Source organism: Opisthocomus hoazin, chromosome 4 (assembly GCF_030867145.1).
Source record: "Opisthocomus hoazin isolate bOpiHoa1 chromosome 4, bOpiHoa1.hap1, whole genome shotgun sequence".
Taxonomy (NCBI): domain Eukaryota; kingdom Metazoa; phylum Chordata; class Aves; order Opisthocomiformes; family Opisthocomidae; genus Opisthocomus; species Opisthocomus hoazin.
Window position 1 is genome coordinate 8,623,788 of NC_134417.1, and position 117,146 is coordinate 8,740,933.

General features: G+C 45.5%; 2 protein-coding genes and 1 long non-coding RNA gene across 5 annotated transcripts; 1 reads left to right on the top strand and 2 right to left on the bottom strand.

Moving 5' to 3' along the window:
• Nucleotides 1-7,737: 7,737 nt before the first annotated feature.
• PAX3 (paired box 3) lies at nt 7,738-87,761 on the bottom strand. Of its 3 annotated transcripts, none has more exons than XM_075417300.1 (9): nt 87,677-87,761; nt 86,650-86,885; nt 85,294-85,423; nt 84,553-84,687; nt 34,719-34,924; nt 23,455-23,620; nt 22,044-22,258; nt 9,792-10,038; nt 7,738-9,260 (listed from the first exon to the last, which is right to left on the bottom strand). In XM_075417300.1, exons 1-9 carry the CDS (start codon nt 87,759-87,761, stop codon nt 9,226-9,228), a joined length of 1,455 nt encoding a protein of 484 aa, XP_075273415.1. In that variant the 3' UTR covers nt 7,738-9,225. The 3 variants fall into 3 exon arrangements, with proteins under 3 accessions (XP_075273415.1, XP_075273418.1, XP_075273416.1); XM_075417303.1 differs by having other exon boundaries at nt 86,650-86,704; nt 87,677-87,729; XM_075417301.1 differs by lacking the exon at nt 87,677-87,761 and having other exon boundaries at nt 85,294-85,420; nt 86,650-86,819.
• Nucleotides 87,762-100,342: 12,581 nt separating this feature from the next.
• On the bottom strand, nt 100,343-101,282 carry RNF228 (ring finger protein 228). The gene has a single exon (XM_075417304.1). It carries the CDS (start codon nt 101,195-101,197, stop codon nt 100,343-100,345), a length of 855 nt encoding a protein of 284 aa, XP_075273419.1. The 5' UTR covers nt 101,198-101,282.
• A 371-nt stretch (nt 101,283-101,653) lies between these two features.
• LOC142361011 (uncharacterized) lies at nt 101,654-111,322 on the top strand. The gene is made up of 4 exons (XR_012763558.1): nt 101,654-102,774; nt 104,942-105,007; nt 105,913-106,024; nt 107,822-111,322. It is a non-coding gene; the product is annotated as an uncharacterized LOC142361011 (long non-coding RNA).
• The last annotated feature ends 5,824 nt before the right edge of the window (nt 111,323-117,146 follow it).

The following is a 117,146-nucleotide window of genomic DNA, read 5'->3' on the forward strand; positions in this document are numbered from 1 at the left end:
GAAATGTGAGAAATGGATGGGAAATATAAACACAGGGCAATAGCTTACAGTTATGTTATGAATTAAGCCACAAAAATATCAAGATTTAGTCACTGAATAAGCTGCCAAAGTTAATCTTTTCTGATGAACTTGAGCAGAATCAGAATAGAAAAAACAGAACTGTAGTTTCACAGATCAAAATTGCCTTGTTCACTCATCTTTGCTATCTCTGGGTCCTCATGCACCTAAAATAGCCACTAAAAATCAAACGAACATGCCTGGGTGCACATGGACATAAGATGGATCTCCTTATCTACTGTGTGTATTCATTTTAGGAGTCTTTTTAAAGCTTTAGGGATAAAAAAATTAACTACTCCAAGTCCCTTTTTGGAAAGAGAGCTTGTGATACTATCCACACTAGCACAGCTTTTGATTTCCTTTAGATTTTTAGTGTATAATGGCAGAATAACCTTTTGGGGAGTGGAGAAACAGCTTCCTTCCAGTTCTTCAAAATATATGGCATTTATGTAGCCCTTTACAGATAAGGACGACAAAAGGAGGCAGGCAGGGATTTCTGCCACAAGCTTGATGAGCGTCTAAACCCCAGATAGGATGTACCAGGATCTACAGGGCAATTTTACCCAAGCCAACTGTTTTTACTGAGGCTCAGCTGATGGTTTTGCCGTGCTCGGCTCCCGCCAAGGTGAGGCAGGCCAGCCCTGTACCCTGCCACCGAGCTGGGGACAGCTGCCCGCTCTGGGAGGACACATGGCAGTGACAGGGACCACACGCCTGAGACGTTGTCACAGCCTCAGCGCTAGCACACGTGGTCTGAATCAAGACCGGATCCAACAAAATGCTCCGAAACCAAGGCCAGCCTAAAGCGACAGCTCACAGGAGCAGTTTGGTTTGGATCCTGAGAGCAGTTGTCAAGCAAATCCCCAGACGCCACTCACCAGTGACCCTGAGGCCGACCGCACCACGTTGCTCCTCACACGTAGATCACCTGGAACCGCCGCAGCACTAATGTAGCTCCACCATGTCCCACAGAAGCACCTGCAAAGGATTTAATTTCACAGTGCTCCACGTGCCAGGAGCTGAGTACAGAAATGGCACACGCTGTTCCCAGCCGCTCCCAAAGGACAGACCAGGCTCTGCCCGGAAGCACCCATGCAGAGTCCCCTCTGCTGCGGGCGGGAACACCTCTGCCCTGGCTGCTCCCCTTGCTGACCTGACAGGCTCGAGGACAATGTGTTTTCAGCGGGACTGAGGGGCCACAGCACCTGCTCGCCTCCCCATCCACTGTGTGCCTTCCCTGGGACACCAGCCCCCAGGTGGAAAACTGTACTTGAGATTTACCTTGCAGGAGAAAGCACCCCTTGGGTTTCTCAGAGGATTCCCAGCACGGTTGCTGTTGCCTCCCCTACCCCCCCACAGGGAAAGCCAAGCTGTTGCCATCGCATGTATTAGCTGGACACTGGGTGTCCTGGTGGACGACAGGTTAACCATGAGCCAGCAGTGTGCCCTGGCTGCCAAGAAGGCCAATGGGATCCTGGGGTGCATCAAGAAGAGAGTGGCCAGCAGGACGAGGGAGGTTCTCCTCCCCCTCTACACTGCCCTAGTGAGGCCTCATCTGGAGTACTCTGTCCAGTTCTGGGCTCCCCAGTTCAAGAAAGATGAGGAGCTACTGGAGAGAGTCCAGCGGAGGGCTATGAGGATGGTGAGGGGACTGGAACATCTACCCTATGAAGAGAGGCTGAGGGAGCTGGGCTTGTTCAGCCTGAAGAAGAGAAGGCTGCGAGGGGACTTAATAAATGCTTATAAATATCTGAAGGGTGGGTGTCAGGAGGATGGGGCCAAGCTCTTTTCAGTGGTGCCCAGTGACAGGACAAGGGGCAATGGGCACAAACTGAAGCACAGGAAGTTCCGTCTGAACATGAGGAAGAACTTCTTCACTCTGGGGGTGACAGAGCACTGGAACAGGCTGCCCAGGGAGGTTGTGGAGTCTCCTTCTCCGGAGATATTCAAGACCCGCCTGGACAAGGTCCTGTGCAGCTTGCTGTAGGTGACCCTGCTTCGGCAGGAGGGTTGGACTAGATGACCCACAGAGGTCCCTTCCAACTCCTACCATTCTGTGATTCTGTGATTCTGTGGACACCCCAGCCCCACAGAGACAGGATGGCTGACGTCTCATGCCTCACGCACCACAGCACCCAATCCCACCACCTCTCCCGGCTGAGCACTGTTCCCTCTCACGCCCCCGGCCTTCCCCAGCCCCAGTGAGTCAGAGCCGCCGCCGGCAGCGGCCTTTCGCCCTGCCCAGGGCTGCCTGCCTCCGTACCTGGTGGGTGCCATGTTGCTGGCTGCTCCCCACAGGACGGGCACTCCACAGTGGCCCCCTGTGCCTCCCTCCATCCCTGCCCCAGGCCCACCACGGCTACACTGCATCATGCTTGGAGACCCCTCCAAGCTCTAAAAGCAAAGCTGAACTCCATCTCACTTTTTAACACGTATTCATTGTCCCCTTTTCAAATCAGACAACCTGACTGTTTAAAAATTTCCCTCGGCTTTCACTGCCAGATGAAACTGTGAGGCGCCATTCTGGAACCACCGGTTTGCGCAGGTGCCCGCGGGCACTGCTCTGCCCCGAGGCCCAGCAGCGGGGAGCCATGGCTGTGCAGCTGACCCTGCTTTCCACAGCCCCAGGGCCCGCGGGCTGGGGCTCTCCCTGAGGCAGCGGGGCTGTCACAGCGTGGGGAAGGAGCAGGCAAGAGAGAAACTCTTGAAGCTGGCACAGGCGCTGGGAAACAGGGCTTGCTGATGGGCACCTGCGGAGCGAAAGGGCTCAAAGTCACCGGAGTGCCGCAGGGGAAAGCGATGGGAGAGGGGTCAGCCATGACACCAAAGGAAAGGCGGTGTCTTCCACCACGTGGAGACTTCATCCGGAGACGATGCAGAAGGGGTTCAGTCAAACGCTGGGTAATGGACTCGACAGAGGGGCAAGGCCCCGACGAGGCTCTGCGCCCGGTGGGGCGCAGGAGCTGGGCGATCCCTGCCAGCCCACAGCCCCCAGCCCCGATGGGCCCCTCGCCAGGACAGGCACGGCGCGGCTGAACAGCGTTCCAGAATCTTCTGGAGATTCGTACACTTTGTAAATCATTCCAGTACCGACCGTGGGGATGCTTACACAGGGGTGCACGCCAAAGAAATTCTGTCCATCTCTGGATTGCTGAATTATAAACCACTACGGCTCAAGTGTGCAGAGTACCTGTAACAATCATCCTTAAAAAGCTAAATTTTTACAGCCACTTCAGATCATTATGAAAAAGTGCATATACAAATATTTGTGTAAATGAAACAGAATTGGTGAGAAAAAAAATGGACAATTGTACGGAAGTGTAAGAGATACTGAGAAGACAATTGTGTACAGCACAAGCAAAGATACCCGTGTGAGTGCCGAAAGGAGGAGAGTGCGGGAAGAAACAAGTAGCTTAACATTTGGCTATGGCCTAAGGGACAAATCTGCTGAAGATAAAGACACCAAATAGTTAATAAAGCTTCTGAACTGTTGCCAATTCTCAGACAAGGAAGCAATAGTTCTGCTCTTATCAGCAACTGCTCTTTCATATTTGTGTATCGAGCTAGCTTTATTAAATTATTCAGCAAAGGTCAAATGTGATGTGTCTTCCTAGTTTTATTATGATTTTTCATGACATTGCCTGAGTAGCTGAATAATGAACAGTGCATGTCAAAATGCTGCAGTGCCCTCGCTACCCACAGGCACTCTGGATTATGAGCCTACTCAGTCATCGGTTCTGAGGCAATGTAAATGCATTAACCGAAGATTTAAACTATGTGTGAGCACTAACGAGTGTTGCTCGTGGAACCACGATGGCAAAACAGAACTGTGCTCCAGCAGTACGGTTATGTACTGATTTTGAAGCCTCCTTGTGCAATAAATACTTTGTCAATTTTTGAACCTGACTAGCCCTCTAGCTAAAGCACTTCGCTCCCTGTAACGGAAGAGAACTTCCCAGCCTATGATGAGCTGCCCTGGAGTGTTTGGAGAGAACAGGCAGTGAAAATCTGACAGACCAGCGGGCCCGTCAGCTACAACGACCACAGACGCGGACTGCAATTTTGGTTATTTTACAATAGACAAATATCTTGAACAGATTCAGATCAACTCACATGATTCTTTCAGATAACCCTATAACTCCATATAAATACATGCACTGATTTGCGATAACACTAGCTACAGAATAAATGGAAAGACACATGAGAATCTTTCAGGCAGGGGTGAATGAGAATTGCAACGTCATATATATCATCTAAACAAAATCCCTACCTAATGTTAATTGAACAGAAATTTAACAGTTTGATTCAGTGTAGTTATTCATATTTTTCCAGATTATTTTGTCTGGCTCTAGGCAATATCTAGGTGTCATTGTAAAAGCCAAAAGAAATTAAGGAAAGGCTGAGGGAGCTGGGCTTGTTTAGCCTGAGGAAGAGAAGGCTGCGAGGGAACCTTGTAAATGCCTATAAATATCTTAAGGGTGGGTGTCAGGAGGATGGGGCCAGACTCTTTTCAGTGGTGCCCAGCAACAGGACAAGGGGCAATGGGCACAAACTGAAGCACAGGAAGTTCCGTCTGAACATGAGGAAGAACTTCTTCCCTCTGAGGGTGACGGAGCACTGGAACAGGCTGCCCAGGGAGGTGGTGGAGTCTCCTTCTCTGGAGATATTCAAGACCCGCCTGGACAAGGTCCTGTGCAGCCTGCTGTAGGTGACCCTGCTTCGGCAGGGGGTTGGACTAGATGACCCACAGAGGTCCCTTCCAACCCCGAACATTCTGTGATTCTGTGGTTCTAATCAGGATGCAGGTTTTCGTGCAATTATGAAGCGAGCAACAGAACACTGAAGAGAGCAATACAAAGAGATTTATGAATTCAAGATGTTCCAGGTTTCTGATGGTCTCACTGACATTGCCTTTAACTAATATCTTGTTATTTTATACAGAGATACCTTCTAGTGACCCACTTTGTAGACCTTAAGGTCAGAAGACTTTATGGATAGAAAACATTGAGAACTTTCACGGTTACTAACATGGCAAAAATGTGTGCTTTACATGTTAGCAATAACCAACAGCTCTGACAAGAGGGAATACATTTCTTACACGTATGAGTATGTATCACAGAATTCAGACATAACAAACAAGTTGCATCTTATAGTCTGTCATACTTCTGAGAAAATGCAAATACATTCTTGCTACATAAATTACTAGCAGCATTTGATAATTTGGGGTGGGTTTTCGATTTCCAAAATCAAGTAACTTTGTATTTTTTCATAAAGTTTGGAGATCTAGGTTACAAATCTGTAGCCAAATTTTTTAAGTTTGAATTTGCACAGACCTTAACCTAGGGATTAAAAACATAGCTCTAATACCACATATATGCAGAAACGGATTTCTGAGGACAAAGATCCTGTTTAACAATCAGCTATTTTCAGTCAAGATTTGTATGTTCAGATAGGCATTTTGTGCCTTTCAGAGTAGCTATAGAAGGATACAGCATTTGTCAAATGGAAAGATGTGAGACTTTTCAGCAATATTGGGCAAAAAACCCTGTGTGATTATTGGAGAAAAATGTTTATTACAGGCCTTGTGTAAATGGGATACACTGAATTATCCATGGAAAACAGAAGGAAAATAGGCACCACTAAAATTAATTCTTTTCCTAGATCATTCATGAAATATTACGCATGCTCAAATAAAGGAAGAGTAACATACGCCAATGTATATATATGCCAAAATGTATATATTGGGTATTTTGATGGGAGTAGAGGTTATTTGTAGATAAATGAAGATATAAAAGCAAAGATTAAATTAATAATCATGGTTGTGCCATAAGAAATAAATATTTTTTCATCAAAGTCTGTCTCTCAAGGGTTTCCAATTCATGTGTCTAAGAGATGACAGACGGTTGAAAAGCTGTGCTTATTTATTTCCATCTTGTAAAATATGCATCCCCTCATCAAAAAAAAAAGAAAAAGGTAAGGACCCTGAGATCCATTCTCTCTGCACTCATCAACAAGGAGGTTTTGGACTCCGTTGCTATGACCACGTTCCTCCAAACTATTCCATGGCACTTCTGTGAGATGCAATATCCACGGCAGGCTCATGCCCCTTTGGCTTTCCGAACGTTCAGGACTCGTATTGCAGAAACACACGTGACTCCCAAGAACTTCTTCAGCCTTGACAGTGATAACAAGAAGGGATCAACAGCACCCTGCGTAATCCTTATAGCTCCATCAAAGATTCCCAAGGTGCATCATAAATCAGGAAACCGCTCGGTCCCCCCTGCCCCGGGCTCCTCGCTTAGTCTGGCAAGAGCACGTCCCGGTTCCCTGCTTGCACGGCTTGCCTGCCCGAGGGCTAGGTGACTTTCTCCTTAACTGTCTTGTTCCCAGGCTCTCCTGCTCTGCATTAGTCTCTCACGAAACGAAGTGCTTGGGAGACACTTAAAGAGAGGATGGAGCAGCCACAATGCCCGCTGTCTAACGTCAGGCCAGGAGAGCACCTCACCAGCAGCATGGCGGGGACTGAGGGGAGAGACTACAGCTTCACCCCATCCCCACAGCTGCTGGAACAGAAAAGGACAGTGAAGGTGGCACTTTGCAATCATCCTGTGACAAAGGTGCACCCTCTCTGGGAAGGAGCACTCGTGCAGACAGCATCCACTTCCAAACTGTGCCAGCAGGCTTTTACCCTGTTCTTCACAGCAAAGGGCTTGCGAGTGGGGAGAAAGAGGTTATTTGGCCTTTGCAGAAAGCCTAGGGCACCAGACGAATGTCGAGGGCCAAGTCCTCAGGGAGAAGAAGGAACTTGAAAGAAATCAGAAAAATCAGCAGTTTAGAGCAGAGAATAGGTATTAATAAGAGCCTTCTAAATTACAGTTGTCACAGAAATTAAAAGCATATCAGAGAAACATAAACTGGAAGGAGAAAAAAAATCCCCCTTCCTCATTTTTTTTTTTAATGTCCTCTTTAAAAAAGTATATTCCATCCTTCTCCAGCGGAAGAGGGCGAGAGTTATAAGAACAAAATAAAAATAAAGCAAAAATAAATGCACACAGAAACAGAAGCTGAAACAAATTCAGGGTGGTTACACCCCCCACAAAATGGTGAGGAAATTAAATGCCCACCAAATCTAGCGTGAAGTAAAATTCCCTCACACACTGAAGTGCCACTGAAACTTACTCCATTCATTTTCAAGGGTCTTCCCCATGTTTCAGTCAGCTTAGCGTAAGCCTATTAAAAAATTCTTGAGGCTTCTAAGGGAAAAAAAAAAATAATCAGGACAAATACTGGCCATAACTGATTACAAAGTTCCTGCATTGCATGAAGCCATCCCAGTTGCCCAACTTGTGCTGGGCTTAAGCCTATTTTATTATCTTTTCAATGCACAGCAAAGGCACAATGCTTTTCTCTTGTTGGGAAGACACACTACAGGTACCAACAGCACTTGAAAAATGCAGAGTTCATCAACAAACCCAGAGCTCGGAGAGGCACATTAGCGGTACCTGGGCACAGAGGCTGCCTGAGGCTCCCGCAGCCGTAAGGTGTGTGCAAGAACACGCTTACACAATGAAGACAGTTTGCGTTGAAGATAACATGGTTTATTTCTTCATGATATTCAGATTAAAATGTATCAATGTATTTAGCACAATACTACATTTTAGGACAAAATCATCAGTGCTTTGCAAGTCTTCATAATGTTTATTCATTATAAATAGTAAATATTTACTGAACTTTTTACATGAAAGACATTTATGTTTTTTATTTTTGTTGGGGTTTTTTTGTTGGTTTTTTTGTCTTTTTACAACACGTGTTGTTGTAGAGGCTGCAACACAAAGATAATATTTCATTTTTCCATCACCCTTAAGACCGATGTGTGAACTAACCTCTGTACTGAACCTAGTCTAACTCACTACTTCATAGTCCTTAACGCTAAAAGGAATGTATTTGTGTTCTGCCTCTCAGTTTGTTCCAAGAATAGAGAGAAATAAATAACACCGCCTTCCATCTTCTTCCTCCTCTCAACATCACAAAACACAAATTTATTGACATTCTAAAATGTCACAATGCAAACTTCTTGTAAACCTTGGTTCCTATAATTATATTTTCTATATTGGATATCACTGTATAATTTAAACAAATATGTCAAATACAGGTCCATTTCTGTCTGTCCTGTACATCACTAAAAAAATGTAAACGTAATAATTTCTTCTTATTGTTTCCTGAAAATGACCTTTAAATCATGATTACCAAGCTGGATTTTAGTTGTCCAGCAGACTGCAACATTTCTGTATTTTATCATCAGGAATTACGCACTGCAAAAATAAAAGTACCTGCAAAAATATAGTTCTGATTCTATCTATATGACTTTGGATGATGCCAAAGTTTGCGTGAGGTACACAGTATTGCACATTGCTAGGCAGTTGTGAAAAATCGGTCATGTTGTTGTTGAATTTTTTCTCTCCCATGTTTGTTTGAAAAGGTACAACAGACTAGGAAAACACATACAAAAAAGTAGAATCTGTTTTTTGTGTTACACAAGATCTTGTCTCTCAGTAAAGCAAAACTTGTAAGTGGCATTTATTGACAACATGATTACAAAAGCACGGTAAGATAACCAGTAAGTTGCTCTGGAAGTCTTTCGCACTTATCCTAGGTTCCTATGGACTGTGACGTTTCCTCTTGATGACAATTTCCAGTGTGTAAAATGAAATAGGTTCTCCTGCCCTTGCTTCAGAAACTGAGCAGTTTTAAGTTTAGACTAAAGTCAGCACTGGATGTCACATAAGTCAGAGTATGCAGAGCTCAACTGCTCTAAGTTTCAAAATGTTCCATTTGTCCCCATCAATACACATTAATTTCAGCAACAAAAAATGGAATGTTTTGCCAGGCAGTAATATTAAATACTGCTTTCTTTTGTATACCCACTCATAATGAACCGTGTCACATTTTATTCATTCATTATTGCTTTTGGCCTTTGTCTTCTGTATAGCTTTGTCCAGCCTTCAAAAGTCTACTAAAAGCTATGACTGGAGAGAACATAACAGGCCGGCTTATTTAAGCGGGACTGCCCCAGTTTAGACTGCAGTGTGTTGAGAAGATCCCTCGTATCCAAGCCTTGGAGGGAGACCGGAAAACAAGGCCAGCTTTAACTTGAAGTGGACAGTTCATTTATGCAATATCTGGCTTCAGATAATGAAAGGCACCTGCAAAAAAGCAAAAGAAGCTTTTTAAGTCATGCTGTGACAACCTCACAGCATGGGGCCATGCCAACTACAGGTTGACATTGTCATATTTAATACTGATATATCAAAGGAAAGGGACTAATATTTTTATTCCTAGGACAAGTTTGACAAAACTCTACGTATCTGGGATTATATACTGTAATGATTCTTGAGCTGACCTCATTAAGAACATGTGTTTCTAATAGTGGAATGCCAGTGGTTATTTCATTTTGGACAACCCTTATGTTTTACCTAATGGCAATCAGGTTTCATGTCTCAACAATTAATAACATCAAGATGTTGTTGACATCACTTAAGAAAATAATTATGCAGCAGAAATCTTGCTCAAACAATCAGTTATCTCACCAGTGCACTCGGCTTGGCTTTGAGGAGAAGTAACAGTCAGCCATTAGTTTCTCTGCTCACAACTCCCCTTGTTACGGACAGAAAGCACAGACCGTTGATAAATGGGTACAGTACGGCACTTCACCATGCAAATGTCCCAATACTCACTTTGTCCGTATTGTCCATACTGGTAGCCCGTGACAGGGTCCATGCTGTAACCCGTGGTGCTGTAGGTCGGTGGGCAGTAGGACTGGGATGTAGGCAGGCTGTCTAAGCTCTTCATGTGATCTAGCCGCTGGCTGCAGCTGGCCGAGACAGTGGTGGTGGGCTCCAGGCCCCCAGTTAAAGGGGACAGGGCATAATCAGTTTGGGGCTGGTGAGGCACACCACCGTGGTTAGTCAAGAGTCCCATTACCTAAAAGGTAGAGTAATAGAAAGAGTTAAATTATGTGAAGAACTGTATTGATTACAGAGCCACAGGAGCTCTCAAGTCTATCATTTGATTTCTGAAAATAGGTAGACTTGGTGTTCCAATCGTGCTTTGACTATCTCACCCAAAGAGCAAGTGGAACTCGGTTGCATCATCCACCAAAATAAAAACTGAAAGTGATACCAAAGGCAAATAAGGAAAATAATTTTAAAAATTTTTATGATTTTAGAGTGCCTGATCCCATGTCCCAGCTGGGATCTCTGCAGATGTTTATTCCTCGAGGACTCAATTATAAGAGAATAAAAAGCAAGCAGTCACTCTTTAGCCACACTGTCCTGCATGATCTACAAACACAGAAAAGCTGTGGAAAAGCTCACACAATTTCCACCCCCCCCCCCAAGATCAGCAGTCAGTAAAATGAAGCTGATTTGTAGCGGATCCCAGCAACACCGCTGATGGAAGTAACAAAGAATCCCAGCACCCAGAACCACCTGAATATGTGGGGAAGGGGCAGAGCAGCCCTAACTCCTGTTGCTGCGTGCCCTGTGTGCTGGCCTGCGAAGAAATGAATGGCGAAGGAGTGAAGTGCTGGCCGTAACACCAGTTCTCAACTCCACCCACTGCGTTAGAGGACACAACAGAAATGGTCAGGCGTTCCCGACTGGCTTCAAGTCGACTGTGACTCCCTTAATAAGCTGCTTGTATGTGAACAGTTATGAAATCAGCGGTCAAGGTTAGCTGAAAGGAGATTCCTGGAAAATACATGCTTGTCCCTATAAAAGCCCAGCCCTCTAGCCCATGATTCCCGGTAGAATAGCAAAAAAAATTTCAAAAGCATCTATGCTTTCCAGCAAGAGTGAAGAAAGCACAAAAATCACTCACACCGTAGGCTGATGTGCATTTCCTTTCCTGGCACACTGCTATAGCACATTTTGCAAATAAGCACTACTCAGAGAATTGCTCGCTTTTGCTGGAGGAAGTTGCACTGCAAAGCCTGAGAAACAAGTCTGCAGCTTGTAACAAATGGATGGCATACAGCTTCTGCCAAAACAGCATATTCTGATAATTTACAGGTTGTTCTTCCTTCACAAAGGCACTATGAATATCTGACATATGCTATTTGATAATCATTTGGCTTTACTGCACTTCTTACCATAAGCTAAAAAGAAATTATTAAAATTGGAGTCTATTTTGTAAAGAATAAATCTACGCTCTTATGAACATGTCTGGTTCCTAAAGCTCTGATGCTTCTTCTTGAATTGTGTTTCTTTTCCATCACAAAATAAAACAGATTGTTATTGTTATTGTAGGGAGCTTGTGGTCCCAGCTCTGAGTTTTGTTTGTTTTTTAATAAATAAATGAAACACCCCCAGGGATCATGATTTAAATTGGAAGGAAGACCTGTCCAGGTCTTACATGTCTGATAAGGAAAAGAGCAACAGCCACAAGCAGAGTACTTAAAAAAGCTGAGAAAGAAATTCAGTTATTACTTACAGCACTAGAATGTTCACTTGTTTCACTAAGCAGAAAAACAGGAGTTTAACTGATGGTATTTTCTGAATGTTTCACACATGGAAGTATTCATCCAAAAAGAAGTTTCAAAATATATCCAAAGACTTCATTTAGATACTGAAATCTTAGAACTTTTAAGTTAAAAACACAAAAAAAGAATTTGGATTCAGGCTAGAAGATATTTTCTATCTAATTCAAATAACCTTTTCAATTCACAAAACCTATTAAAAGGATTTGAGGTTAATAAAAAACAATTTCAATAATCTCTGGAATTTCCACACATTGAAAAATTATGTTATTTGCACAGCAACCTGCACAGCATTTTGTCCCAAAAAACCCTAAAAGTTGAAATAACTGGGCTCTCAACTTTTTCTTCTAAAAAATGGTTCCTGAAAAGTATTAAAAAAAATGGTTCCTGAAAAGTATTAAAACTTCTACAGGTTATATTAGTAAGTTTTTCTGGTTATGAATTCTAGATATTTTTCTTGTACTTTTGGAAAAAGATATAGTCCTGATAATCTAGCATGCTTAACAATCTGATATGGCATCAGCAGGATACCGTATTAGAACCTATGTTCATTTAGATTATATTAATCCTTGTGCTTTAAAATTAACACCAACAGAGTTTAAAAAAAGAGACAGTGCCACAAAAAACACAGCTTAACTTAAACATTTACATTGAAAATTACTGCTTTGGAGAATATTTATGTTGGCACAAGTACCATGGTTTTGACTACCGTTTAAAACACACGTGGTTTATCAGAAATCTGAAATAAGTGCTCAGCCCTTTCCACTCCCGCATAGCACCTATGCGATACCGGTATTTACGGGGCTTTCCACGTTCTGTTCCAAGCTCAAGAGCAGGGAGAAGGGGCTGGGCTCGCATCGCCCTCGCAGCCCCGCTGCAGTCCCCATGGCAATCTTCTCCACATGAGAGCTCTCCCATCACATGCTGTCTCTGTCTGGACTCAAATGCCAAGTTGTGCAAATAGCTATTTTACGCACTACATACTTTAACTAAACTTTTTTCTGTTTAATATTTTAAACAGAATAGAACCCAAGACAACTTTATTTGGACTTTGCCAGCAAAAACGGTGAGCTCAAAAACTTTGGGATTGGAAGTTATTTTAGAGATTAGCCTTGAAATTTAAACCAGGATCCAGACATGATCTCAAAAGCCACTCGAATTTTGGTAGCATCTCAATTTGGATATAGATTTATCATCAAATGCTTATTTTGTCAGAGAAGATATTTACTTTTAAAATTTTAATTTAATCAGGTAATGAACATCTTTAGGCATCTTTTTATTAAGCACATATGCACCTAATAGACACTTTGGAGCAGAACTGACATAGCTCTCTGTCTCTGAGGTGGAGAAAACTGAACTCTGAACAGTAACCATCTTCTTAGAAATATCCTCTTCAGGGGCCTTCAAAATCATCCTGCAGTTGATTAGCATCTAAATAATTAGATTTTTGGTCATGTCTGTTTTGAAAGCTATAAGGGAAGTAGCCTCAGGGCAGAAGTCTTTTGTACCGTATGTGCCATGACCTTATCACCCATACAAGGAGTTACAGGAAGGGCATGGCTGACTTTCACCTAATCAATTAGAAAGCCATTAATGGGCCATGGCTGCAAGATGCTTAGCACCCTCAGCTTAGTCGTGTACAAGAGACACACAAAGATCTGGATTTTGCAACTCAGATCTTCTGCTGATATAAAACAGTATAGTTCTAAACAGGTGAACAGATCTGATTGTTTTACAATAATTAAGGAAGAAAATAAATTTATTCGATCCATATGCTATTCAAATTACTAGAAAATATGTACTTCTCTCTGAATTCCTTCGGGAAAGCCAAAGTAGTAATTGTCAGCCTTGCTGATCTGTATCCCAAAGAACTTGAAAGAAAAATCAAGGACTGAGGTAACACCTAGAACCAAATGCTGCTGTAACTATTCAATTTATTTTAGAAAAGAACTCCTATAAAGGCAGAAAAAATCAGGCTGTAAGTTTTTGGCCACATATATTTTGTTCTCATCTTTTAAAAAAAACACAGAATGTTGACACAGAGTCTTTGAGCTTATACAATAAAAGACAGTATACAAAATCAATGAAATTGTTCTGTTCTATTAGAAAACAAAGGTGCAATTAGGAATAAGCGAAGAGAATGCAGCAAACTGCAATGACCAAACTCTACAGAAAAGTTTTCAGAGAGCACATCCCAAGCAAACCAAAATATTAATGAGGACAAATCCCTTGCTGGTGGGGTCAGCACAGCATCACCAGCTGAGAATATGATCCAGAAAGAAGAGGAGAAATTGAATGATGAAAGCCCTAAACACCATGTATGCAACATCTGGTCCATTATCAGCTATTAGAAAATACTTCTATTATCAACAAAATAAAGGCCATTAAACTGAGAAAAATCTTATTCTATTTAAATGAAACATTATGCCTGTTAATGTGGTTGGTATATTAGGATGTAGGACCTACCATAGGCACAATAAAATTCTCATATGTTTTAATTCATTTACGCATGCCTGCATTTAATATGCTTTGTGACCATGTCTGCAATTAATATGATTTATGAGAAAAGAACATGTGCAATATTTTTTGGGTACAGTGATACATTTTCTCCTCCTGTGAATGAAAGATTTAATGAAACAGCTCAAGGAAAATTGTTGGCAGTTAAAGTATTAAGTTGAACTGACAGAATCATGAGTAAACTTTAGTGGAGTTAATGATATCCTCTTATCTGACCCTGACACATTTGCAGCATGTAATTTACAGAAGCTCTGTCCAGGGAATCTTGACAAATGCTCCTAACGATGTCAGGGCAATGTTCCATTCTAATGTAAACCAGATGTGGGTCAGATACCCTCATTCATCACTAACACTGAAAATTTCAAACTCCTCCTGAGATGAATGGCATTACCTGCTGTTCACTCTTTTCACTGTAGAAAAATATCTCAAACAAAATATTGCACAAGAAAACACAAAAATGATGGTTCTTATGCATTAGAACGAGATATTTTAGATTAATTACAATTAATTAGCTACACGGATCTACACCTACAGGATCCTAGAACCATGTCGCTGATTCGTTTTACATATATATTTCTGCCAAACAGATGAGGAAACCTAACAGAAAGCATTTTCATGCCAAATGGCAAGCACTGGGAGCCACGTACTTGCTTACTGAAAATAGGAGCAAATACACTGACTTTGAACATCTGATGATCTGACCATCTTCATACTCGTATCAGATGAGACCCCATACTGATTTCACACCACCAGATATCAGTGGTAGCTATACTGAAATTAGAGAAGGTGCACTGGTGTACATTTAGGGCAATTAAGAGGATAACTTGATCCTTCATTAATTATATTTTTATCTACAGATCACTAGTGTTCACAACATTATCACAGCCTGTCAATGAACTCGTGTCTTTTTTCAGGTGCCAGATCATGGAGTCACAGGACCAGGTAACGTTAAAAAAAAATAAATTCAAAGATAAGCTAATTATCTATCTCCTGGTTGTACGGAAAAGCTTAAAAAATGTCAAGACAACTGAAAAAGTAAAACAGCAAGCCCAAAGAGAAACACATGCTTACAATTGATATATATATATTAATATAGAAGTGTGTATATATATATATATGAATTTGAAGTGTATATACATAAAACTAAACATCTCAAAACTTCTTCAGGCAGTCTCAGAGACTGTAGACTCATGAGTTTAAATGCATAAATATGGCAATATTACATACAACAGTTCATAACAAGACTAAATTTGAGATTTCATTGCTCTCTGCCTGTAAACTCTTCTCCCCCCACCTTCTACTCAACCCAAAACACAAAAGCAGGATTCTGGCCATCATGAAAACCAGCCCAGCTATCTCTAGGTGGTCTCTCACACATCTTCCCTCCACAACTGCAATACATGCGTTTGTTCCCTCTGAAAGCAAAACAAACAAAAAATACACCTTTTTTTAAAAAAAAAATAAATCAAAAAGCACTCAGTTGTTTTTGCTGGCAGATGGCCAGGGGATGCAATCTGCAAAGCCATCACAGAAAGACTCTTACCCAACTCTACATTTGGCCCTACAATAACAGCAATTGCATTATCTATGCCTACATAGCTGGATTTACCAGTAGAAATTTCCTACAAATTCCCAGCCATTTAGGTAAAAGCAGTAAGTTATCAATAAAGGTCAGGAAAAAGAAGATAATGGACAAGTATAACTAGAGGAATCCAACCAGTATTGAAGGGTTCATTTATGAGGCTCCCATTAATGTATATGCCAGGGTCTCTAATCTCTAATTACTCGGGAAAAACAAGTGTGTTGCTGTTTTGATTAGGGGAAGCCTCTAGGTATTCTGACTCAGCACTCAGTCTTTCTTTTATAAAAAAATTACTACTGATATCCTGTCAAAAAATCAAGATAAAAATAAAATAGTTATGTCTAGAGAGTTAGGAAGCTTTGAAGGAAACTGAGCCCAATGCATTTAAAGATGGATACATGGCTTTCTAGAGTGACTTTGCGAAGGATGAAATTATGCTCTTTCTAATTCCACTGCAATATTCATGCCATGGTATTTTTAGTACCTTTCTTTGGAAATCTGAAGTACAGAGTATAATTAAGGGCTCAAGTAAGCCATCTGTGATTACTTATGACAAAGCCCTCATTCATGTTTAATTGGATAAATATGCAAGTATTCAGATTCCTGCTGATATTTCTATTTTGTAAATTCATTAAAGAATTAGAAGTTCACCAATGCATGCCTGTCATATACTCTGTGAAGGGCTGACTCAGTTAACAGTGGTTCAAGTTGAACTTCAATGTGTAGCAAAAGCAAAAAATTATTTTAAGGGTTGCAGTGACAGCGAATACTCAGCCTGCGTATATTCTAAATGGTACAAATTATTATGGAGGAAGATAAGTCAGTTTTGTGAGCAGTATCATCAAAAAAGGGTAGAGAAAACCAAGAAAGTGATACGTTTTATATATATTGTGTCATTTTACTATTACATTTTTGTATTTAAGATAGCTGTATTTTTTACTGTATTTCTAAAATTTATTCTCATGAAATTACATTAAACTTGGCTTAAATTTCCAGAGAAGTCCAGAGCTTTTTTGTAACTCCATGTAAGAGTTCTGAGCTGTAAGAGGAGATTTGCTTTTAGAAAGCTGAAGCCCCACCCAAACCCTCCCAACTTATCTGGCGTAGTGGGGCTGGATGTGGAAATAGGCCCAGGGAGAGAAGGTAAGGTGGACATTCAAAATGTAAGGTCACCTGTTTACTGCTGTTGTGATATTAGTCTATTTTATTATATAAGTTATATACAAATATATATTTATAGTAGTTAATAATATTAAAATATTTACAAAACAAATAATAAATGTTATTATTCTTGAACAGTAACAATTACAAAAGTATTGGATCCCATTTATTTGTACCCACTCCAGAAACAGAAATAATGAATCCCATTGGCTCAACTTTTTTTTAAAATTAAAAAAAATGAAACAAAAACAAAAACTCGTGTTCATGAAAATGATATCATGTGAATTAACTTTCCTCCTCACAGAGAAATCCCTGACCTCTGTCTCATGTTCTTGGGTCATTAAGCGAAGAGCTCTCAAGGCCAAGTTCATTGTGACAAAGATGACGAGCTTCTCATTGGTGTGCAACTTGGATCTAAATGAAATGTTTCTTTGGGCAACCAGCTGGACAGTAATTCGACAGAAGGTACAGGAAAACGGGTAATAAATTAATAGTTGGGGTTTTTTTCCCCCTCTTCTCCCTCTTGATGAGGGAATGCAAGTTTTTAGCCACCGGTTCCTGTGTTTCCCTTAAAAGCAGAGTTAACAAGACAATATGAACATATCTAACTGATTCGACAGCTGCCAGCAGATCCATACTTCAGGTTAATGAAAACCAAGTGCTCTCAAAACTTAAGAGAAGCCAATTGCCTAAGATCTACCTCACCAAAGAGAGTTCCAGGATAGTTCTTAAACTCAGGCAGTGAAATGTTTTGACAGTAGAAGAAAGAAATCTTGAAATAGCTTGCATCTTTACTACTGTTCACAGAAAAGTTTGGAATTATCTTATGAAGATTATTCCTGAGCTCCAGGTAACAGCATGAGAACTGCAAACTCTGTTAAAGACTGTTACGATCTTCTACGCAACTCATTCAACATTCAACCCACTTCCCAGTTTGAAACTGCAGCCTTGACTCAGCTATGGGGGCAGATGACAAGGGAGAGGAAAAACAATTTTTTTCAAGGGCAAGGAGGGGAAAAAACAAACAAAAAAATCTATATCCAGCAGGTGACAGGTTACACGTTTGTTCTTTTTCCAGAAAAAAATTAACACTGCAGTACTATTTAAGCCTGGGTATCCTACAGGTTAAACCCAGGAAGCAAGCAGCCTCACAGGCAGCAATGCGAGCAGAGTATTGCAGCTCCACCTGAATCCACGAGCAGTCCAAAACGGCACGCTTCAACACCGGCAAACTGAACCGCCTGGTGTAGGGCAAACTCTGCTGCTTTGACACTAATAAAAAGCACATGACAAGGTCAAGGGATGCCCGTGTACACCGGAAAAGACTTTTTGCTTATCTTAAATGAAGCAGTTCAAAATATTGATACCCTGTCTTAAAAACACTCTGCTCTCTAATAAGACCATACACCTGCAGTTGCCAGACAAGTGTTTTTGCAGTTGCTCTTCTGCTTTCTATGGAACAATTGTTGATCGCTGTTAATGCTGGGATCAAAAAGTGACGTGCCAATTCTGAGGCCCACTTAAGTCCTATACACATGTATTAACACATAGATATGCTACTCCCTAATAACATTTAAATTAACAAATGTTTGTTAAAAGAAAATACACTAAGCAACTGAAATCTAATTTGAAAAGGAAATATAATATTCCCATAAACGTATGCATGAAAGCCAAGAAGCTGCATAACAAGCGTAGAAAACACAAAAATATGCAATTTACATATATTACACACTAATAATCTCTGTTCTGACATTGTATTTAAAAAGCTCTGGCTGAGATTGCATGCTTGCAGTTTGGTGGCTTTTTCATGAAATACCAACCAGGACACTCCTGGCTATCGGTTCCCCGAGACATTAATCTCTGTCTTATTCCTGCAAAAGTCGACCCTTGGCAGGTCTGTAAGACAGAGGTCCTCTCACCACAGCCAGGTAGCAACAAGTAAACCAGATGAACAAGCAGAATGATCAGTCATATGGAAGAGATCTGCAGATGCTGTCTTCATGTTAAAAAGTGCTGAATACTATTAGCAAGCTGGGACTCTTCCTATTCTCTTAAACAACAGCAACAACATTTTATTTCCCAGCCTGCAAGACAGCTATGTTATGGAGTATTCTGCTTCCTAAAACTGACCAAAATATACCATCTTCTCTAGCTTCTAAGTTCACGGCTAAGACGATAAAAATAAAATTACAGCACTCTAGCCACCTCCCTTTGTCCTCTGCCTTCACCGAGTGCTTCCCTGAAACAACATATTCATCCAACATACTCAAGAACGGAGTTAGAAGGGAAATACCTCGTGTGGAAAATAAAGCTTCCCTGGGGGTTCTGCATGTCAGCCCCTCATTTCGAATAAATTGAAGTCAAGAGGAAAACAGGGTTTAAGCCTGGTAGGAACATGATCCCATGAATCTTCATATTAGATTTTGTTCTGCATGTTCCGAGGTGTTTGGGGTTTTTTTTTACATCACAAAAGATTATTTGGGCTTCTGACAAAGTGCCCTTCCCCCCTCCCTCCCAAGTCACCGTAAATTCAGCTTTACACACAGTATGTCCAGAGCACTTGCCTGAGAGGACATTGATGGGTGGAAACATTATGCTAATTGCTCACACACCCAGATTTATTGTGGTCAAAAATCCATTGGCTAGTAAAAAGACCTTCTTTCCTTCTCATCTAAATTCCACGCACACAGGCAGGGCACTGCAACATGCCCACTCAGCAGGAAAACTCCTGTTTCTCTCTCCGCAAACTCCCCAACGCAGAACTGGTTTTCGGCTTGCCGGCCACCCGAGCGCCTGCAGGAAGCACCCCGAGGAAGCGCGCCCAGGAGATGCGCTGTGACACCCCCCACGACTCAGGGGCATTTCACACACGGAGACGGCGCCCAGCCGTGACCGGCGTCTGAGGCTCTTCTTTCGAGCATAAAGCACAATTGCTGTTTTGCTAGAGGCCCATAATTTCTTGCACATAATTTACATACTCGAGGCTGTATCACTCCCTCATACAAACACAAAGCCTAGGCATGCCATTTTATACATGCTTACGTTTCATACATGTCTCTAACTCATTGTTCAGGCCCCAAAACAGTTTGGTTTAAAGGAGCTGTCGGTAACACAGAGTGAATTTAGGGCTGGGATTTTTGTTTGTTTGATGGAAATATCTTTATTGGCCAACAAAGGTAATCATTCAGTTGTGAAGAAGCTGTTCAAAATCTAAATGGATATAAGTAATCTCCTGTACGCATTCAGTGATCAACACAACCTCAGCTTCTGAGTGATCAGCCTTCTCCTAGACCTGTTGGTAGAGATGCAGGATAGGGCCAGAAGCTCTAAGCACTTGGGTAGGAAAAGGTTTCAAAAGTCTAAGGAAAAACAACAAAAATCAGACATTTCACAGAGTAAAGATAGGGCTGGGTGTAAAGAAGCACAGTAACTGATTAAAGATGTCTAATCTGCTCTGGGATCTTCTTTTGATTATATCAAACCTCAAATCAGAAAGACTCTGGGGGGAGGAAACCTGGCCTCACTTTTTTGTCTCACTTTGCCCAGACACCACAAGATTTCTTTACTGTTGTGCTCCACTTGTGCGGCACACACAATAAAAACTTTGTGAAAGGAAAAAAAGATCACAGTTTCCATAGCCAGAACCAACACACATTTAAACTGACACTAACAACTACTTTTGATGGATTAATGCTGAATCCCAGAAAGATGTTTATGTCAAAATTGTGGAAGCCTTGCACACTACAAAACTGGCCATTTAAAAAAAAAAAAAAAATGACACAACTAATATAATGTCATGGCTTTTGTTAGAGATTGCATTTAGAAATCAGAATTCTTTAGAACAAAATCCATTCAAGTCTTGTTGGAAGTACATCCGTTTGTTTTTCTGTTGGTATTTTTTTCCTGAGGTTTCAAGCCATAAAGTTTTGTACCCCACTCTGTGCTATAGGAATCTGTGAAACTTAATTACATTTACTGTTACAAAAAAGGGTTTATGAACTTTTGCCTTTGGGCAAAAATGTTTATTTCATTGCCTTTGTTATTCATTCTTTTCAACTCCAGTGCCTTTGAACTTTTCAGCTGCACAGAGTTATCACCGTTGCACAGGAACCAGGAACTGTACTCCCGAGATGCAAACCACAAGTTGAAGAAAACGAAGGAGGCAAAGATATATGAGTCGTTATTTTGGCCACCCTTTGTGCCATTAAAATCTCATTTTCTGCCTATTAGAATGCCCTCTCCCTGCTTAGGCAGTGGTGATAGTCAGTGATTAGTGTGTAATTGAGTATAATTGTCTTTTCACTTTTCATTTGTGTCATTCTGAGCTTCTCTCTGTTTTTCTAACCACTGAGAGGAAAAAAGGGTAGAAAGCAGATAAAGCTGTTAAAACTCTCACTTTCAGCCCTGAAGAGATTCCTGATTGTAATTATAGATTGCATCCTCTTTGTGACTTCTCAGAATTTAGTGGACATCTCTTTCCAAGCACCTGGGCAAAGCTCTTGCTAATAAAATAAACTACCATCTATTCAAGCTTTAACTAATAATGTCAGCTTCAGACAGATGCTACGCGTAGGAAAATTTAACCAACCTTCTGACACTCAATTATCAAGGCAATTTATTAACATGATTTCCTAAAAAGAGCTCATGCAAATTAGAAAAACAATTATGGTATTCATGCATTTATATATTGCCAAAGAGCAGTAATACTCCTAATTTATGTATTTATAACTCGATTACGGTTCATCTCAATGTGTACTGCTCAGCCCTTGGAACTCTCCTCGTACAACTTGCCCGTAATGTTCCTGAAGCATTTGGTAAAACCTTGGTGAGGTTATCTTAAAGAGATATTTTATTTGTAGAAACACCTACATGATCTACTTTCTGTACCTAGCCATTCATCTTCAGGAAAATAGCAGCACATTACAAATGCTTGACAACTGAATGTAAACATGAAGCCTGCATGATTACATTATAAATCGCTTGAAATTAAATATAAGCTATGACTCTTGATTCAGCCAGTAAGAGGAAAAAAAGTAAAAAAAGAAGGAAACTAGCAAACTGAAATCATGTGGCTTGTATAAAGAATACATTATGGTTTAAATTTGGCAATTCATTATGCTGTGGCCTGAGGGAATAGACTCTTTGGTTCTGGTATACAGCAAATCCTCTGTCTGAAAACACAGGACTGACCTGAGGTGAAAGGCCATTGCCAATGGCAGGGTTCATGGGATTTGAGGGCCCGGACGGAGGCACAAAGCTGTCTGTATAGCTGGAAAATCCATGCCTGGTGCTGGGTAGGCAATAGGCAGAGCTGCTCTCTGGATTCGAAGGGAGGCTGCTTTGGTGTACAGTGCTTGGAGGGAGAGGCTGAGGTCTATGGACGGTGCTGCTTGGATCAGACACGGCTAGAAGCAAAAGAAACACGTTGATACATTTCCCTCCCTTTTTCTGGCATAACAAGTTCATTATGTGAAGCTCAACTTGACACAATTCCATCAGAACCTGCATGTAAATACTGGTTAAATAGAAAGGCAGGTCTTTAATATTGCTAGATATTTAACAGGCCAGTTAAATTACATAAAAATTCTTAAAAGACTGTAAAAATTACAACAACAGAAACATGCAGTTTTCAGACAATCCTCAGTGGTACATATTGTTCAGAATTGCTACAGCAAAACTAAAAAGAAACTTTATATTTATATATATATCATATACAAGATAACATACTTTATATATACACACACACACATATAAAAAGGAAAATCTTAATTTGCTTAGAAGACTGGTAACAGGCTTTCCCTTCCTGGTCACAGCACAGAAATTCTGCTGTGATCTGTAGTAAACCTAGCAACGGATGGGAGAAGTCCTGGGCTTTGCAAAATTCCCTTAATTAGAACATGGCCTGGCAAAAACATCCACCAAGAGTTATGATCCAAATCTCAAGGAGGGAGCAAAGAGAGCACAGTAACTTGTCTTCCAAAAACTCACCTGTAAGGTTTTTCTTCAACAGTAAAACCTAGAATAGCCTGGATTTGAAGCTCTGTTCCCCTCCTCCCTAAATCCATCAAACTTCACAGAGTTTCTGATAAGGTTAATACAAATTCTTTACCATATTGAGAGTTGCTACTATCTGATGTGAAAAAAGACGGTCTAAATAGATGAGGTTTTCCACCATTAGATAAATATTCTGAGTACTCACAGAAGTTTCCAGTGCACCATCATCGAAAGCAACAAAAACGACAGAATGCAGCTGCGGCGCCGTTCCCTGCCACGCCAGGCGCTCTCAGTGGAGGAGGTCAGCGCGGCGGAAGGGCAGGGAAGCGTGTACATCGCTTTACCAAACACTGCACCTCTGTTATGCATCAGGCTGCTGTTTCTCTGGCTAGCACCCTTCACCTGTAACCGCACCTTTCTTGCAGCAAAACAAACCTGAGTTCTTACATGCTTAAAATAAGCAGGCTTGCAAGGTCCTCACTGACTCAGACCCTAAATTAGCGAACACCCCTTTTTCTACATTAGAGAAGAAAATGTCTCTGCAATGGATCGACACAGGAAACCCTCAGTAACACTGTGCTAACCAAGTACCTGTTGGCTACTGTACCTTGCGGTATGGAGGTGGGTTGATAGGAGGGCTCAGAGAGCTGGTACGTCGGCAAAGTTGGCATGGCACTGGGTGGAAATCCTCCTGGGATCAGATGGTTGAAAGCCATCAGTTGATTGGCTCCTGCCTGTTTCCTCCATCTAGCGCGACGGTTACTAAACCAGACCTACAAATGTTTTAATTAGGGACATTTGATTTTTGTACATTTAATGCGGGTGCATCAGAAATAATGGTATCATGTTTCAAATGCATTCAGTGTCTGAGAAGAGAGTTACAGAAGATGCACACTGGGCTTGGAGCTCCCAGGCAAGAAAGCAGCCTTTGGCACACACTTCCATAGTTCAACAGACACAACACACGAATCCCAAATCCTAGTTTCCTCTCAAATACAGCCTCTCCTGAGAAACAAGCTGACTAACACTTTCAAGCTTTAGTGCTTTTAATAGCTATCAATCACTGTCCTTTTTATGCCAGATTTAATGAGAAAGGGAAAACCTCTCCATTTGATCTAAGTGCCAGCCAAAGCTATCCGGTCTGGATTGTATTGTCTTTATATTTAATTTGCTGACCAGTTAGTGGCATCACTTAATGCACTGTTGGAAGGTGCTTGTGTTTATACGTTGTGTTTATACTATATTGCCCTAACGATCAACAGAACCTTAAGCTTTTAATTTGAAAAATACATGCCCCGTGTACAAAACACACAAATCCCTCCCAGCAAGTTTTCATGTATTCACACATGTACAAAACATCTCGTAATAAACTTGACATTAACAGCAAATCCAAATTTCAGTACTAGATTAGCACTTCAGAACCACTTTGAAATCTGTTCTCAGGACAGGGCACCAAACAGATGAGGCTTGAATTAGTGGGACATTCTAGCTATAAATCTGCTCTCCTTCACATCATTCTCAGTTTGTGTTTTAAGTTTTCCAAGTCTTGGGTGGCTTTTATTGCCTCTAAGCAAGGAAGAGGCAAGACTTCACAAATACAGACACAGTAAGAGTTGCAAAACACAGAGGTTAATATTGGTATTACCACGATTACACATTCCACAGATCGGAAGGGCAACCGGAAGGGCAACCAGCCACAGCAGGGGTGCCTGAATCAGCGTGCATCCACACTGCACTGCAACTTTTAGATTACAGTGCTCAGGTTCACGAAGTGGACCACCGCAGAAAAAAAAAGGCGGTTTGAGATAAGGGAGGCTACACACATTTGTAAATAAGCACATTATTACTCATAATTATACACCCTGAAACAGCTGCAGTGATCATCCGTGGATACAATCAATTAGATAAGACCTTAACCAAGTGTTAGTGCAAGGTAGCTCTGCACAGCCTGTAAGCCACTGAGGCATGTTAGCTGATGAGCCACATGTAGACATATTTGTAAAAGTAAGTTGGGTCTCAGATCTGTCACCCTTCCTGCAAGCAGCCCATGCTGGCTCATGAACCAGCCATCACAGACTGAATTTCTAGGTGTAACATCATTTACAAACCATGAGTCGCTATTACACAAGAGTGTAAAAACATTTTGGACTACACTGTGGGCTTCTCCTCCACTTGCTATTGCATAGCAGGAATTGTGGGACTCCCTGGGCCATCTGGTTCCTGATGTTGGCCATCTGTCACCACGTAGTTTGGTTCGGCTTCATCCTCCTTTCAGAATGGGATGCTCAGTTCACACACCTGCCTCCTACTTCAGCCACAACATCTAGTCCTCAATTGCACACTCCCACTCCAGTTTAAGATTTCGGACAGAGGGATAGATGGAGCCCCTGTTCTACCTCAGGAATCCCTCTCGGATTTTTTTACTATACATACCAACGCTCCCTCTGCCTCCAAATGAACCATTTCTGAAAGCAGCTGGTATGAACAAGGCACTGGGGTGGAGATGAGAGACCTGCAATGAGCAATAGTTGAGGATGGGTCTAGATTCAGCAATAATCTTTACCTTCTCATCCTACAGACATCTATATCCTTTTTCACCTCTCTCCTTACCCTTCACATCCCATTTAAGTCTAAATTTGTTATTTACTCCTCACAGACTCCTTCCACCTGCTTATGTCTCCCAAAGCCCACCAGTCTCACATTCCTGCAGCAGTATCTTTTGAAGATGACAAAAGAGAAGGAAAAAGAGGCAAGACACACTGAAGAAGGATGAAGAGGCTTTGCTGAAGTCAAAGAGTACTTAGGAAGGATAATAGAGGTCAGAGAGGGAGCAGGGAACAGCAAACTCATGTTGTAATTAGCCTACTCAGGTCATTAACGATGGCTTTCTCCAAGCACTCTCCCTTCTTCAGGTCAAGAGGGTTATCTGATGATTTTCAAATGGTTTGAAAACACTAACTGAACTACACGACGTGAGTGGATTTCACTGAGGAAAATGAGGTAATGAGATTTTGTTTCCTCTACAGATAAGCATTTGCCTTCAAGCCCTAGATCTTTACTAAAATGAGTCAGATCCCAAACTTTAACTCAGTAGCGAGTGACATGCATTAATGTACAGTTTTATGCTTTTATTTATGGATAGATTTTGGCTTATTTTACAGATTTCCATTTTTCCACAACTGCAGATATGTATTAAACATCCCTGAAAGGGACACACTCAATGGTGTCAAAAAGTCTACAGCAGCCACGCGATGAACATACCTGCGCAGAGCTCTGTTGCCACTTGGAGCCCCATTAAATTCAGCAGGACTCTGCAGGGGTGCAGGAACCTGCCTGGGCTGTGCAGAAACAAGGCTGTGTATTACCACCTCAGTCCCATGCTACACGGGTGCTACTCAGCTGGCACCCATGTCACATGCTGCTGGCACAGCTGTGGCTCCAGGCTCGTTGGCTCCAGCCTCTGCCACTCCACTGCCTTGCTGCCCCATCCACCACAGCACACACCTTCTGTCACTTGCCCGGGCTTCTGACTTTCCCTGGGCAGTATGAAAGCAGATGGCACCTAGCACCAGAGTTAGCCCAAAATGAACTCACCAAAACTGCATGAACAAATTCAAAACTGCAGAGCAAGTCTTATTACCACTAACACCACATGTACTCATCACTACAGAATGGCGGAGGCACATTGAAAAAAATAAATACCGTACACCTTTGCAGTAAGCACCAGCGGTCTGATCCACACAGGTACTTGTTTCCCTTTGATTTTAACAGGTTTTAACCAACGTTGGTAAAAATACTAAAAAGAATTTCCCATTAAAATGACCGTAAGTGTGGCCCTGACTCTTACTATCACACTTTTTTTACAAATGAACAGACTGAAGCTCTGAATCTGTAATTCTGGATGCTTTACCACAATAGTTTCTATTATTGTTACTATTTACTGTCATAGCCCCACCCTTTCCATATGGCGTGAGATTTGGTCTGCGACTGTGTTTACCTCCCATTTTATACCATGTAACTGCAGATTTCAGATGTTGTGTGTGACAGAACACAAAGAAGAAATAATGCAACAGTAAGACAGAAGAAGAAAATACAAACAAAATTAAATGACAGAGTTAAAAAGTTGAAAGTCAGTTCTGGAAAGTCAAGAAAAAGATTACTTGAAGCTAAATAACTCAAACCTAAATATTTTCTTTACATTTCACGTAATGCTTTTTAAAATTAGTCAGATTCCAAACTTTATTCAGTAGCATTTCTATGCTTTCTATGTTAACTGACATGATTTATTTTATTATTATTTTTTATTTCATTTAGACTATGTGCAGCTGCCTTGAATTATTGTCAAGTGTTCAGAAAATTTTTTTATTTTTTAAATCAGCACATATCATGAAGAATCCATGTGCACCATCGCCACTAATTAAAGAAATCTTGAAAAATTTTGCCAATGTCAAGCCAACACTTAAAAATAAATCTAGTCACCACAAGCCAATGTGTCTGCTTAGAAACATCTTGTAAACACCTGGGGAAACATTTTCCTTTGTCTGTACATTTCCAACATCATTTAAACACAATGTCCCCTTATGTTCAGCAAATTTCAACTTCAACCAGCATGACAAAATCCTCATCTCGTGAGTGGCCTTTCCAAACCTAGCCCGTTCCCCTAGGATGCTTCTGTTGTCCCACAGCCTCCCTTCCAAGAGGGAAGCAATCACCACCTGGATGCGGAGATGCTCTGAGCATAACGCAGCCCCTGGTGAAGATCACAAGATCTTTCGTGGAGTGAGAAAGTGCCACCCTGCAGTGAGCATCACAGAAAAACAACTCTACGTCTACTTGATCCAACAAACTAATGTATCTTGTGTATTGCCTCCACCAGCAACAGCATGCATCTCAGTGGAAGGCAGACCAACCCTACATAGTACTTCAGATCACCACTACCACACTAAATTCCCCCATGGAAGCAAAAGCAGTGGATAAGCAAGCTACTGCGTTTTGGAGGCTCAAAATATAGCATTCCTACACAAACAGTACTCTGTCTGGAGGAATATGATCTACTTGTGTTGGTGTAACATGCAGGAGCTCTAAATTAGGTCAGCATTGTGCGTGGTGCTGTGCAAATGGAGACACGGACAGAGGAATGTGGCTTCTCAGAGGAACCCAAGCATCCAAAAGCCATGTCTGCACCACAAGCCAAGTCACGTTCATTTTAGTGAGGCTCTGGCTCCCTACTTTCTATGTCACTTTCAAAGACTGAATGTAAATTACCCAGATGATTTAAAACCAAAATTGAACCCCAGTGCCTGGCCAAAATTTATATCTCAAAAACAGCACTGAAGAGAATGAAATTTAGAGCAAAAAAAAAAAAAAGTCCTTTGAGAGAAGTAAGTATTGGAGCCTCCAGTATCAAGCTGGGAGCTTCAGCTTGACGCATCTGGAGCTAGACTGACCAAAAAAGAAATCAATCCGCAATAGATTATAAAAAAAAATATTTTGCACTGATGTAGAATGGATGAGGTGAACTAACAGGTTTCTCCCATCTGTATTTTCCAAAATTTAGATCCTGGATTTTATTATCATTTTTCCTTTAAGTAGTTTGCAACTGATCATGCCAACATCTTATTTCGTTGATCTCAACAGGATATTCTTTAAAAGATGCATTTATTCACTCGGGAACACACTAGTGTAATTAGCCCTGACATTTCAACAGTCTGATCACAAACACAGAGCGCTCTATGTGCTTTTAAGGCAAAAAGATCTCTGAACCAACAGGGCAAAACATTTGAGATGTGAATTTCGCAGGAAACGCGGGGATATTTTGTTAAACACAGTCCTGACCATTGCAAGCATGAGTGCCAAAAACACGAAGTCAAAAGACTGCTGTATTCTTAACAGCACTTCTAATTTTAGACAGAGGGGGTTTTTTTGGTTTTTTCATCTTTTGCCTTAAGATATTTTTTATGGTAACTGCCTCCCCACCCCCCCTATTCCCCACTCTCCCTTTCCCCAAAATTCACATGTTTGACATCAAGTCTGACCATGCTGGAAGCAGAGTCCTTGGCGGGTGTGCCATCAGGGGGGGATCTGTGAGGTGCCAGAAGCAGTGGGGCTGTGAAGAGGGAGGCTGAGTGAGGAAACTGCGAACTGAGCTGGGCTGCACCAGCCCGGGCAGAGTCGACTCCGCTACCCTCGCGAAACACAGCAGTGTGACTTCTAAAGCCACCTGCAGTGTCTGGTCCTGCAGTCCCTGTTGCTGCCGGACCTACATCCACTTCAGCAGCCTTCTGAGCAGTCTGTGCAGGCACTTTCACCCTCTCGCCAGGCCAACGGCTGACACCAGCGCTTGTGTCTGCCTGACCCTACCAGGAGTTCACTCAGAGAACAGAAAAAAGCAGGGAAAAAAAGGAAAAAATGTTTTCTTCACTTCCTCTCCCCCCCCTCCCCCAGAAGGTGAATTTCCATCCTGGCTCACTATGGTGTCAGATGAGCTCCTTGGAGAGTGCTCCCAGGGACCAGTCGTAGGAAGGAGTAGAAACAGAATTGCTTTTTAGCAGCAACTAGTTGGTAAATCAGCTTTTTTGCGACATGCGCACACTCCCAGCCTCACACCAATAAAGTCTATTGCGTACGCAGAGGGGCACGCCACGGGTAGGCCTGTTCCATCACAGCATCCCACAGCCATGCCGAGAACAGCCTGCCCTGCCCGCCCTGGGAACGCTGCGAGGCTGCAGGTCCTCTGCCCAGGGTCTGGTGATGGGGAGTCATGCTGGCTGGGATACACACAGTCATCAGCGTGACAGAAACCAGAGTTCTTATAAAACAAGCAAACAAAACAAATAAATATTAAAAAAAACCCATACACACACACGAAACTGGGGGGGGAACAGACCAAAAAACCACTAGGCTGTGCCAAAGCGAATGAGGACTTCGAACCACCTCCCAGTGCGATCCAACATACTCAACCTACAGGAATCTTTGAAAAGACTTTGACTCAGCCCTACACAAATACTTCTAAAACAATGCAGCTGAATAGTTCTGCAAAATACTGAGCAATAAGCAAATTGAACTGTGTATTTATAAATTAAAGTGTCACTAATTTGAGCCCTTAGGCAGCAGGGCCAGAAAAAGAGAATCAAAATCACATCCCTTCTTTTCTTTTATATTTAAAAATGTCTTCTTGGGCCTGCATATGTTTGTAGTTGGCTAATTTACCCATAAGAATTTCTCCTTTACCCGAGGGTGGGGGAGGAATCTGCAATTACAGGGTTATCTACTGCAAGAGTGCACACAATTTTCTTTCTTTACCCTATATGTAATGCAAAAGGGACACCATCAAAAAAAGGCACTATAAATTTTCCATAAACCACATCAGGAATAACTGTAAAGATCTGCTGAAGCATCCTAAGTGTTGCTGAATCTATCCCGCAGTCCTTTGTCCCATCTCCCCGCAGGACTGTGCAGTTCAGTGTACAAGCTCAAACCGTTTCAGAGCAGCTGAGGGCAAATAAAGACTTTTTTTTGGCACAGTTCCTCCCTCCCCCATGATTTCCCAGTGAATGCTTTTCACTGTTTGCTACTGAGAAAATACTATTAAAGCTGAGAGACTGGACTTTAGAGCTTTCAAACCTTACTACTAGCTTAAGAGTCATCATTTCTTCTCACACCTTTCCCCACACACACTATCTTCTTCTCCAAACCATCTCTTCCCCTCCTGGTACCACAGCACAAGAAAGAAAACAATATGCAACCACAGGACTTCTTTAAAAAAAAAAAAAAAAAAATCATTTTTCTTCCGGCTACTCAAGATTTCTGAGCTCTTGGGACTTATTCTATCTGCTGAGGCTGTAATAAGCTTTTTACAAAAGCTTACAAGATGATCACAAGTTTGACACGGGAACATTCAACCCCATCCTCACAGCCTGGAAAGATGCAACTGAATTTTCAGACATGCTCTTTTGTTAAACAAATTTTTTCTTTTTGGAAGTTTTCAAGCAAACAATTTAAACGTGGGATTTGGCAGAGAAGAGTCTTTTCAGAACAGGATGTACTCACGTTTCAGAATTCTTCCTGACTTCCCCTGCTTTTTTGCCATTATTCATGGACTAAGAGTCCAAACTAGTTCTCCCCCGTTGCCTTTCGGGGTTAAGCAGGAAGGTGCATGCCAGCTGCTTCTCATGGCAGGACCTCCTGCCCCGTGTGATGCCATACAGCTGGGAGCACATCCTCAACACGGCCCAACACGCAAGACTCACCCATCACATTTCTGATAATCTGGGAGGCCTGCCTTCAGCACACAGCCCAAAAGGATTTGTCTGACTGGCCAGTCCCTATCGGCTAAGGAAGGCTCCTGATCCTCTGCCTGCCACAGGACAAACCTGAACCTTACTTAAAAATCCTGTACCAAAAGATTGAATTAAACACTTCCCACCATCAATGTGAAACAGGCTCCAAGCTGCTGCCAAAGTTCACCCAGTTCATCCAGGTCTTAAAATAAGCCTCATGTGGGAATCAAAAAGTGGCCAGAAATGATGTTACCCACTTCATTCCTTATGCACTGTTTATTACAGAAACCAGAACTGCACTGCTCTGCAGCTCAGAAGGAGGCTCTGATCTTTATCTACTATGGGGAAAATTTCACTTTTAGAATTTGCCTTTAGACTAAGTCAGTGAAAATAGTCCACAAACCTTAAGGGCTTGCACTGCAACTTAATGATAGTTCTAATGAGGTTTTAAACTGGACCAGCAAAGCACTGCATGGTTGTGATTTTCACTCACAAATATGCGAATCTAACTGCACGTTCCCAGGGTATTACTACTGTTTTTTTTTTCTAATAAAGAGACATCCTTTGGGACTTTACTTATGTTTCTGAACTGTATGTGATGAATGCATAAGCCCAAAGAACTTTCCCCTTCCTGCTGCAGCTAACGTGGAAAAAGAGCCGGGTGCCTTTGGAAGAGGCAGGGCAAGAGCTTGCCCTGGTTCTGCATGACATCTAGGCTCAGACACAGCGGAGAAAGACTCAGTGGTCCTTGAGTGGAAAGGCACTGCAGGAGGAATTGCAGGGAGCATTTTAACTCCTTATTACATACAGTCACATCTCGTGACTCTTGCAATATGGAGTTTGTTGCAAGACTTTTTTCCCCAAAGGCCTTTCCTGTCCCCAGGACTAAGTACACAAATAACATTCACAGTGTAAAGTCTGTTTTCAGTTGCTTGTAGCTTTCACAAAATTCCCCTTAGGGGCTGAAATTTTCTGAGTTTGGTCCCACTCTATAGGCAACTTCTCTCCCCTCCCCCCCCTTCCAACCAACCAGCTTAGAAACATGCATTTGGCTCCCCTTGAACAGTGGGAAAGTGAGAAAATAGATGATTCAGTGGTTTAAGACTCTTCCTTTCATGGGTGTTCAGAGACCGCCTTGGGGAATAGAAGGAAAGGGGAAGCATGGGGGCGGCAGGGTAGAAAAAACAAAACATGAGATGCGAGCGCTACATGGAGGGACTGCGGGAATAGCAAGGTTGGTCCAGTTGCAATCAATTAAATAACTTCCTAGACAATGTAGAACAACTCCATAAAATTAGTCCTTGCTGCTCCAGAGAAGAAAATTAATTTCTGGGCTCGGCTGGACTCGGGATGAAAAGAGCTAGGGTCTTTTAGATGATGCTTGATGAGGAAGCAGTCAGAGAGATCTTTATGTATATATCCATAGAAAATTTTGTATCTCTGATCTCTGTCATACTGTTACCAAAAAAAAGTGTGACTAAGAAAGCCTGAATGCCACATCAGTATGGCTATCCAGCCCTCTCAGCCTCAGGTCTCTTAGGGTTATTTTCTTTTCACAGGTCGTCTTTTATTTCACACCCATCATAGGTGGCTATTTTAAGGGGCTATAGAGAGGTGCTGAATGCTGATAAGGCAAATCCTGTATCCCTTAATCCACTGCTAAATCAGTCTGCCAGGCTTCCAGGGTACCAGACAGATGGAGTGCACTAGGAAGCTGCCCACAGGCTGGCTACTTCAACCCCAGCTCATCTTTAATCCAGAAAGGTTTTGTTCTGGTATTTTAATCATTGATTGACTGGGAACTTTCTTCCATGCTGGGTTAGGTAAAATATCCATATGTCAGAGGTACTGGGGAATTCGTGAGGCTGTAGATCATAGGAGTGGTGTGAGACAGGATGCGTCTCAAGGGAACCAAGGAAGCCATAAGGAATGTAAAAAGTCACAGGGTTAAAGCCACATTAAGACAGCTGTTATGTTAATGAGAGTTCTGCTTTTCTTCTAGCTGTGGGTCATTGATTTAGAAAAACATGAACAAGGTCTTTTTCATTTTATCGTATTTTTTCCACCGAAGCTAACATAGCCCAAAACATCATATCCTAGATCCCATTCGTCTTGCTAACAGAACTTGTGTAGGAAGCTATCTTTATTATGTTTGAGCGTGGATGACTCCCAGGGCTTGATTTGGTCTTACCTGGCCCAAGCCTATATTTGAAGCTGTTTTGCAAGCATTTCTCTTGGTAAACATGTTAAGAAAAGAGTCACGCACCACTGAGTTTGCCTTCTAGGCAAATTCAGCCATACATCTGAGTTTCTTTCACAGTCATAACAAACACTTAAAAGAAATGTGGTGTGAAGTCTTCTGCAAAAACATTTACCAGGTAAAACTGAAAAAGTCCGGATCTTTCAAGACAGACACTCAACAATACAGCCATGCTGCAATAGGCACAGTTGTCTTAAAAAGTCAGAGGGATATTTTGTATTGCTTATTTCAGTTTGGAGAGTCTGAATGCCTCAGGTGGAGCTGCAAAGGTCAAAACAAAAACACGGTTTCAGCAAAGCAATCAAATTCACCTGTATCCTTGGTCAGACCACAAGTTACTACTCCTTTCTCTTCGTTGGTTAGATCACAAGCTACAACATTTTGCTTGTCACCAAACCGCACATTTGTTTGTGACCACTTGCAGCTCAGACTGATTTAAACTGGGAGTGCATTTCCAAATGACTCTTAGATGTCGAGTAGTGAAAGAGCAACAGAGGATTCTGCCTGCCAGTATTAAACAGTTCACGGGATGTGTTTCTGTGCCATGAAACAAAGTCCTAGTCTGAACCCGAACTCCAGAGTGCAGTTTATTCCAGTATTATTTGGCTGCTATTTGCCCAGTTTTGGACATCTGAAAAATCCAGGTTTGTGCCTTATTTTTTTTTTTTTAATTTAAATCAACTCCATGGTTTACTTCTCCAGCATGTTAATTTGTTTTAGACAATCCAAATCTACATGAAGTTGTGAAGACCTAACAGATATTTGACGGTTTATTTTCTTTTGAATTAAACTGACAGTGGGAATAAAAGAGATATTACAAGGTTTAAATCAAGTCAACTTGAAAAGCTAACCGAAAAGTAAACTGTAGATACTGCACCAGTAACCCTGCTCACTTGTATGGCTCTATAGACACATTGTCCTTTTTAAAATGTTTTTCTCTCCTCTATTAATGCCTGAAAGACCCAAACAACAACAGATGAAATCAGTTAAGTGACTATAAACTGGCACAACAGCTGACCTGATTACACGCAGAGTGCTGTCAAAGGCATAAAATAAACAAACTGGGATAACAGACCTTCTTCTCCAAAGGCTCAGTATTATATTCATGGTAGGTATGGAACAATTACTGGGGAAAACACAAAACTTTTTTCAAAGCAGTTGTTGCCTTAAACAGTTGGAACACCAACGTCCATGTACAGATGCAAAAAACCCCTAAGGCTTTCAGCAATGTAGATTCACATTTTCCTTCTACCCCAGGATCACGTGAGAATACAAAAGGACCCAATGTGCTAACAGAAAAGGAAATGCCTTTGTTAGGCAGCTTTTAAATACCTGGACACGAGCCTCCGTGAGTTTGGCTCTTTGCGCAAGTTCTTCCCGGGTATAAATATCAGGGTAGTGTGTCCTCTCAAAAGCTCTTTCCAGCTCTTCCAGTTGCTCTGCCGTGAACGTAGTCCTGCTGCGACGCTGCTTTCTTTTTAAAGGTAAATCTGGTTCAGAATCGATGTCAGAGCCTTCATCAGACTGGGGTGCTGATGCTCAAGAAAGAAAAAAATGAAAGGCAAAAATTAGCTCTAGTTGAGGGGAAAAAAAAGCAAAATATTGGATCAATTGATGATATCCTCGCATATGGAAAAGCTGCTTTTTCGCCATGACTCAGATCTGAGTTAGTAAATTTCAAAAAAGCAAACAAGTGAGAAACAAATCAGAGTTAAATGTTACATTGCGCAAATGTGCTCAAACAAATAAAAAATTGTCAAAAGCTCACCTACAAGTTTAGCTCCCTTTCCTGGGCCAAGAATATTCAAGGACATCTAGAAATCTTTTTGAGTAAACGAATAATTCCATTGCTTTAACTCCCCCAGAAGTTTGCAGGTGTTTTAAAAACTTGAGCAGTACTGCTTAGTCCCAAGCAATCAAACAAGCAATATGTGCTTGTTCCTTTCCCTCAGCTAGTGAACAGATACAAATATTTGTCACACCAGTGTGCATGTTGTAAGAAACATTCCAAAACCATAGACGCATGTCCATGAGACCTTCCCTATAGACCCATCACTAAAACTTTATCACCGAGATCGTTATGGAAGTGATTACAAAGGCACGGGGAGCACTACTAAAGAAATCAATTCTCAGACACAATCAAATATTGACTTCATGTCATGCACAATTATTTGTCCTACACTCCAAACAGTATTTTACACATTTGTGTTAGTATATCTCAGTACATTTAAACATTCCCGTTCGTTTTGCATCTCACTTGCCTGTCTTAGGACCACCTAACATAAACTTAGGATAGGCCAGACAAGTGTTAATATTAAAAAAAATAACTATAAAATTTGAGACACACGGCACAGAGAAGTCCTGTAAAAACAGCTCAGAGCAATAGTTTCACTTGACTCTTCCAGTTACTAAAGGAAGGAGATTCCAGCATATGTGATGACCAGAGCTGAAACACACGGACTGCATCGCTTCCTTCTTCTAAGGTTTCACCATTGTTCCCCCTAACTTTGGGAGGTTTTCCAGCACAGAGCATGGCTACACACAGATGTGCTGATGCTCAAGCCTCCAGGGAACTTCCCAGGACATGACTGCAGAACAGCCAGCTGTGCTGGACCAAAGGTCCCTCTCACCACCCCCCAAGTCGGTGCATAGGGAAAGTCAGCCAGAAACAGACCACGTATGGCATGTCCATGACCCGGAAAGGGGCTACCAAATCTTGCGATAAGCAGCTGAAAGACAAATCGGAACCAAAACTCTTACTGAGTTTCATAGACGTGTAGAGAGCGAGACGACACACGCAGCCAGGCAGCTCCTGGCACCACTGCTCATTTCCCCTGGGCTCCCTGGCAGTCAAGTGAAATCCAGCCGCGGCTGAACCCATAGCTATAGCTGTGGAGGCAGCAAAGCCTCTTCCAGTGCTCGACCACATTCTCTTTCTCCAACAAACAGCAAGAGTAGCCTTTCAAAGCCAGTCTTCACTTGCATCAGCTGCCGTCCCAGGTGCCAAGCATTTCCTTTTCCCAGAGTCTTTAAGGGAAACCACCTAAAGAGGGCAGACACTCCCCAGTGATGCTGAAAACGTTTGTTCAGTTGAAATACAAGCATTACTGCCACTACTTCAATAATGCCAAATAAATTATTGATATAGACATTGATTTAAAATAATCTTCTTAACATGATTTATTTGGAAATAACTGAGAACACAAAGCCAGAAAGAAATCGCTGTTTGTCAAGCTTCAGCTAAAACCCCCCACCATGTTCGTTTCTAGCTATCTTACATTTCCAATTTCACTCAAGCTGTTTGAACTAATAAATACACCTAATCTGTTTACTTAGTCTTACAGCATGGGAAAGACAAAGTGCTTTTTCAGACAATTCAACTGAAGAGTTTATGAATTTCTGCATACCAAAAAAAAAAACAATTACTGTTAGACCAGAGGCTCTTCTGTGAAAGCTATCTTCATTGTCCAGACACCATCAATATTTTGGATCCAACATACACAGGACATCAGGAGAAACTCCCACAGAGCTCAGCGTTGATGTACTGTGAAAACATCCAACTCCGTCTCTTGCTTGCGTGGAAGATTTGCCCCAAGTAAGACTAGATTAAACCATTCTGGTTCTCGAGAATATTGTCCGCGAGAACAAAGGGGAATCAGCACAAACATCCTATCCCAAACAGTTCAAGTCCATTCCTCATTAAACAGGCAATCTAGGATGTCCCAAAACGAACACAACACATTGTCTGAAATAGTGACAAATCCCAAATCTTCTTGGTTGGGGACCCAAGCGACACCTGCCTTCCTCAAAAACTGCCAAGTTACAGCCCTCCAGGATGGCTTCATGCTGCTGTTCAAGAAGATAAAGGAACGCAGAAATACTTTTTTTTAAAGTAGTTCTTCTGTGCTAACATCATACACAATCACCCACCTTAAGCAGAACAGCTACTGCTGACAAGCTAGACTAGCAGAGGGGAGCACACCATCCATGCTAACAGGGCCATACTGGCTAGCACCCGCACTCTGACCGTACCTGATGGAGTAAGAGCTGAAACAGAGCTCAGGAAGGTCCCTTTCAGAGACAATGTCTGACAAAAGTTGCCTTTGATTGTGTACAATGAGTTTAAAAAAAAAAAAAAATCCCCAGATCTCAGGTACTCTTTCAATACACTCTTTCATACTCTACATGTATATACGGGAAGCCTTCAAACATCTACATCCATGCCTATAAAAAGCCAGCTTAAATTGCAATTTAAAGTGGGTTTTTATCACTAAATTTCTGACCTGTATTCCCTCACCAACTAGGTAGGGAGTATCAGGAGACCTATAACGATCTTTCTACGAATGTTTTATAAAGACTTAGCAAAATCTTGTGATGTTTCCCTGCACCTTGCATTCATGCAGCAATATGAATGCAGAACTGAAACACCGACTTAATTTCATTTTAGCTTTACATTTCATGAAGCATTATATGAAAGGCACAAAGCTAAACCAGTCAGGAAAACAATGAACAAAGTATCTAAGATTCCAGGAGAATATGTCTGCTCAAGTGCAAACATTTAGAGAGAAAGTAATAAAATTAAAATCGGGAGAAAAACATATATCAAATGAAATGGCTTTCATACCTATCTAATTTCACTGGTGTTACCCTTGACCAGGCCTGGCTGCTATGTGCAGCTTTATTGAAAGCACCGAGTTCCTTCGTCTTGTCTGATCTGCAATATTAAAATCAGACAACTGTAATTTCAAACAATAGCTACATGTCTGTACTGCCAACTGCATTACTGTTATTTCTTACAAAGTCTTCATAAATATTATTAGTTTCAGGAAAGTTTTGATTCTTAGTTTTTCCTATTAAAATATCATTATTAGACTTTCATACAGGCGAGAAGCCAATTGGAGTATTGGATAAGCACAGAAACTGGATACACCTCAGCCTTTAAAAAAAGCAGTATTTATTTTATTTATGCTCAATAGCCATAGTGTATTGTCCTTTTGCTAAGCAGTATCTCTCTGACTTTCATGATATAAAAACATACTATTTCGCACAGGTAAATGTGGTCAGATTTCAGCTGGGTTATTCCTGTCTCCATCACCTCCACACACACACACCATGCATATCGCTAGCCTTTGCAGTTGTCCTGATGATCTTAACTCTCCAACCCCTCGTGCTATAAATAGGAGAAAGAAGGAGACTCACCGGTGTCCCGGGAGATCCCCGGCCAGACCCCTCGGGATCACCAGTACCCCCCACTACTGCACAGCTTAAAATGGGAGAGGCAGCCAAAAGCGCTACCAGTAGCTGAGCCAGAAAGTTTAATTAAAGAAGGAATCACAGAATTAAAGAGCAGTTATTTGTCCCTTAAGCCCTCGTGAACTGCCTGGTGGCCTGAGGAAATGCTGAGTGCTGGTTATCACCACGATATGCAAAAAGCCTCTGCCCAGTGTCGCAGGCATTCGGTCACCTGGAGTTCTGCAACCATCCCTTGTCCAAAACACCACACACAGACACGTCAGGGCAAAAACTGAACAACAAAATAGCACTCAAGAGGTCATTCTGTGGGTTGTGCTCCCTCCCAGCAAGACATTTCATTTGAATAATTAAATAACAAAAACATGACAACCATTTCAAAGCCATGCATTACGGCTGCAGCACGGCGCACCTGATGAACGCAGGCAGAGAGGTTATCTCTCTCTGCGACCTGCGAAGACACAACTTCTCTGGCAACCCCTCACCCACAGCGAAACTTTTAAATAAACTATTACACAGCCTCTCCCTCTAAGCATAGGCAGTCTGGGATCTGCCCTAGATCAAATCCGTCTAGCCATGGGTCTCGCTAAGACCCCAAAAGAAAAACCAATATACCAAAGCCTGGGGAGGGTTCTGGGTGGTTTATTTGCTAGCTGCCCTCCCCAGATCTTCTCATTTCTTTCTTCACGCAAGATTAATTCACGGGCTCTCGCCCCCGTGCCACATCTCTATCCCTCCAGGCCGAGCGGGGTGCTCTGTGCCGGGCGGCCGCGGGTCGGGGGCTGCCGGCAGCCGCCTGAGCCCCGCAGCCTCGCGCGCCCGGCGACGCGCGTGACCTCCCTCGTGTTCGCTCGGGTGCCGGCGAGGAGGGGTGCAGCGGGGCCGCTACCCCCACACAAACCGGCAGTAAATGACAAATGACACTTTCCCTTTGTGATCTTCGGGATTTTTGTTGACTTATTTGGAGGCTTTTGTTGCGTCCCAAGCAATGGCCTGTGGCTGAGGCCTATTCGGCCGATTTCCACGCTCCATCTGTGGTATCCATCAGCAGGGCCTCTGCCCGCATTCAGGGCTCTGACACCTGCCTGGCAGGATGCGGGAGGCACAAAGGGGGCTGCCGCCGGCGCGAGGGGGGCGGCGGGCCGGGGGCCGGGAGGGCAGCCAGGGCCAAGGGGAGGCACGGCGGGGGTTAATCCAAGCCGCCCCCTCCCCAAACCTCGGCACCTGGAGACCGCAGCTCCCTGCCAGGGGTAGGGGGGCTCGCTCATAACCCTCCACCACACCGCGGGCGAGCCAACGAGGAGAGGGAGCAGAGACGGGAGCGGTGCCCCGGGACGCGGGCCGCTGTGGGCCGCCGGCGTCGCGCCAGGCGCTCGCTGCGTAACCCCCGGAGCTGGCGTGCTGCGAGGGCTGGGCGCGGGGGTCGGTGGCCAGCAGCGCATTCCTCCCTGCATCCTTGTTTGTCTTGGGGTAGGCTTTCAGCAGCTGGCGTTTTAACAGTCGACGGGCTAGAAACACGTCAGGCGTCCTTTTCTCCTCAAAATTAAGTCCACGGGAGAATAAAACGGCATCTTTATTTCCTACTAACAGCCCCCTGCTCTCCTCCGCTCCGAGCAGTCCCGTTTAGTGGCCGGCCCATACGTGCATACAAGATGTAGCACAGACTCTGGACCCGACCTTCCTCCCAGCGCGTCGGCCCCGCATTTTGCTGGGGAAGGAAACCCGACGCCAGGCTCCCCTCTCCTCCTCCCCAGCCCGCACTGTCGCAGCAAGGAGCCAGTACAAAGAAAATACGCCCTGCCAGGTCTGTGCTAATCAAAACAGGACAAATAAACTCTGACACTCAACAACTCCCCGAGTGCCCCGCAGCCCTGGGCGGAGACTACAGATTAGTTATGAATATGGCCGGCAGCGGGGGACGAGCTCGGGGGTCTGGAGTCACCCCCCAGCCACCTGTGAGCTGCCTGAGACACCACAGCTGAACGCCGTGTTGATCCAAGATAAAGCATGCTCCCAAGATTAGAAAAGCACCCCTGAAATTTTGGGTTGCGGTGGTCCCACTGAAGCAGTTTCGGCAAGTTTACCAGGATGCAAAGCTGCAGTTTTATCCAATTCACTGTTCACTTTCTGTGCTTCACCATCAAAACAGGGGAAGAGGACAGAGGGGAGATTCAGGCACACCAAGTTTCATCCCGTTAGGTCACAGTCCAAAGTTTGTTAGCAGCTGGACTCCTCTTCTTTGAGAGGAAAAGGGAAAGCAAATTTAAAAAAAAAAAAAAGAAAAAAGAAAAAAAATCAAGAAGCCACAAAAGATTTCTCGGTGGGGTTAAGATAAAACACATTAATGGTGGTACATGCTCCTGTTTCCCTGTTCAAAGTGAAAATTTCAGATCAGCAAATATGAGAAAATTCTCATCTTGCTAGAAAGCAAAAGAATAGCTAGTACGAGGCGAAATACTCACAAGTAGTAAAATTGCTTTTAATCCTTTCTGGTGGCATTTTGACCATGATATATAAAAAAATAAGAAAGAAACCAAAAAGCAAGCCTCTGTTCCAGATATGAATATCGCTCATCTAACAAAGATTAAGTCATACTTCAATTACTCCTTTGAAAACTGCTGCTATTTGTAAAGGGCATACTTACAAAAACATTGTAAATAGGTTTTTCTTTTTTAATCTCTGCAGGCACTTTACAAAAGTCTGCAGGGAAAGAATGAGAGAAATTGGAAGAAAATATGTTGCTGTTTAAAGTAAACTGATTAATAAGAGTAATTAATTGGTTACTGGAGTTGAAAAAGAGCAATCCTGTCTCCTATGAGCTCTAAGTTGCAAAGTCAGCACAGAAAGGGAACAACCACCACAACAGTGATAAAAGTGATCTTCTTGAGAGAAGTGGATGGTATTTTTATTTTGTCTGGGCTGATTCACATAGAGAAATGTGCTTTGTACAACGAAGTGAAAAGGAAAACAGTAGCTGCGGTAAAAGGAAATGGCCAACGGTGACTTTTATTTACAATTACCAAGAGACAGGCTATTATTGACCATATGTGCCACAATCGCCCTCCTTATCACGGGTTGGCCATCATGTCCATTGGGAGCTGTTAATGAACTGGGTAATTGAGCTGCTGACATGTGTTACCAAAACAAAACAATAGGAAGAAGAGACAAATGAACATTTTATTTGCCAATCAGAGTAGGTTCCGCTTTTCAGAGAGCTGTGCCTAAGTAAGTGGCTGAATACATAAAACAGTGCATTGAAGGCAGGCAGATGCATGCACAATAATGGTTAACTGACAGCCTATGGCCCATCTGTGCTTAACATTTTGTTAAAGAAATTACTTGACTTGCTAAAGAGACAAATCATACAGCTGCCCCAAGTGCTGCATTATAAGAGATAAATCACTAGCTAAACTGTTTCATGCTTAAAATGACAATGCATATTAACAGTTAGCAGGGACATTTTGTCAGCACAGCTTGATGCAGTTATAACTTACAAAAAATGTGACAGCTCATAGCTATTCAACGATTTCAACTTAGAGGAGAATGACAACACTGCAAAAACAATTTCACTGCGCAAACAATAGGCAATTCACAGTCTATTCTTTTTAAAAATAAACTTTTTTTTTTGAATGATGAAATAATATGAAAAGGAAAAAATTGGCCAGTGTCTAACTGTTCTGCACCATTAATCTGCTAGCATGTACTTCATTCAAAACCACAGAGCATCAAAAAGGAACACATTCCATTTTAAATATCAAAGACTGCATCGCCAGCACTAAGAATAAATGGCTAATTCTCAACTGTGCATGAAAGGATAAAGAATTTCTAGAGTGAAAGGAAGGAAAGAGGAAACTGCAAATACAACTACAAAAATCTCTTCTTATTCCCTCACCTCCTCTTCCAAAAAGAGATTTGTTTTGTTGATACAAGTAACATTAAAGTACTTAACAGCTTTGCATGTGGGTCTGATCCCACTGTGAAGTTTTACTGCTGTAAATTTGCACTGGGAATTCCCATCATCATTATTTTGTGTTGTGAACTAAACACAAAGGAACTGCAGCGAGCACTCAGATCCCGCTGTACAGGCTGTACACACACATGGGCGGCACATACAGCCCAGGAAACCTGCCCAAGGGAGGGCAGAAAAACAGACCCCCTCCTCCTGACTCAGTCACACGGGCCAGGGCAAGCCAGACCCTCAACCAGGTCTACCCGAGCAACTGCACTACCCAAAATTAACAAACAGAAAAAAAAAAACCAACAAAAAGTGATATTCAGTAAAACTTGTGTAGCCTGTGGGACCTTTCCCTGTGGTTTCAGAGGTTGGTGTCCACATATGGGTTAGCTCAGGTTTAATGACTGAAGTTAATTGCTATAACTTTCCCCACAAGGACAAGACTGCCGTGCTGACTTGGTACTGTTTCTATTCACTGCCCTGAAAGGACTACTTGGCTGTTTCCACTGGTATAAGAGCAAAGCTCGATCTGGGCAAACTTTGGCCCTTACTCAATGTCTCCCACCATTCCTGGCAGATCCAGGGAAGGAGTTCAGCGAGAGGGAGCTGGCACCATGATAACCCCAGGCATGCCAAAGCGCTCCAGCACAAACCCGTACAGTCAGTCACACTGTCACTGGGCTCTGAGTCACCCGGACAGTCTCTCTGAATGCCGCCTATTGACTTGGAGCGCAGGGCGCTCTGATAAAGCACGAAGAGGAGTCACAAGCGCGTCCCGCTGATTTCCACTGGCAGCTCACGCGTGCCCGCACCTGGGGGGATTTTCCAACCCCTCCCACAGGAACCATCCGTGGTAATGCTGCAACACGAGTACTGTATTTAAGCATTGAAACATCTTGTCTTCTCACTTCAAACAAAAAATACTAGAAGATTTCAAGGGAAAACTTCCAGAGGACTCAAAAAAACAAACCTCAATTTCTTTGCCTCCTAAATTTAGGAAAAGGTGAAGGAAACTAAATACTCAAATCTGAATGAGGATTGCTCTCAACCACCTTTGGAAAGTTGACATTTTAAGAAATATTTCAATATAAAAACCAGGGAAACTTCAGAGGTAAGCTAAATGTCTCTTTTCAAGACCCAGAAGATACTCAACACGGGCTGACAGAATGTCTTCAAGCCGGAATCAGCTGCTGGAGGAGCTGATTGGTAACCAATTAAGACTGAAAATATTGAGTATCCTGGGAGATGGAATTTGTCAGTTCAGAAATTGAATAAAGCAAATGAAAGACTCTCTAGATAAATAATGAGACTGTATTAGCGAGTTAAAGCACTGCAAATAATTGAGCTGTCAGCAATCTCTCACTGTGTAGGCAGTGTGGATTCTTCAGAAGAAAAAAAAATTCTGTAAGTTATATTTGGCTCAATCCTTTGCAACAGCAGCATGCAAACGAAACTCCTCAAGTTATACAAGCTGATCAAACCTACTGAGCGCACCAAGACGGAAAAAGCTTACAAGCATTTTTCAAAACCAGCTCTGCGTTTCTCCACTGGGTACTGACCAGCTCGTAGCATTGCTAAAACATTTGTGAAGAAAAAAGAAACTGTACGGATGCCTAAGGTAAAAAATTTTGAGAATGATTTAATACGTTTCCTATCTCTCTCATCTAGTTCTAGCACCTGAATTAATACCACCCTTGATTCAAAACAGACAGTGACAGAGCAAACTGTTGTAGATAGTTTCATCTCAGCGTCAACATTACAGCCCTCAAAGTCTCTATGGGAAATCAAGTCTATCATCTCTTCTTAAACCCACAGCTGCAGCCAGACCACCCCTCAAGCCACTTTTACCTACTACAGAGCGAAACTGAGTTATATGATCTTCTCTATTTATCACTCTCAGGACTTGAGATGGCCAAAATATTTCCAGGCTTTTTTTTTTTTTTTAACCAGAATATTGGATTTTGCCATGGACTACTCTGTTTCCTCAAGAAATCACTTCACTTTGCAGAAGATCGTTGGTTTTCTGTGAAAGAAAACTAAAAGTGCTGACTTTTTTTTCCATTTTCCAGACTTTAGTCAATAAAAGAGGTTAAATTTTTGACTAGATACTCTTCCTGGGACTGATTTTCCAATGAGCTATCTACTCCTGCCAAATGCCCTTATTGCAGCCAAATCTGCTAGTAACTCAAGGTCACTCCCATCACAACTGCATAAGAATTGGGGTGCTGACCTCAAAATCCATCATCTTCTGTCATGGGACCTGGTCCTACTGGGTACTGAGCCCTCCAGTCCCACTGGCCAAAGACAGCCTCTGCCCTTATGGTAGTTCCAGTGTTTGGGATGAGAGCACCCCTTGCACTGTTATGATGGGATAGCAGTAGGGTGCTCAGCACCTCTTTCTATTTCCCAGGCTCTCCATTCCCAGCTCCTGCCCTGGGCACCAGCACGGGAGGTGCAGGACTCTCTGGCTCACAAGGCTCCCGGGAGCACACAACTCTATTTCATTTGCTATACCACCTGTGATGCTGTTACATCACTTCACAACATTAATTAAGTTAATTAACTTGGGTCCATCCAAGAGCTGCTCACCTGCAGATTCTCTTTGTCTCTTGCCCTGTGGAATTTGTGTGTCAGCGAGCTCCTGGCGTCATCCTTTAATTACTCTTCCCAGTGACTTGCGGTGCAACTCCTACGCATAACCCAAACTGCTCTGGTTAGGTGAAACGTGAGCAAACAAACCTCGCACAACCTATCAGAGCTCGCAGATGCCACCTGCCCACACCATTGCCATATGACAGATACTAAATGGACATGAGAAATTGAAACAAGACATTTTCTGGGTTTTAGGCAGACATAAACAACAAATTTGGGCAATTAAAAATGCCGTTCCATGCACACACACACACACAGTGCTATAAAGAGATTAACACCGTGATTTGCTAATAATGAAACAAGGCATACAGCTTGCTATCTATTCAAAAGTAACATGGGGAGCTTAATTTCTGAAGAAAACACACCATTCTTCAGTCCAATAAGAAACACAGAAAAAAGCCCAATATCAGCCAGCCTCAGAGTGGTAAACAGAAGGGGCTGATGTGCCGTGCTGGGCTGCAGCCAGCCCCACAGCACCTTTACAGCATGGAAAATGCGTCCAGCTGGGAATACCTCTTGATCCATTCTCTGCACCACAGACATATGCAATTCCCATACATTTGCTATCATTGACTACTTGTTGACAGATGCTGATAAATGCTCTTGAAAACCTGTAAGAAGGATGGCTGCTGATGAATGCTTAACAGTAGGGAGGTCGAACATTACTTGACTAAACATACACACACTTACATTAGCTGCTTTAAAACCTCTACAGATATTAACAATAAATTTATAACTGTCTCTGTTAGCAGCCCCCAAAACCTAGAAAGTAATTCTGTGCCAAATTTTGTGAGATAAACACACTGGCTTTTCTCAACTATTCCTCTATACAAATGAGACAGAAACAGCAGGATGCCTGTTGGCATATCCTGCGGGCTTTGCTTGGACACTAACATTGCAAACCACATCATGACTCTATTAATACTTTCTCCCCCCCCCCATTATTTAATTTGAAAGAGTATTCATTCACAAATCAAAACGAAGTAAAGTTTTAATTGATATCAAGCCCCTTTATACAACCCTGACACTAGCAGAGATTTAAAGCAAGGAGAAACGAAATGTGTGTGTTGACAAGCACGCAACCCATGGTGTGCACAGAGCACAACCTACAGAACACTTCTGTTCTTATGTCAATATGAAATGTTAGCCTAACTATTGCCTTCGCTATACTAATTTTAGCAGACTTCTCCATGGTACTTTGCATTTTGTGGCTGTTTAAAAGGAGCTACGATTTTAGGCACTTCCCAACAAAATTTGATGGCAAAACATTCCCCAGAAAGCTGCAAATTAAACAAAATAAACTGAGCAAATTAAGCAACAAATAAGGTTGCTTCCATTTTGGGGGGATAGGTACCTTCATCCTCCATTTTAAAACATAATTCCCACAGACATTTAAAGAACTGATCTACACCAGTGTTACCCAGCCTTTACTGAACCCACGGACCACAGCAGTCCCCAGGAGGTCGGTCTGTGAAACACTCGCTGGCTCCCAGCTGCCTGCACACTGCCTGGGCTGTGGGCTCAGAGTCAGCCTCAGCTACTGCGCAGCTCTTGGCAGAGGGTTGTGATGAGGGTTGTCAAGGTTTTAGGGAGGGTGGTCCGCGGTTGGCTTTTTTAAAATTATCAGTAATTAAAACTACTGAGTTTTGGTTGCTGCTAAGTATGAGGTCCATTTCCCAGCTTTTTCTGCTGCAGTGCAAAATATTGGAATGTAAGATCCAGGGATTTTCCTAAAAAGCTTCCAGTAAGCCTTGAAATAAACAAAAATATTGAAGAGCCTGAGCAAAGGATAAAATTTTAGTCTAGGGCTTAGATATTTGGTCAGTTTCTAACAGTCTCACGGATTTGAGGCTGGCTTGGGCCATTTAGCTAGTCTACCTTGTATTTATTAACAGCTGTGAAGCAGTATAGATCCAATACTGCACCTCTGCTATTTGTCAGGCGCGTGAGAGAACTCCTGCATCCCACCCACGATTACAGCCTCCCGGTGTGACACCCAAGACGTGTAACCCAAGGCACCAGATCCCCAGTTCTCACTAAATTCTCCTCCTGATTATTTTCCATTCTCACTCTATCTCACCCTGCCTTGCTGTTTCCAATTCACGCTTACAGTTCTTCACTCTTGCACAGTGCAAGGTGCTACGGGATGCCAAAACGCCTCAGCGCTCTGCAGTACTGCACTTGCTGACACACCTGACAAAAAAAAATTGACCGATTATTAAGCACTCTTGAACTGAATCTTTCCTACCACAAATCAGAGTTGTATTTTTTGCTATCTCTGCTTCCAGAGATTTAAGGAGCACAGAATACGCTAAACACCCTATCCTCTACATGCACATCCTTGCCACTGCCAAAACACACTGCAGGCACACCTCACCTGCAGAGTACGTGTGTAAGTGCGTGCACAGTAGGGCATAATCTGCTAACAGCGCATGCACGCGTAAAAATACAATACAGACCTTCTGTTAAGACCAACAGTAACAATCAGCTGGGTAAGAAGACAAGGAGAGAAAAGAAGGCAGCTTTAATTTTATAAAGGTAGAGGTGTGCTGTAGGATCTTTCATATCCTGAGTATACAGATTAAGGCAGTACTGTGATTCATGCACATTGCATGTAGTGTCCCTACAACATCAGCACCTGGAGTTTCAATGACTTAAAATTACATGATTGTCTAAATATTATTTAGTATTGAAGTCATATATAAGGTATGAAATGAGACATACTATCACTCATTTGCTCTTGCCATTCCCAGTGAAAGAGACACTGAAGAATCTAGTTCTTCACCCCAAATATTAAAAGCAAATCTCGTTGTTTCAGCAGGCTTTGGATCAACTCTCTAGACTTGGATGTAGACCTCAATCACCCACGGGTATCAGGAATTTCCACACACAGAAGACACAAGGTAGACAGCCTTTAATTTAGTTTATTTTTCCCAGATGGGGTCCCAAAGAAACAGCCTGTGCTTTTTTTGGAGCATGAAGAGGAGTTCATTGTTAGACGATCTCCCACGCACTGGAAATCAATGGTTTCATTAAAGCTGATGGTTTTACCCTCCAGAATTAGGGCAAATTCTCTAAGACAACAGTGAAAGTGGTCCCAAACAGATTTGCAATGTTTAAAAGTAGAAAAAAAATTTACCAAAATGCAAACACATGAATTCAGAAAAGTTGTTAAAATGCCTGGTTTCTTAGCTACAATCTTTGATCTCTGTAAAATCAGCTATCTTGAATTGTTAGTCTGTAGGGTTAATTGATAGCATCTATTTAAAGGTTCTCTTTGTTTCCCAGAGGTCCTCAACATTACTGGGGAAAGAGAAGGGGTGTTAAAAAAAGATGTGGGAAAAGCTTTATGTCAACTATAAAGCTATAAAAATTCTGGCCCCTGCTTCATCTTGCCTTCCAGTGCTATGGCACCACTGACCTGAGTCCCCATTTGTTCCACCCGTACACAACTAAGCACCGCACCCAGCGAAGACTCTCACATTTGATACTGGGAGCCCAGTAATGCTGGAAGCGAGAGTCTTAATAACTCCACAGTAAAACACGCAATGATAGCGCTGTCTCAGGTGGAAATAAAAGTAGTTCTCGTTGTTTCCAATTTCTCTGAAAACACTGAAATCCTCCTCCTACTGCATCACATTCAAAAGCAAGAGGGTTTCTTGAAAGCAGACTCTTTGCATCTCCAGGATACTTGGCATTTGCCTGTCAACATACGACACCACAGCAGGTCCTAAAATGGGAGCCTGGGTTTGGCTGCGTGAGAGCCACATCTCATCTTGTAACTCAAGTCTGAAATAGAAATATCCCCATGAAGTGTCATGGAAGAAGTGTAAGCACTAACAGACAGACTGCCTCCCCTACCTATGCAGATGAGCAGTGTGTATTCTGGTTGGCTTTTCTAGGAAGCTTAAAAAAGACAAGTATTCAACAGCCACTGAATTTCAGCAAAAACTATACAATTTTTTTATTTGACAGCAAATTTTAAAAACATTCATTTTTTCCTCAATTCATACCCTATGTATTGTGAGATGCAATTCTCTTTCTGCTTTAGGTCACTAAAGGTCTCTGCCGAGAGCCACATCAAAGCGCTAAATACAGATTAGGAAGTCAAAACTTGGCCTGCAACCCAGCCGGACAGAGCCCGACGCTAGGGCCTGACAGATGCCCCAGATGCGTACGGGGGAGCCTGCCAGAATGAACCCTGCACAATAGCAGAGAGTCAGCAGAGAATAAAAGCTGCATGCTCCCAGCCAGCCTCCTGTGTATGCAAAGGAAAACAGGGACCAACTGAGAAATGAGCTTTTTGCAGCTTTTCTAAGTGGCTTCCTTTTTATTGTCACAGAAGCAGAGTAAGGAGATCCAGGGTCCCAGGTTTAATGCTGTCCAAGGGGAATTCAAGTCACCGAAACAAATGCAAGAGAGGTACTCTGAGAAAGCCATGTTTGTGAACTTTTTCCCTTCATCTACTGTTGGCCAAGTAATCCATATTTCTCTGTCCCTGGTAGCACATAACGTTGTCCCTTTGGGCTCACAGCAGAAGCCCTTGAACGTTAGTTGTCACTACAGACAATGTTGAATTAGATAGGAATAACCAGAGCAGCTTCATTGCTGTGACAGCTAACCAACAACTCCGCTGCAGTTTGGGCATCAGTGGGCTGAGACCACTGCTCACCAGAGACCAACAGCCTCAGTTTCTGCTTTAAAGTCTAAAGATGTCTGGTGTGCCGTCATAGGCTTACTCATTATGTCCTCTTCACAAGGGCATCTTAAGCTCTGTGTTGGTACAGCTCCCAGCACAGGGGCAGTCTGTGAGCAGGGCTCCTGTTTACCATAGCAATACAAATAACAACAAGTGGCTGAGCAACAGATGGCCTGGAAACATTTCTGATGTTTTCAGTGACAAGTACCTTATTCAGACACTGTAGTTTGACTTTCCAAATCATGGTCTAAGGGCATTTACCAAATAATACCTTCCACAGGCTGTGCTCTTGTCAACATTCATTTAATCTAAGATATATCATCATATATGAATGGATTAACCAATACATGCAGTGCATAACTTCACAGGGAATTCTCAGATTGCAATCTCCAAAGAAAAGCCTGCCTCTGCCATTAGAATGAATAAGAGTCATGCTGTTCTGTTAAGGTAGCAGAATTTGTATCGCTAAAATCCTTGCACTGCTTCGAAAGTCTCCTTCAAACATCCAGAACTGTTTCGCAAAATTCAAACATGCAGATTTTTATTTGCGATTTGACTGCTCCGGAAAAAAAGTTTGCAAATCCCACGTGGCTCAGAACCCTTTCTATGTTGTTCTATAAGACCCAAAACCAATATAAGTGCCACCGAGATTTTTGATCAGGATCTAAACAAGAATAATGATCAGGATCTCTGTGAGAAATAGTCTAGACCATCTTTTGACCAACTCACAGCAAGTGGGATATTGTTGCCTGTCTCAGAGCAGTTACACATTGAAGTAGAATGATAGAAACAAGCATCATTCCCTCCAGGAACATTACTGCATTGGAGACTTGAATTTTCATTACCACCTGGGAACATCAAGGTTCAGCAGAAGGTTTCCAATCCTGCTAAGCAAGCCTGGACTTAGCTTTGAATGAAAAATGGGCCTATTTATGGTTTTGCATCAAAGTCATGTGAAATGTGTGGTTTTGCATGGCTTCAATTAGAAACAAGCCTGAGGCACAAAAAGTTCAGATCCTGATCTGGATCCAGATCCACCCAAAGCTGAGGGACATGTAGACTAAGGCACTTGGTTCTCATCCATCTCCAATTCCAGCACGAAAACCAGGTGGGACTCACTCTCAGCAACCCCCCGCTCTTCCCCAGATTTTTGCAGCTTTTCCAACTTGATGTGGCAGCAGCAGCAGGAAGGTCCCTATGACTTCTGATGAGATCTGAAACCCATAAGACACTGTTTGAGTCACTGCAACCAAAACCATGGCATCTTCCCAGCTCTCACAATTAAGTTTTAAGCCATAAGGAAAAGAAGAAAACCCAAATTAACAGCCACATTGACAGTTTTATAGACCCCTGAAGGCTCTGCCTACATCCAAAGACGACAGTGGGGCTTTTTTAAATTACAGTGAATTAGCAATCAAGTTCCTAAGAAGGAGTCATTTAATAAATTAAAGGGTAGAATTCAAAACAATTTCAAAAGTAATCCTTTGGCCATAAATTGTTCTCTGTACAGTGGAAAAATGGAACATTGTCATTCTGATGCTTCTCTTAATTGGCATTCAGTTGTTTTCTCCTTTTAAAGTAATTGTTTATTATATTAGTGGGCATCTTGCAGTAAACTAATGTTGCCATCGGCTTTATTAGGAGTAAGATAAGCTCCTAATTCTTTTCTGATAAATTCAAGGGCTTGTTCAGTTAATTTTTGTGACAAGAATTAGGGAGAAAGAATCAGAAGTAAATTTGATCCTGCTGAGCTGCCGAAGGAATCAAGATTCTCAGCCTTCGAGTCCACCAACGCACTGAACAAACTTTTGGCTTTCTGACATTTGCTCCCCATGTACAGTGTGGTTTCAGGAGTCTGTTCCCATGATGCGGGCTGAGCACTCAGCTCACATTAATTAACAGAGCTCCATCAGGACCAGGCTCTAGCACAAAGTATTTTACAGGGCTTAAACACACAGTTTAGCAGTACAGACATTCTCACAAAGTTAAACTCAATCCTGCAAACTCTTTTGAGTGTTTATCTCAAATTCTATGCAGCTACCATTAAAAGTGACGACTTACAGACTCCTAAAATGCCATTCCCTTTAATATGATTTCCTATGGTAACACACAATTCATTGGAAGGCCTTTGCACCTATTTAGGAACAGACAGACTTTCCAATTAACTTCAGTGGAGCCATGACAGACTATACCAGCAAAGGTTCGGCTGCTCTGTCAATTGGGTATGTTTCTAATTCACATCATTTCATGCTTTCAGACCATGGTTGCAACTTGGTGAGGAAAGGAATATTTGCCCTGCTCCTCGTTTCACATTTCTCCTTCCAAGCTTTCTCCCCCTGCCTCCCCCATTTTGTGCTAGCGGAAAAAACAAAATCTTGTTAAAGTCTTTCATGAAAAATGGAAAGAGAGAGGGAATCGTCTGTCTCTAGAGGGAGAGGCATGTGGTCGTGGCACTCATTCAGGATGCTTTAGAGTGGAGACCAACTGTGCACTGGACAGTCTCTGAGACCAGAGATGGGCACATGCCTGCCCCGCAGTAGCTCCTTCTCAATTCCCACTCTTCAAAAGGTCCAATGAGTGCTTAAAAACAAACAGATCAAAAAAAACAAAAAAAACCCAACAGTCCTCCACTACCACCCCCTAAACAAACCCTAAGTATTTGAACTTCACTCTCCCATGCTCCAAACAAGCATCCTAATGCCCCACAGAGGGTAGTTACACAGATGAAATGGAGGAACTCTGAGAGGGCCCAGAGATGTTTGGTTAGAACTCTTCCCTCAGGGCCAGGGAAACATATTCCTTCCTTGAGGCAGGAAGCTGCCCTGCTCAAAGCAGAGGGGACAGGCACTTTGTCCCCCTACTTCCAACCAGGAATTCCAGCTGGAGTCAGGAAACCTCTAGCAAATGTGACATGCTTCCAAGAAAATTCCGTTTTATCCAACTGCCAAGGCCCAACAGTAAGCATGTTTCTTTAAAAAAAAATTAAAAATAAAAAATTGAAGCTTGTCTGTAACAGCTCAAGATATTTTTCTTATGACTTTCCTCATATACTTTAACAACACAAAATTCAGAAAGGTTTACCAAAAGATTTAATTGAGAGGCTGGAACTATTCTGGCATAACTGCACTGAAGAGCAGCAAACACATTACTGTTTTCATGAGCACACCAAGGTTTTCCATCATGTTAACTGATGTCTCTGGAGCTTAGGACTTTCCAGGGCACAACGTTATGTACTAAAAGCATAATTCCAGGCTACAACATTCACGCTACGCAAGTAAAAATCTAACAGATAATCTCTTTTTTTGTCACCACTTGTCACATTCATTCTCAGAAATACTGAATTATCATTCCACGTTATATTTTAATCGCCTTTCAATGCAAACATAATCGGCTTTAGTGAACAGTCATATTCATTATTCCTACTACCATGCTCTTCTCTTCCCCTCCAAAGCATAACCAAAGTTGCATCGTTCAAACCAAACTCTTTAGAAAGTCAGGAAAAGTGCCTCCTAAAAGCACCAGAATAACAGTATTTAAAAGAACCATGCTCCACTTTTTTCTTTCTCTCTCTCTTTTTTTTTTTTTTTTTTGCTTGTTTCAATGGGGAGCATCTTAGCGTGGAACTAAAATAAGTCAACACCAGGAAGCACAAAAGATTGCAAGGATTTTCTGCAGCATGGGCTTGTCAAAGCAAGTAGGCAGCCTTTGTGTGCTCCGGCACAGCAGGAGCATTCCTCCAGGTCTGAGCGGCAGAGCACCCCCGGCCGCGGCTGCCCTGGGCGCCGGGGTTCCCACACCCAAGGCGGTGGGAAGACAAGAGAGCAGAGCTGCAGAAGTAGCGTTGTAAATGGGATGAACTGGTCAACACGCTTCTTAGGAAATGCATGGCTTCCAGGAAGAATCACGTGGAAAGATTTACAATACCTCCACATCAAAGAGTCTGACGTTGGCTATACTGGTCCTTTCAAAAGAAAGCCATGTCTGTCCCCTATAGCATCAGCTCTCCTGACTCAGGAAGGAGTGCACAGACATTGATGAGAATCCTGTATGTCCACACAAAAGTATGGCTTAGCTTTTGATTTGAAAAGAAAAAAGGAAAAAAACAAAACGCAACAAATAGTGCAAAAATTATTTAAATACAATCCTCATTTTCCTTTTCTCCATTAAGGATGCCTCAATGTAAGTCTCGGGCTTGCAAAGTGTTGTAGTAAATTATCAAGTTTCCCCAGTTAAAACTTCATATTTCTATTTTCCCTTGCACCAAGGCAGCTTTAAGGATAACGCCTGTGTTAGGAGCGTGAATGGGTGACCCTCCGGTACACACTGACCCAAAGATAAACTTTGACCTGATGTTTGCTAATAACACTTCTTCTTAAGATGCCTTGTTTCTTTTATGAACTACTGCCTGACTCTAGGATCTAGAAGCTGACATGCATTAATATACATCTCTGGGTGCCCTTTGACTTGGCCATCAAGACCCTTTGACCCCAGACTTGATTCCTAAACCCTGTCAATTGTTTGCAAGTGGAAAAAAAAAAAAAATCTTATTTTCTAGTAATAATTAATTTTGGTCGTGTTTTATTGAGATTTCTCCTCTCTTTTTAACTTGTTCTTGTTTGAATGTGGTTATAATATATATAGATTTCATTTAGTGGTTTTGCAGATTACAAAAACAAAAACCTAAAGATATTCCTTTAGAGTTTAATCCTTTGTTTTCAAGCTTTGTAAAACTCCCAGTAATACTCTAGTGCCTTGACATTTCAAAAAAAGCGCCTGATGAGCAATAATAGATTCTAAAAAGCCTTCTTTTGTGCACTGCTTTTCAGATTTATCTGTATATTTCTGCAGCTTTACAACTTTTTTTCAGCTAACTTTACAGCATGCTTCAGATGCAATCCCGCAGCCATAAAAGCCGATTGCAAAACTTCCATCAATTCCCCCATCAGCAGGATCTGGCCCCTCGGCTGAGGCACTCGGTACCAGTTTCTAGCCAACGCTTGACATGTTTAGACTTACTTCCTGAAAGAACAAAGTTCCATGTCTACACAAAAAAGTCGATACATTTATATTTACACATATTTACATCCACATCCATTTCTCCACTGCACCCTGTGTTTCAGCAGCCATAGACACACACTGTGCACTAAAGGAGACTGCGAGGAGCCCGTCGCCAGCCCATCCCCACCGGCCGAGGCACGCTGCCACTTCCTGGTACGTTCCACGATGGAAATTTCTAATTCCTGGAATCATGTTACATTATGGCAGGAATTGCTGCACTTCTGCCTGTTTTACATCAGGACGGAGAGATCGCACAAAGAGAACGAATGCTTTCCAGTGCTTAGATGATGTATCAAGTGTACGTCGCACACATAGCATTATAGCAATCAACGTCTGGTAAGGAACACCATCAAATAAAAAGCCTCCCGTCTCAAGAAGGAGCACTGGGACATGGCAAATGAGGGGTTTTAGCAAAACAAAGCAACTGGCCTTTATTTTTGTTCATAAAATGCAATACAGCCTCAGCAATTATGATGTTATATTCTTAGAGCTGCTCTGTTTTCCTGCTAGGCAAAAATATTTCCCAAAAGCTCCATGAAAATGCAGTTTAAAAATTAAGTTTTGCATTTAAAAAACCAAATCCACATACCACCAACCAACACTCACTGAAGAAATCGAAGGGCAGGGACACACCAGGCAATTGCACCAACAAGGACAGGCAGGAGCCAGTTCAGAAGAAGATACACTCACGTTCCTTTTCTTGTTGCCGTGAGTGAACAAGACTCCAGTTTGGGGTGGTGGAAAAGCCAGATGAGAAATGTTGTGCTTCCAAGCATCCCGCTGCCCCCCAAGGGGCACATCCCCAGCGCTCATCCCACATCTCAGGCCCCGTGGCTGCAGGGCAGCCTCCAGCCTTGAGGTACACTCACCCCATGGACATAGGGGACTCGGTCACGTGCACAGCACCGAGGAAACCCTACCAGGCAAACAACAACAATCAAGGGTTGTTATTTCTTTTTTTAAATGCTTATGAGTGTCTGAAAAGACCCAAAATGCTCTTTCCCACTTCCAGAACAGAACATACCCCAAACAACGTGGTTTTTGGATGAGTCTTCAGGACTTTGCGCCCGATGGCTCCCCTGGATCAGGCAATCAGACATATTTCTGGAGGACTAAACCATGAGTAGAGTCAACCGCAGCAAAGAAAGAACACCTGCTCCAAGCGAGGCCCTGGCAGGCAGCATCTGTCCCACTGACACACTCCGCAGCCGCGGCTCGCTTGGTTTGAAATCAAAATCTAAGCAGGAAGCAAAGCTCCCCTGAAGCTCCTGAGACTGGGGCAGGTATCCTGACTCTCCTGACTTGGGGTATTCAAACCCCAAGTTGTTTATTGTATGTTCAAATAATAGATAATGCACGCCATGGGACTTGAATATTTTCCATTTTCTTTTCCCAGCTCAGCTGACTCCATCCAGGCATCCTTTCTTTACTCTGCAACATGAAGACTATTGCCTCTTTTCTCAGCCCTATGCTCCAAATTTTAAATCAGCAGAGCCTATTAAACTGGTATGCTACCCAACAACAGAGTGAACAACCCCCCTGGGATACGCACTAATCTTCCTTGCTCCAGGCAAACACAGCTACCCCCAGGAAGTTAGAACGGAGCACTTCTGCAGCACAAGACATAAGTTTAGATAATATTTGGGAACAGCTTAAAGTCAAAGGAGAGAACAAAACCAGACCAGCTAACAAACTGCACCAAACAGGACTTCCACTGCCATGCATCCTGGTCCAAGCCCAGCTGGAGATACGGGCAAGGCAGCTTTCACCAGCGAAGGCTCTGTGCTCCTTCTAGAAATTCTCTCTATTTTCAGCTGATGCAACAATACTTTACCAGTCTTGATATATTGAGAGGCATCCGTATAAAGCCTTACGTTCAGACTCTAATATTGATAAAGTTCTCCTGTAAGGGGAGAACTTTTTAAAACCAAACAAAATCAGTTTATGGATTTAACCCCAATGGACTATAGATAAAACTCTATGGACATCAGGAGGCACCCATACGAAAGAAAGAGGTCATTGGTTCTGTACAGTTATTCCAGCTGGAATTCTTAGACAGTGAAGTGTTCACATAGTGCCGTTCTTGCTATTAATATGTAGCTCTGAAACTATGCTATGCCTAACATACATAGGAATTCCTCTTCTTCTCCTTTAAAAACAAAATAGTGGCCACTAAAAAAGAAAAGTTGGTACTTCTCATATGATGGCAGAACCCTTCATACAAGCACAACCACACTGAATACTCTTTTACATTATTTGTTAGACTGAAGTTCAAAGGAGGGTGCAATGTAGCCAGGAAAAAAAGTCCCTTCTGGTTAAAATTTAGCATGCAAGATCTCAACAAAAGTGATTTTTGACTGTGCCAATGCTTTTGTTTTCTCAACAACAGCAACAAAAAATGATTTTTTCCTTCTCCCCCACAGTAAACCACTACCAGCTGTTGATGGAGTATTTTCTTAACATGCGTTAAGTCATATTGTATATTGTCCATTTCATCTGTGTAGAGCATTTTTCGCTACAAATTTTTTACCATGTCACACCAATAAATCCAAGAGTACCACCCAATCTTGTGATACAGCTCAGGCTTATTAACGCAAGTGGGATTCCATGGAACAGGATTGTGCTGGAGACTGAAGTTACTTTTACGCAAAGCTGATCGCAGCATCACGCACAAACCAACATAAAGCCCTTCGACAGATTTTGCCCATACAAAGCAACAGCTACTCTTTCCAAGCAAAATCCATTATGCATTAAAAAAAAAAAGAGAAAATCTACAAGTAGTTAAGTAACGTTGTAAAACTTCCTGTATTTCAAGATGGTTCTCGCCACACCCTTCTATCCATGTGTGCTATTACACAATTCTCTGCATCGGCTGTATCAAGACTAGAGCACCTCTCTATTGCAAATTCATGATCTCCTTGCTTCAATAACTGCACCAATTTAGTGCAACTACAAAGAGAAACTCAGGAATCTTCTTACGCCAGGACTTTAAAACATGCCTGTTTATGGGCATATCCATTTGTGCAAATAAAATCGTGTATTTGTCTTGTATATGTAAATTCAGGCCAGTGGAAAATTAAACCCCATGGGGATAATTTAACCAACAATACAAAGAAAATTGTGAGGAAAATGTGAAACTTTGTCCTTAATTTACCCTGTTAGGGCAAAACAAGGCAGGAATCTCATACCATGTGTGCTACAAGGCTTAGGTACAGCAGCATATGTTAAATAAGGAGAGTTGCAGCCTCGGCTCTTAATCTCATTGTTTATTGTGGTTTAAAGTCTGACCCTTAACTTTATATGTGGTTTAAAACTATATTTGGAGGAAAGAGAGCGAAAATGACTCTCCTAGGTCCGTAAATGTGTTTGTCTTTAAGGTTTGTTCCAGAGGAAACCATGCGTGCCTTAGCTTGCTCCATATGCAAACCCTTCCCCGATTTTTAAACATGCTAATGCTCACGTTCTGCACCTCAGGTTAATCGCGAAGGGTTTTTTGTTGGTTTTCTACTAGCAGCTTGCCTACAATCCACCAACCCACCACTCTTTATGTATATATGTTGAATAATTATGAAGCAGTGAGTATTTATCACCTTTTCTGAGCAGTAAGCAGAAAGAAATACAATACTATTACTTCCAGCTACTGGCTTTCCCAAGATAATTAGATAACACAGTGGACTGAAGCCTTGGTTAGTCCAATGCTGTTCAAGTTAAGTGATTGACATGCCTCTGTCTGGCTGCTCTATTAACTGTTTCATTTTGTTGCTATTTGCAGTTTGCTTGGCTAATACTCCGAACAAATACAGACTGTTTCTTTAGCCCCTTTTTTCTCTTTGACCTTCTCCTGCCCATTTTCTTTGAGTCACTTCAAACTGCCTTGAAAAGGCCTGTTGAATGCGCACAGTCCATCAGAGTCCCAGGTTCATCCCATTCCTTGCCCTGAATGCTTTACTTCAAAGATGGCCCGCATTCTTTAATTGCCCTTTGAATTAATATCAAAGGGTCACAATGCGAGTGCCAAAAGAGAAAGAGGCTTTAATGAAGCAAAGAGCTGCCATTCATTTGCAGATAAGCACGTTTTTATGCCCGACTGGTCCCCACGGCTAAACGCTGCGCAGAGCTGGGGCGGAGGCTCAGCTCCAGTGGCCAGCAGTGCGGCCAGACGAGGGGAAGCCGACAAAAGCAACACAAACATCCCGCCAACAGCAAACGTGCTCGCGCGGCTCAACGTGTCAGAAAGCCACCACCGTCCCACCACGTTCTCGCGGCCGCTAGCCCTCCGCAACGCGCTGCGGTTCGGCTTCGCCGAGCTGTGCCTCGGCCTCTGCCCCAGTCCCCCATTTTCCCCGACCCTCCACAAAAAACATTTTTGGGGGTGAAACTCGCACCCTCAGTCTCGGGCCAAAGAAATAAAATTGGTTTAATGCGGTTGCTTCCAGAGGTATAGCAAAAAAAAGAAAAAAAAAAAAAATCTATCTGACTTTGCAATAAGGAATAAAGAAAAGGAATCAGCAAGTTAAGTTTGCCTACTTTTTCTGAGACGGGGCACGTTTGGTGGTTTGCATCTAGTGCCTGTGGAATAACTATACTTAAATTACTTATTGATTTACATTTTGCTAACGCATTCAGTACTACCTTAAAATGTGTGAGTGTTCAGCTTTCTGAATTGCCTAAGGGTCTCTGATATTTTGTTTGCAATTTCAATACTTGGGGATTTTGTTTGGTTGACTGGACGGTTTTACTTATTTGAAACCTATGAAGCTGCACTAAGAAAACTTACTCAACTTCTTAATCCTACCTATGGAGTCCTCTATTTTCTCTTTAAAATACCAAGAATATAAAATTAAAATGAGAGGCTTTAACGTATATTGTAATGCCATTATAGCCACAAAGCAAGTATACAGAAACAAGAGGTTCACAGGTGTCCTCTTCATAAATTCTGACTTATTATTTATAGACTCAGGCTTCTCTTTGCACAGAAATAATAACTTACTTAACAAATACAAGGTCGTTTTATTGCAGTAGAGTTATCCCCCCATGAAAAAGGATTAGCTATACTCCTCTTAACAGTGTAAAAGTGCCTCATAAGTGCATTCACATCAGGAATTGTGCTGGTATCTCCCACCACTAAGAAGGTTGTAGGGGTACAAACAGCCCAGAGAAGCACAGACCACATTTTTAGCCCCCCTTCTTCAAAAAGGATTTCTCATTAATATCGCATACACTTAAGCCTAATCTTGTGTGCAACCTGTCACAGAACTTTCCCTTACCCGTGCTTTCTGTGATTTATTTTTTTTTCACCCCTCCGCCGCTACCCTACTGCTGCCTTGCTCAGCAAGAGTGCTCGTCACCCCGATCCCGGCTCTGAATGTTTATTACTCACCGGAACGTGAAGAACTTTGACCTTAAACATCCAGCTGGAAACTCGGTACTGACAAACACTGGAAAATCATCTCACATTTGTGAAGTGGAGGGAGGAAGCACAGTAATGAAAAACATACAAAGAAGAGCAGAAAGGTGTCAGCTGAAGAAGAGGGACAGAAGTGGCTCGGAAGTTTCAGTGCCAACACTAGCATAGCTAAATTGCATCTTTTTCAGAATATAAAGCCATATGTCAAGCAGCCTGTTAGGAAACTGCTCAGCTGTACTGCCTTCAGCTAACGGTACTACTGAAACTTTAAACTTGGTGGTTTTTTGAGCCAGCCTCATTTGCAGTCCTGCTTTAACACTAGTCAATACACTGGAAACTCTGGATTAACTCTGAGATTTATTTCAGTAAATGTCAAACACCACCAAGGCTATACCATTCTTCTAACACCTGATGCTATTCTGTTTCAAAACCATTACATTTTCTAACACTTTTTTCAAAAAATATTAGCTAATTTACTTTCCCTGTGTTTTCCATATTTCAGATGATTAATTTCAGTCTGCTTCAAATGTTCACATTTGTTCTGTACACTAGGCTAGAGTATACGATTAGCTGGTAACAACAGACATACTGCCCCACTAGAATTCCTCTTCTAGAAACCACAGCGTGCCTGGCTTCTCTGCAACGCCAGCCTTGGCAGACCATTAAGTGTGAAACTGCGTCACACCCCATTTAGAGATAGTTACCTACCCGCCACCTCCAGATTCCAAAGAATGTTTTCCAGGTGTGCACAAGCAGCATGCATACGAGCCATGCTGCGGGGACAGCGAGTCAAGCAGCACATCAACACATGGCACAAGCTCAGCGCTCAGGACAGCCAAGCCGTTCCCAAGCGCTTGCTGCGTGGCAGAGGGACGGGCCACTTGGCCAGCTCGCAGCACCAAACCACGCACAAAAGTGGCCTCTTCCATGCCACAACCTCACAGAAAACCAGGAGGCCAGTCAAGCCGGGCCACACCAGGTTTGTTAGCTTCACAAGTAAAAGATGAGGCTCAGAGCCAGGCATCAGGGCCCCAAAGCTGGCACGACCCTTCGCAGACATGAGATAGACACCATATTATCATTACAGGAGATGAGACCCTACATTTTGACCCAATGCAAGTCAAAGATCTACACACACACTAAGCCACAATTATTACACTATTAAAATAATCACCAAACATGTGGACTATCCTCTCTTGACTAGCAGTACAATGGTGTTCACAGTTTATTTATCTCTTCTGTGATATAAATGACTTATTAATCAGCACACAGTCTAGAAATACGGCACAGTGTCACAATTACAATCCCTAACTATATTGTATAAATTGCATATGCAAAGCCAGATCCAGAGGTACAGCACAGGTCTCCAACAAGGACAGCTAGACTCTCCATTTGGAACATGCTAAGAATCAACCTAATAATATCAAACAAATAGGTTAGATGCTTTCCGTCTCCTATATTTAGGTTACATTGCTTTACACTTATACATTAAAAAAAAAATTTAAAAGGGGGAAAAATGGATTTCCCTATTAAATTAACTCCTCATTTTGTCTGATCTGTCACTCCAGCTTCTATCAGGACATAAAATGTATTTAGTGTTACAGTAGTAACTGTTCTAGAATAGCCTAATTGACGGGCAAACCAGAAAAAGATTAGTCAAGCCATCTTACATGTTCACTACCATAAAAACAGTTAGATCATTATAGTTTGTGAACCACAGGAACTCTTTATTATGGTGATTATCATTATTGAATTATCAAGAACCACCATAAAATTTAGAACATAAGCAAATTGACATCTTTTTTGTATTGCATAAATTCTTCACTGATATAAAGCAAAACAGCGCCGTTCGTAGATAGGGGCCACTTCACACCTGATGGGAGCACAGACGTAACCGTCACTACTCCCTTGTAACTAGTTAGCTGCCCAGCCAGTACTGCCTGGGGCACGTGTGCTCCTGGACAATGGCTTCCTGGAAGTTGTGAGACAAAGAACACAAGACCACTTTGTGATAACTGGATTCAACTATTCTCTACTTTTTTTCATGTTTTCAATATTATTTCAGTTTTGGTTGCATCTAAATAGCTTAACCGTCAGGCTTCCAACTCTTATTATACAGCTTTTTCTATTACCCGCAACTTCAGTAGTAAATGCTATACAAAGTAATTCAAGACTGACAGTGGTTTTATGCAATTATTATTGTTACTAAATAAAACAAGGATAAATAAAATGCATGTAATGAAGAAAAGTAATCAAAATACTTCAGTGCTTAATAATGACCAACTAATCCTGTATTCATGAAAATGCGTGAAAGTACCCAACTACAACTTGGAAACAGCATTCCCGTACAATCTAGGTACTACGTGCACAAATACAGACTCCCAAACCTGCTATAACCTGCTCTGCTGCTGAGGGTGATCTCCTGGCCATTTCAGCAACTAACTGAAACCCAGATGTTAAACCTGTATCGACACACTCCCCATACCATACTCGACCTAACGCAGAGTTTCCAACACAAACAGTATTGGTTTTCAGCCAACTTAAAGTTCCTGGGGACATCATGTTCACGAGAGCACCATCCATGGGGTTTATGCAGAGCTTAATACAGGTGGGAACTTCCTCATTCATCTCCCACCCAACACCTACCTGCTGCTGGGACATTCCATAAAAATCTTTAGGTCTTAATTTAAGAGCCCACGAAGTTTCTGGGACAGAAGTGCAGTGAAATTGGAGTTAAGCTGAACTGACAAATCAGCATCTGACTTTTTTAAATATCTTAAAAGAACACCGAAACTGAAAAGCAAATCAGATCTTAGAAAACACAAAAACTCAAAGTCAAGGCTGAATTTCTACCAAAACTGAAATCTGTAGGAAAGCACCCAAATCCAGCTGTGCCGTCAGCATTCAAGCTCCTCTGCAGCAGGACAGCCGCTCTCCCAAGTCCTCTAGCTCTAACAGAACAGAGTCCCTGGCAATGTCAATAGACTTTAGACATACTTTCCAAAGTTTTCTGTATCACATTTTCATTTTATAAAGTTCAGATTTCCTATTTAATTTCCAGCCATTTTAAAGTTGTCAAGAAGAGGATTTATGTGTGTTAAAAAAAAAAAAAAATCCTCTTTTTTTCTCTACAAGTTTCATGGTACATCTGCTTAACCTTAAGCCCAGATTAACAAAAGGGTTTGATGATTTTTGGTCTGGAAATGTTCAGTGACAAACTTATCAAAAAACAAACACTTCAGACAGTTACAGAATAGAGGCTTCTAGTTTTCACACATACAATACAACCATCTTCAAGGAAAATCAGAAGCCACATGAGAGGATGAAAACATGACCATATGTTAATTCTTTAATCTTAAAAGACCTTTGGCTGTGACCCTAAAGCACATGCTATGATGTAATCTACTCTACGCGCTCAGCCCAGAGGGCCCAGTTCTACTCCCAGTAAGCAAGCGAGAAGCTGGCCTTGACTTCAATAGAAGCAGCCTGCTCCACGAGCAGCTCCCAGCCGAGGACAGCAGCATCGGTTTGGTCTTGATCAAACCACTGATTCTGAATTGCAGAAAGTATTTCGTTTGTCACTGCGACCAAACGAAACACTACCACCATTTCAACTGCTAGAGGAGAGGCAGGAGGGACTCACCTGAATCACTGTTCTGCACTTACTACCACAGAGCCCCGCCAAGCACAGAGATTCTACACAAATCCCACTTCCACCCCACCCCCCCGCTCCCCAGTAGATCCCAAAACCCCAAGGCCACTTCTTCTAATCCACCGTGGGGAACAAGCCGTGACTGCCGGGCAAGCTAGCAGGATTTACAGAGGAAAATAAACAGGATCCAAAGAAAATTTCCAAACAGCTATCCTGGTGAAGGTCTCAATAGAAAACATTGGTTATGAAGTAATAAGAATTTGCATAATTTTGAGGAACACTTTGTTTTCAAAGTAATTCTTTTTCACCTGCTTAGGACTTGACCATGTATGGCTTTAGTTAAGTTTTGTTGATGGCGGCTCATGTTTAACCAACTGTTTTTAATTTACAAATTAAACTTGTCAGAAGTAGAAATCCTTCCCTTGGAACCCTTCCAATATGTCAAGAATTAATTCTAATGAAAACGGCATTGCCTAAATGCAGGATAGCCAGTTACTTACTTTATTTACACAAAGTCCTTCTCAGTTTCTTTGATAAAAGCAGCTAAATCTTTTTCCTCTTTCATGTTTTGTCAGCACTTGATTCCTTTTGTCCCCTGGCTATTTGCCTAGCTGTGGACAATAAGGCAGGAAGAATAGAAGCAGATTGTTGGAATGGCCCTCAATAAACCTAATTATGACATGTTGACTGCACTCACCATGACATATTCAGGAGATCCAGGCTTATTCAATTACCCTTGCCAGGTTTCTCTTTCAGACTTAAAGTTATCCTTTGACTGTTTGTATTTCTGAACAGTATTCATGTTCATTGTGAAAGAAAATCCCCCGGATTTTGAGGGGTTTCTAAGTTGATGCTGTTATTGTAGCTAATTTTTATTAACTGAATGATAACATGATAAAGAAATAGACTTTTGTTATGTAATAAGAACAAATCAGTGTGTGCTTAAAGTTACACCTTTCCTTCCCCCCCTCCCCTGCGGAAGACTGGTAGCACCCACAACTTCTGTTAATAAACAAAACCATTTTCTCCACCTGTATTAAAGTTTGAATGACACTGAATATAACCCTCACTGAGAACTTTTGGCAGCCCCAGAAATCTTCCTAAAGCAAAAACTATATCACTCTTCTCCCCACAAACCTCTTTATCCCCAACATCCAACAGCAGCAGAGGTGCTCAGCCCTGTCAGCACCAAAGACCATCTTCCCACCCATACATTTACATCAACCACTATTTCTTCACCTGTTTGAAACAATCTAGACAAAACTTTTAATTTAAAGGCAGGCTATACATTGGGGAAGCAGTTTACTCCGTGGAAAGACTGGGTCACAGGGACCATGCTAACAGTTTCTGCAAAGCCACTTAGAGAACCTGCGTGTCAAGTGGACGAAAGAATGAAAAAATGAAGGAATGCTAAAAGGAGAGACAGAAGGAAGCAGCCCCTGATCAAACTCAGCTTATATGTCAAGCAGCTCCAACAGAATTAATATTCATCTCTTTATTTCAAATCACTGCTCAGCTGTAATTAACTGCTTTGCTGCTATGCTGTTTGCCATTTCCCTGAACAGCTCCTATGATTTTAGATTAACTGAAAGTCTGCAAATAAATCTGAAAAAGCTTTAAAGATATTAGCTTAAAAAGGCAAGTGATTCATGCAAGTGACCGACTAAATTCAGTCATTACTAGTACTTCACGGGTGGGGAAAATATGGTGCTCTCGTAAGAAGGAGTACTTTCCCTGTTTGCTGTTAACTACTTCTTTTACTTTTAGGGATTGCCCCAGCCAGAGAAGCCAGAGCTAATACAGCAATTCCTTCGTACCGGCTTTGGTGCCTGGTACCGCTGTATGCTGCTGTGCACAGAAACAACGCAAGAAACAACCACCACAAAAATGGCTTCTTTGCTTCATCCCACAAGAGACTGCCAACTTCTCCACATCCCATGGGCTAACTGGTCTGCGTAAAGCAGAGTCTGAAAAAAAAATGAAGAAAAGTGAAAATACTGCTTCTGACGTTGTCTTCATAGTCAATCCTCTAAAGGACACTTTTTGGAGTGAGAAATTCTGGTCCCCAGAGAAGTTGGGCATCTCGGCATTTGCTTTCCTTCTGGTTAAGAGCAGAAATCTGAATATGCCTCAATAGCAGAAAACTGTAGGGGAAAACTCTTTTTTAATACATTCACTTTGTCTCAAAAGCAACAACAAAAAATATTATCAGTCCTTTAATCTTCATTTTCTAAGGGTGAGCGTTTAAAAATTAGAGACAAGATTTAAAAATTAACAAATAAAAAGATTTAGTTCTGTAAAATGTTGAAATGAATGATTTTATGTAGCTTGAATTCTTCCTTCCTTTTGTTTTCTTCAGAACCAAATGTTGCCGTAACTGCCATGGTTTGATGGAGTTTCATGCTTAATGGACTTGTATTTTCCCAGCAGAAAACAGTCCCAAGATCTCCCCATCGACACAATCTCCAAACAGTATTTAGAAAGACAATAGCACAAAGTATTACAAAGGACGTTTGCAGTGCTCACATGGAGTGGCGCCAGAAAAGTGTCTTAGAGCATACAGCCTAGCTTACGAAATTATCCATCACACAGAGCATATTCATAGCATTGGGTTTGGTTTGAAACTTGGAGTTTGGGGTGGGTTGTTTATTTGTTTGTTTTGGGGGTGCGGGGTATTTTTTTAATCTGCAGACTGTAATGGGTGGTGACAGCAAGCTTCCAAGGAGCAAAAGAAACTTTTCATAAAATATACCTAAACTCCTCCATTTGCATCCTTTTATTAATAAAAGCAGGTACAGCTTTGCTGAAGTAGTTACAAACGCATCTATTGCAGCGAGCGCAGGGTTTTCTTCTGGCTGCACGAGTGACGTGCCTGGTCAGACTCAGCCCTGTCCCTACACTGCCCCAACAACTCCACAGTTTACACCCATCTGCTGCGTAAATCTGTGTGCTTGTGCATGCCACATACGACACACACCCAACAAGCAGAAGTTACAGAGCATTAAGATTTCTTAAGAACACATTCAGGGGACTACTATCAGATAAACATAGATAGCAGACTAAAGTGTTCTTTACCACCTCATTACAGAAGCTGTATGAAAAGTGACCAGAAACCTTTCAGATTTACCCAAGAACATGGCATTATTCATTCGATAACTCGTTTTATATAATTAAAGATCCTCTATAAACATCAACTAATATCGCCAAAGGAAAACCAGAAAATTAACTAAACCTCACAGCACAGATACTCCTGTGCCTGGCAGTGCATCCTACATGCCCTTGCTCAGGAAAACGTCCTCAGTTGTTCAACCTGTAGAGAATCATCCACAAAACCAGATTCAGATCTCTTACTCTGCTGGAAACCAAGGGACTTCGACAAATGAACCACTCTGATTTGATGCCAGCACCAGAACCTGATCTTAAAACATTTTCTGTATTGTGGCACTAATTCCTGCCAGTTTACTGGAACATCTACATGGAAGTACAAATTTGCCTCAGTCCATTATTTCTTGTTTCATAAGAGTAATTAGATTAAGTCAGTATCTCAAATTATGCTGGTTTCCTCTTCGTAATCTATCAAAACATATAAAAGGAGATTAAAAATTGTACTTTTACTAAAATTTTAATCAGTAATACACAGCAACTACAGAAACATACAGGAAAAAGATGATGATTAAATCCAAGTGTACTGAACCTGATGCTGAGACCTTTACACAGCTCTCTTCCCCATGCAATCAAGGACAGAGACAGATAAATGCCCAAATAAATCCCAAGTATTTGTAACAGAAACTTGTCAGACAAATTTTCAGGTCTTTATTCTATTCTGATACCTGCAAAGACTCATTCTGCAAGTGCCCGTGGCACTTACTCCATGAGTGATGAAGGTCTGATGAAAAGTGGCAGCGAAATAAGAATGCCTCCTGGTCCTCAGCTTTCCCCTATCTCAATCTCTGGCAAATTGCCAGTGGTTTTAAATCAGGTGAAGGAATACAGTAAAAATAATACCCTGAAGTTATCTACTACTTTTCCACTACGTAAGTGAAAGAACATTTTATTTATTATTTTACAAAAATAAGTATTTTGGAGATGAAAATACAGAGACATGATCATGGTCAAAAATGTTATACTCAAATTGCAAGAGTATAAAAGTGTGCCATGCAAGTGGGAACCAAATTCTCTCATTTCCCAAACAGGTTTTAAGCTCTGTACAGCTGATGCAAAACAAGGACTATTGTCCAATTCTCACTAATGGTCTAAGACTGTCAGCCCACAACAGAACCAGAATGCAAAATGCTCCTCTTTGCTTTTGAAAAACTAAAATCCCACTGACAACTCTCTACCAAGTCCAAGCCTCCTGTCCCAATTTTAGCTCCAATTCCTATTTATTCTTTCACCTCCCAAAATGGAAGACAAAATTAATTGTAACTGTTCACAGACTTGATTTTCAGAGAGTTAGATGGCACTGCGTTATGCCAAAAGAAAAAACTTGAATAGGTTGTGGTATTGCACATTTGAAATTTATTATAAACTAGCATCTCTTCAGAGGGCTGTTCTCCACAATTGCATGTATCTTTGTTCTGTGCTCCCTGATGAGTACAAACACCCCTTTCGCTTTGCTAACTCAAAGTCTCTCAGCAATGAAGCTGAACTCACCTGAAATCACCAATGCAGTTTTCTTCAATAGGTGTGTGAACCCTTGTACAGCAAATTTTAGCCAATCAACACTAAGCCGGCTTTTCTCAGTCACCTTCTGACTGCTGATGGCTTCAGAGCGGTCCATAGACTCTGTTTAGATAAATCACGTAATGCACTCCTAGCAAATATCACCGCAACTGCTACCGTTGTGGGCAAATGATTTCTTTTCAACCTAAACCTCACAGAAACGCCGTTTCCTTCAAACAGCCTGGCTGAAGCCAAGGATGCCTGAGCAGGTATGACAGGCTCAAGTCGAAAGACAGAGCACGCAAACAGGGATCTTCCACGTCATCCCAAAGTCTTGTTTTCCATTCTTGAAGCCATCAACTCAAACACAATATGAAACAGTTACTGAAACATGTTATTGCCAGCTTGTTTGTAATTACATAATCACTGGTTCCTCTTCCCAATGAATGCATAGCTAACTGAGTAAGGGCTGTCACGGAAAGGGACTTGGATTGTACATCTGGCACAGCTAGATGCTCAGGATGCGAGCACAGAGCAAGCACATCCCATGGCCAGCACCGGTCTGCTCTCATAGCACTGAAGCCCAAATACAGGCTAGCACCAAACACACTTTACCTGAGCCTTCTCTGGTGCTCAGATAGATTTCTACACCCTTCATGAGAAAGGTGACCCAGCACTCTCCTCCCACCACTTTGCCTGGTGACCGGCTCCACAGTGGAACAAGCCACACTCACCAATGCTCGCACACCGCCCCAGGACTGGAGGCTGGTAGACAGGTTGCTCTATTGCCTGTACAAGCACTTCTCGAGTACTAGAGCTAAGATGCTGCAATATTTCTTTTGTAACAAAAAGTGATTGCCTTTCCCTACCCTGCTCCCCAGAAAGGAATAGCCTTGCACGCACCAGCAGGACAGTCCGCATAGTTCAACTGTATTTTAGGCTTGTGGTACAGAGCGGACTGCTTTGTGGTCTTGGGAACAGGGAAGAGCTGCTTTCTCTGTTAGACATCCTCTGGTTTCTCTGTTGTGCCTCTGCCTTTAACAAAGATTGATGTGACAGGTACAGTCCACTAAAGTAGCAGTACATTTTTTTTGAAATGATGATATAAGGTCACATTGAAGAGCTTTCTCTGGATGTTATTTACATGACAAACACGAAGTTCAATGCCTGATTTAATGCACAGCAGTTCTATCATTGGACTTCTTACGTTAAAACACGTTGGGGCTATTTTCCCACCTTAAAAGCAATGTACAGTGTACAAATAATGAGTATTTTCTGGAAGCAGAGAAACAGATCAGCTTCCCTAGGAACACGTTCAGAATACAGCTTCCCCTTCCATCTGGCATGGTGCCTTCCCAGCAAGGCAGAAGCGGAATTTCTGAGACCTCTTCACGAACAAGCAATAAAAGACTCATGAGATGAGATACTTCAGCAGCTTCCTAAAAGGCACATCAACTGGAGACAGAGATCGGTCAGGCTGGGCACCGCGGTTTGCACATGATCTATTGCCGCCCCTGCTGCAGGAGAGTGCCGGTTCCCAGTGAAAACAGCTCTCCCCAGCTCACCTCAAGAGAAACCTGTCAGGAGGGAAAGAGCCTAGCGAGTTTTCACTTTGGCCTTTGAAGTTCTTGCTTGGCTGACTGATGCTCGCCCATACATAACTAGAAGAAAAGACTTCCATTGTGCCGCTCTTTACACCAAGTGTATTATTCTCCAGACAAAAGCTTTCGAGTCCAACTTTTCAACACACCTCTCTTTAGGGTGTACTGTTTCTAAGCCATAAAATCTTTTTTGTTCATAAAAAAAAAATTGACAGCTTTTCCCCCTCAGGCAATCCACTCTGCTTGTTAGTTTTTTGTATTGCTGTTTGCAAACGGATACCACAGACGCACAGCAGTTCGCAACCGAACAGCGAGCACTCATCCTCCGAAATGCAGTGTTTTTCCCCAGCATAGTCTCCAGTGGCTTACCCACAGCAGCTTTAAACATGAAATATAAACACTGTAGGAACTCCCTGGTTTGAGACGAGACCTGGAGAATAATCGCTGTCCCTGAAAACATCTCCAACATCTGGCAGCTCGCTGCTACGTGCCGGGTCTGTGCGCTGGGTCAGGGCAGGGCTGCAGGAGCAGGGCAGGGGGTTAAGCAATGAACATGCTCAGCACCTGCTTGCTCTCTGCCTGATTCTAATCAGTATTCTCCTCTCGTGCCCAGGAATGCTAGAATTCCCATTTCCTCAAAAAAAAACCCTATAACTTTCTCCCCCTCGAAGGAAGGGGGGGAGAGAAAAAAAAAAAACCCTCTTGGTTTAGGGTCTGACCAAATTTTGTTCAAGACAATGCAAGTTTTACCATTAAACTCAATGGGCTTTTTTGAGGTTTATGAGAAATCTCACATGCTTGACACTATTAATCAGAGGAATTAGTTGGTGTTAAAAAAAAACAAACAAACAAACAAAAAATCAAAACTCACAATTTTACTGTTTAAAAAGCTGACTGTAACAATGCCATTTTCCTTGAAGTCCTTGAAATCAGTAAAACCTATTTGTATCAGCAACTCTGGAAATCAAGTCTTGCCTTACTGCAAATTGTACTGCAGTTGCACATCTAAAATATTTTATTTTCTTTTTTAAGACCTGTTGACAAGTTCAAGCCAGTCTATCAGCTGGAACTGGCTCCTCATTTTTTTGGCTCACAGCTTTATGTCCAAGTCACTAGACTATTTCTTTCTGTCACGAAAAATGTTTATAAAAGAAAGTACAGATTTCATTTTTCAGAAAGTTTGAAAACAAACCAAAACCATTCATTTCCAATCAGTCTGTGTAACACAAAATCCCACCACTGAGAAACTCATTCTGTTGCATAAAGATTTTGAAAGCTATAGTTTTAAACTATAAATACTAGCAATATACAACAAAAGAATGTTTAAATCATGATTTTTGTCTCCTTTCTGCTCAGTTCATATTTCTATTTTAACAAATACATAAGTTAAAAGAAATCAATTTTTAAAATAAATAAAACATTTTAAGCAGCTATCCAGAAGTTGTGATCCGTTCTTAGTGAATGCACCAGCAACACCCAGTTCTAGAAAACAGCCCGAGACCTGCGTGCCCAGTCACAACCACATAAATTTCAAGCACTGAATATTTGCTTAGAACCAAATATTATTTGCATATACTATTGAATAGATTTTCCACACCACATATTTGAGAAAATTACAGGCTATTCATGGGAAACCCAGCAAAACCAGAAAAAGTATGTATCACTAATTGCTGTACTCCAGTAAACACACTGTGGCTCAGAGCCCCAGTGTAAATTGAGGCAACACCTCTGAATTCACGAGCTCAATCCCAGCTATTGATCTGCTTTTGCTGTAAACAACAGTAATAAAAGTAATAGAAATAAAAACGCTGAGTCTTGATCTACTTCACCAAAACGCACTCACCTGCCATTCTGAGCCGGGGGCTGCGGCACCGCTCTGCCCAGTGAAGAGGTGCTCCACGCCACGGGCCGCTGGCCCAGAGGGCAGCCCTGGGCCCCTCCACAGCCAACCCAGTGTTCCCCAGCTCTGCAACCCCAAAGGCTGGAAGCCCAACTGCTCTTCTGATGAGAGGTTACAACCCTTTCTAGGCACAAAGCATTCATTCTAAAACATCATTTCATCTGGATTTGCAGTTTTGACGGATGAGCTGTGGCAGCTGAACCTATGTAGCACTTTTTATTTCTGGATCCCAGGCATTTGGAAATACCATCGAGGGAGGAAAATATCATCGGTCCCATTTGTAACAAAAAACTCCCCACAAAGCTACAAAGAGAAGATTCAGCCAAACAGGAGCAGCTGACACAGTCACATCTCCTACGCTCCTGACCCTTCTCTGCTGTAAACACTGCCAGGATGCACAGCAACAGGAGGAAAAAAATAAAAATTAAGGAGAGCATGGAAAGCAAGAAACAACAGCTTCTTCCTGCTCTGGGGATTCCCAACCAAGCAGGGGCAGAGACCAGTAACCGGGGAGGGGGAGTGAGCAGTCCCCTCTCAGCTGGCTCCAGGCACAGGCAATACAGAAAGTCACCCGGAGAATCGCCGAGCACATTACAGCAACTCAAACCAGCTCTCTTCCAAACCAAAGCCCACTCTTCTAGCACTAATTTTGCTATGACCAATTTTTTTCTTGCTTGTTTGTATTTAGGGGTATCATTTACTTATAAACACATGAGTCACCAAGATCCCTGTTTCCTACTCTAAAAGGATACTAAAAAAACTCCTTCGTCCCACCCCAAAGATGCAAAACCACACTCACCACAGTCCCATCAGAAGACTGTCGAAGCCTGTGGAAAGATGCCTTGGGCAGCTCCTTTCCCACAGCTGTGGGAACTTCAGCAGCAAACTGGCCCCAGCTGTGCAAGCAGGGGGAAGCCATTTAGCCAAAATCCCTGGGACCTAAGGTATCTACTCCAAGAGCTGAACATCACCAAGTGCAAAACACCACCTACAAAGCACAACTGCGACCACATCTCCACCTAGAGAACTCAACAGTCCTGTGGAAGCTTTAAACTTCACATTAAAAAAAAATGAAAAGCACTTACAAGTCTCCCAGAAGGGAAGGGCAGAGGCAGAGCAAGGAGCTCCGGGGGTTGGAAAGCGGGTGGCACCAGCTCCCGCCCAGGCTGGGACTTGGTGCACTGCCCCAGCCCCAAATCCCTGCAGGTCTCCCCTCACAGGGAAAAACTCACACCCAGAGAAGCACGAGGGATCTCATAACCGAAGGATCCCACCCCACAAAACCAATCCCAGACCCCCCAAGGGCACGCCACTTCTCAAAAGCCCTGAGGCTAACAGGGGAAAAACAACACAGCAAGAAAACCAAGCGCACCCAGAGGAGTTCCCCCCTTGCCGTTCTGGGAAACCCGTTGTTCTGCATGCTCTCCCACTGCTAGCCAGTGGCCACTACAGTAAGTCCCAGCTGGCCAATGTTTTTAACAGACTTCACTCTTTGATCACCTGGAGGACTTTTTTTTTTCCCCTTATAAGACTTTTCTGGGGTGTTTTATTTTTTATTTATAACTACCATTATCTGGATTCAGTTACTACATGTACGTAGGATTCTTTTAATACTCACCCTAAATTATTGTTTCTGATTTACTCTTCTAGGGCTGATAAAGTCTGTTCCTGATGTCAGATTAAGAGAAACATTTATGCCATCAGTCATCACTCCATCTTTTCGACTGCCAGTGCAGAAGTGCAGTAGCTTTGAATCCTGTCTGAAGTTCTTCCTTGGCCAAGTGAGCCATTTGAGGTCCCAATTTTTTTCCCAAAATTTGCTGTGTTGATTAAGATCAGAGGTTGATGGGAGGAACGCAGTTTGGGAGAACAGAGAGTGTCTCCCCTCCTAACACCCTTCAGCCAGGGAGGAGCCAGAAGTCAAACTGCTGCCCACCCTGCCAGGAGGGACTGATGGAGCAGATGGGTTACAGAGCTTCTCACAGCACAGGGCCAGGGGTTTTTGTTTGCCTCTTTTTGCTAAATCATGTGTTACAAAATTCTGAAGGGCAGTTCTCTAAAAAGATCTCTTTTTAATTTGTTCTGCTTGTAACATTTTAACTACTAGCCACATCAGATCTCTTACTTATCAATGAAAATAGATGTCGACTGCTATAAAGTGTTGCTAAGTCCGAGAAAGCAAATGAGCTCCCACAAATATAAAATGTAGTTAAACTTTCATATCAGGGCCAAATTCAACCTAAATAACCTGCATAGCCCTTGATGAGAGCAGGGGATTGTTCAGATGTAAATGACGGTACAATCTGGTCTCAAGAAACTTTTTAAATGTAGAAGGAGAAGGAAATAACAAAAAGATAAAGTGCCTGCTGTGTGCAGCCACTCTGCGTTTTCACCAGGAGAAGCGAGCATCCCCAGACCCTGCAGCACTTCTCTGCTGGAGTCCCCGTCGGGCAGCAGCTCGGCGCAGGCTGGCCCCAATCCCCTGCCCCGGCGCACGCAGCAGGCAGCTCGTGCCAGTCTCACTGCTGTTCAGAAGAGGCGGGCAAGCAGTTAGTTTTAAGGGCTTTTCAAAAGTTAGCACTGTATTTGCTGGAAAACAAATTATGGGTGTTAAAGCAACAGGCGTTTGTGTGATTTTCTGTACAGCTGCCAAATATTTGAGCATTTTTGCTTGATCCTGTTGATTTGAAAGGGAGTAGGTCCAATCAACTGTGCTAAGCCAGGGATGAACCCACAGGGCTTTTTCCTAACTGCAACTGCTATTCTACAACTCCTAAACAGATTCCTGAATGTTTTCTCCTGCTATTTTCCAGTTCCACAGGCATCAGCACAGAACACAGTTAAGCTAGATACCATACATGTAATAGCTACCATAGGCAGCAAGAGAGGTCAGAGCATACGATGCCTTTCTCTGCACCACATGTACTAAAAACTTAAAGAAAAGTGCACTGAAAAACTTGTAGACCTCCCTCCAAAATACTCTACCATAAAGGTTTGATGACTACTCACTTAAAACATCAGTCCTTGTGTAAACAGTCCTCAGTCACAAAACTTCTCTGGCTTTGGTGAAACTGTTAGAAGTAGGTGAGTTAGATTTGCAGGATGGTAGTTATTTGAAACTATCCCTAATTGTGTGTAAATACTGATGATCTGATTTCAGCCTTTGCTCAGACACCAGTGTCAGTCCACCAGCTGCAGTAGAGTTACTCTTGGTTTATACCTTGGTAACTGAATTTCCTGAGATCCCCCCCCCATCTATACTTTGGAGGACTTCATTGTGAAAATGGGAAAAGAGTGTATTTCACCTTCTATTTTCACATTTCTTTAGCTAAACATTTGCCACTTCCCTTCTTTTTGTCAAAATGCCTCCATTCTGAAAGCAACTTTTTTAGCTGTTCATGAAACCAGGGCAAACCTGACTCCCAGCTACTTCTGTACTGGTTTTTTCTTGCAACCAAGTCTGACTGGAGGGGCTGGGTGGGTGTCAGAGTCCCAGTTCGGCCACTGCTGCCCCCGTTCATGCTCCAACTCTTCAGCAATTCACAGCGGATCAAACAACCAGCCCTTAAGTCAAAATGAGAAGGAAGTCCTGCCACACCGTCTTCAGTAAAGAGGGATTTTCTGTGGAAGCATTCCCTGCTACCCCGTTAGCCTGGTTTCTATAAAACCTGTCTATATTTATCTCCACCTTTCCCTGAGCCGGTTAAAGATGGGGAGACGGAAAGCAGTTTTAAGTCCAGTTAGGTTACACTGCATATGTTGGTGCTACTGCCTCGCAGGGGGCACATGGATTATACAGCGTTTCCATTTTTAACAGAAGAACTGTAGTTGTTATTGCTTTGCTGGGCTGGTGTATGGAACAGATCCTGATTATACTGGCATGAACAGTCCTACTCATTTAAATAAGGTGAATAAGATTTGACAGGGGCTGAATAAGCTGTCTGCTTGCAGAAATGTCAGCTGCAGACAGTTTATTCCTCATATGATTCAAACCACCGTGATCTACGTGACATTATATCTGATAAAGAAATTACTACATAGTAATTTTTGGATCAGACATCCAACATGAGGCACATTATAAATACAAAAATCCTTAAGACAGGTCCTTATATGGACTTGTGCATGATATAAACATTGGTTGTGTTTGGCAGAAAGTCTACATCCAGGCAAATATCCATTAAAAAAAAAATCAAAAGGTAGAATGTATATCCCTGTCCTCACCACAGCTCTCCATGGAAACGACCAAGTTGAGTTCATGGACTTTAAGGAAATATGTACCTAAAATGCTTTCAAAGAATTTTACCTGTTACTTTGGGGCGAGACGTCTCCTAAAGTAGCTAAGTACTTGTAAAGCACGGACGGGCTGGTATTTTACTCAGAGATAACCAGACAAAATGAAAACAGAGTGTATTTAAGAATGAGAAAATGCAGATTAAAAAAATTCTGGTTTTGCCCTTTACTCTGCTGTTTGTCAGTACAGCAGAGGAGGCTCACGCACGTAAAAATCAAATGTAAGGCTGTCTGACTCTACCAGGCTGCTTACTACCGTTCGTGAAGCTAAATTCCTGTGTGCAGAGATGCCGGTGGAAGCAGCGGGACCTGCACCTAATGCTCACATACCCCACAGTTCAGATGCAACTTCGTACCATAATTACAAGCCAACATAACACGCCCAGATTGCACAGCCTCTCCGGCTGCAGATGAGGTGGAACACATTTTACCATCTCTGAAGTCAGTATAGCTTTCTGTAATGCAGCAAGGAACCGATTCTTCTCAAGGACTCCTGCTTGCTTTTCAGCACAGCCTGGCCGACCCGACTTTCCCCCTTTTTTGAGGAAGGGCAGCACAACCGTACTAGCAGACACGAGTGAGGTCTGTAAAATCGAAACTGAAGAAAACGCACAGAGAAATGCTGCAAGCTCGTTTGTGTCCCCTGTATACTGAGAGCCCAATCTGGAGAACTGGCTGCCTTCTTCTCAAACTCCCTTTCTTCTAGTGACAGCCCCAGACCATTTATCTACTACGTGATTCGGTACAAAAAAAATTTTTCTTTTTCTTTAGACTACAGTCTTCAAAAGATTACACGCAATAAAATCAGTTTCATTAAAATTCAGTGAAATACCACATATTTACCTGCTGTAATAGCAGAATTTCAGTGCATTGTACGCTAAAAATAAAATAATTCAAACAAAACCAAATCCAATAATGCTAAACAAAAGTCCCCCACAAAACTGTAAGAGCGTACAGTGCATACATCCAACAGACCATGCAAAATAAGGATTCCATTCAAATTTCACCTCTCATTAAAGACAATTTGGGCATTAATCCATACAGGTTTAGGAGAAAAGAAGGATTTTCCAAAACAGATAAACTGAAATGATCCCCCTTTGATCTCCGAGGTTAAGAATCAGCGACAATGAAGATGAACAACAAGGGGCAGAACTACTGGCCTTTTTATGTGCCACAATGGCATCAGCAAACAACTACTTAATCAATATTTGGCCAGGGACACTGAAAACTTCCTTTTCAAATTTTAATTCCTAGTTGTAAAACAACTGTAGGGCAACCAGCAAGATAAGACATTAAACTGACTGCTTAATTGCTTTTTACTGTCTTACTGGTTATATATGCACATTCTTAATAGTTCGTGAATCTTTATTTACTACGATGAATAAATGACCTGTCGACAATTACACCAAACTCCACTAACTAAATAATCTCGGTGCGTGACACGCTTTAACTCTAATGTGTCCTCAGTGAGTTTTAATTTCATTACACTTCACTTTTTTTTTTTTTTCTAGGCAGAGTGATTTAAGCTGAATTAGTTTAACAGCATGGGGCAGGAGCACTCCAGGGCAAGTAAAGTAAAATGCTGTGCTCACACTACCCTAAACAAGGTCTTGCAGTGAATTATATTACTGTACATCATTTTTATTAGCCAGAGAGCTCAGCGTTTGGGGAACACTTGGAAGTATCCTGCATTTTTATTTATATATTTTGTTCTTTCTCTAGCCACATGTGTTTGTTGCATAGGATTTAAAGTGACATTTACATGGAGAAATTCACATTGAGTGCCTTGCTCTGATTTATTGCTTTGCGTTTCACTCAATTTCTTCTTAAATTAACCAGAGAGCACTTTGTAGTTCTGCTTCATTTCCCAATGCAGTTTTATTACACAGCCCTAGGGACTTGTGATAATTTATCACTATCAACTTTATTGGCTTCCCTCTTCTAAACCCTGTTCCAACTCTTATCAATAAGTAAACCTAATGCCAGACTAAACCTTTCCTGAGTAGCTGTTAGATAAAAGTGTGGTCTTTGACTGATGCAACAGAGAATTACTATCTGAAATCAGACATAAAAACTAATCTGTTTTAAGGATTTAATCAGCATCAATTTTTACTTTCAGCATTGCTTTCTATTTTTTTTGTTATCTAATTAAAATCTCTCTCTGCTGATACCATCGCTACCTTTGTGTAAACACAGATAGAGAGATCCTTGCCCTCGATGAGTTCTGCCAGAGACTTTCACTCGGGATTAGAGTCACGCTCTTGTTTAGTGGGTACTTTCTCTTAACAGAATAGAACAAATTTGAGCCCCATTGCTGCCTGCCCCAACCCACGTGAGTAACTTTACACACATGAATAGGCCCTTTGAGTGGGACTCCTCGCCGTTGCCCACGTATGACAGCGTTCGCAAAACTGGAGGTCGGAGACCCGATCCAGTAAACCTGGATTTCTGAGGATTTCCCCCAGAGCTGCAGTTGCTCAGCACATTACCGAGCTGGTTTCAAGACGAGCCTGATCCCCACCATGGTAAATTCCTACTGACGTCAAGGATTTTGCAATTGCAGGAGAATCCAGAAAGCCAAAGATAAAAATTACATTTTCGGAGCAAATCCCAGCCACACAGAAGCTGACTGATCATGTTTCTTGCCTCAGCCTTTCCAGAATGACACTGTGTAAGTCCAATCGATTAAGACTTTCACAGTAACCAAATCAGATGCAAACTTGGGTACAAATTCAAGTAAATCAACTGCTGTGTGTGAAGCAATCCTGATGTTGGCTGAAACAACATTTGCCTTTGCTCTAGATGCACGTTCTAGAAGAACTGCAAAGGATGACTATGGCCGTTCTGCCTGAGTAGGTGCTGACTCTTTTTAAGGTAAGGAAAGTCTTCCTAGGATGGTGAAACATGCAAACCCACTAATGCAACAAGGATTTGAAGAAAGGAGTATGATGTATCTATATATTACTTCAGAGAGCCGCCGCGAGACTAACAGCCTTTCTCCCCACAGCTGGAAGTGTCACCAGTGCTCACGTAAGGCGATCGGCGCGCAGTGAGTCCGACAATTAGCACTGTCCTCGCAGTCCCCCAGCTCGGCCCGAGACAGGAGGGCACGGGCTGCTCCTGGCACCTTCAGAGCAGCAAACTCCACTCTGAAGTAACTCAAAACACAAACATTTAGCACCTTTCTGAAAATGCTCAGCATGCTGGGACATCGCGCTTTCACTTGTTGGCGAGTTATTGATCGCTGAGGTCACCTGTTATTATTTCTAGCTCAAGAATAATTATTTGGAAGCGGGACCCTGGCCCAGAGCCCCACAGCAACAACAGGTCAGGCAGAAAAAACAAAGCCCAGAGTCCAGGTAAAAGAGGCTTCATCGCCTATTCCCATCTGCACTTGTGCAGCACCTGGCTTTTCTGTCCAGGGCTGGACTCACACTATTGAGATGTGAGGAAAGAAAGGGAAAAAAACAGACAGAAAATATTATTGCTGCTATCTGCTTTGAGCCAAATCCTGGAGCCACTAGGGAGTTTTTCTTAATTAAGCACTATTTCCTTGTCAGCTCCGAGAGCCTCAGAAATGAAATTCTGTTCAAGTTACATGAGCTGATGTTTAAGACCTGCTAGTGAGCAAATATGTAACGTCCTGTATGAAATCCCAGACTCAGGATGATGACTGCCTGCAGCCACAGTCACCACTAGGAGCACTGAGCGAGGGAACACATTGTGTTTCTCAGCCATAGGACACAACAGGATTTCACACCACAAGTAAGTCCTCTTACCACTGCGCCCCTGGGACAGGACGCGGGAGCAAAATCACAACAAGCCACGCATCAGAAAATCACAACCAAAATCCGAGCTCGGCGTCTGCCTCATCCCATGCTCCGGCTGCTAACCCGACGGGCTACACTGCAGAAATGAATGGGATGACTCAAACTGATATCTGGTGCCCTCATGTTAATCCCGTCCCTTAATAAACTGCCTTTATTAGTTTAACAACCTAAAAATAACTGGCTGCATGATACTGACCAACCCTAATCAAAACATCTGCAAGCCCATCTAGCCTGAGCTACCCTTCAGATCATGTGCCACCACTTCAAAGCCTGTGCATCAAGTCAGTAATTGTAACATTGCATCTAAATATTTAAGCTAGGGGCTGGTAGTCGCGTGTCCCATTTACAGTCAGCATCTGTCCTCTAATTCCATTACAGTACAAAGCAAAAATGTTTCCCAAAACTCGCAAACAGGAAAAGCATCACACAGCTAGAGAAGGAGCAGCAGCTTGAACTTTCTAGCTGCTGAGCAGGGCTTTTGTACTAAGGTCCTCCCACCCCCCCTTGAAACTCCCCACATACACACAGAAAAACAGGGGTGGTGCCGAAATTGTATTAATGTGAGCCTCAGGCGCACAGAAAAAAAAAAAAGAAAAGAGGAAGGGGAGGGAGAGGGGGGAAGGGTTTGGTCCGAGATGAAAGTCAGAAGGAAATAAAGGAGGCAATTTAGTCTGCTGTAGCCTGAATTGCTCTCAGTAGGGCCAAGGGTAGAGGCTGGGGATGAGTAGGGCCCTTCTTGGAGGGGTGCGCATGACTGGGGGAGGATCCGCCACCACAGCCCCGGGGGCCAATTCCGCCGGCCCGGGAACAGAGACCCCTTTGAGGCCGGGCGGGGGTCCCAGCCCCAGCCCTTTGCACCAGCTCCGCGCCCCGCCGTCCCAGCGCCGAGAGCCACCGGCTTCTGCCAGAGAACAACAGCTATATCTGAGGGACGGGGGCGGTTATCAGATTAGTCAGCAAACCACGCCGCCCATAGCTCCCGCTAAAGGTACGAGCGACTGCCTCTTCTGTAGCAGTTATGCTAAAAATACGCCCTGATGTGCCATGGAAAGGCACAAAAGTTTCTCTCTCATGTGCTTTATTTATGGTTTATGCCTTTAAGAAAGATTTGTCACGCGTCCAGAAATACAGATATGCTATTATCGAATTGTAAGCTTCCTGATACGCACTGTGACAATTAAGATTTTCTTTAAATATATATCCAAAATCAGGGTAGAGGGTGACACTGACAGAAAAGCCAAAATACAGCAAAGCGGCTGCACACGTGGCATCTGTAAACGTTGGCGAGAGACTTAAGTGTCCCTGAACAGAGGCTGAAACAGAATTACAGCAGGGCATACGAAAGTTTACCTACAGTTGCTTATGTGATGGGAGAAATCCCAAGCCACATGATACACTGTTTCCATTGCGCGTTTTTCTATAATATCGTGTTTCGCTTTTCCCTAATCCCGCTCTGCTGTAAGTACTCTCCAAATCCCAGATCTTGAATTAGGTACCATTAAAAGTACAACAATATCCTTTCCCTCAGAAAAAATGCCTCTCCCCAAGCCACCCAAATGCCGACGGCGAGGAGGGGATTTCAGGCAACATCAGCCAACGTCCAGCACTAGGTGTGTGCTCACGAGCAAGAGAGCGGTTCCTGACTCCACGCTCAGCCCTGGGACTTGCTTTCTGACCCAACCAAAAGCCTTCCCTTGCGTCTCCCTGCACCCACACTCCTGCCATCGGGGTAACTTGAGCCCCTGAGATCACAGCTATAAAAATTACTCGAACTATAAGAGACCCCAAAACACTGGACTTTTTTCACTCCGTAACACCGAGCACTCAGTGGCAAGGGCTTTGCTGCACCCCGCTGGGATCACCTTCGGACACAGCACAAGCAAGCCAAGCGTCAGGGTGCACATGGGAGATGCCCAGTCAGCAGGGACCCTCTGCCCCACCAGGCAGGGGATGCTGCAGCATCAAAACCCTCAGGAGTGGGCCAGTTCTATCAGCAAGAGAGCAGGATCTGACCTGATGATTTTTACAGACGAGCTGAAATGGAAGCTCCTCTGCTGGGAATGGGAGCTGAAGCAGAACCCTTTTTGTTGGCTGGGTATGGAAAGTAGTGGCGGACTTAATTTATGGTTGTTTTTTTCTTGCGGTGAGCTCTCCAGTGTGTTGTCCCTATAGTATCACACTATACATAAGGCATGTGTATGGCAGCAAATCTGGAGCGGCAGCTCTCTCCCGCTGCAGCAGCCCAGCTGCTCCAGGAGTCAGATTAAGCAACAGCTTGCTAGTCAGGGAGGGGGAGCAGGCGTTGCTGCGGGGAAAATCAGGCTCTCCCTCCTACTGCCAGGCCTTCCCAGGCACTGTCACAGAGCAGACGGGATTATCAAACTGCTGTTTGCACAGAACTGCCCGGCCACATTCACCCAGCAAATAAACCTGGACAGCGTAGGGCTGCTCTACCCTGTTTCATCAGGGGAAATTTTGCCACTGACTGAAATCGCAAGAAGCAAAGCGGGACGCTCAGGTCCACAGAGAATGAGGCAGAGAGCACATTGGAGGGCCGGCCGCAGCCTCCTGGCACGGCCGTGCCAGGGACCAGGAGTGAGACCCCGGCCGCAGCAAGGCACCGCCAGCCCCAGGGCTTTTCCTGCCGGGCTGGAGGGCGGCAGCCGTGTGCCCAGACACCAATTTATGGCAGATCAAGAGCCCTGCTTTAAAAAGCGGAACGTCAAAGAACAGGAAGATTATTCCAAAGAGAAGCAGAGGGGTGGGTTATATTGATAATAGTATTTTTTCTCTTGCTGTCTCTATTTTTGTTCCATAAAGCAGTGATATTATCAAGGCTTCCTATCTTCTGTTTTTAGTCCCTGTTGAGGAATTCAGGAAAGCAGAAAAGCCAGATATTTTAAAACAATTAGAGCACCGAGTTCAGCTGTCTTTCCCTTGGTGCACATCCCTCACGACAATTCTCTGTGGCGGGAGCTTCTGGGGGAAACTCTGACCCACCACGCAGGGGCAGCTAGACCGGGCAATCAAACTGTGCCTTCTCACCTTAATCTGTTACTTTGTTAGCATCTTCTGCGTGTTTGTATTACACGCATCCACGCAAACACAGACACGCAAAAGATGAGGTTTCCCTGAAAGCTCCAGTAACAGAGTTGGAAACTAAGTTTTGGGGTATTTTAGGGTTTGTTCCTACACAACAAAGAGACACCCTGCTCTTAAAGATGGGTTTCAGTTGTCCTTTGTCAATCGGCATCTCTAAATGTCTAGAAACACTAGAAACATTTTCTAGGTAAAAACAGCTACTTTTTCCATGGTGGAGAGTCCATAAAACTGCGTGGAGCATCAGCTATTAGGGGCTCATTGAATAATTCATCCCTCATTGCAAGCCCATAATGTCTTTTCTCGGCCTTTTGTGGGACTGTTTTCTCTTCTTTTCTCCTTGAATTATAAAAAGGTTGCCTTCTTTTGTTCACATCAAGCTGCTGCTAGCTGAAGCTTTGTCTGCGCAAAGCCAAAGTGTGAGTTTCAATGGACTCCCCCCTCTTTGTTTTCCAAGTTCATCTCCAAGTGTAGATTGTGTATAGAAGGCCTTCTTTGTAAAAGCTGGAAAAGTTGTACAAATGTTTGACCAGCTCATTTGGTACTTTTGTCTCGCCTTCACCAGTGCCTGTGCTGGGAAGCCACTTCCAGGCACAGGCTGCCCGGCTGGGCCCTTGCTGCCCCCGGCTTCGCCCAGCTGGGGACCCGGCAGGACCCTCCTGCAGCCCCTGGCCCAGCACCAACGCAAGCCGTTCCCACCAGTTTTAGGAGGAGAAGAATCAGAATGCGCTGCTCGCTGCCGCTCGACGCCCCGCAGCCCTCGCCCACAGCCGCCCCTTCTCTGGGGCTGCAAACCTCTGCCTGCCTCGGGCCCCTGCGCGGCTGGGCCGGGGACTCCGCGGCTGGCCTCAGCCCTCCCCGCGCCCCGGCCCCCGAGCCAAGCCACTGGTGACCCCCAGCCTTGCCCCCGCCTCCGTGCCCTTCCCGCACACCGCAGGGTTGTACTGGTGGGGGATGCGGCGGCCGCCCTGTCGGGGCTTGCTCCCGGCCCCACACCTCCCGCTGCACTGTCCCCAGGCCGACCCCCGGGAGCAGGGGGGTGACAGCCACCAGCACCCCGGGCCGTACCCCCCAGGGCTCCGCGGAGAGCGGGGGGCAAACAGGACTTTACCTCTTTCGCTGAGGATGCCATCGATGCTGTGCTTGGCCTTCTTGTCGCTTTCCTCCACCTCCTTCCTTTCCAGCTCGGCCTCCTCTTCCTCGCCTTTCCCAAACTTGCTCCGCAGGATGCGGCTGATGGAGCTCACTTCGGGGGGAGCGCAGAGCTGTGACCGGGCTCGGCCCCAGCAGCCGGGCCGGGGAGCCAAGCCCCGCATCACGGCTGCTCCCTGCGCTCCCCCCGGCCGCTGCCGCTCGGGGCTCTCGGGGCGGGGGGAGGCTGCCCGCTCCCGTTCCCCCCCGCGGGGATTTTCCCGGGGGGCTCTCCCGCACCGCGCTCCAGCGCCGGCACCGCAGCCCCGCAAGTATTTTTTGTTTGTCCGAGCCCGCGCAGCGGGTGATGATAAAATTCCACGGACACCCGCAAAAAACACCGCCCCGGCTCCATGTGCCGCTCCTCCCCCCCCCCCCGAACCCGCGGCACGGGGAGCCGCTGCCCGCCTCCCGCTCCCAGCGCCGGGGCTCCGGCCAGCGCCGAGCCCGCCAGCGGCAGCAGCCCGGCGGGGGGGCAGGGGGTACAGTCGCGGTGTAACTGAAAGCACCCCCGGCCGAGCGCAGGAATGCTCCCGGGACGCGGCTGCCGGTACCGGCGAGCTGACGCCGAGCGCTCGGCGGGCACCAGCCCGGCCCGGGGCCCCGCGCTGCCCGCCCCGCACCGGCCCCGGCTGCCAGCCCCGCGCTGCCCGGCGCGTACCTGACGGCACCGTGTTGCGGTCGCAGACGCCGTCCTTCAGCAGCTTGTCCCTGATCTCCCAGCTGAACATGCCCGCGTTTTCCCGCTTGTATTCCTCGATTTTCTTCTCGACGTCCGGCGTCGTCACCTGCTTCAGTACAGACAAGGCGGGCGGGCAGAGGCTGCGGGGCCGGGGCTGCCGGGGACCCCCGGAGCCTCCCCGCCGGCGCCGGCCCCGCGCGGAGACTCCTCTCCGCAGCACCCCGGGGAGTGGGAGGCTAAAATCGGAGAGGACGAAACAGGCAACGACGGGCCTGCGTAAGGGAAGCACCTCCCGGGCTAAATGGAGCTTCCCGGGAAACCCCGCGGGGCTGTGCGGGAGCGCGGGATCGATCCCTCGGCCAGGGAAAACCCGAATTCGGCAGCAGCGGCTGCGGCGCGGCCGAGGAGCAGACCCTGGGGAGGTGCGGGGTCGGGGCTGGCGGGGGACTCCGTGTGAGCCCAGCTCCCAGCGAGCGAAGCTCCGGCTGGGCAAAGTTCATAAAACAAAAATTTAAAAATAAAAAGTCGGGCAATGAAACGGCCGGGAGGTCCGAGCGCCGCGCGTTGTCCTCGGTGGCCTCGTGATTTCGGAATGAAGCCGGATCCAAACGAAACAAAGGTCTCCCGCGTGAGAAGAGCCCGTCGTTCCAGTAACACGCTTATAAAAAAAAATTATCCCTAGTCCTAACACCGAAAAGGAAAGTTCAGGCGTTACCATTTCGGAAGCAACAAAGGAAAAAAAACTAGCGGCAACTTCCAAGGGAAACGCCAGCCTTCCCTTCGTTTTGGTGGGAAAGGCAAGCTGCGGCGGGAGGAGGCGGCCGATCCCGGGACAGGGATGCGGGTTTGTCCGCGCCGCCGCCAGCACAAACTTCTCAGCGGCGTAGCTATAAATGCGCGCAGCTTCGGAGCGGGCAGAAAAACAACGGGAGCGGTAGATCGGCAGGCAGACAGACGGACAGAAACGGAGGTAAATATTTTTGTTTCCCCCTCGCACTTTGCCGCGGCAGAAGCGAGGGCCCGATCCCGCCGCCTGACCCACCGCGTCCCGGGGCTCGGTCCCGGCCGCGCCGAGCCCGCCGCGGCTCCCGGGGGCTTTGGGCAGCCAGGCGCTCCCGCAGCGGCCCCCTTCCCCCTACTTTCGTTTGAGAAGTTGTGGGGTTTTTTTTTAAATCAGCTTTTTCTTAATTAAAAAAACAAACAAGATTCGATCGCCTCGAAGTGCAACGCTATTTTTTAAAGCCTCGGAAAGTTTCGGAGCGGGGACGGGGCCGGCGGTGCCCGCACCCACCCCGGCCCGCCCGGTGTCCCCGGCCCCCGCGCGACGGCGCTCACCTTGGGCTTGCTGCCGCCGATGGCCCCCGGCCGGATGGAGCCCGTCTCCTGGTACCTGCAGAGAATTTTGGAGACGCAGCCGTGGGACACTCGCAGCTGGCGAGAGATGACACAGGGCCTTATGCCATGGTGGGCCATCTCCACTATCTTGTGTCGGATATGGTTGGGTAAAGGCCTGCCATTGATAAACACTCCTCCGAGCTGATTGACTCTGCCCTGGCCTAGAGGGGTAGAGACTAGAGAAGGAGGGGAGGGGAGGCAGGAGGGGGAAATGGCGTTAACGTCTCCTTCGGATCCTGCTGGGTCTTTTGTTTGTTCGTCCGTTCGTTTTGGTTTGGTTTTGTCGTTGCTTTTCTGCCAGGCAACTGGCCGCCCCCCGCCCCCGCCCGCCCCGCAGCGCGCCCCGGGCCCGCCGAGCCCCGCCGAGCCGCCCCGGGGGGGGGGGGGGGGGGGGGGGGGGGCGGCCGGACCGCTTCACCTGTTACGCCGGAGCCGGGCTGCGGGCTCTGCCCGACTGCGGCGGGGAAGGGGGAAGCGGTGCGGGAAGCCCGCTGTCTCCCCGGGCGGCTGCGGGCCCCGGGTGCGGCAAGCGGCCCCGTCCTCCCCCCGCGCAGGGCAGAACCGCCGCTCGCCGCCGCCCGGGACGAGCCCGCCTTTCCGAAGCCCCCTTCCATTCCCTTCGGCTCGCTTCCATTCGATTTTTATTATGTTTTCCCCTAACTTTTCCCCCTCTTTTTCCTAAGTTTGGGCTCCGCAAACCGCCGCCCTTCGCTCTGCCGCCGAGCGGGTCGCGGTGCCGCTGCCCCGCCGCCCATCGGGCCGGCTGCCCCCGCTCCCCCGCCGGCCGGAGAGCAGGCACCGCGCCAGCGGGCGAGGCCACAGCCTCCGGGCCTTCCCCGCAGCGGCCGCGGGACGGGGCCCGGACAGACGGCCCGGGGCGCGGGGCGGGGGGGGGCTGCTGCGTCCCGGCTCCCGGCACGGAGCGTTCTCGCCTCCCCGAGCGGGAGCGGCCCGGTCGCGGCCTTACCTTCCAGCGGGAACCCGCTGCGGGGGTAGCTCTGCCCGGCACCGGGTCGCATCATCCTGGGCACGGCTCCGGCCAGAGTTGTCATCGCGGCGGCCCGGCCCGGTTATATCCCGGTGAGGGCTGATCTAGGGGAGACCCGCGCTGTCACCGGGTCCCGCCGAATCAGCGGCGGTCCCGGAGGGGGTGGGGATGCCGCCGGGGGGCGGGGAGGAGGCAGCTCGGCCGCTGCCCCTCTGCGGGTGACCCGCGCTGCCCCGCACAGGGCGGCGAGGCGGGGGGGGGGGGGGGGGGGGCGGGGCGGGGGGCGGCGGCGCTGTCCCCGGTGAGCGGGGAGCGGCGACCGCGGGCCGGCACCATTTATCGGCTCCGTCCCCGGCGGCGCCGCCGCGATTGGCCGCCACCGCCCGGCCCGGCCGCGCCGCCCGCGCTGATTGGGCGAGAGACGCCGCTCTCCCGCACCGCACCGCACCGCGACGCCCGGCCGGCGCGGCGGCGGCGTGACCCGCGCGGCCCGGCCCGGCCCGGCCCCGGGGAGGGGAGGGCAGCACCCGCCGGCAGCGGCCCGGACCTCGCACCCGTGGGACCCCGCGTCCCCAGCCGCCAGGCGCGGAGGGGCACCCCCCGCCCGGCTTCCCGCAAAGCGCTTTGTGTGCTGGCTCCGCTCCTCCGACCGCCAGGGGTGCGGGGGGAACAACCTCCTTCCCTCTCTCTCTCTTTTTTTTAAAAAAAGAGAAAAAAGTTTCTTCCTCACTTCAGTGACTTGTGTCGCACCGCAAGCTCTCGCCGTCCAGAGGAAACTTCCCCGGGCCGAAGGGTGCTACCGGTTCCGCGCTGCCGGGAGCTCCCCGTGGGGATTTCTGCCCTGAAAAAAGATTGGCGGGGCGAGAGAGTCCCCGCGCTACACGCGTGTGCGTGAGCGGGCACGGGCATGAGGCGGTGCGTGTTGAAGTCCTGCTAACAAACGTTTGTTCCCAGGAATTTATTGTAGCATTCAAACCAAAGTGCTGGAAAAATAAAAGAGGTGAAGCCTGCCTAGGAGCTGCAGTGACCGCAGCAGGATATGACGCCGGGAGTGTTGTAAAGACTGTCTGTCCTTAAAGAAGGTACTATTGTGCACGGCCTTTTATTTATAACTTGGTAAGTGCCAGCAAACTCGCCTCCTTTACACTCTGAAGTGCCAGCCCAGCTTTCCACAGCGCTCTTTATTTGCGGTAGTCTATTCAGCAACTGTCACTCCCGAGCTTCCAGTTATTCAAGACCTTAATCAATCAAAAGGATGAGAGCCGCTCAGGTCCCCCCCTTTGAAACGAGGGAAACAATGTTCTCTGGGCTCCCGGTCCGCTCCCCCGGGACGGCCCGCGGGTTCGCGTCGCGGAGGCTGAAATCCCGCGCCGGAGTAACGGGCGAGCCCGCCCGCGGCTCTCGGGAAACGCGGAGCTGGCCGCGGAGCAGCCCGCAGACCGAGCCGCCGCTGCTCCGCACGCCGGGGAGGCTGCGTCCCGCCCCGCAGCCCCCGCGCCCCGGCCGCCGCGCCGAGAGCTCTCCCTCTTTTTAAAATTCATTAAAACCCACTCGAAAAGCCCGAGCGCGCGGCGGCCGCCGGCTCTGCGCGGGGAAGTGTTTCACGCACTCGAGGCACAGCTCGGCGGGAAGGGGGGTTGCGGGGCAGGAAAAGCCCACGCGTGTTTCTCCCGACGAGCGCAGCGCGGAGCAAACCGGAGCCAGGCGGCGAGAGGCGGCCTCGGCAGTCCCCCCGAGCTGCGACGCGGGTCCGCGTGTGTGACGCCCTTGCGCTCGTGTACGTGCGTGGGCCCGCTTCCCGCGCCCGGGGCCGCCGCGGCGGGCAGACCCCGCGCTGCCCGGTGCCGGCGTCTCCGCTCCGCGCCGAGACCCGGGGGGCTGCAGGGGGGCCCCGCCGCCCCAGCGCCTCACACCCCCCCCCCGCAGCCGCACGGGCTCGCGTGGGCGGGGGGAGCGCGGCGTGGAACCCACCTGGGCCCGTCCCGCGGCCGGGGAGACCGCTGCGTCCTCCCGCACGGCAACGGCTGGAAACTCGCGGGGAGCAGACGCGGCGCGGACGCCTGGCCCCGCTCCTCCCTCCCCTCCTCGCCGCCCCCCCCCCCCCGCATCACGGTCCTTCAGGCCAGCAGAGATGATTTCACGGTTTTCCAGTGGAAATAGCTAAAAACGCTCCTGCTAATTACAGAGCTCTTCCAGGCCAGGTGCACTTTTAATGGGATTAGCGAGTGCCCCGTATTAAACCTGCAGCACATCAAATGGACGGGGAAAATTAGCGCTATTAGGAACGCGGGCAATCACTGCGGAGCGGTAACGTCACCGCTCTCTCCTCGGCCGGGAATTAATCAATTTACACTCGCCGCGGGTTTGCGCGCGGACGTTAATTTCGCGTAGGGATGTCGGGAGGAGAGGAGACCCGCACCTCCCAGGAAACCCCCGGGCCTGGGGTCTCTGGGCGCGGCTGCCCCGGCGCTGCCCGGTCTGTCCCGGTCTGTCTGTCCCGGCTGCCCCGCCGTTCCGTCCTACCGAGCGAGCGGGTCTGCGCGGTCCCGCTCCGCCCGGGGAGGGCCGAGCCCCCAGAGCCGTGCCCGGGGAGCGGTGCGGGGCTGCGGGCTCCCGGCTGCCGCTGCCCTCCCCCAGCGCCCGCCCCGTGCCGGGAGGGTCCGGCCCCGCCGCAGCGAGACGCAGGGGGGTGCGGGCGCTGCCGCGGGCCGGGGCCGCGATAAAGCGAGCCGGTATCGACCTTTTCGGACGGGAGCGACCTGCGCCAGGCGGCGAGCGGAAAGTTTGCTCTTCATAGACGAGAAGCTTCAACGCCGTTGCAGTAATCTGGTGGTTCGAGCATCGCGAACGGTTAACGGATCCTCTGCTTCGGGCGGAGGACGCGGTGGAGGGGGGCGGCGGGGCGTGCGGGGCTCGCCCGGCTCCCCCGGCTGGGAGGGAGCCAAACCCCCGCCCATGGGCGGCTTGGAGGGAAAAACACCCGCTCGGACCCCTACCCCGGCTCCCCCGAGCCCCGCACTGCGCGGCCCGGCCCAGGGGCTGTCCCGCACCCCGCCGCGCCCGCCGACGCCTCCTCCCCGCGGAGCCCGGGGCCGGGACCGGCGCCCCGGGAAGGCCCAGGCCGGCGGCGGAGCGGAGCGGAGCGGGCAGGAGCGTCGCCCCCGCCCGGCTCCTGGGTCCGAGTCTTGGCAAGTATTTCGAAACAAGTAGCCTTAAGATTAATTGTTTTAAGGGCGTTTTGGGTTTGTTTTTGGGTTGGTTTTCTTTTTTTTTTTTTTTCTTTGGCGGAAACTTAATACTATTTGGCAAAAAAAGAAATTACCAGCAAAGGGCCGGGGAGATTAACATTTGGAAACTTATGAAATGTAATCTGCATATCCAATTGATTCCCAGCATATCAGTTGAAAGGATAAAGATGCATATCTCCATGATGGATATTGCATTAATAGGCACATAAATAAAGGTTGAAAAGTCATCACCGAAAGCTTTGAACCTTTTGCCATCACTTTTATGTACCATCCACACGTCTTAGCACCGTCTTTTTTTTTTCTTCTTTTTCCCCGTCCTGTTTGAGTTGCTACTTTTTCATGAATTTACAGCCACAGCACTTTCGGCAGCCCGAGCGGGGCTCGGTGCGGGGCGCGGAGCTGGCGGGGCGGCTCGGTGCGGGCGGAGGCTCTGTGTAAGCGCAGGGACAGGGCACCCCGGATCCCCCGACCCCCCCCCCCGAAGCGAGCCCGGGGACCGCTCCGGAGCCGCGTTGCCCGGGTCGAGGGGAGAGGAGGGGGCTTTGTCGTTGCCCCGCGTAAGGAGGGGTCTCCCTCCGCGGGGTCCGCCTTTGCCAGGACCAGGGAGGAGAAGGCAGCCGGGCGGGTGGAGGGAAAGCGCTTCCGCGGGTCGGCAGCTCCGGGGCAGTCTCGCCGCCGGGCCCCGAGGGAGCAGACCCCGCGGGGAGCCCCTCCGCTGCCCGCCGGGTCCGGCCGGGGGGCTGCCGCCCGGGGAGGGGACCGGCCGCGCCCCGGGCTGGGCGGTGGTCCCCGGGAGGGGCGATACCCAGCTCCCCGGTAGGCCGGCGCGGCTGCCCGTGGGCAAGGCTGAAACACTTCACCCCACAAACGGCTCCCTTCGCGGCGCCGGCCCTCGCTGTAAACGGGCAATAAAGACAACGTGTCCTTCCCTGCCTCCTCACCTGCCTGATCGCTGCCAGACCCCGCAGTGAGCGACACCGCCGCGGCCACGCCGCACCAACGGGAGCCCGCCGGGGCGAGGACGGGGACGCGCCGGCGGCCCGGGGCGGGGGGCTGGAGGGGTCGGCAGCGCGCTGGGTGCTTCCAGGCGCGGGCCGGTCCTCCCTGCAAAGAGACGGGGCCAGCAGGCGGGTGTTACTCCTTTATTTACGGTTTTGAGGGTCGCAACCGAATTTCGGGTTCAGCTCAGGGAGGGGAGATAACACCCCGCCGCGCTCCCAAAGGAGCGTGTCCCGGGTCGTCTGTCCCCCCCCACGCCCACCTGCCATTCTCACCCACGGGAGGGAAAATTCGCGTCGCCCTTCCCCACCTCCCCCGTAGCTAACAGCCGCGTTTCAAAACGAAGCCTCTAATCCTCGTTAATTACTTGTAAAAACAGCGGTGCTGATTAATTCCAGCAGTATCGCAGTAGATTTCCAGCGGGAGTTTTGCGGCAGTCGGGAGACCAGGAGCGCTGGACGGCGCCAGGGCTCGCACTGATCATTTGGCTTCGGAACGGGGGGGTTTCACATCGGGGGAGGGAGTGACCCACTCCGGCTCTGCCAACAGGTATCGGGGCATCCCCAGGCGTCACCCGGGACACCCTCTCCTCCCTCCATCCAACGTGATGGAGCCAGGAATTAACGCTGTTACGGGGAAAGCGGCCCTGCCAGCACGGACGTTGAATCCATCAGTCGGTATTTCGCCCGCAGCTGCATGATTTCACCACTGACTCTTTGAAAGATGAACTGGATTAAAATCTGGGACGAGAGAAACCGAAAGAGAAAGAAAGAGAAACTGGGAATGAAAGAGAGAAAGCAAGCAAGCAAGCAAGAAAGAGCAAGAAGGAAAAAAAAATAGAAAGAAAGAAGAAAAAGAAAGAACGAGTAAGCTGGAAGGAAGGACATCGAGAAAGCGAAAGAAACCAAACGAGACGACAACAGGGGAGAAGCAAGCGTGGCGGACGAGACGAGCGCAGGTCAAGCCCGGCGGGGCCGGTCCCGGGCGCAGCGATGCCGTGGCCGGGCCGGGGCTCCTCGGGCGGAGCGCGGGGGCCAGGGTCCCGCCGGGGTCTGCAGTGCCGGCGAGGGGGCCCCGCCGCCGCCTCCCGCCCGCGCCGCGGGGGCCGGGTCCCGCTCTGCGGCCGCCGCTCCGCCCCGGAGCGGGCCCAGCGCGCCGTTCGGGGACTTCGGGCCGTTTCACCACAGGCCCGCGGCCACCCCGCGGGGCGAGGCGGCTGCGGGAGGGACCCGCCCGCTGGGGGGGACCCGCTCCCGCCCCGCAGCACGGGCGAGGCGGGCAGCCCGCGTCCCGCGGGAAAGGGGGGCCCAGGGCGGGCTCTTCGGGGGGCAGCGCGGCCCGGTTAGCGGCTGGCAGCAGAGCGGCAGAGACCGCAGCCGGACAGGCTCTGCCCCTCCCGCAGCAGGAACGCGGAACCCCAGGACAACCCCGATGTCACCTCTCCCTGCGTGATTCGAGACACAGATAACACGGGCAGAGCCCAGTCATCCCCAGAGAAGCGTTTACTATCTGACCAGAAGCGTGGTTTCTATTTTATTTTTACCGTTTCATTTCATTTACTTCAAAGCTTGCAATAGTTACAGGCTTTTTCATAGAAGAATATTTTTCTGTCCCCTCATATTAACCGTCCAACTAATGAGTCCTATTTACAACGTGGAAATCAAATTGGAATTATTGTGCATCACCACGTTTTCTAACTCATAAAAAGTCATCTTCTTCCCATTTTGAAGCAAAGTAAAGTTTGAATTGTATCTCAAGCATATTTCTCAAATTTCAGTCATTTAAAAAAAACCACTCCAAACCAAATGCAGTTATTGCAACTTGCTGTTAATCAAAAGACTACAAAATAATAACAGAAATGTATTTGTTAGATTTTGCTAAATGGTTAAACAACCGAGAGGCAGGATGGAGAAACATTGCTTACATCTGGACCTGTAACGAGCTGAAGTGTGAAGATTTAGATTCCTCGACAAATCATGAGCAGGTTTGGGGGATAAACAATAATAATTTTAAAAAAAAATCTGTCAAGCTATTCTTCCCGGATGCCATAATCCAATGAGACACCTCAACCTCACAACAATATTTGCTTACTGTAAAAATCTCCTTAAAATAGCCAAGATATTTCTCTGCTGAAGCTGCTTGTAAGAGATTACGATCGCCTTGGCCCAAAATCTCACCTTCTACATGACACCGTGTGAAAAGTACACCTGAGCCCAGCTCAGAACCTGAGCTGCGAGGCCAGTTTCAGACCCGGGTGTTTTCAGCAGGAGAAGGTACACCCCAGAAGGAGGGCCAGCATTGCTCCTTCCCCGTCACACACGCAGCAGTATTTTACACTGCATGATCAAAGAACCATGTAGCTGAACACATCTAGCATGACTATGTGTGTCCCCCGTGATGGAAACCGCATTTTGTTAATGCGGTTCGGGCATTTCTTCCCTGTATCTCCATTTCTACGTGCAGCTGGATCAAATGTAGAAGCTGGGTAAGTTGCAGGGCTTTAATAGAAGTGAGCCACCAAATTTAAACACCTCTCAGAAACATCAGAAATCGTAGCCATGAAAGACCCATGGCCCATTTGTAACACGCAGGGAACATTTGTACCGTTTGTGTGAACATCTTGCACCAAGGGGCAACTGCCAGGGAGCCACCCCTGATGTGCTTTCAATGAGCAGACCATAATACAACCAAGGATGGACGTTTTCTTCGGCACTGTAACACGCTAACAACATTGCCTAACTTCCCGTGAGATGAAGCGTATTCCCCAGAGCAGCGGAACAGACAGGGGCGTTACATCCACAAAACGTCCGTCGCGCAGGGAGAAGGACCGCTGAGCTCAGGAGGATTTCAGTGTGCACCAAGGGCTCTGACAAAGGTAGGCAAACAATTCTCCTGCGCTTTGATTTCCAAGAAATATTAGGCACTCCATGGCATGTCCACAAACATACTTCACGCTGGATCAACGTCAAATGCAGTGTTTGTGCTCAAGCTTGCAGGTCAGAGATGATTCATAACCATTCCTCTGAACGATGTACACAGTCATATTTAAATAGTCTTCTTCAGCAGCTGCTTGGTTTTCAGATTTTCACCAATAGACAGAACACACTAATGGGAAAGAGACTGGACTGTCAGGCGTGAAGAGGAGAGAGGGAGCTGCAGCAGCACTGCGGGGGATTCACAACTATTCCCCTAAGTAAAGGTTTTCAGCACCGGGTCCGATTACACGACGGCACGCCGTTTTCCAGAGAAGCTTGTGGTTCACACGCTCCCCAAACTCTCATTCAGCAGGGTTTTGCCTGCTTGCACAGCCAGCAGCCTTGGCCAGTTGGGACAGTTCGCCCACTCCAGTGAAACTGCCCACGAGATTTCAACTGAAAATCCACATGAATCCTACAACGACACCTGTATTCGTCCATCTGTGGTAACCACCTGCACGAAGCCAACTGCCTCTCCCATCATTTGCAGAAGACATTTTATACAAAGTGTTACACACAACAAGCTACTTCGGGACGTAAGCCTCGAAAGCAAACCTGAATCCCCGTGGATGGTAGTTTAAGCTACAAAAGAAGAGCATTAAGGTACAGAGCAACAGTATTTCCATATGCACTTCTAATCCACCGTATTTTAATCATGGATTTTTACAGTGCAAAGAAAAAATAAGGGAAGTTTATCCTTCTCTGTTCTCTGAAGTATAACCGCGGACAGAAACTCGCTTTTCAAAGTAAGACTGTCTTTCCGGTTCTCAGCCCACACTGCTACTGTTGAGCCTGATTTTCAAAATGAGCCTGCAAAACGGTGTCTCAATCCAGACAAAAACAGATCAGACCCCAACTCCCAGTCACTTTTGCAAATTCAGGTCAGGGACGTACCTTGCAGGGACGTATGACTCAGTACCAACTGCTGTTAGCTACTTTTTTATCCTTTGGCTTTGTGGTACATTTCTAATGATCGCAAATACGCGAGTAACTGCTACGTTGCTTTTCGCATGAGAAAGGAGTACAAGCGCCCCTCCGAGCGCCAGCCTTTAACCAACCCAGCGAGACAATCGAGGTTTTTATTCCTCCCGTGCTTTTATGAAATACTCAAGTGTTTTTCTGTCAAACCTGTCCTTCAAAAGATGAATACCTGCTGTTATGTAAATTAACATTATATGATTATTTACTCCTTGTGGGCTAGTGATACAGAAAGGAAGATAATTTCTACCCTGCCGCTGTAGTATTTACCAGAGACGCTGTCAAAGGAGAGAGCAGAAATAAAAGTTTCTACACTGTGGCACTGAAGGTACATTATATGTGTTAAAAACATAACGGTGCTTTAAAAAATGAATTATTGAGCACAAGTTATTAAGCAGGGCAACACAAAAGCAGTGAAGTTGTGATGCAGTAGTGATTGTCCCAGCTCAGCCCCACACATCACAAATGGCAGAAGCTCCCCACAAACAGCATGTACTGAGCTTTACCCTGTGCCTGCAGTTAGCTCCAGCAAGAACTTTCCTCCAGCAGAGGTGGTAGCCACCTCTCCCAGGTAAGATGGCAGAGAACATTTCGCAGTACGCGACTACCCACCAGGTTCTGTGTTGGCAAGCTGGGTTCTGCCCTCCTATCTGCTTTTTTCTCCCCTCTCTCGGACTGATACCTCTGATGTCTGGCAGCCTGTTTCAAATCATGAACTCAGCATCCAATCTAAACTGCCGGTCTGGAGCCCAGGACGCTCCACGCAGGTAGAGGACTAGGGGATTAACGCCACAAAAAATTTAAGATCTTTTGGCACAACTGGAAACCACAGACCTTTCAGAGTTCACGCAGCCTGTGATCTCAGAGGTCAAAAAATGCCTGAGAAAGCTTCAGGCCTGTGTTTACCTTCCTGGTGCTTCCATTTCTTGGCTGTAGCTGCTTGTGCCCCAGACTGTGTAACACAGAGAAATGCTGCGCAGCAAAAAAAGAGGAGTGCAAGGAAAAAAAAAAAAAAGCCAGCAGCTTGTATTTCCCATGATTTTCCCCACGGTGTTGTGGTATACCCCGCCTTCTCAGCTTTCCCACGGAGTGCCCCAAAGCACCGTTCTTCTCTGCAAGATGTGTGGACAGCGTAACCGACACACACCCCTTCAGCCGCATATCTCTCTGTGTTTTTAAACAACCAGAAAACACAAGCGTTCTGGCTGAAATAGTTACAATAATCAGACACTACCAGCCACATGGATTTTCTCGTATTGTGTTTTACTTAACTTTTTTTCTTACCAAAACTTGAGCAAGGTTTGGCTTTGGACAAGCAATCTGTACACTCAAAGGAACCCAAAATACAAACATAATACTGGGATTCTACAGTAGCCAGAGGTGTATACAACGCATGATTTTTTCTGACTGGTACTGTGATGTGGATCCAGACTAATGCTCCTGAAACCAGTGGAGTTTCCCAAAATTTGCATAAGCAGAGAGAAGGACTTGGCATATGGTCTGACTGTCCATTTTAGTTTGGCTCTGAACTATTTTCAAATATATGGGTAGGAACCCGATATGCAATATGATTGTCCAATTGTGAATAAGCCCAAAAACCCTATTTAGGCCTGTGATCTTCAACTTTTCGTAATGTGCCAACCTCTAAACATTTTCAAGTTGATCCTTATGTAACAAATATAAGCTTCTGATGATCAATTTGCTTTTCTTACTTACCTTTCGCAGATCCCTTAGAAGTAGTCCATGGATCCCAGCTGAAACCACTGGCTTAGTCAAAATGGCAAATACTGTTTACAGAGAAAAAGCAAGAATAAAACTGTGACGTGGAAAGAAAAGAAAGAGAACACATTTCTTACTATGATCAGTATTTCAGGGCATAGCTGCGTCGTAGCTTCCGCTGCGCCTGAGCTCCTGTGAACGTACCCAAGTCGGTGCGAGCGAGCTCGCCCAGGCCGTGCTGGCAGCGCGTCCGCGATATCCAAGCGGCTCGCTGCAGCCAGAAAGCTGGCAGGAGCAAAGCCAAGCCAGAGCTACGCAGCGAGCGCCGGCTGAGCTTCGCCAGCGCTCGGAGCTCGCTTCGGCACGTCTACGTGAGACGGAGCTACAGCAGGGACTGCTGGGTGCGCTCGCCCGCACTGCAGGGTACCGGAGCTCACCCGATCGAACAGAAATGCCGATATGCATGCTGCATTTGCAGTAGAAGCACAAACAGATAAATCATATATCAGTGCATATGATGTACACACGTACATATTTTATATATTTATTTTTCTTAGAAAACATCGCTGCTGTTTATGTCCATTAATTTACATATATTTATTCTTACGACAGTATCATTTATAATAATACTTTCACTTCTATAGCACCTCCTCTTCAAGGATCTCCAATTGCTTAAAAACTTTAATAAATAAAGCCTCACATCTTGCCTGTGAGGTAGGTCAACGCTATTATCAAACTTTACAGATGCATTAACTGAAGAACAGAGAGGTTAAGGCCAAAATTTTCAAACGTTTGTACCTGAAGTCAACCATCTAAATTCTCATTTAGATGCTTAAATAAAAGTCTCGTGATTTTCTTTGGTGCAGAACATCCACAACTACTGCTGAAGTCAACAGGGGCTAATAGTCAGGCCTGATTTTAGGAGGCATACACCTTTTACACGGCTAATGAGCAACTCCAAGTTTGAAAACACTGGTCTAAACACATGAACCATGGTCAGAGCCACAGTTGATCCCAGTAATTTATCTCCTCAGGGCCTTTATATTATGGTAAAAGACTTTAAAAGGCTGGTGCGGATCTTGTTAAAGAGACACAAGTGACACAAAAATCACATACCGTTCCCACAAACTATCCATTGTCACAGAGTCTGTATAAGCCCCGCCTGGGCTTGGGGGGGTTTTAGGGTGTCAGGGGGTTGTTTGTCACAGATTTGTGATAATAATCAAGACAATGCACAGTACACATCACTCGTGCAGTCATAAAACACATCACACACCTTCACCTGTTGTCTTTACATTTCTACACAGCAAACTGCTTTGCACTTGGGATAAATAGAAGTGGTCAAGTAAAGGTCTGCTAAGAGGATACTTCAGAATATCATGCAGACAGCTCGCAAAATACACATACTGAAAGATCACTTTTAAATTTCTTGAATTGTTAAGCACGAAAATAATTACCTCATTCCATTACAGTACTGTGTAGAAACATGGAATAAGCAGCATTATCTTATTCCCAATAGACTAGATTATAACAACTAATTAAGTTAAAAAAAATCAGGCACCAAATGAATTATCCTGCAACACAGAACAGTATCTATATAGAGTGGTCTTCTTAATACACTACAAACCCAGCTGCATGGCAATGTTTTTCTATTCCGTATCACCAGCATCTTGTCACATTTCAAAGACACCGTCGATGTTTACAGAAACTCCTAACACAGCAGAGAAACTTACGAAGACGGAAAATCACCGTCTCGTTACAGCTACTCGACCCAAGGTAAACGGTCAATACACAAATGATGCCACCGCATCCCACTTTTACAGCGATGCCAGAAGTCCGTATTTTAATGTGGGCTTCTCTCACTCTGTAAAAATTGAAATCAACGGACAGTGAAATATTACTCTCTACCACAGGAGCCCCTTAGCTCTGTTTTAGAGCTCCACTAATTAAATCACCTTCCATAAATTGTTTTAAGTGTGCAACGTAGTGTTTCAGTCTCCCACATTAAAATGAGAATTTCAACGAATTAAGTAATAAAGCTTATTTTAAGCGACCAGCAGAGGGCCCGATGGCCTTCTCGTGAAATTGTGACATAGCCGCACTCGACACATCGCGGCCAAACTTCGGCTCAGTCTCTTCCCGGTGACACATTCCCGTCACGGCTTCTCCTGCGTGTGCCTGCTGACTCCGTCCCAGGGCAAACGCACAGCGCGGCGGCCAGCGCCATGCCGCCCTGCTCCCGCCACAGCCGAGCCCGCCGCTCCTCTTCCAGGCGCGGGCAACATTACGCCGGCTCTCCCTCACCGCGACCGCGTCCTCCTGCGCCGGGGAGCGCCGAAACAGGGCGCGCTCCCGACGCAGGCGGGGACGAGCGCGCCCAGCCCCGGGGCGGCCCTCCGAGACCCCTCGGCTCGGCCGGGGAGACGCGCCCGGCCCCCCCCTCCCCCGGCTGCAGGGCCCACAATGGCGGGCCTGGGGCCTGTCACCCGGCCCTGCCGCCACCACGGCAGGCCCCGGGCCCGCAGCTGGCCGGCCCGTTACAGCCGGCAGAGCCGCGGCCCCGCCGCCGCCCGGCTGCGACGGGGCGAACCCCAGCCCGGCCAGCGGCACTGCGAGCGGGGCGGCGCCCGGCCGCGCTGGCCCTCACAGCGTGGCGCAGGGGGCGGGCCCCGCGCCCGCTCACAGCCCGCTCCGCTCCGCGCCCCCCGCCCGGCCCCGCTCCGGCGCTACGTGTCGCTCCTGCGGGCGGCCGCCGCCCGGCCCCGCGCGGCGCCGTTGGCCGCCGCCCCGCCGCTCGCCGCCGCCTCGGGCCGGTACTTGAGCCAGCAGATGAGCCACGTGATGACGACGGAGAAGAGGGCGAGGATGCTGGCCACCGAGAGGCAGATGGGCCCCACCGGCGACGGCGCGGCCGAGGCGCCGGGCCCCGCCTCGCCGCCGTACTGGTTGACGAAGATGAGGCCGGTGAAGAGCAGCACCACCATGGAGAGGAAGGAGACGACGACGCACACGCAGCCGGCGCTCAGCGCCGCCCGCTTGCAGCTCTGACAGCTCTCGTAGCCGCCGCCCGAAGAGCGCGGCCCGGCCCGGCCGGCGGCGGCGGCGGGGGAGGGCGGCGGGGCGAGGGCGGCCGCCGCGTCCCGGGCGCGGGGCGGGCGGCGCGGCGGCAGCGGCGGCAGGCTGTCCTGGGGCAGCGGGTCGCGGGCCCGCAGCTGCGGCGGGCAGGCGGCGGCCAGCTTGGTGTTGACGGGGAGGCCGTGGACGCGGTGGTCGGGCAGCGCCGTGCGGTGGCGGCAGAGCGGGCAGGCCAGGGAGCCGCCGGCCGCCCGCCCGGGGCCCGGCTCGGCGGCGGGGGGCTGCTGGGCGGCCCGCAGGTGCAGCTGGCTCAGGCACTCCTGGCAGAAGGTGTGCAGGCACTCCAGCAGCTTGGGCGCCCGCCGCTCCAGGTCGAAGTAGTTGTAGCAGATCTTGCACTCGTAGTCCTCGTAGCTCGGGGGGGGGGCGGCGGCCGCCCGCGCCGCCGCCTCATCGTCCCGCCGCCCGCCCTGCCCTACGCCGCCCTTCTGCGCCGGCTCGGCCATAACATCTCGCCGGAGGGGGGACGGAGAGAGCCCCGGGCCGCGCCGCGCCGCGCCTGGGAGGCGGGCGGGGAGCCGGGGCAGCCGCGGCCCCGCCGCCTCCTGGCCGCGCCCGCGGGCTGCGGCGCGGCCCGGCGGGGAGGGAGGGAGGCAGGGCCGCCGCCTGCCTGTCTGCCTGCGCCGGGGGCTGCTGCCGGCGGGCGGGGGGCGGGATCGGCGCCGCCCCCCACCCCACCCCCCGCCGTTAGCGCGTGCCGCCGGGGCGGCAGCGGCGGGTGCGTTCTCCCGCCCGCGGTGCGGGGCGCAGGGCGGCGGGTGCGGCCGGGGCGCCGCGTCCGCAGGCCCTCAGGGCCGCCGGCGGGCCGCCCCGCAGCGGGGAGCCGGGCGGCCCCGGGGCAGCGCTGGCACGGCGGGCCTGCGGCGGGGGGCCCCCGCGGCTCGCAGGCCGGCGGCTCCCTTGGCGGCGGCAGAGCCTCGGTGCGGGGTGGTTCGCTGCCGTGTGCACAGCGGAAGGAGAAGCTGCTTTGTCCTGGTAGCCAGAGGCGGACGGAGCTGCTGGTGTCTTTATTCACATCCTGACATCGCGTTGTCAGGCTGAGAGCTTTTGCCCGCTTTAATAAAAAATAAAGCGATGAAGCGTTGGTCGCCTCCAGCGTCACGGTGTGAAACAGTCCGGCAGGTTTCACTAAATCCCATTCCGCTCTGTCACATCGGGCAGATCTGGAGTGACTGGAAACCCGCCAGCTCTAGCACAGGCCATAAAATGATTAGTTCTCTCTGTAGTTCTGAGAACGCCCTTACGGAGGGGGATGGCTGTAGGCAGGTACGCCCGTCCTCCCGGCCCGCCGTGCGGCTACAGCCGCGCTTGGGATCACCAGCTCTGGGCTGGGAGCTGCCCCAGCGCCCACCCTTCCCCGCTCCCTGCCGGCGCCAGGGGAAGGAGGGTCCCCGTCCGCTCCTCCGCGGCCGTGCAGCCCCTCTGCTAGCTGTCTGCCTGTGCCAGAGCCCCTCTGCTAGCTGTCTGTGCTAGGGCCTGTGTTGTTCTGGCATACCGAGCGCTCCCGGAGAGCTGAACACGACGGGGAAACTCGATTGTTTAGGAAGAATGGCTTTTTGGAAAGATGAAAAGGCACACGTTGCTAAATTGTGGTGACGGCTGAAGATGGCCCGTGAGTTCTTTGACAATAAAACAAGCAAAAAGAGGGAACTTGCTTAAAGTTTTCAGCTCAGCATAAACCGAAATAATGGGATGAAGTCAGACAGGGAGAAGTAGGAACATTTTCTGTGTGTGGAGCAAGATCCTTTTTGTAATTTATCCTAGGAGATGATTTAAAGTCTGCCAAAAAATCTAGTCTCAGTCTCTTGAAAAGAAGAAAGTAAATGACTTCTGCTGTCCCTGGCCATAGCGCACAGCTCCTTCAGCATGAGGAGTCGAAAATCATCCCTATTTGAAAGGCCATGCTGGTTTGCAACCTCGGAGCTACTCTGCCGCTGTCACCCAGAGGACCTTTTCAGTGTTACAGTCTTCCTGGTGCTGCATGCCATCCCTGATGGATTTGGACTGTTTTCATCTAACTCTGGTATCTTCCATTTTTGTGCTAAATCTCATCTTAGTTACTCAGGTATTCTTAAATGCAGGTTTCTCGTGGTTTGGTTTGCCTGGTTTTTTGTTTTGTTTTTGCTTGATACTGTTTCCCAGTTCAGTGTTGTCTTCCTGTTTAATTAGTTCACTGTTAAAAGATGTGTGTCAAATTATCCCAGGCACCACCCTTCCACTTAATATTATTGCCACTTTCATAACCCTACAACTTTCAATTCATTTTCAAAACACGTGAAAGTCCTTAGATCCAAGCAGATCTAAATTAATTTTTCAAGTAAATTTTTTTTGAGGCACTGTATCAAATGCACTAATGAGGTCCAGATACATCAGCTGCATTTCTGGTCCAAACTGCTTTGCCTCTGTCTTTTGTGTTCTGAATTTTCTTATCTGATGTGTATCTGCCCTGAGGTCAACTGAAACTGCCCCTAATAAGTATATGAATGTCAGCATTGGGAAAGCTTCCTGTAATTCTGGCATGAAAAACACACAGAATAGATGGCAAAGTTGAGTATAACTGTAAAATAATTATAATAAAAATAAAAATGCTAAATATGAAATTAGCATGTTGTGTGGGGTTTTTTTTCTGGTAAAACTAAGAGTGAGAAAAACTGGTGTGTAGTCACAGAAACTTCTCTGCTCATAATTGCCCCTGTGAACACAATGCAATGTAATATATGCTTACATATAGGGTTATCTTGTGCCGTGCGGTCCCTAGAGGACATGACTTACCAGAACATGTAAGCTGTGTGGTCCCCACACCTGGTGAGACGCTGCTTTTGCCTTTGGAAGAGCGCAAGCTCCTAGTTACCCCTGTGTTTATCTAGAGGCACTTGTGGGCTCTTACCCTTTTGCTAGCACAGGAACTCCTGTGATGACACCGCAAGCCAGTTCACGGAGAGGACCCAGCTGAACGCTGTTAACTTTTCCGTTAGTTTTTCTGCTGGAACAACTCAGCGGAGCAGGTCGCTGCCTGGGTGCATGAGGTCTGCAGCCAGAGCAAGGAAAAATGCCGGTGGCTGTGCGGTCAGGAGAGGAAATGAGGTTAGGACCACAGTGACAGTGATTTATGTACACTTGCCTTACTGTGGAACAAAGCCATTAATGGTTTCAGCCCTTATGTCTTAGTCCAGCATCGTGTCGTGTATTTAGTGGGATATTATAGTCCAGAGCAAGGCTCGCAAGCCTGCTGGGACAACTTGAAGAGTAGGCTGCATTCTTGTGTCCCCTGGCAGCTGCATCTGTGAAGGGCAGTGTTCAGCTGCCGCCGTCCGAGGTGCACAGGTTCACCGGGCAGGGTGTGCATCTGTGCAACGCAAGCTCCCCCTCCCCGCCACGTGGGGCTGCCCCGGCTCCTAAGTCACTGGGACCCGCAGAGCGCCTGGCCTGGAGCTGAAGGCGGCTTCTAGGCTGGATTTCACGGGCAACTGAATCCGTGACTCTTCACAAGCGGGGAGTTGGACCATGAGTACTGGAAAACATCTTCATGTTGAATTTAAAGGCTTTTTAGGCTGTGATTGAAGAGAAATTTCTTCAGGTTTTTGGAAGAGTTAGTGTATTTCTTAACATCCAAATGTGTTGTCTCCTTTAGTCACTTTAGTTACAATGAGCATTTGTTCTTTGGATTGTCAGCTGGTAGGGACTGCTCGTTAGTGGGAAAGATGTATTAGTTATTGTAAAAAAACCCTGAAATGCAACTGAGCTGATTCTGAGGGCTGACTTTTGGCTGAACCACTACTGGAGACTTTGGATGTTATTCAGAAGAAGTTGTGTTACGAATTCTGAGCAAAAGTGGCAAACAACCCTTAAGAAATACACATTTTTCCACTTAAAATAATAATCCTGTGGCTGGTAAGAACCAATTTTTAGCATTTTAAATTTTGGGCCTGGTTTACCCAGTGCAGCATGCCAGTTTTATGCTGGTGCAAGACTTGATCTAAGAAGAGCTGTAACAGCGTAAAATGAACTTCACTGATGAGCCAAGCCCAAAACATGGTGGAAGAAACCTTGCGTTTCTCACAGGGGACATGCTGGTGTACATCCCTGCAGCAATCATCTCTTGTTTAGCTGGTTTTAATTCTTTGTAACTTCTGTATTGCTGTACAATAGGTATGTTTAATGAAATTTGACATCTTGTTTTTTATTTACAGGTAGGAAGAAAGTTCTCTCTGATGGATGCACAGGACAGGAATGGATCGGATGCCAGCCCATTCGTGGTAAAAAAGTTAATTCACCCTTTTTTATGCTTATGTTTTCTGTACCCTTCAATGATTAAGTAGCTTATTTAGGACTGATGCAAAGGTCATTGGAGTCAGACTCAGACAGCTCTTCGGTAAGACCTTGTGGTTTAATATGCTATTATGGTTGAGATCAGAAGCTTCTTGACAATATTTGATATAAGGAGTTTTTTACTTTTATGAAAGACTGCTTATTGTATGACTTTATAGTGTGCATTAAGCAACTAAGCCTAGAGCTCGTTTGGTGAATATTTAGAAAAAAAGAACACTCTTGCTTTTCGTCCTTCCGCTCAAATTGCTTTACACAAGTTTCTTTCTACAGCCCCATTTCCACTCACTTTTGAGGGGTGGCAAAAGCTGTGCATTGTTTTTATACCCTATCATTTTATTGTAGGATGCTGCAACATCATCTTCCGCTTCACGTTAACATTTTATTTCATATAATGTATTTCTGAATAATTTATAATTAAAGTGTTTTTTAACCTTTTCTGTCTTGGAACTACTGTAAAAGCTATTGCATGTGTGGTCTATTGCATTCAGTACAGAAAGGACTGTTAATTTTCAATAATATTTGCAGACCATTTCAGCGAGCTGAAAAAAGGCGAGAAGAAGGATTACCATTATGAGCAACTCCAGGTCACTCACGGCCATATACGAAATGTGTTGTTCTCTTAATGCATGTAATAGGAAAGACGCAGAGGTGAACAGATGCAGAGGTACCGTATTCGACATGCCTCTCCCCCCAAAATACACTTCATTGTGTTGTAGCTGCTAAATATAGTCATAGTTCAGTTGCCTCAGACAGTGAAGAGTGTGTGAAAAATGGTGCTTTCACTGACCACTCACCTCTGCTGATAAGGTCTCTGCTTTTTCTTTTCTTCTAGGTCAAGCTTCTCTTCCTCACCCAGCACTGATGTGAAGCCCCAAGCACAGACACACCCTCGTTGGCATCAGTCTGACGTCAAATTGTGCAACAGGTTTATTGGCAATAAAAGGGTGAGGGATGTGGGCTTAAAGCTGGGGATGACTACATCATTTCTGATGGGAATAATTTCTGATTATTCCCATCCATTTGTTTTCCATAGTCCTGTGTTTTCAGCATGTCCCAAGCAGGTGACTGCATTATGAGCTTTGGTTAAGAAAAACTGAGGAACAATTTAAAATTGTGAGGTTATGTCCCTTATTGCAATGTTCTTCTCAAATAGCCAAGGTTTAACAGCAACAAGGAGCATCACCACAGACTTGCCATCCAGAGCAAACCCATCTCAGATGTGTTATTTAAGCTGATGGCAGATGTGGGCTAACTCTGCAGTTCTGGCAGAGGTGACGTCGGTACTGCCCGTGCAGACCTACGTTTAATCCAGCTGATGGGAGTATCGGGATCAATTGCTCGGGCTCCAGAGCTGTGTGGCCCTGGGGTCCCTTGGGCTGTGCGATAAGGCAAAGCGCGGCCAAAGGAGCCCGCATCTCTCCTGTGTATGGTACGTCATTAACAGCTCCCTGAAGCAGGAACTGTGTCTCTGCATTAGGGCACATCTGCCCTGGGTGTTTGCAGAGATTTAATTAATCTCATAGAAAACGGTATTTAAATTGGTGCAGTCTTCCAGGTTGGATGCAGCTTTAGGAACAAATGTATTTTTATAAAATTTACCTTTTGCTAAGCAAACTGCACCTCTTCAAATCCCTTGCTGATGACAGAATTGAGAAAAGTATGCAGAAATTGAATTGATTTAACTATTGTTTTTTCGAAAAGGACCAAGCTAAGAAGAGAAAAAGAGAGAAAAACTCAGAGAAGTCCTTTGTTTTGTCCAGCACACTGTTTTCTGCACATCACAGTAATAGTGAGAATTGAATTTGGCACTGGGTGCTGATGTAGGTGCCAGTGCGGGGCTGGCAGAGCCGGTCTGGGCTTGCTTGGTGTGGCGTGTTGCCTCAGCAGCCTCGGCAAGGAGCCAGATCTCTGCAGAGCAGGGCATTTCTGGGTGCAGGACTGCCGTCCCTCCTGTGGCACCTTGGGGCTTAAAATGACCGGGGTGTTATGGCTGTGCTGGCCACATTAAAGCACCTCTGCAAGACAATATAGCCAAAATTAATAATTACTAATAATGGTGGTTAGTGTAATTAGTGAAAGCCAGCATGGCTATTTTCTCTTGCAGTTACTTTCTTCTACCCGAATTGTCCTTGCATTGTACTGAGAAAGAAAAGCTGTTCCTATATGGAATCACTTTAGAAGATTGTTTAGTGCTTTGGGAGCTCTGTTTGAAGTACACAGTACACACTTCAGTTGCTGCTTTTGTTACAGCATATTGTAGGTGACGTTGTATTAAAACAGGGATGGTTATCTCTGAAGTAAAATCCTGATCCAGTGAAGCTGGTAAGGATTTTTTCATCAGCTTCAAAGGGGACAAGTTTTTATCCCCGATAATGACAGGAACATTTTTTTTTAAGACATCTTGGAAACAACTACCATTGCTCCGACCACAATATTATGTATATGTGCTTAAATCAGTTTGGTTCAGAATGAGAAACAGATGAAGGGTTTGGGGATTTTTGCATTCATACTATTGCATATATTCAGATATTAAAGTTGTAATTTTTTTTGTTTTGAGCTGAAGTAAGCACGTGAGAGTTTCTTATTTTTTTTAGACTAACATCATCTCACAAGAAATAACAAATTTAAAAATCACTAGACATGAACCTAAAAGCTGATCTATAGCTCGCTGAAACCTAAGGGAACATGTCTATCAATTTCTCTGGGCTCGTGGTTTCAAGTGGTTTCATTTTCTGTTGCAGATGTATTTCAGCTTTGTGCTCAAGAAGTGCCTGCATAGGGGAGAAGGAGCTTCATAAGGTTCACCTGAGCTCAGGTAGCTTGTAAGAAATTGGATTGCCTCCAGAGTGGCAGGGATGCCTGCCACCCTCGCCACCCCCTGCGCTCCCCACCCCTTGGAAGCCTCTGCATTCCCTACCTGGAGCTCTGCAACCAGGGAGGAGCCCAGCCTCTGCTTTTAAAAGAGGTATCGGTCAGAAAAGCGAACCAAGTGTTAGGCGTAAATTAGGAACAACTGTAGACCAAAACACAGGACATCATTGTTTTGCCACTGTATCCGTCACGTACTGAACACTGTGTGCGCTGCTGGTGCCTCTTCTCTAGGAAGGCAAACTAGGAAAGAAAGTGTTCAGGGAAGAGCAAGAAGGACCTGGGGTTTGGACGAGCTTCCTTACAAAGGAAACCCAATGGATCAGTACTCCACAACCTCTGGAAGAGGCGACTTAAGAGGGGATACAACAGCAGTCTAATTGACTCTGCCGAACAAGCCAAGCGACTCGGACACAGCAAACGGATCTCCAGCATTACAAGGGGACGGAGACTGCCAAAAGGGATGCTGCCAACTTCTAAACTCACCCCGCCAAGGGTGACTGTAACTCTAGAAGGAAAGGGATATCTGGTTTGTTACTTGGCATACTCCCGCTGCATAGTCTCTTCTGCTGGCCCACTCGTTTTCATAATATTGGAAAGGAAGATGAGAAGCTTGTTTCTAATGGGTTGATTAGATATTAAATATTTTGGAACAAAATCAACTAACAACTGGGATGTCTTTCTGATGGGGGTGAGAACTCAGGATGTTCCATTTGGAGAGAAAATTCTCCAATTAGCTAAAAATGCGGTTCTAGCTGAGTCAAGAAAGAGATTCCTTCATCCTAATTTGAAATCTAAATTACTTTAATTGGAGAGTATATGGTTCCCTAGTATTACGAGTAAGAATAATTGAAAATGGATTAAATTGCAATTTTTTTGTTCATAGTTGTTTTCCCCACAAAAATGTGGACTAAATTTGTACTCCCACTGGTGAATGCTGAATTGGAAGAATTCCACTGGATTCATTGCAGTTGCCCTACTTCCACCTTCCTTAGCGGAGTACAGAATCAGGCCCTGCATGCATATTTTTTCCAGTTTTAGACCTGAGGGAATATAATTGGTAGCCAGGCTGAGATCCCATTCCAGAAGAAGTCTTTCATATGCAGATTACAAAATCAGTGAAAAACAAGCTTGTTTTGGCAGTTACTTTAAAAGAGACCTTTGGATGATTTTATCAACGGCACAGAAGAGGCAATTCATTCTTCATGTTAGAAATCATTGTATATCTGATTTTGAGAGATGTGATCTATATTGACTTTTTTTTTATGGAGAAAAAAATACCATTTTTGGGAGAAACTTTCTTAGGGCCTCTTCAAATCTCTGGAAACATTTCTGCCCTCAAAAACCTCATCCCGTAATCTCAGAGAAATATTTTTACCCAATGTATTCAGATCAATATTTTTGTTTTATTGATTTCTATAGTCTTGTCTCTTTGACTGTCTGAAGCTTCAAATAAGATTTGAGAAGCTCATACAAAGTTTCTATACTAATTCTGCTGGAGGCGTGGACACTGAGTTACAGCTGTAGTTCGAATTTGTGGATGCTAATGCAAGAAAGCACCCAAGGAATGCAACTTCTCTCAACTCTTGCACTGCTAGAGGCCTCGTAACCACTAAAGAAGGGAATTAAAACATGATTTTCTCTTCAGCCATTGCCAGGAAAGCTTCCAACCAGATGGATGATCCATGGTGGATGGTGAACAATCCTAGTTAAAAGTTCTGTAGGTGCTGCTGTTGTCTTTCAAAGAATGCGTATTCCCCACACGAGCACAAACAAATAGGGATAGCAGAGTGGGCATGGCTGTCTTCTCCAAAACCATCAATGGGTGTCTCAGGTCTTGCTGATGTGCACAGTGTCTGTGCAAGGGCCACCGGTCAGGCTGTAGCACTGTAAACGCTGCCGTAACACCCACCCTCCCAGTCAGAGGGTGCAGCACCGCCCGTCACGTGTGACTGGTTGCTTCTTGGGCGACATCTGATATTTGACAGTTTGATGCAGAGGAAATATTTCTGCTAAAATGGTTAAGAGTAAGGGTTATTAAAATAGCCATACAGACAGTTGATAGAATTTGCATTAGAGGGAGGTGACAGAATATGGTCATATTTCTCTTCGGCAAGAAATATTGAAAATGCCTGCCATTTGGTGATATTTAAACACATTTCAACAGCAGAAAGTTTGCTCTGAGAGTGAGGCATAGTAGAAAATCACTCCTCCTATGAGTTATTAGAGGTGAAGGATGAATGATGACTCCATTCTGAAGAGGGATGAGGGAGCTGCCCAGGCAAGCCGTCTCCTCAGTCTGCCTGCATCTGAGCTCAGCAATGTCTCCTCAAAGGTCTCTTAAGTGCAGGGCAACCCTATATTTCTGTCTTCCTCAAGGATCCCTTTTCCGTCCTTCCCTACCCCAGTCTAAATATGGTCACATTTTTAAAGGCTTGCAGACTGTTCCAGAAAGCAAGGGCGGAACAGCCTGAGGCTCTGGAAATACACTGGGCACAGCTGGAACAAATGGTAACCTCCACTCTCCTTACCCACATGTGAGAACGGCAGTGCCCTTGCTGCATCAGTAGCTGAGTATTAATGGCTAGAGTCAGGACAAATTCCCACAGTATAACAGGTTTTTTTTGTCCTGCCCCGTACAGTTAATCTCACGGCTTCCAGTGTTTGAAGTGGATGACTTACATTATTTCTAACGAATCTAGGTGAATTTTGTCAGACCTCCTAATGATTGTTTCTATCTACCGTACCATGAAAAATGTACATATGTATCCTTCTTGGTTTACTGCCAGTCAGTCAATGTTAAAATGTTGACATATGGGTGTGGGATTTTTTTGCTGTCTTTAAAATAGGATCAATGACATTAAGGTTTGCCATGTTAATAGTAGAAATAAAGCAAAAAACCCAAGAGCTATTTATGGTTTTAGGATGACATCTGTAATGTGGGTGGCAGTGAATGAAAAGTAAAGAATTTCAAAGCTCTTCATAGTTGAATGAATTGACAGCATTTATTTTTTGGTGTTTTAAAAAGCATTAGTTACCCAAAGTTCACGCATACAAACAAAATAAATCTATGAACTAAAAATAAAATTAATCTGTGACCTGGCTGCACTAGCCTTAATCCATTTATTGCTTATTTTCCACTCCCACCCTTCTTCTTTCTCTGGACTGTTAACTCGCAAACAGACTTTTTGTTGAAACTCATAAATTACCTGGAAAAATAAATAATTAACAAGTCAGCAGCTCCCAGCAAAAGCTACTGTTGTGCTTCTCAGGATGCTTTTTGCTGACTGAATCTCTGCAGGGACTAAACCATTTCTGATGACCAGGTTAACCTGCACTGGCAATGCCCGGCTCCATATGGCAAATAAACAGAGTTCAGAGGAAAGAAAAATGCCCTCAGGCTGTTGCATTTCTACCAAGTGTTTGACAGCAGCAGTGACTCATGCTGCAGTGATAAACGTTTAGAAAACATAAAACTGCAGTTTTGGAAATGATGGCAGGGAGTTTCATGCAAGGTGTCGCTAAGGAGGAGCTGTCAAGGGGCAGGATGGAGAGGTACCCGGCTTTCAAATCCATCCTCTGCTCTGAACAGGATGAAGAACCATGGAAAAACGAGCAGTGCACAGAGGGCGTTTGGAAGTGGTCTCTGCCGGGGCAAGATAAACCGCTGCTCCCCACCACTAGTGAGTATCTGTGACTTCTCATCCAGCAAAGGTGTGTGGTTAGAATCGGCAGCTCCTTTCCTACGGTCTTTGCTCGGTTTTGTACGAGTGGGGTGCGAGGACACATGTTAGCAGCTGGCTGTTGAAAGACAACACGCCATTTTCAGGCTTCCTTCTGCACACACGGGCTCAGAGCAAACCCGACCTTTCTAGAATAATTGCTTGCTTGAAAGAGAAGGAAATTGTAAAATGCAGGGTATTATGTTGCATTCGGTAATAATTATCAAAACTGTCATGTTGTCACTGTTTTTTCACGTGCTGCACGAGGGTTTGTTCAAGATAGCATGCCAGGAGATTTCTCAGAATAAAACAAGCAAAAAGAAAGGATGTTTGTTCAGCTGAGCCCTTCCAGCAGTGACCACGGCTCTGTAGTAAAGACGTGCTATCAGACTGACTGCAGAGTTCCCTTGTCTTTGCGTCATCGCTTCAGCCCAGGCACTGACTGCTGCAAGCAGAGATGCACCAGGCAGCAGCCCGAGCGCCGCCTTAAATGCTAGAAAAGTGGTTTCAGGTGCATGAAGGCGAAACTCAACCCAAAGAAAGACAAATTTTCACCATTTTAGACCTAGACTGCTCTTGAGATAACTGCTCTTCAGATGACTGCTCTTCAGATCTTTTTACAGAGAGCTAAGATATGGTATTGTATATATAATCAGAAAGGTGAACTTGTACCATAGTCAGGCTTTTAAACATTTTCTGAGGTTATGTTTGTTACTTCAACACAGCGTTATCATTTTCTCTTCTGCTGTTCTTTCCCAAAACACTGAAACAACCAAGGTATGGTATAGCCTACAAATAACTTGAAATGTTGAGAACACCTCTAGGAATTTCACAGTAGATGTGCATGCAATTGAAGTGTCTGAATGATATGGTGCAGAATAATTATTTAAAAGACATGCTAATCATCACTGGAAATTAGCAATACCATTTCAAGCAATGCAAATCGTAAGTAATTACATAGCATTATCTGGTTACTTACACTGCAAGCAGAAAAGTTAATTATTCCTACCCAAGACAGCAGCTGCAGCTTCAGCATATTCTCTTCCTCATAGTTTTTGGAGATGCTTTCATGCTTCATCTTTCCAACTTCTAAAATTCACTTTGCTTTTGTACTTACACTCTCTAAAACTGGAAATATGACCATATACGTATAATAAGGATTTTGTAGTAAAATTGTGTGAGAATTATAAAAACAATTCAATCTTTTCCATGCCTGAAGTTATGGGAGTTGGTGAACAGTTAGGTCTTTAAAGGACTGGTGTATGTTAGCACATGCTGTGTGCTGGAGCTTTACATTTTTGAAGCCATCTGTGCAAAGACAATCAGCTATGTGTTCAGTGCGTGGAAGGCTGCTGAGTTATTGCAGAAACACGTTCTAATCTTGCTGTACTGCTCAGTTAAACTGAAGAAGATACTTGCATAGAAATAGTCAGAAAAGGCATACAAAACATGTAGCCTGGAGACCATTACAGCTGTGTGGGCTCCTGTTGTGCAAAATCAAGCTGGTTTGTGTTGTTATGTCTCAAATGGAGATCAAATCTGGGAGAAATTCAGTGAGAATTGTACCTGTGCATGGCTTTGCATTGCAGCCACAAGACCATCCCTGCTGCTGCAGAGCAAAGGCTGGTGCAACTTTGTGATTCTTTCTTTACTGACCTATGCTGTGAAAGATTTCTTCCTGAGAGAATTTCTTCAGAATTAATTTTGTTTGAACTTTGATATGCATTAAATCAAAAGATTCAGATGCTGTGAAAACCATAGTCTCTTGTGCATTTCTAAGGGCATCATCCACAGAGCTTTGCCATCTCTTCACATTTAAAATCCTCAGTTCTTGCATTTTGTTCCCTGTGAGGTTAGTGGGTGGTTGGGTCTGACACTCAGTGCAAAAGTCTCAGATCCAAAATGATGTGTTCAGTAACGTGTCAGCTAAATGAAACGAAAATGCAAGAATCTTATAAAAAGAGTAGTCAGGACTTTTGGTACTAGAAACATACACATTTTAATAGTTTCTTCTGCAATATAAACAGTGAAAAATGCAAATTGCCAAAAAATGGTGACGGAAGGTGAAAGTAAGATTTGGGCTCGAAGTATGTTGAAAAATGACTGAGGATAATGAAAACATATGGAATGAAGCTAGGAAAGAAAATCTATGCAAAATCTGTTTAAATACAATGTGCCATGATACTGATGAGTCGGTGGGATTTCTGTCTTTGTTTCTGTCTTCATGGCCAAAGTGTTTCTGCGTCTAGCCCGAAGTGTCTTCTAATGGTGAAGAAGAGACATCACACCGAACCAGAAACAGAGTCCCCCCAACTCCCTCTGGCACAGCCCACATCCCACCGTCACGCTCTGTGGTCCCAGGCCACGCCATGCTGGTGTTTGTAGCTCTGCCTTCTTAAATCTTTTTCACTCCTGCAGGTATTAAATATATTAGTTAGTCCTTTCCTCTGGTACCAGGGACATCTCATAATGCAGTGGCTCTGTGCCTCCTCTACAGCAGTTTCAGTGGAGGCTTCAGTTTGTCCATGGCCACATCATCTCAGTGCTTTTTTTGTTTGGAAAACGGCAGCTCTGACATTTGTGTGTATAACAAATAACCCGTCGCCGCCTGAAAGGGTTTAGCAGCTGAAGTAACTCTAGATATGATCCTCCGCAGTGAAACGTGGTTGTTGTCTGTAGGGCGACTGTAAAAGTTCTGCTCGTATTTGCTGCTTCAGACCCACTCCCTTGGCTTATGAGTCAAAACAAGACTTGTCTGGCTGTCAGGACTGCAGACTAATGCTGGCATCCGAAAACTGAGCCGTGTTCTCCTAGCATTGTTATCCACCCCCAGTCATGGAATTTGTACTTCGCTCTTAGCTTTGTTGATGCTGGAGGCAAAATTATGCACCATCATGACAGCGGCACCCGCTGCTGTTAAGGAAATGCCTTCAGCGCAAGGCACCGTTTTCAGCCTTCTCAGAAGTTATCCTTTGTATTCTCATCTTTCACGCTTATCCTCAGCCCAGAGGTGATTTTCTTCCCTGTGAAAATGTAGCTGAATGGTGACCCGCTATTAGCAAGATATTTTGGCCCTAGATGAGGTAGTTTCACCAGTTAAGGCTTTAAAAATGTTCTTTGCAGCTGGACAGTTTATAAAGTCTTTTAAACACTCTCAGAAGTGACCCTCATCTGGTGCTTTGCAGTCATGTTGCTTCCACAGGTTTTACAGAAAACTGCCTTTCTAAATGTCAGAATATCTGTATGGGGCATATGAAGTGTGGGGCAGTTCCTGATTTTTTTTGTTTCTTTTTTCCATAGCAAATCTTTCAAGGAGCCAAATCCTGAGTATGTTTGTTGGCCATCAGAGATACTGTGAGGCAGGTCTCAGGAAAAGGCGATTATTGTTCTGTAAGAGGAGTAGAAATGGAATGACTCACACTCTTGCTCTGAGCAAGAAGAAACAAGTTGTTCTGTGGGCAGTGCAAATGATAAAACAAGCTTTCTATAGATCTTTATTCCGCGTTACTAGGCGCTTTCCTCTGCAATAGTCAGTCTCCTGCCCTCAGTTCTCTCCTCAAACCCTCCATCCGCTTTGTGGTCCAGACACCTCCCACTGACGTGCTATGGTCCTTCCTAAAATCCTCTGTTCTGTCCTGGAAGTATCTCTGTTTCCCTCTTCCCGGTACCCCAAAATCACGCTGCCGTGCCCGTGTCCGCTTGGTGCTGGGTTGGCAGGAGCTGGAATTGCCAGCAGCAGGCCTGGAAATAAGCGTGTCCCGAGTGGGGCCATCAGGCAGTCCAAACGGCGCCGCTGTCCGCTATGCCACTGCCATTTCTCCCTGAAACCTCAGGAGTGCGAGTCCGGCGAAACCTCAGCTCCCGCAATGGAGGTGGTTTCAACTTGCCAGGTGGTTCAAAAAGGGGTTGAGAGGAGGTGGTAGAGGCAGATGGGTCATTGTCTTCCTAACAAAACGTCCAAAAGCTGTCAATGAGTTTTCTTTGTGTCCTAAACTGAACCTGACATGTTTCCTTCATTCCAGAAATCAGTCTGTATTGGGAACATAACTTTCACAAATCGCATCACTTTCCTCAGCAGAAAAGGGTTCATAGACTTCCACCATCAGCGTGTGTGCCACTTGCACTTGCTCATTTGGATTCCATGTTAGGCACCTGTCCTCTCCAGGCATTCCCACCAGCCCCTTTTGCTGGATATTTGCACCCTTGGGCCCCCGAACACCTTTGCAGAACGCCTCCACACCTCCAGCCCAATTGGGGTCAGCTCACTGCTGAGCTCGAACTGGCAGGCAGCGTCCTTTTGCAGAGACAAAGGGTCGCTGCAGCCTTGACCTAAGGGATGCTTCAGGTTCCTGCAGAGCTGGCGCGCTTCAGACCCGGGTTGCGTTTTATTTCAGCGACACTGCAGTTCTGGCCACGCTTGTCCTCCCGCTCCCCAGCGGCGCGTTGCTGCGTGCCGATTGCCCGGTGAGGTGAGAGGGCTCGCTTCGTCTGGTGCTCCCTGTCGCTCAGGCCTGGCTTTGGGTAATGCTTCGCTACTCAGGCTGGCGTGAGGAAATACAGGGCTAAAACTGCATGCGCGTGACCCTGCTAGAACAATCTACTACCCCAGTCTGAAGTCCCAGCTGTATCCAGCTAATGTCAACAAAACGGTAAATTCTAAAGAGCAGACCCCCGCCACAGCTCCTTGGCTCTCCTGGAAGCCTTAGTGAACACGGACAAGCCAAGAGCCGGAGCGCTCAGAGACACGGATGAGGCAGATTAAAATGAACTGTAGGTAGAACCCCCCCCCTCTTTTTTTCTTTTTTTCTTTTGACTCTATTAGGTTTAGAGTAAGTTTGGAAAAAAAATCTCAGTCATCCCGAATCCTTACCTGCTGGATGCCGACGCCCTCACGGAGGCACCCTCCCGCTAACCCGTGTTTGCCCGCAGGAGAACTGGGTAGCAGCGGGCTGTGGGTTGTCAGTTCTGGTTTAACGCTTGGGAGGCGTTTGAACGCCAGTGGGGAGACAGAAGTGTGTCGGCAGATCGGATCAGTGTTGACTTGTGGGTGACAAAGAGGTGTTTTAAAACACCTGCTGGGTGCTGGCCCCAGCCACACCCCTGCGTTCCCGCTTTCCTGCGATACGCCGCGTCTCTGGGTGAGATCCTGTCTCACCGGCGTCGGCAGCAAGACTCCCGGCTGCACCGGCGGGGCTGTAATTCTACTCTGCAAATTAAGGTGTGAAAACTCTCATACGTGTTGTCATGTTAGGTGGATAAAATAAGAATAAAATAATTTTGAAGACTTTTTCAGTAATACAGTGAAAATAATCATGAAGGAACTGTGGACCGAACTCACCCAGCTCTACTGAAGTCAGTCTATGTAGAAGGAATTAAGTGATACAAATGTGATTTTTAATCGAATTTCCACACTTGTGGATGTTTTGCATACCCAGGAAACAGGACAAAGAACAGAAAAGCTTCCCAGTACTTATGA

What these genes read in the sequence shown, in the direction of transcription:
- PAX3 (XM_075417300.1), bottom strand. Translation starts at nt 87,761, where the DNA reads ATGACAACTCTGGCCGGAGCCGTGCCCAGGATGATGCGACCCGGTGCC. An exon ending in ACCCACCTCCATACCGCAAG is followed by an intron (nt 22,259 to 23,454) that starts GTACAGTAGCCA and finishes TTTTGCTTCTAG; the next exon opens with CCGTGTCTGATCCAAGCAGC. An exon ending in GCAATGGCCTTTCACCTCAG is followed by an intron (nt 10,039 to 22,043) that starts GTCAGTCCTGTG and finishes TCTACCTTTTAG; the next exon opens with GTAATGGGACTCTTGACTAA.
- RNF228 (XM_075417304.1), bottom strand. Translation starts at nt 101,197, where the DNA reads ATGGCCGAGCCGGCGCAGAAGGGCGGCGTAGGGCAGGGCGGGCGGCGG.